Genomic DNA, 138,933 nt, shown 5'->3' with positions numbered 1-138,933 from the left:
ATTATTCTCAAATCTAACACGTATAATAGTTATAAAATTTTAAGATTCTGTGTAAATTTATTTTGGGATTAAAAATATTAGTAACATAACTGTAACAATAACATATCTTCTGGCTACACGAACATCTTGTAAAACCCTATTTACCTTATAATAACCTCTTATTATTTTTGTACATTCAGCCTCCTCTCTACTTCTTCCTTCGGTATTTCAGCACTTTAAATTGACCATGAAATTGTTTATTATTCTTTTGTATCAATCTCTTGATTGACCAGATCTTACCTAGTCTCTTAGTTTTTCAGTCTTCCGGTAGTGGTTAGAAGAGGAGTCGTGTGTTTCTTCAATTTATACAGGGAAAGGATCTAATGATATTGTTGTATACTTTTGTTCGTTCAATCTTTGTTCTTATTTATTGAAACATCTCAGTCTCATTGTGATTAAATGTTTCTTATTGGCAGAGATGACTCAGAACCGTAAATCTCATTACTCTGGCCTTCAGGGGCTGATGCGGCGGCCATCTTGTAGTACCGCCCCAACTATGTCCGTTGGAGTTTTTGACCGTGAGGTGGTTCCAGCTATTCACGGAAGGGGAGTTCAAGTATGGGATGTTCGAGAACACAATCATGAAAATGGTAGTGTCCTCAAACTTTAACGAGAGATATTTCTACTGTTTGTGTAAAACCTAAGTTAATTACAGAGATCATCAAAGTTCAGCCTAGATGTCATATTCTCTTCTTTTCTGTTTCGAATCTGATATCTATTTATGTTACTATCATATCCCAGTTCTTATAGGCAGAAACTGTCTATGAGCACAGGTGAGATCACGTTTTCTGTGCTAGCAATCTTTGGTATTGTTCTCTTTGCACATCTCATTGGGAATATCCAGGTACGGATTCTTGATTTCTTTCATAAATAAGGTCCAAATTTTTGATTTTTATAAAAGTTTATTCTTAAAAAAAAAGAAAGGTCTCTGCTTTTTTCTTTGTTAGATTGACACAAAGGAATGGATGAGACGTCGCCACCTTCCTAAAGATTTGAGAAACGCTTGAGTTGATATGAGCAATATAAGTGTCTTGCAGCACTTGTCGAGCAGTATAAGTGTCTTCCATGAGTTGAAAACACCATGAATGAAAATTCTTGCAGTGCTCTTCTTTTAAAGGTAATATCATCAGTCACCACCTTATTCTTCACAGGAATGTCAGCTTTTAAGATCCTGAAAATCTTCTTAATAAAATCTTTTGGCTAATGCACAAACAGGTATACCAAATCGGATTTCTAACCGAGGATATCCAGGCGGTTAAGATGTCAAAGAGAGCTCTATGATCGGTAATAAGATTCGGTGGAAGAGAATGATGTTGGCAGAAAACGAAGCTTCAGTGGTGGTGGTCGCTGAGGCTATTAGAATTAGATGATTTTTTTTATTTCGTGAATGTTTTTTATATAATTAGTTTTATTTTACTGTATTGTATTACAATATTATTCAAAATAAAAATAATTTCCAATTTTAAATATGATTTCAGTCTTTTTATTAATTTGAACTTATAAATAAATTTGGTTTATAAAGTGATCAAAATGTATGGTAACAGTATAGTAATTTGTGACTATTATTGGTAACACGATTTGAGACAGTTTTCTGTTATTATTTATGACGTTTTGTGACAATAAATTTGTCATAATTAGTGACAAATTAGAGACATTATAATAGTAATAAATTATGACAGTGTTGAGACAACTAAGTTAGTAAGTAATTGTGACATTATTGTTACCTTTTCACCCGGTCACCATTTATGACGAATTTATTACTGAATATATTTGTCACAAAAACTGTGACATTGTTGTTACCAAAACATATTTGTGACGACTGTATTGTAACCACTAACATTTGGTCACTAATTCGTCATAATATGTATATTGTGACTATAATATTTTTATTTTTATTGTAACGAAATATTTTGTCACAATATTCTTATTTTTTGTAGTGAAACTTCCAAGAAACTTCTGAGAGACTGATTCAGATCATTTGCTGACACAGAAGTTTGTGTCCCTGTGAGTCAGCATCTGTAGACCGTTCGGATCATTTGCTGACACTAACTTGAGCCGAAATGATAGGTAGAAAGGGGATTCTTTCCCATCAAATTCTAGCGCAAGCATTAACTCAGAAAAAGAGCTTTGCACAAAGGGAGTTTGTGAGTCTTGATCAGAGTTTTGGAAATCCAGAGGCAAGAAACAAGAAGAATCAGACTTGTAAACACCCCAAACTAGACTTAAATATGTCTTACAAATACACATCTTTAAACCTAAATAAACATTTTATTATATTACAATAAGTAAACATATAATCTTATATTTTTATACAAGTTTGTATATCTATTTCAAAACCCGGATCGAAATCTAGTAAATTTCCTAAAAGTTAACTAAACTGAAACAATTTTTTTTGCTGAGACAAAAAGATTAAATATCTTATTTTACAACAAGATTAACATGAATTAGGTGATAGTAGCCAAAAAGAGAGCTAATTTTTTTATGTAGATGGATTGGTGTGGATCGTGGCGATTCACTTCATTCTAATATAATTTAAATATATTCCTTATTCCAAATCTTTTATATACTAAAACCCAAGTTATTTAATCAATTACGGTTTGCCACATAATTATTGTTTAGATTTTTTAAGAAAATAATTAAAACAAAATAGTGCTAAAAACAAAATCATGATTAGAAAAAGATAAAATGTAACAACCCAGTACTTTTTAAATTTTTATTCATCCACTATCTTTTATTCTCCCTATTCATATCCTATATTTCTTAAATTTGACAAACATAGAAAAACTCACAATCTGGTTCACCATAATAATATAAGTTGCAGGTTTTGGTGAGGGACTTTGAAGATGGTGTGGTGCTTTCGTTTTTGTCTCAGAGCTTGAGGCTCTGTTTCTCTGGTTTTGGTGTGAACGTTTGTTTTGGTTGATAACTTTCAAATTCTAATGCAAGTTCAGAGAAAAAAAAAAAAAAAAACTCACAATCTGATAGTATTTTGTTATTTCAAATTGCATATCTTTTGAAAAGGGAAACAAAATAACAAAAATTTGTCAAGTTATATTATATTTTTAAAATAAAAATAAATAAATAATAGTAGTAGTTGCAAAACAAAATGATTTCTTAAAAAATATTTCTAACGTCTTCAGCAAAACACTGAACCCTAAACCATAAATATTAAATCCTAAACTCTTAGATAAGCTCTAAACCTTTGGGTAAACCATAAACCATGAGTTTATTGTTTACCCATGGGTTTAGAATTAAGAGTTTAGTATTTTTAAAATTTAGTGCTTAATATTTATGATTTAGGATTTAAGATTTATCCAATGGTTTAAAGTTTACCCAATGGGTTAATGTTTAGTATTTAGAGTTTAGTGTTTTGATGTTAGAAATATTTTTTAAAAAGTTGTTTTTTTACAACTACTACTATTTTTTTTTTACTTTTTCTTATTTTTGAAAAATAATATAACTTAACAAATAGAGAAAAAGACAAAAATAGCACTAAATCAAGTTTATGTTCCCAAACTAGCACTCAAGGTCAAAAGTCACAAAAATAGCACTTAATGTTTTATCAAAAGTCACAAACTTAGGGTTTAGAGTTAAAGGGTGGGGTTTAGGATTTAGGGTTTAGGGTTTAGAGTTTAGGGTTTAGGGTTTAGGGTTTAGATTTTAGGGTTTAGGGTTTAGGGTTTAGAGTTTAGGGTTTAGGGTTTAGAGTTGAGAAATGAGGTTTTGGGGATAAGATTTCAAATTTTGAAATATAAAAAAATTAAAATTTTCAAAGGATAAACTTAGAAATGTGCTATTTTGGTCATTTTAGTTTTTGAGTGCTATTTTTGTGATATAAACTTAGAAATGTGTTATTTTGGAGATTTGCCCTAACAAATATTTATTATTTTGTTTCTTTAAAAATATGGAATATGAAATAACAAAATACTATTGGTTGATGAACCTACGTATTAGATTTTAATTACCAATGCATTAGTTTTTGTAATTAACTATTCTCCACAATTTTTAACCAATAGAATTTCAGTAAACACAATTATGTTTTTGAAGTTTACAATTTACAATTAATTTATGCATTGAAAATATAAAAAATGTATTTTCTGAAATCATTTTTTTTTAAACATGGATCTTTTTGAAACGAATGAAACATTAAATTATCGTCTATAAAAATGATATGCAATTAAGAATACATATATTTCTGTTTGTATTTGTTAGGGTGCTTTATTCTAATTTTAAAATCTGAAAAGTACATAATGGTATGTCTTATATGTATGTGTGGTTTGTGAAATAAGGAGAATTCAATCCAGAAGAACTGAGCGGCAACATAGGAAAAAGATAAGTAATTCCGGAAATCTCTTTACAATTTTAAAAACCATTCTTGGAGCTTGCTATATAATTTAGTATGTGCTTGATCCTCCGTAGTCGTTATTACTTTCAGTGTGTATGTGTTGATGTTCATGTGGTTGTTGAGATAGATTTTATCTCTGCTTTATAAGTAATTGTGTAGTTACGGTCACCTTCACTTGAACCTTCATACTAAACCAGATCGAGCCCGGGATCTTCTTGAAAATGGGAAGATCTAGAAAGCTGGGAAGATAACACACTGTGAGAAAGGTAATGTCTCGAACGTTCAATAGGGGAATTTCTATAGCCTCTTTTGTCATACTCAAAATCTTTCTACCATATTTTCAGGCATTAGAACAGCAAATGAGCTTTGAAAGAATCATGTAGTTCTTCTAACATGGAGCTGCAAAAACCACTTTTGAATGTAGTCGCTAAATCTCAAGATCAGTTTTCCTCGGTCAATGTGTCAATTCATGAACAAATTTCCTTTCACAATGCCATTTTGATTAGAGTATTTAATCAATTATTGATATTTTAGTCATATATGGTATATAATTTATTATTTATGCCATTTAGATTTAAAAAAGCATACTTGCGTAGTAAAGACCCCGTATTATCAAACTAACATGTAAAGTAATTTAGCTATGTGTTGCATGCTGATTTTTCTACTCTTTTTATTGTGTTAGTTGGATTTGTAAAATTGTTTTACCCTCATTTGTAGAAGTGTCTACAGATGTAGATGTTGAATGGATTACTAGATTGAATAACTGGACGTTAGAAGGCACATATATAAATTGCTTAAAACAAATACAAGAAAATCCGAAGAGCAAGACAGACAAAAGTAATTAAGAAAGCTTTAAACTAATATTTTTATTTTTGTGTTTGCTGTTAATCAATAATAAATGTGTTTATTTTAGTAAGAAAAAATATTTACGCACAGGGCAAACACTAGTATAATTGTATAATTGAAGTCACCAAACGAATAAACGAATCGTTTTTCTTTTCAACACATCGCCACTAAGAAAAGGAACTATAACAAAATGAATTGCCCAAGGAGAGCTCATGGTAACATTCCAGTGAAAGACAGGAAATTGGGCATCACGCAAGCTCTGGCCCTCGAACGTATTGAAGCAGAAAAACGTACGCATGATGAGAGGAGAGGTTACAGGCTTGAAAGAAGAGAAACCGGTTAAATACCGTCAGTCTCACCACTCCTCTGATAATAGAGATCACTATAAGCCCTCTCGTCGTGAAGCTACAGAGCATACTGAGCGCTCTGACATGTCTCAAATTCCAGATGGGCGAAGGGTTCTGACCCACTACAGACCCCGATACCAGTCGGAAAACAACCTGCAACAAGCCTCTTCGAATTCACGATTCTTTAACTCTCAGAGATAAAGAGCTCGAGAGTCGGAACGACGAACCAATGCGTCGGTTTCACCGTCTCACCCCTCTGGTAGCTCAAACCAAAGGCGCACTGCCTCACGTACCAACCAATCACCGCCACAACTACATACAAATTACAAATGTGACGGAGAGGCAACCAACCTCAGAGTCCCTGAGGTCTGAGGAAAGACGGTCAGCTCTGGATAGGATAGCTGAATCGGACCTTCGCGAGCAACTACAGAGACGTAGTACGCCCAGTAGAGACTCAGGCAGACTCCAAGAAGTAGAAATCCTTTACGAAGATACGCAACTGCAGGACACTACCCTAGCCACCATGATGCAGCGCATCCCTTCCTCTCCACATCCTTGCGACCGTTGCCTCTTAGCTGTGGAGGGAATCAGTTTCGTTTATTAGATTCAGTAGTTAGGATTGCATTAGTAGTTGGGCTTTTCTTAGGACGTTATATTTATCTTTACAGTTAGTCGTCTTTATCTCCTAGGTTTTAGGATCTCTTTCATGTATTTATACGAACTTGTAACGTGAGTTGAGATCACGCTTTATTCATTAATCATAAGAACTTCTAGTTCATCTCTTCTCTTGATTTCGGCATTCTCTCGTGAATCAACGATCTCAGAGCTTGTCGTTGTTCGGGTATTCTCTAGACTAAACGAACTTCGTCTTTTATAAACTTGTGCTGCACCAGTTTTGGTATCAGAGCAAGGCTCATTTTCCGACCTAAAATTTTTCAGTTCTTTTCGACAGTATTGATGGCTCCACGACGCACCAACAATAACGATCTACCGTTGAATGATTGGGAGGAGTTGCGTAGAACTCTTCGTGAGATGCAAGAAGGCATTCAAGAGACAATCCATTCCTCGATGAGGGAATTTTCTGAAACCGTGTTACAGCACCTACAATACGATCATGATAGGAGGCACTTTCTTGATGAAGATGGTTCGACCGAAGGGGAAGATAATCCTTTCGCAGAAGAAGGACATCGTCAACATCAAAGACGGAACCTGCCAAATCGTGCTCGAGAGGACAGGAGTTGGGAGATGGGATTCAAAGTGGAGATTCCCGAGTTTCATGGAGGAGTACGTGGGGAAAAACTGTTGGATTGGTTAGTTGCAGTTCAAGAGTTATTGGAATTTAAAAGGGTTCCGGAAGAGCGGAAGGTTACGTTGGTTGCAACCAGATTCAGAGGCAAAGCAGCCTCATGGTGGCTTCAACAGAAGGCATCACGATCTCGAGAAGGCAAATCCAGTATCAACTCATGGGCGGAGATCGAGAAAGTGATGCGTAAGGCGTTCCTGCCGTACAACTTTGACCACACCATGTTCACCCAACTGCAAAATTTGCGCCAGGGGTCGCGTAGTGTGGATGATTATGCTGAGGAGTTCACATTGTTGCTGACTCGGAATGAGATCTTGGACAGCGAAACTCAGTTGGTGTCTCGTTTCATTGGAGGGCTTCGGTCTCAGATTCAGAACGCCATGTCGCAGTTTGATCCAATAAGAATTGCTGAAGCTCATCAGAGAGCTGTTGCCTTTGAGACATAGTTCAAAACTACGTATCAAAACTGGTCTGCGACAAATCGTACCCGATTGCAATCTAGCGGAGGTGACACTACCGGCCAAGGACAACACAACAAAGACATGGCGGACGCGTCTAAGGCTCAAACAGGTACTCGACCACCACAACAGACAGAAGAGCTGCGTCGATCAAACCGCCCAAATGTGTTGCGGTGTTATACTTGTGGAGAAACAGGCCATAGGCAAACAGCCTGTCCCAACGCCAATCGACGAGGCCTACTAGCTGACGACGTTAAATGGGATGATGATGGAACAGACGATCAGGAACCTCTCATTGAGAAGATTGTCGATGATCATAACGATGGTGACCAGGGAACACTATTGATGCTGAGGCGTGTGTGTCTTGCACCCATGCGCGACGATGACCAACCTTGGCTTCGTACGAACATTTTCACCTCAACTTGTACGGTGAAAGGCAAGATATGCCGGTTTGTGATTGACTCGGGGAGCTGTCGCAACGTCATTTCTGAGGAGGCTGTAACCAAGCTCGGCTTGAGACGTTCTGATCATCTAGCACCATACAAAGTAGTGTGGCTTAAAGAGGGATCAACTATCCGAGTCACGCATCGTGTCCTTGTCTCTCTGTCCATCGGAGCTCACTACAAGGATAAAATTTACTGCGATGTGGTCCCTATGGACGTCAGTCACATTTTATTGGGCAGACCTTGGTAGTATGATAGAGATGTGTCTCATAGTGGCAGAAGCAATGTTTACAGTTTCTTCTTCGAGAACCGCCGGATTGTCTTGCTCCCTAATCAAGTACTGCCACCAGAGACCCCACTAACACAACCATCTGCGGATCCCCAGCTTCTTGACGGTACTGGCTCCAGCAACACGGTACTCTTTTGTTCTTACGCCACATTTGTGCAGGAGCTGCAGACTGAGAAACTCGCATTCGCGTTGGTAATCAATACCGCTCCTACCACAGCATCAGCAAAGGTGCCAGTTCAGCCTGCGATCGCTCGCCTGATAACAGACTTCGAGGACATCTTTCCGGGTGATCTGCCTATGGGTTTACCTCCCCTGCGTGACATACATCATCAGATAGACTTGGTACCGGGAGCAGCATTGCCAAATCGCCCCCACTACCACATGAGTCCTCAAGAGCATGAGGAACTTCGCAAGCAGGTGGAAACTCTTCTCTCTAAGGGTCACGTACGAGAGAGTCTGAGTCCTTGCGCCGTCCCTGCCTTACTTATCCCGAAGAAAGATAGATCGTGGAGGATGTGCGTTGACAGCAGAGCTATAAACAAGATCACAGTGCGATACAGATTTCCTATCCCACGACTGGACGATCTGCTGGATCAGATTGGTTCTGCGGGCATATTTTCGAAACTGGATCTTAAGAGTGGATATCACCAGATCTGAATTCGCCCTGGGGATGAGTGGAAAACAGCGTTTAAAACGTGCGAAGGCTTATTCGAGTGGCTAGTGATGCCTTTTGGGTTATCAAAAGCACCCAGTACATTCATGTATATCATGAATCAGGCCCTGCGCCCTTTCATTGGGAAATTTGTCGTCGTTTACTTCGACGATATTCTGGTGTTCAGTGAGTCACTTGAGGAGCATATCGACCATTTGCGGCATGTTATGGAGGTCTTGCGACGCGAGAAGCTTTTTGCGGCTAGCCAGAAATGCGAGTGGGGTGTTGACCAAGTACTATTTCTTGGTTACGTGGTCTCTCAGAAGGGATTATTGATGGACTTAAGCAAGGTTGAGGCGATTCGAGCATGGCCGGTTCCTAAGACTATTTCAGAGATCCGCAGTTTCCATGGCCTTGCATCATTTTACAGGAGGTTTGTCTCGCATTTCAGCTCCATCATGGCGCCTTTAACAGAGTGCATGAAGGGTAGTCAGTTTGTGTGGACTAAGGAGGCAGGCGACGCCTTCGAGCTAATCAAACAAAAGCTCACAACGGCTCCGGTACTAATTTTGCCAGATTTTTCTGTGATGTTTGAGCTCCATTGCGACGATTCTAAGATGGGCATTGGCGCCGTTCTCAGTCAGAATTCACGCCCTGTTGCTTTCTTCAGCGAGAAACTATCGGGAGCGTTATAGCACTTACGACGTCGAATTCTACGCCATCATCCAGTCCATACGCCATTGGAGACACTATTTGGTGCATCGCGACTTTGTTCTTTTCACTGATCATGACGCATTGAAACACTTGGATAGTCCGGTTAAAGTCTCGGCACAACATGCTAATTGGATTGCCTATTTGCAGCAGTTCACCTTCACCATCAAGCACAAGTCGGGTAAACTTAACAGAGTCGCCGACGCTCTCAGTCGCAGACATAGTTTGTTAACCACGATGCACACAACAGTTGTTGGGTTCGCTTCTTTTTCTGAGCTATACGAGTCTGATCCTTACTTTGGAAAGGTTTTAGAAGAGGTGAAGGCAGAGACTCGTAGGGACTTCTCGTTGGTTGATGGGTTTCTCTTTCGAGGTTCCCAGTTATGTCTCCCGGACTGCAGCCTACGTCTCCGCGTCATTGATAAACTGCATAGAGAGGGTCACGTTGGAAGAGATAGGACGCTACAGTTGGTGTCGTCGTCCTACTATTGGCCATCGCTAAGGAGAGACGTCGAGCGGTATGTTCAGAGGTGCCATGCCTGCCAAATGGCTAAAGGCCAGGCCTCAAACGCGGGCTTATACCTTCCACTACCAATCCCCACACAACCGTGGACCAACTTGAGCATGGATTTCGTGCTAGGGCTACCGCGCACACAGAGAGGAAATGATTCGATCTTTGTCGTCGTGGATCATTTTTCAAAAATGGTCCATTTTATTCCCTGCAAGCAAACGACGGACGCGGTTCGACTCGCGCAGTTGTTCTTCGCTGAGATTTATCGGCTCCACGGCCTTCCAGAGTCGATTGTCTCTGATCGCGATACACGGTTCCTCAGCCACTTTTGGCGTTCGTTGTGGAAACTCCTGCTCACTAGTCTGGACATGAGTACCGCATATCATCCCTAGTCTGATGGCCAGACAGAGGTTGTTAACCGTTCTTTGGGTAACATGCTTCGTGCTCTTGTTGGAGATAACATTAAGGCTTGGAGTCGCGTCTCTATCAAGCAGAATTTGCTCACAACCACGCCGTTAACGGAAGCTCGGGGTTCAGTCCCTTCAATGTTGTATACGGAGTGGTGCCTCGCTGCCCTTTGGATTTGGCTCCCCTGCCTGATCAGAAGCGCATTCATGGGTCAGCGGCTGATTTTGTGTCATCACTTCAAGACGTCCACCGGAGGGTTACGCAGAACCTGGAGGAGTCTGCGCAGAAGTACAAGGCGAGCTAAGTGACTTCGTCACTTTAACGTACTTTTTTTGTGCTGATATTCGGCGACGAGAATTGCTCTTTGCTCCTGGCGATATGGTCTGGGTGGTGTTGGCAAAGGACCGCCCACATGAGTACGACAAACTGCGCTTCAGGAAAATTGGTCCGGTTCGCGTCTTGGAACAGATCAATGCAAATGCTTACCGCATCGAGTTACCAGATCATATCAAGACAGCTAATGTCTTCAATGTTAAGTACCTCTCTAGGTATGCTGGTGATAACGACCTTCAAGATTCAGAGGCGAATCTTCTCCTACCTGGGGAGACCTGATGCAGCACATCCCTTCCTCTCAACATCCTTGCGACTGTTGCCTCTTAGCTGTGGAGGGAATCAGTTTCGTTTATTAGATTCAGTAGTTAGGATTGCATTAGTAGTTGGGCTTTTCTTAGGACGTTATATTTATCTTTACAGTTAGTCGTCTTTATCTCCTAGGTTTTAGGATCTCTTTCATGTATTTATACGAACTTGTAACGTGAGTTGAGATCACGCTTTATTCATTAATCATAAGAACTTCTAGTTCATCTCTTCTCTTGATTTCGGCATTCTCTCGTGAATCAACGATCTCAGAACTTGTCGTTGTTCGGGTATTCTCTAGACTAAACGAACTTCGTCTTTTATAAACTTGTGCTGCGCCACACCAGAACCCCTATTGCGCCCTCTCCTCTAGCTGATGGCATTGGACAGAGCTCCAACAGAACACTAGCCTCTCAAAGGCTTGGTGACCTTTCTACACTGGGCAGCAGAGAGTGTATGCGAGCTGCACTAGCTAGTGCAATTGCAATCCCGCTGGAAGTAGCTCCCACTGCAAGCAAAGCAGGGACTAAGCGCAAGACAATGAAGATCACTCCCAAAAAGAGAGTAGTTTGGAGCCCTATGCCTGGAACTAAGGTGAGAAGAACTAATGCGACCATGACTGCAAACCCACCACACAAGAAGCTATGCATGGAGAAGAAGAACTCCCGACTGGGCGACAAGCCTGGACCTAGCAACATTCCTGCACCATCAGGGAGTAACAATTCGGTACCTATACCGACCAAGAGGATCATGGGGACGGGTTTTCGGTCCCCTCCTCCATCTCTTCCTTAGCTATAATGAGCTGGAATTTTCAAGGGTTGGGAACCCCTTTACAATTCGCAGGATCAAGGAGATATACAAGAGTATCTCCCAAGATATCATGTTCCTCTTGGAGACGAAAAATGACGATAACTTCATTAAATCTAAGCTCTGTTCTCTTCAATACCCACACTACTTTTCGGTACCTCCATTAGGGACAGGAGGCGGACTTACACTGTTATGGAAGGACAACATCACAGTTGAGATACTAGAATCATCTCCCCTTCATTAAATCTAAGCTCCGTTCTCTTCAATACCCACACTACTTTTCGGTACCTCCATTAGGGACAGGAGGCGGACTTACACTGTTATGGAAGGACAACATCACAGTTGAGATACTAGAATCATCTCCCAACATCATCGTCGTTTAGAGGTGATACACAGAGCAATCAAAGATGCCAAGGAGTGGCAAGAAGCTCAATATGATGGCGCTACGTCCCAGGCCCAAGCCCCACGCCACATAAATCCACCCAACATTCCCCCCATCTCACTGGAGTCACATGCCATGTGGATGCAGCCTAGAGAAAGGAGACAGAAACCTGCGGTGTAGGAGGAATCTTCAAAGGATCCACCCTAGTATCACCCCCCACTTATCAGTTACTCTCTTCGTTTTATAACATCAGCTCTCATAGCTGAATCCCTTGCTGTGCGTTCGACAGTCATGACGGCTGCGTCGTCCAACATTCAATCCCTTACCGTCCTCTCGGATTCCTTGGTCCTCATATCTCTGTTGAAGGCTAAGGAATCAAGACCGGTGTTGTATGGCATTATGTTTGACATCTATCATCTATGTCGCTTATTTGATATTATTTTTTTCTGCTATGTTCCTCATTTACAAAACATGGAGGCCGACAATGTGGCAAAGTCGGCTCTCTTATGTGCGGATGTACCTCCTTTGGAGTGAAGACCTTTTCTTTTACTAATGCAAGTAGTTTGATAAAAAAAAAAGAAGAACCATGTTATAAATATTGTCACTGTAAAATCTTCCACAAGAAATACAACATTACCCTCGCCATTCGTTGCATTGTGTAGTAGCCTAGTCTTCTGTGGGCAGGCCTTAAGCGGACACGGCGTCTGTAACGGCGGAACCATGCAGTTATACTGCAAACACAGCGGGCTGCTCACCGGGATTTCTGCGACCGGGCTAATTTGTATTCCCGTCAAGAAGTTATGTTGCAGATACATCGTCTGTATGCTCGTTGGGACTTCTCCGGTGAACCGATTGTTGTTCAGGTAGAGATTTTCGACGCTTGAGAGAAGCAGAGATATCCCGCCGGAGAATTTATTGTAGCTGAGATCCACGGTTGGAATCGTCACTTGATCCGCCGGCTGAATCAATCCGTAGAAGAAATTGCGTTGCAATTGGAGGCTTGTGATTGGAAAGATGAAGATTCGACCGGGAATCGTTTGGTTTTCTTTTTTTTTTATTTGTTTGTGTTGAATATATGTTATTATCTACTAAAATTTACCGCAAGCATACAAATGGGCTCACAAAGCAAAAACCAAGAAGAAAATAAGCAAATTCACTTCTAAATTTATAGTATAGATTAGGATTAATACAAAGACACATTAGTACATACAAGTATATATAAAAGTGCATTACTGATATTAAATGTTATAATTAAAATAACTATTGACAAACTAAGCAAAAAATATTGAAAGGTTAATTAAATTGAGAAAATAATTTACAGGAAGATTAAATCATTTAATTTACAACAAGGTTAACTTGAATTAGTTGATAGTTTTTAAAAAGAGATATGATGTTTTCATATATATGGATTGGTATGACAAATCACTTCATTTCCATACAATTTTAACGTATTCCTTACTTCTATACATTAAATTGAATTCACTTAAAGAAACTATAACAAAATGAAATAAGAACCATATAATATATAAATATTATCACCCAAAAATCATCCACAAGAAAGCGTAATATGACACATTACCCTCACCATTCTTTGCATTGTGAAGTGGGCCTAGTCTTCTGTGGGCCGGCCTTAAGCGGACACGGTGTCTGTAACGGCGGAACCATGCAGTTAGCGAGCTGCTCACTGGGATTTCCGCCGCAGGACTAATCTGTATTCGCGTTAGGAAGTTATGCTGCAGATACAACGTCTGTATGCTTGCCGATAATAGCCTCTCCACGAAGCTCGCTGGGACTTCTCCACTGAACCGATTTCTGTTCAGGTAGAGATTCTCGATGCTTGAGAGAAGCGGATATATTTGACCAGAGAATCTATTGTACTGAGATCAACGTTTGGAATCGTCACTTGATCCGCCGGCTGAATCAATACGTAGAAGAAATTGCGTTGCAATTGGAGGCTTGTGATTGGAAAGTTGAAGATTCGACCGGGAATCGCTTGGTTTTCTTTTGTTTTTGTTTGTTTGTGTTGAATATATGTTGTTATCTACTAAAATTTACGGCAAGCATAAAAATGGGCTCACAAAACAAAAACCGAGAAGAAAATAAGCAAATTCACTTCTAAATTTATAGTATAGATTAGAATTAATACAAAGACACATTAGTACATACAAGTATATATAAAAGTGCATTACTGATATTAAATGTTATGATTAAAATAACTATTGACAAACTAAGCAAAAAATATTTAAAGGTTAATTAAATTGAGAAAATAATTTACAGGTACATTAAATCATTTAATTTACAACAAGATTAACTTGAATTAGTTGATAGTTTTTAGAAAGAGATATGATGTTTTCATATATATGGATTGTTATGACAAATCACTTTATTCCCATACAATTTTAATATATTTCTTACTTCTATACATTAAATTGAATTCACTTAACGAATTCACAAATCGTTTTTGTTTTCTCTTTCCCTTTTCAACACATTGCCCCTCAAAAAAAAAACTATAATAAAATGAAATAAGAACTATATAATATATAAATATTATCACCGAAAAATCCTCCACAAGAAAGTGTAATACGACGCATTACCCTTGCCATTCGTTGCATTGTGTCGTGGGTCTAGTCTTCTGTGGGCCGGCGTTAAGCGGACACGGCGTCTCTAACGGCAGAACCATGCAGTTATACTGCAAACACAGTGAGCTGCTCACCGGGATTTCCGCCGCCGGACTAATCTGTATTCCCGTCAGGAAGTTATGCTGCAGATACAACGTCTGTATACTCGCTGATAACAGCCTCTCCACAAAGATCGCCGGGACTTCTCCGGTGAACCGATTGCTGTTCAGGTAGAGATTTTCGACGGTTGAGAGAAGTGGAGATATCTGACCGGAGAATCTATTGTAGCTCAGATCAACGTTTGGAATCGTCACTTGATTCGCTGGCTGAATCAATCCGTAGAAGAAATTGCGTTGCAATTGGAGGCTTGTAATTGGAAAGGCGAAGATTCGACCGGGAATTGTGCCGGTTAGCCTGTTTAAGCTGAGATCAAGGTAGTTAAGCTGGTTTAATCGAAGTAAAACCCGGTCCACTGGTCCGGTTAACTGGTTCCATGCCAGTGAGAGGTATTGCAGCGACGGAGGGAAAGACGCGGGAGAGAGTGAACCGGTGAGGCTGTTGCGTTTTAGATCGATTCGAGTTAGAGTTTGTGAGAGAAACGGAGGGATTGATCCGGTTAAGTGATTGTGGCAGAGAATCAAATTGGAGAGCTCCGGTAAAGATCCGATCGCCGGCGGAATGGTTCCGGTGAGCTGATTGTAGCTCAAAATGAGTGTTCTGAGACCGCGAACTTCGCCGAGGCTCGCCGGAGATGAAATTCCGGCTGATAGCGAGGAAACGGAGGTCTTTTAACTGAGAGATGGTCGCCGGTAAAGCACCCATGATTCTGCCGGGGACAATGGAGAGCTCCGTGAGAGCAGAGAGTTTGCCTAACGCCGGGTTGATTCGACCGGATAAACCGGGTGATCCGGCTCTGGGATCACCGAGGTTGAGAGAAACCACTTTGTCTCCGTCACAGTAGACGCCGGCGAAGCCGCAGGGGTCGGAGGTGAAGTCCCATGACCGGAAGAAGTTGGAACCTGGCAAATCATCGAGAGATTTACGAATCGCTTGCAGAGCCAAGAAATCAACAGGGTCGAGAATCGCCTCCGCTAAGAATCGGAATCGAAGTAGAAGCAGTAAACACCAAAGCAACTGTGTAAATCTCATCTTCTTCTTCTAAAGTAGCTGTTTCAGCTTCAAGAAACAGAGACTATGATAATATTTATATATATAAGAAATGGAAAGTACTGAGAAAATCTATAAAGTCGGTTTATATTTTAGGCATTCGTATATATGGTTTTTGACATATTTCCTTTCACGACCTTTGTATAAAGAGAACGCCGATGTAATTCATGTGACACAGAAGTCAATATACATATTTCCTTTTAATCAAAGTGAAGCTGTGTGGTGGGAAACAGAGGTATTCTCGTGGGAGCTTCCGTGAGAGGCTTTAATGGAGGATTATCAAACTATTAAAAAGGATAAAAAAGGTTTTTCGAGGGAAGAGAAAAGAGTGGCTTGAGGAGGAAGGCAAAACAAGAGGTGAAATATTCTTCCTCCTCTTTACTCGTTTTCTGCCTTTTTTTTGTTTGTTTGATGGCTTGTCATAGAAGACGATATGAAATTAATAGAATCCGACAAAAAGAAAGAATGACATTATCTATGTACCACGGACGCAAAATTCAAAGGCGGATAGTCTGGCACGCAGTGCTAGGAAGCAATCGTCTTTTGTCGTTCACATGGATTCGGCTCACCCGGTTTTGTTCACAGAGTCAACATGAGTCTGTAATGCTGATGACAAAAAAAAAAAAAAAAAAAAAAAAAAAAGAATGCTAAATTAAGAAAGTTTTTTAACATTTGGGTTGTGTCAGTGAATTGAAACAGACAGCAGGTTCGGTGCCAAAAGGTCGGTCTGGTCAAGTGACTTGTGTGTGCGTTCAGTTCTACAGTCTCGACTGACAGCTTGGACGAGCCAGAATTCTGTGACACGTCAGTTTGTGGTTGGATCATTACTTTTTTCATTTTTTGTACTGGTACCATTGTTACATATTTTGATTATATTTTTTATCGATTTATATACATACATCCAAAGATGTGCTTTTATACGGCAAAATTAGCGTGACAGTTTGATTTTTATTAAGTGATACATTTAACGAAATAGTAGTAGTATTTTAATAGTATAAGAAATATGGTTAATGGTCAATATAACACACATGAGCTTAGTCAAAAAGTAAATAGTCCTCAAATCTTATAATGTGTGCGTTGTATAGTTAACTAAAATAGTTGGTAAAAGTTGGACAATTTTTTTTTCTATTCTTTCTAGTAAATTTGGTAGAAGGTAAAAACAGAGACATAACTTGTATTTCTATTTTTCTTACTCATTTTGGTTCTGACAGCAACCTGTTGTTTGCTGTGTTTGTATGTAAAATGAGAAAACGTTTGAATTGAGGCAAAAAAATGGAAAAGAGCTTGGACCACAAGTCTTAACAACACAAACATATGCATGAGATGGTCAACATTTGTAATACTTGCCAAATTTTGTCATTTGTAATTAAATCTTGGCTGTAAATTGTATAATACATTTTATTGTGTAAAAGTAAATGTTTTTCATTATTCGTTGTAAGAGACTAGGGTAGTGGTCCTAGTGGACCAAATTTAGGATTATGAAAAAAGAAATTTGGCTTTGCAAGAAAGCCAAGGCAAGAAGTTCCAATCACCAAGAACACACACAAAAGTAGTCTAGCCCTAGAAGAATAACATGGTCCAAGCACGTGAAGATTAACACACTCATTTTGGGACTCTGTGTTTGTTTGGTTTGTGGTCGAATACTCTCACCAGACGCGGCAATATAACTACTAGTAAGTGTAACTCGAAAAGATTTGATTTAACTTTTGAACCGGTTCGGTTTTCTTCACGTCCTCCTAAATCGTAATAAGAATCTTAACGAAATTAAAATCGACAATTTTTTTTTTTTTTGAAAATATATCCATGCCTTGAATTTATGTTCATAGGTCTCTTTATAATAGAGACGTTGCAGTATTCATTATATAGACAAATCATTGTTGATTAATACATACGTAACCAGATCTTCTAGTACCCTTTTGCTTTACGGCTTGAACCCAAATCATGAACCCACAATGGTCGATGAGATCCACAATGATGTTAACAATCTAAGTCATTATGGTCAGAACAAAGCTGGTTTGAAATGTATGAGGCTGCAGATTTTGGATGGGGTAAACCGGTTTATGCAGGACCAATAGACTTGAGGCCTACGCTACAGGTTTGAGTGTTGTTGCCTCAAGGAGGAGTCGAATCTGGTGTCACTCGGCTTCTATCTTATATGATTGATTGTACGTAAATAAGCCAATGATGGATGCTACACAAAAAGGCATATTATAACATGATCTTATTAAAATTTTGGAAATTTATATGTAAGCATTTTTTTCCAGTAATATCAGTGGATCTTATTACAACAACTGTTAAAATCATGTTTTACAGAAATTTTTTATCCTGTTATATATGATTAACATATGTTTATAAATATGTTACACGTCTCTGTTGAATGAGCAACATAAAAAACTCAAGCTCTTTGATGACAGTTCAAATGAGGGATTCACTTTTTTCTCTTTTCACGTCTTCTTTCAGCTTCATTCTCTGAAACCACAACGTGAAACTCTGAACCAAGCATGTCGTGAGTGTCGATATTCTTTGAGTTACTGAGGTTAACAGTCTCCATGATCACTTCTAGTGTCACCGTGAAGCCAAGGTTAGATAAGACGCGTATCGCATTCCCCATTCTGCATATGCTTTGTCGAGTCTCGAGAGGAGTATGGATTTGCTCTTTGGTGGAAGAGGACGAGATCATCTCATCGTCCTTGTGATCATCCATCATCCCAGGATCTCTGACTTGGACGTGTTCTCCAACCCGTATGAAACCATTGAAGCCGATAATCAAATCGATTCCAAGACTTTCTATGTAGTGAAAGTGATGCTTGCGCTACCATTGATCTAAATTCTATACAATTAAACACTATCTTCATATTTTTGAATTTTTTTAAAAAATCTATGTGTTAACCCCTACAAAATATTTAATTTTTCGGTAAATGATTAATATACTGAAACCTATAAATTTTAGTATTATTTTAAAATTTATAACCACATTCTACATTTGTATTAACGTATTCTAAACTCTATTTCATGGTATATGGGCATCGTTCAATTTTTTTATCAATTAATTTCATATACTTCCTAAATCACTAGACAAACCACAATAAAATTATTATTCTAGAGAAACGGAGAAAACAAAGGTTTCAAACCTCTCTGACCATCATCATATATTAGTTCATGATACAACTACGCATTAAAACAATATTGTCATATTTTGTAATTTTTTCTCAAAATCAATGTGTTAAACATATGGAAGCCTATAATCTTTAGTGCTATTTTAAAATTTTTAACTTCATTCTCCATTTGTATTAATGTATTCTAAACTATTTTTTATGGTACATGGGCATCGTTCTTTTTTATTTTATCAATTAATTTAGTAAAACTTCGTATGCTCCCTAAATCAAAGGGCAAACCACAATAAAATCGCTATTCTAAAGAAACGGAGACAACAAAGGTTCAAAACCTCTATGACCATCATCATATGCTAGTTCATGATACAACTATGCATTAAAACAATATTTTCATATTTTTTGAATTTCTCTCAAAATGTATATGTTAACCCCTACAAAATATTCAGTTTTTCGGTAAACGGTTAATATACTGAAGCCTATAATATTTAGTGTTATTTTAAAATTTCTAACCATATTATACATTTGTATTAATGCATTCTAAACTCTCTTTCATGGTACGTGGGCATCGTTCTATTTTTTTATCAATTAATTTAGTAAAACTTCATATGCTCCCTAAATCAGTGGACAAACCACAATAAAATCGATATTCTAGAGAAACGAAGATAACCAAGGTTCCAAACCTCTCGTACCATCATCATATGTTAGTTCATGATACAACTATGCATTAAAAAATATTGTTATATTTTTTGAATTTTTTTTCTCAAAATATATGTGTTAACCCCTACAAATTATTCAGTTTTTCGGTAAATGGTTAATATACGTAATCCTATAATCTTTAGTGTTGTTTTAAATTTCTCACCACATTCTTCATTTTTATTAATGTATTATAAACTGTCTTTTATGGTACATAGGTATCATTCTATTTTTTTATCAATTAATTTAGTAAAATTCATATGCTCCCTAATTCAGTGGACAAACCTCAATAAAATCGCTATTCTAGAGAAACGGAGACAACAAAGGTTTCAAACCTCTATGACCATCATCATATATTATTTCATGATACAACTATGTATTATAACAATATTTTCATATTTTTTTGAATTTTTCTCAAACTCTATGTGTTAACCCAACAAAATATTCAATTTTTCGGTAAATAGTTAATATACTGAAGCCTATATAATCTTTAGTGTTATTTTAAAAAAATTTAACCACATTCTACATTTGTATTAATATATTATAAACTCTCTTTCATGGTACATGGGGATCGTTCTATTATTAATCAATTAATTTAGTAAAACTTCATATGCTCCCTAAATTAGCTGACAAACCACAATAAAATTGTTATTCTAGAGAAACGGATATAACAAATGTTCCAAACCACTCTGAACATATTATAAATTGTATTAATGTATTCTAAGCTAACTTTCATGGTACATGGGAATCGTTTGATTTTTTTATCAATTAATTTAGTAACACTTCATATGCTCCCTAAAATAATTGACAAACCACAATAAAATCGTTATTCTAGAAAAACGGAGATAACAAAGGTTCCAAACCTCTCTGACCATCATCATATGTTATTTCATGATACAACTATGCATTACAACAATATTGTCATACTTTTTGAAATTTTCTCAAAATCTATGTGTTTAACCCCCTATAAAATATTCAGTTTTTTGGTAAAAGATTAATATACTGAAGCCAATAATCTTTATTGTTTTTTTTTAATTTCTAACCAAATAATAAATTTGTAGTAATGTATTCTAAACTCTCTTTCATGGTACATAGGTATCGTTCTATTTTTTATCAATTAATTTAGTATAATTTCATATGCTCCTTAAATCGGTCGTCTGGACGTGGTTCCATCCGAAGCTCCAATCGGTACGCATGCGGGACGGCTCGGTCAGTTTGATCGGTATGGTCGGATGAACGAACCTCGGTCAAATTGTTCAGAACGTCATGATCTCCATGCTGGCCGGCTCCAATGGACTGATCCACGAACCCGGGCATATCATTTCCTTCCACTTCAAAAAGATTTGTCCTCAAATCTGAAACATTAAAAGGAAAAAGATTATAAGCAAAAGAACCATAATCAGCACAATGCTCACCTTGAGTTCGGTCCGTTTTTTGAATGGAAGATGATTCTTCTTGGTTGGCTTGATGACCATGAAATTGTTCTTCATCTAGCCCCTCCATTGGCTCATATGTGAAGTCATTGAAAATTGGCAATGGGTCTTCCTTTTCTGGCTCGGTTTCAACGTTCTCATTCTCAAAAGTCACCAACGGTCTTTTCTTTTGACACTTGTTAGCATAATGACCGATCCTGTGATATTTGAAGCACCTGGTAGAATGAGCTTTGCTTGTGGGTTTCACAGCTTTGCTTTTATTAGAAGACAACACATTAGTTTTCAAATCAGAATTTGAAAGAGAAGAAAAATTAATTTGTTGTTTTGGTGCAGGAGAAGTGTTGGTGTTTCCCTTCTTTTTGAGTTGTCAGATAGCATGAATTGCCTTATGCAACATCTTCTCCAAGCTGACATAAGTCTGAAGCTCATTCTGATCAAACACATCACGGTTGCTTCTCTTGGCTTTGGTGAAGGGACGATCACCAATTCTGACCCACTTCTCATCATCATCGAACCTGTTTTGTCTCTTCCTTTGGTTTCTTTGTTCCTGCACAAAATCAAACCCATTAGAAGCAAATTGTTTCTTATTTCCAAAAGTCCAAATATCCTGAAAACACTTAACAAAAGAGTTAGCAAATAAAAATCCTCACACTCTCAAAGTGTTTAGCTCACATTTTTAGGTGATCACTCAGAGTTCTTTCCACTGGTTCAAAGGATGATAGGTAGTCAAAATTCAGAAATAAAAACCCAAAACAAACTTTTGTGGGAAAAAGAAAAGAGAAAGAAAGATGAAGAAATTTTTGATATGGATCCGCCTTAATTGTCCTAAGGCTGGATTTCTCTTCAACCAGCAGGGTTTCTCTTCCACCACTCCCCTTGGATTTCTCTTCAAAAGTGATTCAAGCCAAAACTTTTTTTTCTTTTATCCATATTTTTTTTTAATAATAGACGATCACAAGGAATAAAGGAACAGCCCGGATCCAAGAAATAAGAAAAGAAAAACGTGGAGAGATGAGAAGATGAAAGAAAACAAATCAGCCAAAATGGCTCTGATACCACTTGAAGAACCCTAAGGAACAATCACTCAACCGGATTGATAAGGAATGGATATGAACTCCAAAGGAGAACTGGATGGGATGAATGGTGACACAAAAGGATGCGGAAAGACCTCTTGATACTACCAGAATTCGAACGTTGCCGGATGTGACGCACCGGTCCAACAAAAGAAGGATCGAAACTTGGAGATAACCTCACCAAGAAACTAAGAGGTGTTCTAAACAAAGAACAAAGAGATAAACTCATAAAAAGGGGAAAACAAATCTCTTTTATTTCGTGGCTTATGAGCCATATATATAGGATTAGTAGTCAAAGAAAGCCATAAACAATTATGGGAAATACAAACCTAGGAAAAGACAACATTGACTAGAAAATAATAAAGGGAGTCAAAGTTGGTGAAATTGATGAAGACTGGTCAAAGTGACTTCTCCTTATGTCCAGGTTCATTCTGGTCATGCTGGTACTTGGTGTAAGGATCAGGACGTGATCAGGACGATTCACACGGCCTGTCGGGTGATTAACACGAACGGACTGAACTATCGGATGATCTGCTGAACCAAGTTGTGTACTGTTGTGAAACAAGTCCTTGGACAGCTCAAGTATCCATGCCTTAGTGAAATATGAAAGATAAAAATCCATCAGAGGTTCGGACACTAAAGCAAGAACTTCAGTACAGCCTTCGGGACACGCGGGACGCACCAAAAGGGCGATAAGGGAAAATCTGTGAACATCTTTGCATTCTTTTCGTTCCAAGTGGATTCTGACTTGACTATCAGTCTTAGAATGTTGGAATTGTTGGGAAAGAAGTGATGTGGGTCGATCAATTCCATCTCTCGGTCGTGGTTCAAGACTGAGCTCCATTAAGGGCGTCCGTGGGTCGATGCAGTGGACAGCACGTGCGGTACGGTCGGGCTGATTGGATGGGACGGTACGGACAGTCTGATTAGCACGATCCAATGGGAAATTATGATCAGCATGGACGGAATGATCAGATGGACTATCACAGGCAGCAAGACTGGCATGATCCGACATGAAAACCTTGGTTTGGTCGAGCTGGTTGACAAGAACACCACCTTGGGCCGTATCCATGATCCGAGCCGGTCGATGCTCGATCTGGGTCACATCATACTCTCCCTCTTCAAAAGGATTTGTCCTCAAATCCATTGTACCTATATCAAAAGCAAAGAAATCAGATACAAAAGAATTAAAATTCAAGGGAAACTCAGTAAATGAAAATATTGGACAGAAACTTCCTTGGAGTTTTGAAGTCGTTTTCATCAAGAAATTCCAAATCCTTTGGCGTCCATTATTGCTTGCTCTCCTTGGGAAAGGATCATGCTTATCCTGTTCATTCAAAACAACTAGAGAAACCACATCAAATCTGATAAAAAAATTATCAAAGGGTTTCTCTATCCTTAAGACATCAAAAACATGATCCAAACTCTTACGATAATCTTCAAGCACGTGGGCAAGCATCAAGCAAGTAAACTGATCACAAAAAATTGGTTTATCAATTTTAAAATTAGGCCAAGCTGTGAAACGATTAGGGAAAGAAAAAAACAATGCCAAATCTGAAAAATTCTCATCATGAACGAAATCAAATTGATTCTTTGGCCTAAGTAATTTTGGTTCATACATTTTTCTACACCAAATCTCTTTCAAATCACAGCTTAAGTAAAACAATTCATGAAAAGGTTTAAGCAAAGCGTTTTTCAACCAAGTAAAGATGTGTTTTCTTTTGGAAATTATCGGATTCAAAACGTTTTCATGATGAGCAGAGACAATCAACCCATGATCCTTACAGTGCTTTTGGTTTGGACAAAAGGTTGACTGAGGCAATACCTTTGGTTCATGGAGGATCGGTTTTGGCTCAGGCCGTTTCTTTCTTGGGCCTGAATCTCCTTTAGAAGTCTGGTATTCGCGGATAGACGGGCTGGAGAACCTCCGGTTTGGAAAATTCATAACTCCTTCCTCTGTGAAGCTTTTCAAGTGATTTCAAGCCTCAGTGAATCCTTGGTGATTTGTCTTTCTAGGGAAATTGTATTCATGACAAAAGACCTTCTGAATGTTGAGATATCCGTTTCGGATTGAACCCCTGTCGCTGGCATCTCCAAGGTAGCCGGTTTGGACAACAAAGCTTCTCCAAATCTCAGGATGTTGGGCACGGTCAATGCTTTCATTTCTCTAAAGCTGAACCTCTCTTTCCTGGATACTCAAAACAAACACTAAAAAATCAGGATCATATGTGCAAGATAAATACTTGTTCAAATCAAAAATCAAGATATCTTTTTCAAGAACAAATAGCACACATTTCAGCTTGTCAAGATGCACATCAAAGTAGACATTACAGATCAGATTGAGAATCAACTAATAAAGACTCAAGATGTTTTTCAAAGAAAGTGTTGTAAACCACAATATCATCCATGCTCAAATCAACACAATTATCAAAAATTTATCTCAGAAAATGCCCTGTTTTATCAGTTTCAGAACACAAGAGATCAGGCTGCAAAACAGAATCACAAAAATCAAGATCACAAAAATCAGTTTCAGTTTCAAGTGATTTCTGTTTCAGCATCTTTTTAATCAAGAAATCGTCCAATGCACAAGAGGATGGAAACAAATCATCAGTGATCAGTGCATGTTTAGAAGAACTCAGATCAAAGTCATTCTCTTTAAAAACAAACGAATCAAAAGATTTTCAAGCACAAAAATTAGTTTGTTTCAAATCAAACTCAAAAGATTTTTCAAAACGATCAAAGTCTTTGCTATGCTTTAAGAACTGATCAAAACTCAAGATTATTCCAGAATTGATGCCATGGTCTTTTTGAAAACGTGGTTGATCAAGAAGTTCATCAGGTTTAAAGATTTTAAAAGAATTAATCATGTTTTCAAAAACAGATTTTGAAACACAAAAATCTTTCACCTTTTCAAGACCAAAACGAATCACATCAAGAGAACTGATCTTACCAAACATATCAGGCTGAGAATTAAGAAAATCAGATTGCTCACAGTGCTCTTGACGTTCAAAAGACAAAGGGGTAGGAGTTGTGCCAGGATCAAAGCAAAGATGGCTCTCCATAGCGATGGATGTGGTGTTTGTTGCTCCTTCATCAAACACTGGACCAGGTTCGTCCTCCTCATCAAAGATAGGATCTAGATCTTCATCAAAAGATATCCTAGTGTCAAGACGTGGTCCTTGATGTGGTAAATCTAGTGGCTCTTCCTCAAAAATCTGTGGAGACAAAACAAGATTACTTGGATGCTCCGGTTGCAAAATGGTTAGTTCTACAATAGCCTGTTCAATATCAGTTACAAACTCAGGTTCAATAGAAGAAAGATCACATTTATTCTCACAAGTCATCAAGCTTTCAATTGGCTCTTCATCAGATTCATCAAAGATGGGTAAAGAATCAGAAAAATCTTTAAACTCTTCAACATGGGTTTCAGATTTACCTTTAGGTTTTTCACTGATGAACAAGGATGGCTCAGCTACATGTGCACGTGTGGATGTGCTCTTCTTATGGCTCTTTCTGATGCTTTTGAGGGCTTTCATTATTCCCTTCTCAAAGTTATCACAGATATCTTGGGAATCATAATGAAGTGATCCACATCTCTGGTCGTTTTGATATGATCCTTGCACCTTATGTCTAGCTGTTCCTGCACACTAACAAACTCATCAAAATTATTCAAAGAATATTTAAATGGAAATTGAGAGACAATTTGTCGTGGGGGTTTCTCCTTGCTACTTTTCCTTTGAAGACCAAACATCATAACCTGAAAATCTCAACACAAAAGTTAGGAAATAAAACCTCACACTCTCAAGTGTTTAATCTCACCCACTAAAGTGTTTCTCTCAGATTTAGGTGATCACACACAAGTTTCTACTCAATGTTCTAAGAGAACAAATCAAAGAATCCTAATGGGCAAATCCAAGCAAACAAGGGAATTTTCTCAAGATAGAAAGATAAGAGATTTTTTTGATTTTTGAAATCCGTTTTAACCACCTCAAAGGCTGGATTTCTCCTCTGCCAGCATGCTTTCTCTTCCACCACCAATCCCCAAATGAAATTTTCGATTTCTTTTTATATGAATTTTTTTTTATATAGATCTTTCTTTCTTTTTTTGATATGGGGGATGATAATGAGGGCCCGGATTTAAGAAAGGTAGAATAAGAAGTGTTTATAAAAAAATGGAAGATGAGAAAGATGAATGAAATAGACAATACCGGAAGAGTGGCTCTGATACCACTTGATACGTCCTGAATTGAAGGATCACTTTAGCTGGGTGTTGGATATGATCCGAGAAGGCAAATGACACTTCTGGAACTGAAATGGATTGAAAGGATCGTCAAGAGATGCGGAATGGCTCTTGATATACCCACGATCTAAGGCTAACCACCTAAGAAAGAATGTAGTGCGTTGGCTAACCACCAAACAACACACAAAGATGAATTGGCTGACCACCAAATTAACAAGCCGGTTCACACCAATGAACTAGCTACAAAACTCTCTCTCACTCAGAAAACAGAAGAAAACGAAAATAAACTCAAACTTAGACTGATTTTATTCATAGAATGAGACTACATATTTTTAGTGTTTGTAGTCAAAGACTAATAAAGAAAATACACAGAAATAATGCATAGAAAATATAAATTTGACCAGATCTGAATTAATGAGTCAAAGACTCAGTCTTCCATGCAGATTGGTCAAAGATGGCCCTTCAGATCCATATGGATGCACGGGGTAAAGATAAGGACGCTTGCGGGACTGTCCGGATGGTCTACCGGATGAGAATGCATGGCCGTCTTCGGCTTCTTCACGACCCAAGATAAGTCTGGTTCGACCGTGGGTCTTAGAATGTCGAGTTGGTTGGGGAAGACGAGCTCCGGTACGGTTAGTTCGGTCGTCTGGACGTGGTTCCAGCCGAAGCTCCAATCAGGACGCACGAGGGACGGCTCGGTCAGTCTGATCGGTATGGTCAGATGAACGAACCTCGGTCAAATTGTTCAGAACGTCATGATCTCCATGCTGGTCGGCTCCAATGGACTAATCCACGAACCGGGGCACATCATTCCCTTCCTCTTCAAAAAGATTTGTCCTCAAATCTGAAACATTAAAAGGAAAAGGATTATAAACAAAAGAACCATAATCAGCACAATGCTCACCTTGAGTTCGGTCCGTTTTTTGAATGGAAGATGATTCTTCTTGGTTGGCTTGATGACCACGAAATTTTTCTTCATCTAGCCCCTCCATTGGCTCATATGTGAAGCCATCGAAAATTGGCAATGGGTCTTCCTTTTCTGGCTCGGTTTCAACGTTCTCATTATCAAAAGTCACCAACGGTCTTTTCTTTTGACACTTGTTAGCATAATGACCGATCCTGTAGTATTTGAAGCACCTGGAAGAATGAGCTTTGCTTGTGGGTTTCACAGCTTTGCTTTTATTAGAAGACAACACATTAGTTTTCAATCAGAATTTGAAAGAGAAGAAAAATTACTTTGTTGTTTTGGTGCAGGAGAAGTGTTGGTGTTTCCCTTCTTTTTGAGTTGCCAGATAGCATGAATTGCCTTATGTAACATCTTCTCCAAGCTGACATAAGTCTGAAGCTCATTCTGATCAAACACATCACGGTTGCTTCTCTTGGCTTTGGTGAAGGGACGACCACCACTTCTGACCCACTTCTCATCATCATCGAACCTGTTTTGTCTCTTCCTTTGGTTTCTTTGTTTCTACACAAAATCAAACCCATTAGAAGCAAACTGTTTCTTATTTCCAAAACTCCAAACATCCTGAAAATACTTAACAAAAGAGTTAGCAAATAAAAATCCTCACACTCTCAAAGTGTTTAGCTCACGATTTTTAGGTGATCACTCAGAGTTCTTTCCACTGGTTCAAAGGATGATAGGAAGTCAAAATTCAGCAATAAAAACCCAAAACAAACTTTTGTGGGAAAAAGAAAAAAGAAAGAAAGATGAAGAGATTTTTGATATGGATCCGCCTTAACTGTCCTAAGGCTGGATTTCTCTTCAGCCAGCAGAGTTTCTCTTCCACCACTCCCCCTGGATTTCTCTTCAGAAGTGATTCAAGCCAAAACTTTTTTTTTTATCGATATATTTTTTTTTATATAATAGGCGATCACAAGGGAGTAAAGGAACAGCCCGGATCCAAGAAATAAGAAAAGAAAAATGTGGAGAGATGAGAAGATGAAAGATGAAAGAAAACAAACCAGCCAAAGTGGCTCTGATACCACTTGATAAACCCTAAGGAACGATCACTCAACTGGATTGATAAGGAATGGATATGAACTCCAAAGGAGAACTGGATGGGATAAATGGTGACACAAAAGGCTGCGGAAAGACCTCTTCATAGTACCAGACTTCGATCGTTGCCGGATGTGACGCACCGGTCCAACAAAAGAAGAATCGAAACTTGGAGATAACCTCACCAAGAAACTAAGAGGTGTTCTAAACAAAGAACAAAGAGATAAACTAATAAAAAGGGAAAAACAAATCTCTTTTAGTTCGTGGCTTATGGGCCATATATATAGGATTTGTAGTCAAAGAAAGCCATAAACAATTATGGGAAATACAAACCTAGGAAAATACAACATTGACTAGAAAATAATAAAGGGAGTCAAAGTTGGTGAAATTGATGAAGACTGGTCAAAGTGAATTCTCCTTCTGTCCAGGTTCATTCTGGTCGTGCTGGTACTTGGTGTAAGGATCAGGACATGATCAGGATGATCCACACGGCCTGTCGGGTGATTAACACGAACCGACTGAACTATCAGATGATCTGCTGAACCAAGTTGTGTACTGTTGTGAAACAAGTCCTTGGACAGCTCAAGTATCCATGCCTTAGTGAAATATGAAAGATAAAAATACATCATAGGGTCGGACACTGAAGCAAGAACTTCAGTACAGGCTTCAGGACACGCGGGACGCACCAAAAAGGTCATAAGGGAAAATCTGTGAACATCTTTGGATTCTTCTCATTCCAAGTGGATTCTGACTTGACGATAAGTCTTAGAATGTTGAAATGGTTGGGAAATAAGTGATGTGGGTCGATCAATTCCATCTCTCGGTCGTGGTTCAAGACTGAGCTCCATTACGGGCGTCCGTGGGTCGATGCAGTGGACAGCACGTGCGGTACGGTCGGGCTGATCGGATGGGATGGTACGGACGGTCTGATCAGCACGATCCAATGGGAAATTTTGATCAGCATGGATGGAATGATCAGATGGACTATCACAGGCAGCAAGACTGGCATGATCCGACATGAAAACCTCGGTTTGGTCGAGTTGGTTGACAAGGCCACCTTGGGCCGTATCCATGATCCGAGCCGGTCGATGCTCGATCTGGGTCACATCATACTCTCCCTCTTCAAAAGGATTTGTCCTCAAATCCATTGTACCTATATCAAAAGCAAAGAAATCAGATACAAAAGAATTAAAATTCAAGGGAAACTCAGTAAATGAAAATATTGAACAGAAACTTCCTTGGAGTTTTGAAGTCGTTTTCATCAAGAATTTCCAAATCCTTTGGCGTCCATCATTGCTTGCTCTCCTTGGGAAAGGATTATTCTTATCCTGTTCATTCAAAACAACTAGAGAAACCACATCAAATCTGATAAAGAAATAATCAAAGGGTTTCTCTATCCTTAAGACATCAAAAACATGATCCAAACACTTACGATAATCTTTAAGCACGTGGGCAAGCATCAAGCAAGTAAACTGATCACCAAAAATTGGTTTATCAATTTTAAAATTAGGCCAAGCTGTGAAACGGTTAGGGAAAGAAAAAGACAATGCCAAATCTGAAAAATTCTCATCATGAACGAAATCAAATTGATTCTTTGGCCTAAGTAATTTTGGTTCATACATTTTTCTACACCAAATCTCTTTCAAAGCACAGCTTAAGTAAAATAATTCATAAAAAGGTTTAAGCAAAACGTTTTTCAACCAAGTAAAGATGTGTTTTCTTTTGGAAATTCTCGGATTCAAAACGTTTTCATGATGAGCAGAGACAATGAACCCATGATCCTTACAGTGCTTTTGGTTTGGACAGGAGGTTGATTGAGGCAACACCTTTGGTTCATGGAGGATCGGTTTTGGCTCAGGCCACTTCTTTCTCGAGCATGAATCTCCTTTAGAAGTCTGGTACTCACGGATAGACGGGCTGGAGAACCTCCAGTTTGGAAAATTCATAACTCCTTCCTCCGTGAAGCTTTTCAAGTGATTCTAAGCCTCAGTGAATCCTTGGTGAGTTGGTTTTCCAGGGAAATTGTATTAATGACAAAAGACCTTCTGAATGTTAAGATATCCGTTTTGGATTGAACCCCTGTCGCTGGCATCTCCAAGGTAGCCGGTTTGGACAACAAAGCTTCTCCAAATCTCAGGCTGTTGGGCACGGTCAATGCTTTCATTTCTCAGAAGCTTAACCTCTCTTTCCTGGATACTCAAAACAAACACTAAAAGATCAGGATCAAATGTGCAAGACAAATACTTGTTCAAATCAAAAATCAAGATATCTTTTCCAAGAACAAATAGCACACATTTCAGCTTGTCAAGATGCACATCAAAGTAGACATTACAGACCAGAATTTTATCAAGATATGCAACAATAGTATTCATTTTCAAGACGTGCATTTCCTGCTCAACATCTGAACACACAAGCTTAAGTTCAGATTGAGAATCAACTAATAAAGACTCAAGATGTTTTTCAAAGAAAGTGTTGTAAACCACAATATCATCCATGCTCAAATCAACACAATTATCAAAAATTGATCTCAGAAAATGCCCTGTTTTATCAGTTTCAGAACACAAGAGATCAGGTTGCAAAACAGAATCACAAAAATCAAGATCACAAAAATCAGTTTCAGTTTCAAGTGATTTCTGTTTCAGCATCTTTTTAATCAAGAAATCGTCCAATGCACAAGAGGATGGAAACAAATCATCAGTGATCAGTGAATGTTTAGAAGAACTCAGATCAAAGTCATTCTCTTTAAAAACAAACGAATCAAAAGATTTTCTAGCACAAAAATTAGTTTGTTTCAAATCAAACTCAAGAGATTTTTCAAAACGATCAAAGCCTTTGCTATGCTTTAAGAACTGATCAAAACTCAAGATTATTCCAGAATTGATGCCATGGTCTTTTTGAAAATGTGGTTGATCACGAAGTTCATCAGGTTTAAAGATTTTACAAGAATTAATCATGCTTTCAAAAACAGATTTTGAAACACAAAAATCTTTCACCTTTTCAAGACAAAAACGAATCACATCAAGAGAGCTGATCTTAACAAATATTAATATAATAAAGCCTATAATCTTTAGGGTTATTTTTAAATTTCTAACAAAATTTTACAGTTGTATTAATATATTCTAAACTCTCTTTCAAGGTACATGGGCATCGTTCTATTTTTATCAATTAATTTAGTAAAACTTCATATGCTCCCTAAATCAGTGGACAAACCACAATAAAATCGCTATTCTAGAGAAATGAAGACAAAAAAGGTTCAAAATCTCTCTAACCATCATCATATGTTAGTTAATGATACAAATATGCATTAAAACAATGTTGTCATTTTTTGACTTTTTCTCAAAATCTATGAGTTAACCCCTACAAATTATTCAGTTTTTCGGTAAATGGTTAATATAATGAAGCCTATAATCTTTAGTGTTATTTTAAAATTTCTAACAAAATTCTACATTTGTATTAATGTATTTTCATTGTAAATGGGTATTGTTCTATTTTTTATCAATTAATTTAGTAAAACTTCATATTCTCTAAATCAGTGGACAAACAACAATAAAATCGTTATTGTAGAGAAACGAAGACAAAAAAAGTTCAAAACCTCTCTAACCATCATCATATGTTAGTTAATAATACAAATATGCATTAAAACAATGTTGTCATTTTTTTTCTCAGAATCTATGTGTTAACCCCTAAAAATTATTCAGTTTTTCGGTAAATGGTTAATATAATGAAGCCTATAATCTTTAGTGTTATTTAAAACTTTCTAACCAAATTTTACATTTATATTAATGTATTCTAAACTTTCTTTCAAGGTACATGGGCATCGTTCTATTTTTTATCAATTAATTTAGCAAAACTTCATATGCTCCCTAATTGAGTAGACAAACCACAATAAAATCGTTATTGTAGAGAAACGAAGACAAAAAAAAGTTCAAAACCTCTCTAACCATCATCATATGTTAGTTAATGATACAAATATGCATTAAAACAATGTTGTCATATTTTTGATTTTTTCTCAAAATCTATGTGTTTTTGAGAAGCCTATAATGAAGCCTATAATCTTTAGTGTTATTTTAAAATTTATAACCAAATTCTAAATTTGTATTAATGTATTCTAAACTCTCTTTCATAGTACATGAGCATCGTTCTATTTTTTATCAATTAATTTAGTAAAACTTCATATGCTCCCTAAATCAGTGGACAAACCACAATAAAATCGTTATTGTAGAGAAACGAGGACAAAAAAAGGTTCAAAACCTCTCTAACAATAATCATATGTTAGTTAATGATACAAATATGCATTAAAAAAATGTTGTCATTTTTTTTTTCTCAAAATCTATGTATTAACCCCTAAAAAGTATTCAGTTTTTCGGTAAAAGGTTAATATAATGAAGCCTATAATCTTTAGTGTTATTTTAAAATTTCAAACCAAATTTTACGTTTGTATTAATGTGTTCTAAATTCCTCTTTCATGGTACATGGGCATCGTTCTATTTTTTATCAATTAATTTTTTAAAACTTCATATGATCCATAAATCAGTGGACAAACCACAATAAAATCATTATTGTAGAGAAAAGAAGACAAAAAAAAGTTCAAAACTTCTCTAACCATCATCATATGTTATTTAATGATGTAAATATGCATTAAAACAATGTTGTCATATTTTTGATTTTGTCTCAAAATCTATGTGTTAACCCTACAAATTATTGAGTTTTCGGTAAATGGTTAATATAATGAAGCCTATAATCTTTAGTGTTATTTTAAACTTTATAACCAAATTCTAAATTTTTATTAATGTATTCTAAACTCTCTTTCATGGTACATGAGCATCGTTCTATTTTTTATCAATTAGTTTAGTAAAACTTCATATGCTCCCTAAATCAGTGGACAAACCACAATAAAATCGTTATTGTAGAGAAACGAGGACAAGAAAGGTTCAAAACCTCTCTAACCATAATCATATGTTAGTTAATGATACAAATATGCATTAAAACAATGTTGTCATTTTTTTGAATTTTTCTCAAAATGGATGTGTTAACCCCACAAATTATTCAGTTTTTCGGTAAAAAGTTGATATAATGAAGCCTATAATCTTTAGTGTTATTTTAAAATTTCGAACCAAATTTTATGTTTGTATTAATGTATTCTAAATTCTCTTTCATAGTACATGGGCATCATTCTATTTTTTATCAATTAATTTTGTAAAACTTCATATGATCCATAAATCAGTGGACAAACCACAATAAAATCATTATTGCAGAGAAACAAAGACAAAAAAAGGTTCAAAACCTCTCTAACCATCATCATATGTTATTTAATGATGTAAATATGCATTAAAACAATATTTTCATTTTTAAAATTTTTTTCAAAATCTACGTGTTAACTCCCATAGATTATTCAGTTTTTCGGTAAATGGTTAATATAATGAAGCCTATAATCTTTAGTGTTATTTTAAAATTTCTAGCAAAATTATACATTTGTATTAATGTATTCTAAACTCTCTTTCATGGTACACGGGCATCCTTCTATTATTTATCAATTAATTTAGTAAAACTTCATATGTTCCCTATGTTAGTGGACAAACCACAATAAAATTGTTATTGTAGAGGAAATGAGAACAAAAAAAGTTCAAGACCTCTCTAACCATCATCATATGTTAGTTAATAATATAAATATGAATTAAAACAACATTTTAATTTTTTTAATTTTTTTAATTTTTTTAATTTTTTTAATTTTTTTCAAAATCTACGTGTTAACCCCTACAGATTATTCAGTTTTTCGGTAAATGGTTAATATAACGAAGCCTATAATATTTAGTGTTATTTTAAAATTTATAACCAAATTTTACATTTGTATTAATGTATTCTAAAATGTCTTTCAAGGTACATGGGCATCGTTCTATTTTTTATCAATTAATTTAGTAAACTTCATATGCTCCCTAATTCAGTGGACAAACCACAATAAAATCGTTATTATAGAGAAACGAAGACAAAAAAGGTTCAAAACCTCTCTAACCATCATCATATGTTAGTTAATGATACAAATATGTATTAAAACAATATTGTCTTTTTTTTGAATTTTTCTCAAAATATATGTGTTAACCACTACAAATTATTCAGTTTTTCGTTAAATAGTTAATATAATGAAGCCTATAATCTTTAGTTTTATTTTTAAATTTCTAACCAAATTCTACAGTTGTATTAATGTATTCTACACCCTCTTTCAAGGTACATGGGCATCGTTCTATTTGTTATCAATTAATTTAGTAAAACTTCATATGCTCTCAAAATCGGTGGACAAACCACAATAAAATCGCTATTCTAGAGAAACGAAGACAAAAAAGGTTCAAAACCTCTCTAACCATCATCATATGTGAGTTAATGATACAAATATGCATTAAAACAATGTTGTCATTTTTTTGAATTTTTCTCAAAATCTTTGAGTTGACCACTACAAATTATTCAGTTTTTCGGTAAACAGTTAATATAATGAAGCCTATAATCTTTAGTGTTATTTTAAAATTTCTAACCAAATTCTAGATTTGTATTAAAGTATTCTAAACTCGTTTTCATGGTAAATGAGTATCTTTTTAATTTTTTTTCAATTAATTTAGTAAAACTTTTTATGCTTCCTAGCTAGATCAGTGGACAAACCACAATAAAATCTCTATTCAAGATAAATGAAGAAAAATAAAGATTCAAAACATCTCTACCCATCATCATATGTTAGTTAGTGAAACAAATATGCATTAAAACAATTTTTTTTTTTTGTTTTTTTTTCTCAAAACTATGTGTTAATCACTACAAATTATTCAGTTTTTCGGTAAATGGTTAATATAGTGAAGCCTATAATCTTTCGTGTTATTTTAAAATTTCTAACCAAATTCTATATTTGTATTAATGTATTATAAACTCTCTTTCATGGTACAAGGGCATCGTTCTAGTTTTTATCAATTAATTTAGTAAAAAATCATATTCCCTAAATCAGTGGACAAACAACAATAAAATCGTTATTGTAGAGAAACGGAGACAAAAAAAAAGGTCAAACCTCTCTAACCATCATCATATGTTAGTTAATGATACAAATATGCATTAAAACAATGTTGTCATTTTTTTGATTTTTTCTCAAAATCTATGTGTTACCCCAACAAATTATTATGTTTTTCTGTAAACGGTTAATATAGTGAAGCCTATAATATTTAGTGTTATTTTAAATTTCTAACCAAATTATAGATTTGTATTAAAGTATTCGAAATTCTCTTTCATGGTACATGGATATCTTTCTATTTTTTTATCAATTAGCTTAGTAAAATTTCATATGCTACCTAAATCAGTGGACAAACCACAATAAAATCTCTATTCTAGAGAAACCGAGACAAAAAAGGTTCAAAACCTCTATAACCATCATTATATGTTAGTTAATGATACAAATATGCACTAAAACAATGTTGTCAATTTTTTTGAATTTTTCTCAGAATCTATGTGTTAATCCCTAAAAATTATTCAGTTTTTCGGTAAACGGTTAATATAATGAAGCCTATAATCTTTAGTGTTATTTTAAAATTTCTAACCAAATTCTACATTTGTGTTAATGTATTCTAAACTCTCTTTCATGGAACATGGGCATCGTTCTATTTTTTATCAATTAATTTAGTAAAACATCATATGCTCCCTAATTTAGTGGACAAACCACAATAAAATCGATATTGTAGAGAAACGAAGACAAAAAAATGTTCAAAACCCCTCTAACCATCATCATATGTTAGTTAATAATATAAATATGCATTAAAACAATATTTTTATTTTTTTGAATTTTTTTCAAAATTTATGTGTTAACCCCAACAGATTATTCAGTTTTTCGGTAAATGATTAATATAATGAAGCCTATAATCTTTAGTGTTATTTTAAAATTTTTAACCAATTTCTAGATTTGCATTAAAAATTTCTAAACTCTCTTTCATGGTACATGGGTAACTTTCTATTTTTTATCAATTAATTTAGTAAATTGTTTTATGCTTCCTAAATCAGTGGACAAACCACAATAAAATCGCTATTTTAGAGAAACAAAGACAAAAAAGGTTCAAAACCTCTCTAACCATCCTCATATGTTAGGTAATGATACAAATATGCATTAAAACAATATTGTCTTTTTTTGTAATTTTCTTAAAATCTATCTGTTAACCGCAACAAATTATTCAGTTTTTCGGTAAATGGTTAATATAATGAAGCCTATAATCTTTAATGTTATTTTAAAATTTCTAACAAAATTCTACATTTGTATTAATGTATTCTAAACTCTCTTTTATTGTACATGGGTACCGTTCTATTTTCTATCAATTAATTTAGTAAAACTTCATATGCTCCCTAAATCAGTAGACAAACCACAACAAAATCGTTATTCTAGAGAAACGAAGAAAAAAAAAGGTTCAGAACCTCTCTAACCATCATCATATGTTATTTAATGATGTAAATATGCGTTAAAACAATATTGTCTTTTTTTAAAAAAAATGTAAAAGGTTAATATAATGAAGCCTATAATCTTTATTGTTATTTTAAAATTTCTAACAAAATTATAAATTTGTATTAATGTATTAAAAACTCTCTTTCAAGGTACATGGGCATCCTTCTATTATTTATCAATTAATTTAGCAAAACTTCATATGCTCCCTAAGTCAGAGGACAAACCACAATAAAATTGTTATTGTAGAGAAACGAGAAAAAAAAAAGTTCAAAACCTCTCTAACCATCATCATATGTTAGTTAATGATATAAATATGCATTAAAACAACATTTCCATTTTTAAAATTTTTTCAAAATCTACGTGTTAACCCCTACAGATTATTCAGTTTTTCGATAAAAGGTTAATATAATGAAGCCTATAATTTTTAGTGTTATTTTAAAATTTCGAACCAAATTTTACATTTGTATTAATGTATTCTAAACTGTCTTTCAAGGTACAAGGGCATCGTTCTATTTTTTACTATTAATTTAGTAAACTTCATATGCTCCCTAATTTAGTGGACAAACAACAATAAAATCGTTATTCTAGAAAAACGAAGACAAAAAAGGTTCAACACCTCTCTAACTATCATCATATGTTAGTTAATGATATAAATATGCATTAAAACAACATTTTCATTTTATAAATTTTTTCAAAATCTACGTGTTAACCCCTACAGATTATTCAGTTTTTCGATAAAAGGTTAATATATTGAAACCTATAATTTTTAGTGTTATTTTAAAATTTCGAACCAAATTTTACATTTGTATTAATGTATTCTAAACTGTCTTTCAAGGTACAAGGGCATCGTTCTATTTTTTATCTATTAATTTAGTAAACTTCACATGCTCCCTAATTTAGTGGACAAACCACAATAAAATCGTTATTTTAGAGAAACGAAGACAAAAAAGGTTCAAAACCTCTCTAACTATTATCATATGTTAGTTAATGATATAAATATGCATTAAAACACCATTTTCATTTTTTAAAAAATTTTCAAAATATATGTGTACCCCTACAGATTATTCAGTTTTTCGGTAAATGGTTAATATAATGAAGCCTTTAATTTTTAGTGTTATTTTAAAATTTCTAACCAAATTTTACATTTGTGTTAATGTATTCTAAACTCTCTTTCAAGGTACACGGGTATCCGTCTATTATTTATAAATTAATTTAGTAAAACTTCATATGCTCCCTAAGTCAGTGGACAAACCACAATAAAATCGTTATTGTAGAGAAACGAAGACAAAAAAGGTTCAAAACCTCTCTAACCATCATCATATCTTAGTTAATGATACAAATATGTATTAAAACAATGTTGCCTTTTTTTCTCAAAATCTACGTGTTAACCCCTACAAATTATTCAGTTTTTCGGTAAATGGTTAATATAATGAGGCCTATAATCTTTAGTGTTATTTTAAAAGTCTAACCAAATTCTACATTTGTATTAATGTATTATAAACTCTCTTTCATGGTACATGGCATCGTTAGATTTTTTATCAATTAATTTAGTAAAATTTCATATGCTCCCTAAATCAGTGGACAAACCACAATAAAATCGTTATTGTAGAGAAAGGAGAACAAAAAAAGTTCAAAACCTCTCTAACCATCATCATATGTTAGTTAACGATACAAATATGCATTAAAAAAATGTTGTCATTTTTTTGAATTTTTCTCAAAATCTATGTGTTAACCCCTATAAATTATTCAGTTTTTGGGTAAAAGGTTAATATAATGAAGCATATAGTTTTTAGTGTTATTTTAAAATTTGTAACCAAATTCTAAATTTGTATTAATGTATTCTAAACTCTCTTTCATTGTATATGGACATCGTTCTATTTTTTATCAATTAATTTAGGAAAATTTCATATGCTCCATAAATCAGTGGACAAACCACAATAAAATCGTTATTGTAGAGAAACGAAGACAAAAAAGGTTAAAAACCTCTCTAACCATCATAATATGTTAGTTAATGACACAAATATGCATTAAAACAATGTTGTCATTTTGTTTTTTTTTTCTCAAAATCTATGTGTTAACCCTCACAAATTATTCAGTTTTTCGGTAAAATGTTAATATAATGAAGCCTATAATCTTTAGTGTTATTTTAAAATTAATAACAAAATTTTAAATTTGTATTAATGTATTATTAACTCTCTTTCATAGTACATGGGCATCGTTTTATTTTTTATCAATTAATTTAGTAAAACTTCATAAGCTCCCTAAATCAGTGGACAAACCATAATAGAATCGTCATAGTAGAGAAATGAAAACCAAAAAAGGTTCAAAACCTCTCTAACCATCATCATATGTTAGTTAATGATACAAATATGCATTAAAACAATGTTGTCATTTGTTTTGAATTTTTTCATAATCTATGTGTTGTATTTTAAACTCTCTTTCATGGTACATGTGCATCGTTCTATATTTTATCAATTAATTTAGTAAAAAGTGGACAAACTGTAATAAAATCGTTATTGTAGATAAGCGAAGACAAAAAAGGTTCAAAACCTCTCTAACCATCATCATATATTAGTTAATGAGACAAATATGCATTAAAAAAATGTTGTAATTTTATTTGAATTTTTCTTAAAATCTAAGTGTTAACCCCTACAAATTATTAAGTTTTTCGGTAAATGGTTAATATAATGAAGCCTATAATCTTTAGTGTTATTTTAAAATTTCTAACCAAATTCTAAATTTTTATTAACGTATTCTAAACTCTCTTTCATGGTACATGGGCATCGTTCTATTTTTAATCAATTAATTTAGTAAAACTTCATATGCTCCCTAAATCTGTGGACAAACCACAATAAAATCGTTATTGTAGAGAAACGAAGACAAAAAAAGGTTCAAAACCTCTCTAACCATCATCATATGTTAGTTAATGATACAAAAATGCATTAAAACAATGTTGTCTTTTTTTTTTAATTTTTCTTAAAATCTATGTGTTTACTCCGACAAATTATTCAGTTTTTCGGTAAAAGGCTAATATAATGAAGCCTATAATCTTTAGTGTTATTTTAAAATTTAAGACCTAATTTTACAGTTGTATTAATGTATTATTAACTCTCTTTATAGTACATGGGCGTCGTTCTATTTTTTATCAATTAATTTAGTAAAACTTCATAAATTTCCTAAATCAATGGACAAACCACAATAGAATCGTCATTGTAGAGAAACGAAGACAAAAAAGGTTCAAAACCTCTCTAAACATCATCATATGTTTGATACAAATATGCATTAAAACAATGTTGTCATTTTTTTTAATTTTTCTCAAAATCAATGTGTTAACCCTTACAAATTATTCAGTTTTTCGGTAAATGGTTAACATAATGAAGCCTGCAATCTTTAGTGTTATTTTAAAATTTTAAACCAAATTCTACATTTGTATTAATGTATTATTAACTCTCTTTCAAGGTACGTGGGCATCGTTCTATTTTTTATCAATTAATTTAGTAAAACTTCATATGCTCCCTAAATAAGTGGACAAACCACAATAAAATCGTTATTGTTGAGAAACGAAGACAAAAAAAGGTTCAAAACCTCTATAACCATCATCATATGTTAGTTAATGATACAAATATGCATTAAAACAATGTTGCCATTTTTTTTTGAATTTTTCTCAAAATCTATGTGTTAACCCCTACAAATTATTCAGTTTTTCGGTAAAAGGTTAATATAATGAAGCATATAATCTTTAGTGTTATTTTAAAATTTCTAACCATATTCTACATTTGTATTAATGTATTCTAAACTCTCTTTCATGGTACGTGGGCATCGTTCTTTTTTTTATCAATTAATTTAGTAAAACTTCATACGCTTCCTAAATCGGTGGACAAACCACAATAAAATCGTTATTGCAGAGAAACGAAGAGAAAAAAAGGTTCAAAACCTCTTTAACCATCATCATATGTTAGTTAATGATACAAATATGCATTGAAACAATGTTGTCGTTTTTTTGAATTTTTCTCAAAATTTATGTGTTAACAACCCCTACAAATTATTAAGTTTTTCGTTAAATGGTTAATATAATGAAGCCAATAATCTTTAGTGTTATTTTAAAATTTCTAACCAAATTCTACATTTGTATTAATGTATTATAAACTGTCTTTCAAGGTACAAGGACATCGTTCTATTTTTTATCAATTAATTTAGTAAAACTTCATACGCTCCGTAAATCAGTGGACAAACCACAATAAAATCGTTATTCTAGAGAAACTAAGACAAAAAAGGTTCAAAACATCTCTAACCATCATCATATGTTAGTTAATGATGCAAATATGCATTAAAATAATATTGTCTTTTTGTAATTTTTTTCTCAAATTTACGTGTTAACCAATACAAATTATTCAGTTTTTCGGTAAATGGTTAACATAATGAAGCCTATAATCTTTAGTGTTATTTTAAAATTTCTAACCAAATTCTACATTTGTATTAATGTATTATAAACTCTCTTACAAGGTACATGGGCATCGTTCTATTTTTTATCAATTAATTTAGTAAAGCTTCATATTCACTAAATCAGTGGACAAACAACAATAAAATCGTTATTGTAGATAAACGAAGACAAAAAAGGTTCAAAACCTCTCTAACCATCATCAAATGTCAGTTAATGATACAAATATGCATTAAAACAATGCTGTCATTTTTTTAATTTTTCTCAAAATCTATGTGTTAACCCCCAACAAATTATTCAGTTTATTAATATAATGAAGCCTATAATCTTTAATGCTATTTTAAAATTTCTAACCAAATTCTAAACTTTTATTAATGTATTTTAAACTTTCTTTTATGGTACATGGGAATCGTTCTATTTTTTATCAATTAATTTAGTAAAAAGTGGACAAACCACAATAAAATCGTTATTGTAGAGAAACGAAGACAAAAAAGTTCAAAACCTCTCTAAACATCATTATATGTTATTTAATGATACAAATATGCATTAAAAGAATGTTGAAATTTTTTTTGAATTTTTCTCAAAATATATGTGTTAACCCCTACAAATTATTCAGTTTTTCGGTAAAAGGTTAATATAATGAAGCCTATAATCTTTAGTGTTATTTTAAAATTTCAAACCAAATTCTACATTTGTATTAATGTATTATTAACTCTCTTTCATGGTACGTGGGCATCATTCTATTTTTTATCAATTAATTTAGTAAAACTTCATATGCTCCCTAAATCAGTGGACAAAACACAATAAAATCGTTATTGTAGAGAAACTAAGACAAAAAAGGTTCAAAACCTCTCTAACCATCATCTTATGTTAGTTAATGATACAAATATGCATTAAAACAATGTTGTCATTTTTTTTGAAATTTTCTCAAAATCTATGTGTTAACCCCTACAAATTATTCAGTTTTTCGGTAAATGGTTAATATAATGAAGCCTGTAATCTTTAGTGTTATTTTAAAATTTCAAACCAAATTCTACATTTGTATAAATGTATTATTAACTCTCTTTCATGGTACGTGGGCATCGTTCTATTTTTTATCAATTAATTTAGTAAAACTTCATATGCTCCCTAAATCAGTAGACAAACCACAATAAAATCGTTATTGTAGAGAAACGAAGACAAAAAAAAGGTTCAAAACCTCTCTAACCATCATCATATGTTAGTTAATGATACAAATATGCATTAAAACAATGTTGTCATTTTTTTAATTTTTCTCAAAATCAAAGTGTTAACCCCTACAAATTATTCAGTTTTTCGGTAAATGGTTAATATAATGAAGCCTGTAATCTTTAGTGTTATTTTAAAATTTTAAGCCAAATTCTACATTTGTATAAATGTATTATTAACTCTCTTTCATGGTACGTAGGCATCGTTCTATTTTTTATTAATTAATTTAGTAAAACTTCATATGCTCCCTAAATAAGTGGACAAACCACAATAAAATCGTTATTGTAGAGAAACGAAGACAAAAAAGGTTCAAAACCTCTCTAACCATCATCATATGTTAGTGAATGATATAAATATGCATTAAAACAATGTTGTAATTTTTTTTGAATTTTTCTCAAAATCTATGTGTTAACCCCTACAAATTATTCAGGTTTTCGGTAAATGGTTAATATAATTAAGCCTATAATCTTTAGTGTTATTTTTAAATTTCTAACCAAATTCTACATTTGTATTAATGTATTCTAAACTCTTTTTCAAGGTACATGGGCATCGTTCTATTTTTATCAATTAATTTAGTAAAACTTCATATGCTCCCTAAATAAGTGGACAAACCACAATAAAATCGTTATTGTAGAGAAACGAAGACAAAAAAATGTTGAAAACTTCTCTAACTATCGTCATATGTTAGTTAATGATACAAATATGCATTAAAAAAATATAGTCATTTTTTTGAATTTTTCTCAAAATCTATCTATTAAATCCTACAAATTATTTAGTTTTTCGGTAATTTAATGAAGTCTATAATCTTTAGTGTTATTTTAAGATATTTAACCAAATTCCTTATTTGTATTAATGTATTCTAAACTCATGGATATCGTTCTATTTTTTATCAATTAATTTAATAAATGCTCCCTAAATGAGTGGATGAACCTCGTTAAAATCGTTATTGTAAGGAAGTTTTCAAATCTCTCGAAATAATATTGATTGAAATCTATGTGTTAGATAAAGAGAAAAAGACAAAAATAGCACTAAATCAAGTTTTTGTTCCCAAACTAGCACTCAAGGTCAAAAGTCACAAAAATAGCACTTAATGTTTTATCAAAAGTCACAAACTTAGGGTTTAGAGTTAAAGGGTGGGGTTTAGGATTTAGGGTTTAGGGTTTAGCGTTTAAGGTTTAGGATTTAGAGTTTAGGGTTTAGGGTTTAGAGTTTAGGGTTTATGGTTTAGGGTTTAGGGTTTAGAGTTTAGGGTTTACGGTTTAGAATTTAGAGTTTAGAGTTTAGGGTTTAGAGTTGAGAAATGAGGTTTTGGGGATAAGATTTCAAATTTTGAAAAATAAAAAAATTACAATTTTCAAAGGATAAATTTAGAAAGGTGTTATTTTGGTCATTTTAGTTTCTGAGTGCTATTTTTGTGATATAAACTTAGAAAGATGCTATTTTGGAGATTTGCCCCTAGATAAATGTCCATTTTTAAAAATGTTTTTTTAAGATAATGCTCAGAAACTGCGTTTCTCCTTGTGCTCTATATACGAAAGCTTCAAGTGTTGTTGCGATCTCCCAATTTCTGACGTCAATTCGCATCCTTCACGCTCCAAATCATTCGCTCCGCCGATCAGATTGATCGAAAGTCCCAAAGATCAGCTATGAATTTCTTCAAATCCGTCTTCTCCGACGACCCAGATCCTCCAGGAACCGAATCTGAATCCGATTCACCAAAACACAGCGAAGATCCAGATCAATCTAATCCAGAACACGAAGACGACGACAACGGCGGATGGAGCTTCGGTGGTCTGATGAAAACCATAGCCGACAGATCCGAGTCCGTGATCGAAACCTACCGGCGAGATCTAGAAGAGTTCGGGACAGGCTTGAAGAAGGAGATCGAAGTCGCGCAGGGATCGCTCGGCACCGTCGGACACGCCATCGACGAGCTTGGGAACACCGTGATTAAAGGCACGGCTGAGATCATCGCTCAAGGCAAAGAAGCGATCTTGGCCGCCGGTAACGAATCTGATTCTTCTGATAACACTAGCTTGGGCCGTCGCGATAGCTTTAGCTCGAAGCCGTATAGTCGTTTCGATGCTCAGGTTCGCGCCGTTCAGGGAGATCTCGGCACTTACAGCGAAGAGCCTGAGGATTCGGATGATTACAAGAAGTGGGAATCTGAGTTTTCTCTGGGAGAGGAGATGGAGAGCTTGTTGGAGGGGAATGCAGATATGAGAGGAGTGTATAAGAGGGTTGTTCCTAGTGTGGTTGATCATGAGACGTTTTGGTTTAGGTATTTCTATAAGGTTTATAAGCTCAAGCAAGCTGAAGACTTGAGGGCTAATCTTGTGAAACGAGCTATTTCTTTGGATGATGAGGAGGAGTTGAGCTGGGATATTGATGATGAAGAGGAGACCAGCGAGGTAGTTGCTGCCAAAGATGTTTCAAGATTGAAACTTGAAGGGAATGATGATGTGGGTAGCGGAGTTGTGAGCAAGACTGAGAAAGATGAAGTGACAGTGTCTGAAGTTAGCAATGTTGGTCTGAAGACAGACACAGATTCTGCAGAGAAGAAGGAAACTGATAATGAACAAGTTCCAGAATCAAAACCAGTAGTTGATGCTGCAAAACCAGTAGTTGATGCTATTACTCCTCCTCCTCCTGCATCTGAGGAGGCTCCAATCGAAGTTACGGTCAAACCAGAAGCTGTTCCCAAATCCGAAGAGAATGCTCCATCTCAAGACTCAGCTGCTAAACCAGATGGTGCTGTTTCTTCATCAACTCAAGAAGAGGATTTGGGATGGGACGAGATTGAGGATATGAGCAGCATCGATGGAAAGGAAGCGAGTCGTTCAAGTGGTGGAAGTCCAAACAGGGCTGAGCTGCGTAAACGCCTGAGTACTGCAGAGGAAGATGAAGACTTAAGTTGGGACATTGAAGATGATGACGACGAAGAAACATCACCATCAACAAAAGCTTAATGTAGTCTACGTGTTTGTGCTTTTTTATTTCTCTCCTACTTAATCATATCACCATTCTGTTGTTTTCTCTTTAAACGTTCTGTTTTTATTTGATTTGAAAATCATATGCTATAAATTTGATTTGGTCTTAGTGTGCCAATCCTAGACTATATTTGCTAAGTGATTTTGCCACATTGTCATTTCTATAAAACAAATATGAGATCCTACTGAAATTGATGACATGTCTTATAGCTTGATATGACATGGATAATTGCATTTAATGTTAATTTATATTTTTTGGTATATTTTTGGAAATTTTGTAAGAATACGAGAATAACTCATAAATCATTATTAAAATAAATATATTCAAATATGGCATTATAAATTTCGAAATATAATTTAATTATATATTTTTAAATTATACAATTTTATTACTAAAATTTTCAAAAATGTATACAATTGTTTTAGAAAATTATAAAAATTTAATCGTAAAATCATTATTTTCTTATATATCTACAAATTTTATAAATATTGTTTAATTATAATTTTTGGTAATTATGCAACTTTTACAAAGTTATTTAATATACTTAATTAAAATAAATAGATAGAAAAATCTATCTAAGATTATAATTTCAAATATATACATTCATATTCTTAAATATAATTTTTATGTTTAATTAAATCAAATTTATATTAAAATATTGATACGAAAAGTAAAATTTACAATATTAATAAAATTTTATTTTAAAATATAATTTATATTTATCTGTTAAAAATATTTTAAATTTTTTTAGCAAAAAAGTTCTATTGAAATACTAAGTTATGATCTGCAACGAGAATCATTTCATCTCTATTATTACAAGAGAAGTATCCATTAAAAATACCCATAAGTTTTCTAACTTATTTACACTTCCATGCCACTGAGAATTAAATTAAACTACCTATTTTAATGCTTGTCTTTTCCAGTTAAATTAATGAGTTTTCTTTAATCAAATTTAAACTTAATGTCATTAAATAAATCTATATATTTTAATGATTGTCTTTTCCAGTTAAATTAATGAGTTTTCCTTAATCAAATTTAAACTTAATGTCATTAAATGAACCTAAAAATATTTCATATTTAACGTAGCTTATTACGTACGAGTACGGCCCAATAATGAACTTGAATTTTATTTTTAAGAAAACGTGAATCACTTGACTTATGTAATATTTAAAATATATTAACTACAATATAACAAATTCATATAACCTACCTATACTTTAGTTTGAAATGATCATGTTCAAGTTTTATATAGTCAACTTACATCATGCATCGATCGATGTACAATATTCAAACCACCTATAGTTTTCGTTTTCTTTATAGGAAGTATCAACCAACCAATCATCCCATTGATTTTCTAAGCTTTATAAAAAACAAATCAATAAATACAAACTCAAAATCCAATATCTTCTATTAATCAAAACAGAATATCTTCAATGTCGTATCTTTAATGTACCTATTAAATATATAAACTGTAACCATAATTACACTAATTATAAGAATAGATTTGATTCCAACCAATTGATCTATTACTTCGGTAATTTATTTGCTTGCAGAAGAGGAAACAATAAATTTAAAATTTATAAGAATATAAAGATATAGAGATTCCAACCAATTGCATATATTTGTGTATGATTTCCGCATATGATTTCCGCATAATAAGCTTCAAATTGAACATTGAAAAAGATAGAGAGATTTTTTTTTAATCTTTTACCGACACAAACTTAAACAAAACGAAGAGTTAAATGTAATTTTTTTTGTTACACTTCCCGGAAAAAAACGGTTACAACATGGGCATTCATAATATGGTCTTTTAACATATTAATGTTATGGACATTTAATAATTATCTTGACGAAAAACAAAGACTATAAATAATTTATTATTAATAAAATTATGAAATTATTTACAATTTGATGACTAATTCATCGCCTTTTTTTATATGTTAAATTTTTCATAGAAGTTTAAAAATCATTTTATTTTCTTTAAACATGTATAACTAATTTATAATCTTTTATGTCATACTAAGTCATAATATCATATTTCTTCATATTTTACATTAATAACCATTGTTTTTATATATCGTCTACAATTCTCTAATTACGTCTATTTGTTCAATTTTTCATATGATATTGATATTCATCGTAAATAGATGGTTTAAGATGCTAAAAAAAATTATTTACTTGGTGAATATAATACATCAAATATTACAAATATATTATTTAATTAAATAAATAACCAAAAGCCGAAAATTCAAATCAGGGTCTGGTTTACCAATTAAAATGGGGGTAACCAAGGCCCATTAGTAAGTTATGGGCTTACGGGTCGGGTAAAAAAGGATTCCGGGTCGATTCAATAGAGATCATTAGGGTAGGTATACTCACTACAGCCGAGAGGAAGTTGTAAAGTCTCTCAGCTCTTCACTTCACCTTTTCTTTGTTGTATTACGAGCAGAGGAAGCAATCTGCGGAGAAACAAATGGTAAAGTTGTATGCTTTCTTTCGTCTTTCCTGAATTGAAGTGTTTGGATTTCAAAATTTGATCTAACAAAGATCTCTTCTTTCTTCGTTATTGTTCATGGGTCTGTGTTCGTTTAGCCAATGGTTTTAGGGGTTTGATTTGTTATCTTGTTTGGGTGCAGTTGTTCTTTTCTTACTTCAAGGATTTGGTTGGACAAGAAGTGACGGTTGAGCTGAAGAACGATTTGGCAATCAGAGGGACTCTTCATTCAGTTGATCAGTACCTCAATATCAAGCTCGAGAACACTCGGGTTGTTGATCAGGACAAGTTCCCTCACATGGTAAATTAAAAATCTCCATTAATTGTTCTTCTTTTAGTTGTTTATCTGCTAAATGGAACCCTGTAGTTATAGTTCATTAGGTTTGATCAGGAAACGCTTGGCTCTTCTTCCTTGTTGATGAATTTGAAAGCGTAAAGCTTGTGCTCTTGAACATCTGTTTAACCCATCAACCTTTCTTAGATCTTCCCCCACTTGCTTTCTCTGTGAGATTTGGCTATTTATATCTAGTGCATTGTCTGTGGAGACATGTTTTATGGAATTTCTGCTAGTATACTGCAGTTTATGTAGCCATTGAGAATTGTCAAGTCTTCTCATTATTACAGTGTCTTTGCAATTTGTTTGCCGAATGTTTCTCAATGTTCTTATCAGCTTGATATTTGTATCTTTGGCTCTCAATTTGTTCTTCTTGTCACACCTTAAGAAGAATCATCTCATGGAGTAACTAACATGTTCATCTCTAACAATATTTTGCCTACTGAATTGTGCAGCTTTCGGTCAGAAACTGTTTCATCAGAGGATCAGTGGTGAGGTACGTGCAGTTACCTCCTGATGGAGTCGATGTTGATCTACTTCATGATGCAGCTAGAAGAGAAGCTAGAGGTGCTTGATGCTTCCTCCAAAACCTCTCTTGTATCTCCAATCTTAATCTCTTTATTAACAAGACTTGCTTCTTTTTCATTTTCATGTTATCCCTTGATATGTAATGAAATCTTGTTCTGTTATCTCTATTAAAGAATGATCTGTTTTCTTCAAACTCTTTGATGAAAAAAATTAGAGTCTACAAAGAACTGCATTTTACTCTGCTCCTTTATTTTCTTCTCTCTTAAAATAAAAACATATGGACTGGTTAAGAGGAACCTTTGGAGAAAGAAACAAGAGTAATTGGCTCGGTTGGTGAGGTAACGCGTCAGACCATGATTAACCCGGGGTTCTTAGAGTGGGGTTTTTAGCGGAAATTAAGAAACAGTTTCTTAACTTCCGCTAAGAACCTCATCCTAAGAACTCCGGATTAGTCATTCTTTCATAGGATTAGCATCCGTGAATGGTCTGGTTTGCCACTTGGAGTTGGAGATGACTAGTTTGAGGATATATATAGTCAAGAAAGATATGTTACATTTTGGATACGAGAGAAAGGCATAAATGTTGTTAGTGTACTATATCTGATATTGAGGAAAGTCACTGATTTGATTAAATATTCTGATTAGAAATATATAATAACACAATATAACATATACAAAGATCATCATAACATGAGCTCTAAGCAGTAGAATTGATGGTTTCAAAAAGGGTACAACTGTACAGCTTCATCTCATACACTACCAGTTCATCCTCTGTTACAACGGTCTCTCCTTCAACAGAAAAAAACCCCGGGAAAGGAAGAGCTGTGTCCACCAATCGCCTCCATTTGCTTCTTCCTTCGGGTAGTGAAGGTAATATCACCTTCTCAGGACGATCACTTGCATTGAATCCAATGAACAGATCATTGTTCTTTAGCTCGGTCGTTTCTTCCCCTGAATCTGTTTTGATCCCCAATGCCAAAAATCTTGAAGCAGTGTCTTCCCAATTCGGTGTTGTTTGGTCGTTCGCATACCAAACAATGCTCTCAGGTTTCAAAAACTTATTCCTTTGAAACACATTGCTTCTCCTTGCTCTAACTGAAGTCAACAAAAGGATGAACTGAGTGATCTGTGCACCGAAGCCAGAAGCTAACATGTTCCAGTCAAATGGCTTCCTTGATTCTAGCAAAGGAGAGCCCTTTGTAGAGACTCCACATTCATCTCCCATGTTGAGCACAGGGATTCCAAGTGAAATGTACTGTATAAACAACAAGTTGCGGATTTGTTTCAACCTTGTCTAAAGAACAGCATACTTGTTTGTCTCTCCTTCTTCCCCACAGTTCCAGCTTAGCTCTGACACCAGCTCAGGGCCACTGAAACTGACCAAGTCAACGAGAGAGAGCCCTGAGTTTCTTGAAATGTAGTTGAAGGAGAAAGCCGGACCTCTTCCATCTGTGAACATGTCACCACTTCCACAAACTCTTGTAGCCAGGTCGCTAAGAAGGCCTCTTCCACTCACAAAGTTCCTTACATCTCGACAGTATCTTGTGTTGAGTTCCGCCCATCGTTTCCAGTGAGGGAACTTTACTTCCTTTGGCATCTTGATGTCACGTGGATTCCAGCAGTCAGCTATTAGTTTTGTCCCCGCGAGGAGTGGATCAAAAGATATTGCTTCAACCAAGGGAGGACGAGAAAGTTGTTCACCGTGGACGCCTCTCAAGAGAGAAGAAGCATTGATGAAACAAAACCCATCTACATGAAACTCAGTCACCCAATAACGCAGGCTCTCTAATATCAGCTGCTGAACTACAGGATAGTTACAGTTCAAGTAAGTTTTAGAATCCTTTCCCGTGTAATAATAGGAACTGTCATCAATTCCTTGAAGAGCTCCAGACTTAGCAGTATGTGTGAATACTACTTCCAGAAGTACCTCAATCCCCTCACTGTGCAGTCTCTTTACCATCTCTTTCAACGAGTTAACTGCAGATTCTTGGCCATACATGTCCATCGGTGAAAAGAAATGAAATGGAAAGTAAGGACCTTGTTGCTCCGAGAATGAAAAGATTGGCTCCAAGAGGACAGCGTTGGTTCCAAGAGCTTTCAAATGGTTCACTTTCTCAGCTACACCAGAAAATGTCCCTGCTACATTGGTTGGCAACTTGGAGGACTTATGTTGTGTGAAACCCTTAATATTCAACTGGTAAACAATGAGTTTCTCCAGTGGTATGTTTGGAGACACATCTCTCCCCCCAATCAAATGAAGAGTTTTTGTATATACTTCCAAGAAATTTCGGAGAGATGGTATTCTCAATGACTCTGGCATACGGATCCAAAACAATACTCTCAGCTTCATCATCTTCAGAGTTAGTAGATTCCTTGCAACGGTAGCCATATCTCACAAAACCCCATGTTTTATCAACTGAAGCATGCCAGAAATCACCTGTTCGGTTGACATAAGGATCAAGATCAAGCTCCAACGCAGGTCTATCGGTAGTGCTATCATCATACAAGCACAATACCAAACTCTTAGAGTTTCTTGAAAAGAATGCGAAATTCCACGAGTCACCACCATCTGGTCCGGATGAAAGGCCTAATGGCAGTGGATGACCAGCAGTAAAACCAACTGGGACACAGAAGTTTGTGTCCCTGTGAGTGAGCATTTCCAGACCGTTCGGATCATTTGCTGACACTAACTTGAGCCGAAATGATAGGTAGAAAGGAGATTCTTTCCCATCAAATTCTAGCTCTAGCATTAACTCAGACAATGAGCTTTTCACAAAGGGAGTTTGTGAGTCTTGATCAGAGTTTTCGAAATCCAGAGGCAAGAAACAGGAAGAATCAGACCTGAATACACCCCAAACCATCACCAGACTACTCTTGTTGTCATCACCACTTGGTTCCAGCGATGAGACGTAAACCATGATACTGTACCTCTCTATCTTCTTTTCAACTTGTACTTTAACAAGAGCACCAGACTTGGTCCTGAAGAGATAGGATGATACCTTCTTCAGGTCATGGACCTTAGCACCTCTCGTAGACACATGTTCCTCCTTCAGCTCGACAGAAGTTTTTGAAGCACAGATCTTACTCAACCCATAACTTCCCAAATCCCTGTAGATATGTTTTCTTGTAACTATTAGCGTCTCAGATCCACGTTTAGTCTTGTTCTTTCCAGTTAAGAAACTGGCAGAAGGAAATTTCCATGCTTCAGTGATGCCATTGTTTATTAGACAAGAAGATCTGATCCCAGCTGATGGTGACCAAGCAGCCATTTATTGAGAAAAGGAAGAAAGCTTTCTCTCTTTATCCCTTAAACTTTAGCAGTCTAGGCAATAAATATCTCTGAAATCACAAGTAGAACGACAAACAAACCTCTTATGTTATTATTGCTAACAAGGGCATAGCGAAGATAAAGCCTAACCAGAGTTGAATTAGAAGCTTAGCATATCAATGATCTTACTGAAACAAAAGCTCCAACCAATTGATAATATGAGATTCAGTTATAAAGTCTCTACCTTCTAATCAGATTCTAGCAGAATGAGCTCGAATCAGCTAAACCGTCAACTCAAAACTAAAATTACAGCAAAGTTTCCTCCTTTTTTCACATGGGCATTTCAAATTCTAGCACATTGAGGCAGTAGACTCAACATTAACAAGAAGAAGTCTCAGGTTCAAGATAAATCTAAACACTTTAAGGAATAAAGGGGAGACGGGAAAGCGTAAAGAAGAGACAAACATCTTTAAGAAAAAGTCGAGAGCTTACTGTCGCTTAAGCATCATCACCGACATCGAAGCAGAACACGAGCTTGGATGATATTTTTCACAGTGATTGAAACATAGATACTATATCTGAGAATACCCATCATCTGATCCTGAGATTGAATGTGTGTAGTCAGTTTATGATTTGATTTTTGATTTTTCTTGGGGTGAAAATGAAATAAAGGTTTTTGTCTTATTCCTTTTTGAAGTTTTAATGGCTTTAACTAGGTCTTGACCGCGCGGTTTATTTTTAACATATTGTGTTTAGAAGTTAAACCAAATTAATAATACATTACATAAGTTATTTGTCATTCAATCATATTTTACTATATAGACCATTTTCAATTGTATTTGTTTATAAATATAATTATTTAGTATACTTGTGTATGTTATAAGTCGTTTATAATAGTTTGCCAAATATATGTTATCTGTTTCAAAGTAAGTTATATAAAGCAATCACCTAAAATATTTTAAAAAAGAAGTGTGCATCTGAAAATTATATTAAAATTAAAGTTGAGATTTTTATAAATTAAGAATTTAGTTAGTATAATTATGCATCACCTATTAAATTTCATCAATGCAAATTTAAATTTTCAACTATAAATTTATGTTGGATATTTTGAAATAAATATATCTTAGTACATTATACTCATATTCAAATTAGTTAGCATATATTTATCCTCATAAAAAAAACATAATACACCTATGTCAATCAAAATGAGTATTTATCAAATAATAAAATATATCAAAATTAGTTTAAAAGTGAATATATATAACAAATATACATAGTATGTAATTTTTTTTAAAATAAATTATTTTCATTTTAGGCTTTGCAAACAATAAACTATTTTAACATATTTTAAAATTATGTATATGATAGAGTTATGAAATTTGTTGGTTTATGCTTAAAGTTTTATATTGTGAAATTATCAAAATTTGTTGTGAATTTATAGGTTAGTATTGTTTAATTATAATTTTGAAATTATTTAGTTAGTGATCCCGAATTTATGATGTGAATGTTAGATGTTAGAAAGAAGTTGAATAGGTTAGTTTTGGTTTATCCAATATTAATTCAAATTATGGGTCATTTCTATTTTAGTTTTCTAATAGTGGGTGCCAATATTAATTCACATGTCATTCATTACATTAACGGTAAAAGAAAAAGAGAGAAGGTATTGATATTAATATTGGTTTAGCTATTTCATTGATGGGACTGATTCTGGATTTTTCATATTTATTTAGGCCCTATTTATTTACATAAATTTAAATATGATTTATATTTCTGATAGTTAAACGTGAACTGTAATGTGTTATCAATATAAATTAAGTTCAGTGATACAATTTGTATTTAAAATGTTACCAAATTGTCAAAATATTAATTGTGTAGTCATATTCTTATCCAGGATACTTTTTTCAAAATATATACATTATAAATTTAAAATAAGTATAATGATGGTAGTTAGGATTTGGAAATTTTTTCAAATATATACTGTTTGGTAACATCTTATAAAAACAGAAAAATAATTACACGGCTAGTTTAGTCAATAAAAATGATGATTTTAATAGATTTTTATTTGAATAGTTATTTTTAGTAAGTACAATAAAATATTATTAATTTAATATTATTTGGCTAAATAGAAGAATAGATTAACATATTAAGAGTACTAAGAGTATGATTGCATGCAATTGTCAATAATATCACAACAATATTAAAAGTAGAAAAATTGCATATCAAATGCCATATGTTAGATTTACAGCACGAGAAAGAAATATGTTCTAATAAATGTTGTTTTATGGCATAGTTTTTAAATAAATGTTCATATAAGTGTCATAGCTTCCACCGAATATTCAATAAGATTATTTGGTAAAATCAATAAGATAATAAATTAGGAGTTTAAATATATGAAATGCTACAATTTAGCAGTTAATAAAATAATTAGATTTATGTTAAGTAAGAACTATTTAATCATTAATGAGAATATTGGATTAAATAAGGATATATTGTTGGGATATTATGAAGATAATAAAAGTCTGCAATTAATAAACTTATTTGAAATGGTCTAACTTAAAATCATATATGAATTGAAGTTGTGATTTCTATTTTAATAGAATAGATAACTCAACCGTGCTTGCTTTGGTCACAGATTTTGCCATAAACAACCCAAAACGATGATATTTTCATCAAAATAGACTTCGCAACTCTTTATTTGGGTTATAAACTATTAATGGGTCTTAGATGCTTATGATAGATGAACTTCATTTTTCACATATTTATCTAATCACCTAGTTCATAATTACATAATCTGGCAATTATTTCAAGAACACTCCACTTGTTGTTTTATAATTTATATCTTAGATGCTTATCTTGTAAATGTTCAAATATTAACCGAACGGATGTTGATTTATTTGACTGTTAAAAGAAGAGAAATAAAATTTGATATAGTATATGATAGTCTATGTGATTACGATGTAAAGTAGAAACGTGTGTATATTCTTCAGCATATCCATTCATTGACGAGACTCCGCAATCAATGTGTGTTGTTGGTTTTATTCATACAAATCAAATGACAATCGCGTTAATAGTAGTCTCTTTCAAGAACTAGTAGGATCTCTAATCTAACAATTAGTTTGCTTAAATTAGCTCATTCTTGTGTATTAAAATCTTCTATTTGCTTAATACTCAACAGTGGATACAATAAATGTTATTGCCTTGCTCATCAATTGTTATGTATTTTGTTATGATATTGGTTATTAGAGTCATTAGGATTTGTCATTTGATTTCTTTCTGATATGTGTTTGTTTGTAGGAGAGGTGGAAGAAGTTCTTCCCCTCGATTGTTGTTGATGTTGAAGCCGAAGATGACTCAGTTGCTTATCTTGGAAGAGTTAAGGTTAAAGCTACCATCCAGCTTCTTTCACTCGCTGTTGCTGTGAAGAAGACATCATTTACCAGATATTCCTACCCCTTGGTGCATCGTGATGGATGTGAAAGAGTATGGATGATTCTTGATCTTTCTCAGATTCCCTTGGTTATCATTCTAAGATTATTTGGCTGGAGATGGGCATATACTACCTTGACCAGCTCGATGAGTGTTTCCAGCACCATGGTCTGGCCATATGGTCCAACCGCTGGTTTTTGGACTCTCTCGTGAGAGTCACTCAATCTCTCTGACCGTGATGACAACCTCATATCAATATGTCTCTAGTTTAACATTTCTCTTTAATTCTATGTACATTCATTTTCTTCTTACTATCCTTTTGATTTGTAATTCTTTTCAGAAAACTTCCTTCCACACCATCGTCTTCTCATCCTCGCAAAGGAGATGACTCGTCGTTTCTACTCATGCATTTTCTCGGTCACACCAATTTCAGCAGTTCATCGACTAGCTTTTCAGCAATTGGCCTTTTCAAATTGTGACTTATATTTTAATAGAATAGATAACTTAACCGTGCTTGATTTGGTCACATATTTTGCCATAAACAACCCAAAACGATGGTATCAATATGGCTTCACAACTCTTTATTTGGGTTATAAACTATTAATGGATCTTAGCTGCTTATGATAGATGAGCTTCATTTTTCACATATTTATCTAATCAACACTAGTAACTATCTCATAATTACAGAAACGAAAATTATTTCAAGAACACTCAACTTGTTGTTTTATAATTTATATCTTAGACGCTTATCTTGAAAATGTTCAAATATTAACCGAACGGATGTTGATTTATTTGACTGTTAAAACAAAAGACAAATAAAATATGATAGTCTATGTGATTACGATGAAACGTGTGTATATTCTTCGGCATATCCATTCATTGACGAGACCCCGCAATCAATGTGTGTTGTTGGTTTTATTCATACAAATCAAATGACAATCGCGTTAATAGTAGTCTCTTTTAAGAACGTAACTATAAGTATATCATTAGCTAGTAGGATCTCTAATCTAACAATTAGTTTGCTTAAACTAGCTCATTCTTGTGTATTAAAATCTTCTATCTGCTTAATACTGAACAGTGGATACAATAAATGTTATTATTGTCTTGCTCATCAATTGTTATGTATTTTGTTTGGACAAGCCAAACTCTTTCTTGCGTTGGTAGATATATTATTAGAACAAGACTAGTTGATTTTGTGGACAAACTATAATATTTAATTTCTTTCTTGGATTTAGATTAGCATGCATTGTGAATTTATTCAAAAGGAGTGTTAGATTAAAGGTCCCTAGATTAAAATACAAAATTTTCAAACCGTGGAATTTCGAATTAGATGCTGACAAGAGATAATAATAAAGATGATTATCCTAATTATTAAAGAAACGTATGTGGACGTGTCGGAACAAGAAATGATGTACTAATTTATAGAAACTCCCCAAAACAAAAATTATTAACTATGAAAATCAATTAATAATCGAATAAAAAAAAGTAGAAGTCAAGAAAGGCACCCACCCAGCTGGCTTTGCGTCGCCGACCTTTGCTTCTATTACCATCCACGGTGTCTCTATGTTACTGCTGATCACGTATGAATCATTAGCCAATTGAGTAGCACTAAGCACAACACTAACTCAAATATTTTTAAAAAGCATCAAGTAAAATTCGGTAAAATATGGCATCCGAATGTGCTTTAGCTTGAGTCCTATTATTAAATCTAAACTCATCTAAAACAAAAACCCAAAAGAAAATCTGAATTTGTCACTTTCACATAAAGAGATGCGAAATCACGTAACGATATATGTCATATCATATTGAATATATCAAAGTCAATAACGTCACACCATCACATTATCTAATTATTCAAATTTGCCGACACTCAACCCCAAAATCTCTCACTATAAATACCACACAGAAACCTTCTTCTTCAAATCATCGTCTTACAATGGCGTCTTCACCTTTCATCTCCGTTCTTCTTCTCTTGATCATCTCACTCTCATCATCCTCATTGGCTCAACCATCATTCCGACCAAAAGCTCTCGTTCTCCCTGTCACCAAAGACCAAACCACCCTCCAGTACACCACTGTCATCAACCAGCGCACTCCTCTCGTCCCCGCGTCCGTTGTCTTCGACCTCGGTGGTCGTAATCTCTGGGTAGACTGCGACAGAGGTTACGTCTCCTCCACTTACCGCTCCACTCGCTGCCGCTCCGCCGTGTGCTCACGCGCCGGCTCAGACGGCTGCAGCCAGTGCTTCTCTCCTCCAAGACCCGGCTGTAACAACAACACGTGCAGCGGAACTCCCGACAACACTGTCACCAGAACCGCGACTTCCGGCGAAATCGCTACAGACGTAGTGTCTATCCAGTCCACCAACGGATCCAACCCGGGTCGGATAGTTCAAATCCCCGACTTGGTTTTCGTTTGCGGGGCAACCTTTCTGCTCCAAGGACTCGCTAGTGGAACCGTCGGTATGGCTGGGATGGGACGCCACAACATCGGTTTACCGTCTCAGTTCGCCGCCGCGTTTAGCTTTAACCGGAAGTTCGCCGTCTGTCTCACTTCCGGTAGAGGCGTCGCTTTCTTCGGTAACGGACCTTACGTGTTCCTCCCCGGGATTCCGATCTCCACCGTCGCCACCACGCCGTTGCTCATCAACCCGGTGAGCACTGCGTCCGCGTTTCCATCAGGGGAGAAGTCCTCCGAGTACTTCATCGGCGTGACGGCGATCAAAATCGACGAGAAGACAGTTCCGATCAACGCCACGCTCTTGAAAATCGACGGGACCACCGGAGTCGGAGGAACCAAGATCAGCACGGTGAATCCGTACACGGTGTTGGAGACGTCGATATACAACGCATTCACGTCGGCATACGCCAGAGAAGCCGCCGGGAGGAACATCACTCGAGTTGCGTCTGTTGCTCCGTTCGGCGCGTGTTTCAGCACGGAGAATGTCGGAGTAACGCGCCTGGGATATGCAGTGCCGGAGATTCAGCTTGTGCTTCACAGCAACGACGTCGTTTGGAGGATCTTCGGAGCTAACTCCATGGTGAGCGTCAGTGATGACGTCATCTGTTTGGGTTTCGTCGACGGAGGAGTCAACGCGCGAACCTCTGTGGTTATCGGAGGGTACCAGCTGGAAGATAATTTGATTGAATTCGATTTGGCGAGTAACAGATTTGGGTTTAGTTCCACATTACTGGGCCGTCGCACTAATTGTGCCAACTTCAATTTCACTTCCACTGCATAATTAATTCTATTTGATCATATATTCTTAAAAATAAAGGTTTTCTTCAGTGGCAATGTTTGATATGGTTAATAAGGGGCCTATGAATAATTTGTAGGCAAATTTTATTACTTTATTTGAATAATGTTGTAATGTTTGAATATAATATACACTAGATTTTGAATAATGTTGTAATGTTTGAATATAATATAGTAATTTACATACAATGTAGTTGTTGTTAATTTATCTGTGATTCTGTAAGTGTTTACAGAATTCTATTAAAACGGGCTTAGAGGTCCAAATGATAGTTCATACAGAGATAAATTTTTGCCAACGAGTCGGCCGGTCCATTAAAACGACGCGAAATGAAAGAAACAGAAACAAAGGTGAAATCGGAAGAGATAAGCGAGTCAACATCCACCACTAGATGAAAGAAACAAAAACAAAGGTGAAACAAAGGTGAAATCGAAAGAGTCGGCATGCTTTTATTTTCTTATTTACCAAAACGAAAAACAAAGGTTCTTTCCTAAACACACACACACATATATATATACCAGTTAAAAATACATATATAACAATAATAATAACTGGTGTTAAAAAAACAATAATAATAACTTATCACTTTTTAAATTTCATGATCAAATAATAGTAGAAAGGTTCATGTTGTTTTAGATGTAGGAGTTGAGGTAGCGTTTTTTCTTAAGGATCTACTCATAAAACTCATTTAAATGTACACATGGGTGAGTGAAAAAATATTTGGTTGTAACGTGCCATTCCTAAGTATGCTTTCTTAATATGGATCGCAGTGAAAGACATTGTCGACAGTTTCGCATATGGCAATATAATGCCATACATGCATGAGTAACTAGCAATGAAGCAGACAAGTGAGACAACTCCATCAGGAACAATAGATACCATTTCTACCAAAAGTTTTCCATAATCCTCACAACACACGGATCACTTCTCATGCCGAATTTGGTGCTAACACGAAGCTGATCACGCAAACGCAAGAAGAAAATAACCACTAATAATATATACAACTAACAACATGACTGAAAACTAAGAAGACGGTATAAAGATTAATTGGGCTCAAGGTCCTTGATGTATGAACACGTCCCGATGCCAGCTTGTTGGACGCGTTGCGAAGTCCATGAAGTGCGTCCGCGGTCCATGCTAGAAAGATGCGCTGCATCACGAACCTTCTTTTTTGTTTTTGTTTTTTTTTATATTAAACATTTTTCAGTATGTATACACATACATATCTGGCTTTGTAGTTTGTAAGTAGGCCATGCTCTATAAAAATATGAATCCCAGTCAAATAACTCAATCCCATATGCCAAGATCTACTTCTGTCTGTTATGATGATTCTCGGTACTGACGAGATAATATTCAAATACGATTGTGTTAATTGTTCGTCTTGGGATCAGTCAATACATCACGTTGCACTACAAGAAAACACGCAATATTCCGACGAACGTTCCGACGGACAACAAAGTCGTCGGACGAATTTGACGATTTTCCGACGGCATTCCGACGAAACCAAAAAATACAACTTCGTCAGAAATTTGTCCGAATATACCGACGACTTTCCGACCAAAGAGTGAGCGTCGGTATATACCGACGCACTTCCGACGACATTCCGATTTAATATATAACCGTTACGTTCGTCCGAAATTCGTCGGTATATACCGATGACATTCCGACGACCTTGCGATCAATAATATAACCGTCGCTGTCGTCGGAAGTTCGTCGGCATATACCGACGAATTTCTGACGAACCTTTTGACCGTTGCCGACAAATACATATGACCGTTTTATAGCCATTGAGATAGGAAAATACCGACGGAATTCCGACGGATATGACCGTTAGGTTCGTCGGAATTCCGTCGGAATATCGTCGGACTGCCGTAAGCAATTTCCTATAAATACAACCTCTCCTCATTCAACTCATTCACTCCTCATTCTCTCTTCACTCTCTCTAATCACAACAATTCCGAGAAAATCATGTCTTTAGGAGTTTATTATCGTTCGTGGATGGATAAACCTCATATGGATCCCAACACCAATTTACTTACGGAAGAATACAGTCAAGGGATTGGAGAATTCATGAAGCTTGTTGAACAGCAACCGGATGCAAAAACCGGTATGTTAAGATGTCCCTGCTCTACTTGCAATAATAATAGGATTATACGAGAATTTGATGTTTGGACTCATTTGTATATGAGAGGATTTTCACGTAATTATAAAGTTTGGTATCTTCATGGGGAAACTGGTTATGAATATGGTAGTACTAGCGAACATCAGCCTGTTAGCGAACCTCAGCCTGATATTAGGTTAGAAGAACCTAGATCGGATATAGATTATGGTATAGGTACTGTGCAGATGGTACATTATCATTATAGAGGGGAAGAACCAAATCCCGAATCTAGGAGATTTTTTGACATGTTGGATGCCGGAAAACAACCTTTGTATAAAGGTTGTAGAGATGGTCATTCACCCTTATTATATGCAACTAGATTGATGGGTATTAAGACAGACTATAATTTGGCTGAAGAATGTGTGGATGCGATTACTGATTTTGTCAAAGGTATTCTACCTGAGGATAATCTTGCACCGGGTTCATACTACGAGGTTCAGAAACTTGTTGCGGGTCTTCAACTACCGTACGAAGTGATAGATGTATGTATTGACAACTGCATGATCTACTGGGGAGCGGATAAGGAACGGGATAACTGCAAATTTTGTAGGAAACCTCGTTATTAGTAGACGAGGGGAAGAGTTCCGATCCCGTTCAAAAGGATGTGGTATTTGCCTTTGGCGGAAAGATTGCAGAGGTTGTATCAGTGTGAGCGCACAGTAAAAGCAATGAGATGGCAAGCAGAGCATTCCACAAATGGTGAGATTAGACATCCTTCAGATGCGAAGGCTTGGAAATATTTCCAGTCAACATATCCAGAATTTGCGGAAGAGAGAAGAAATGTTTATCTTGGATTATGTACTGATGGTTTCAGCCCATTTGGAAAGAGTGGAAGACAGTATTCTCTATGGCCAGTTATTGTGACACCGTACAACTTACCGCCAAGCTTGTGCATGCGACGAGAGTTTTTGTTCCTCTTAATTCTCTTCCCCGGGCCAGAGCATCCTAAGAGATCACTAAATGTGTTTCTTTAACCACTGATATATGAATTGCAACAACTATGGGCGCATGGTTTTGAGACATACGATGTTTCGTGCAAAGAAAACTTTTATATGCGGGCAGTACTTATGTGGACAATAAGTGACTTTCCAGCATATGGTATGTTATCCGGATGGACAACACATGGGAGGCTATCATGTCCATATTGTCAAGATGACACAGATGCTTTCCAACTAAAGCACGGAAGGAAAACGTGTTGGTTTGACTGTCACAGAAGATTTATACCACCTGATCATCCATACCGTAGGAGTAAGACTTTGTTTAAGAAGAACAAGCAGGTGTTTGATGGCCCACCTGAGGAAGTTAGTGGGGAAAAATTGTGGAAGCAGTTGAGGGATTTTGGTGCAGGTAGGACACCAGACGTAGGTGGACATGAAAACATTCGAGTCGATGCGGTTGGAGAGCTACATAACTGGCACAAAAAGAGTATTTTCTGGGATCTGCCATATTGGGAGGATCATCTATTGCGGCATAATTTAGATGTCATGCATATCGAGAAGAACTTTTTCGACAATCTGATGAACACAATCTTTAACATCCAAGGTAAAACGAAGGATAATTTGAAGTCAAGGTTGGATTTAGTCGATATCTGTGATCGTTCTGAACTACACGTTGATGAGAACGGTACGACCCCTTTTCCCATTTATCGGCTAGATGGTGCTGGAAAAGAAGAGTTCTTTGATTGGATTACAGATATAGTAAAATTTCCAGACGGTTATTCATCAAATTTGCGAAACTGCGTTGATAGAAGCGAAGGAAAGTTTACTGGCTTGAAGAGTCATGATTGTCATGTAATTATGCAGTGCCTCCTTCCGTTTGCTTTTTCTGCACTATTGCCACGTAATGTTCATGAAGCAATTGCAGGTATAAGTGTTTTTTCGCGATTTATGAACCAAAGCAGTGACTGCAGAGGGTATTAGTAATCTGAAGGCAAACATACCAGTCAGCATGTGCAACCTCGAGAAGATATTTCCTCCATCATTCTTTGATGTAATGGAACATCTTGCTATTCATCTCGCAAGAGAATTGGAACTTGGTGGTCCTGTGCAGTACCGATAGATGTATCTTTTTGAGCGTTATATGCATCATCTGAAGAAGAAGGTCAAAAATTTAAGCAAGGTGGAAGGATCTATAGTCGCCCAGGTGATCAATGAAGAAATTGCAATCTTTGCTGAAAACTATTTTCCATCAGAAGTGCATACAAAAAACCGAAGACCTGCTCGGCATGATGACAGAGGGGAGAGGGCAACATATCATGTTACTGTCCCAAGCATGTTCACGGAAATAGGACGACTTAGTGGAAAACCCACGAAGCGGAGACTTACGGAGACTGAGCACGCTCATTTGCAAACATATTTGCTCACCAACTGTGAAGATGTTCTACAATATGAGAGGTAAAAATAGTTATTCATTTAAATTTTTTGATTAATATAAAATAATTTTATTTTATATTGATAATATCTTTTTATATAGTGTTTATATGGCAGAGTTGCGTATGACTCACAGGCATGCGACATAAGATGAGCTTCAACAACTCAGACATAACGGATTTGCTGCATGGCTTCTTAGTTATGTGAGTCATATATCATATTACCCTATGCATATGATTAGTTTATATTTAATATAAAGTAATTAACTTTTCACTCATATATATATGTTTTTAATTTATAGGTGAATGATGGTTTAGCCAGAGGTTTTGTGTTCGATGATTGGATACGCGAATTTGTGCGGGGACCAAACTATGTGGTCAAATCATATCCAAAATATTGTACGCGAGGATATGCATTCACAAGGAAATGTCATTCTAGGACAACATATGATGATGGTGTTTCGTCTTGTTCCGGTGACGATGTCTACTACGGCAACATAGAAGAAATATTGGAAATCCAGTTTCCTGGTATGGTTGGATTGCGGTGTGTAGTATTCTATTGTGATTGGTATGACACCACCCCAGATAGAGGAGTGAAGACTGATGCGTTTGGTGTTACAACGGTTCATTCGCGGCGGAAACTTCAATATTATGATCCATTCATTCTTGCTTCGCAAGCTGATCAGGTATGTCAATTTATTCATAATTAATGGCTTATATTTTACTAATACCTTGTATAATTGATAGGTGTGCTACATCAGTTACCCTCGGGTGACGTATAGAGACGATCCATGGGTCACTGTAACGCAAATCAACCCAAGAGAACGAGTGGATGGAACTTCTGTTAATGAACCATTACAACCAGACTCTACCAGCAACTAGAGTGCAGTTGAAGATTTGGCAGATGTTGAACTCGTTGAGAATTTTACCGAGTTTGGACTTGATGTTGTTGTACATTCAGAGGACGAAGCTGAGGTTGAGGAGTTTGATGAAGATTCTGATGATTCTGATTAGGAATTCTTATTATTTGACTTGTATTTACTAGTTGTTGTAATTACATAAGTTGTTTTTTTTTAAACAAGTTCGTCGGTATTCCGTCACTATATACCGACGACATAGCGACGAAAAATGGTTTCATTCTAAGTGGACAAGTTCCTCGGAAATACCTCGGAATATACCGAGGACATTCCGACGAACTCGTTAAATTTGTCGGAATGTCCTCGGTATATTCCGAGGTATTTCCGAGGACTTATGTTCTTAAAAATTTTCATCTCAAAATATATATAAATTTTGATACTGAAACTCTGAAAATAACACATAATAAGTGTTTAGTATGGTATTAGATCGTAACCATTTAAATATAACAACTCATTAAATATTTATGTATGTATATCATGGTTTTCATAACATCTCATCATAACACTCATATACTTATACAATCATATTCATCTAATCTTATACTACAAAAATGTTTTTGTGAAAAATCGTGTTATGTAAACATTTTTATAGTTAAATCTTTATGCAAATACTATATATTTTATCAAAGATTTGGATTTTGCATTTAGAAACTTGTGTTCAACCCCTAAACACTACGTCGTCGGAATTCCGTAGGAAAAACTCGTCACTAATCCGTCGGAAAATATCGACGACATTCCGACGGATTTAATATCCGACGAAATTCCGACGACATTACTAATTCCGTCGGAAATCCGTCGGAATATCAAATTACCCGGGAAAAAGAAACCGCGTGAAAATTTTCGCGAACATATATTTAATGATTCCAACGAAATTCCGACGGATACGTGTCCGTCGGAATCATTAAAGATAAAAACTCTGGACGTTTCCTTCTTCGTCATTTCCGCCTCTCTCTCTAAACTCTCTCCGATTTCTCTCTCTTCGACGGCGACTCCGGCGATTTGCGATTCCTCTTCCCACCGTCAAATCTCTTTCCCCACTCCACAAATCATGTAATATTCTATAAAACCTTTGTGTATTTCAATTTTTTAGGGTTTAGGAAGTTAGATCTTAGGATTTAAGGTTGTTTGATTGAAAACTTTAAGATTGAATGGATAGTTTAGGATCTATTAGTTAGGATTGTTGTTTGGATTGTTGTTTTAATTTTTTTTGGATTGAAAACGTTTTTGTATTTTTAAAATTGTTTTTGGGGTTTCCAGTAATATATTATATATAATAAAACGTTTTTAAAAGTTTTATATATATTTAACAACCTTTTCTATATTTATAAACATTTTTAAAAATATTTATAATTTTTTTTATACATACATATATATATATATATATCATTTTTAGATGTAAAAATAATTTTTAATATATTTAACAACCATTTCTATATTTATAGTTTTTTTAAAACATTTATAATTTTTTTATACATACATATATATATAAATAATTTTTAGATTTAAATATATAAATTAAAACATTTTAAATAGAAAATCATTTTTTAATATATTTAACAATCTTTTGATGTATTAACATTTATTTTTTAGGTCCGAGGAAGCACGCCATTCCGCATCCCGTCGTTCTGCACCCCGTGGCGGCCGAGGTAGTTCGGGGAGCAGTTCCCGTCCATCAGGATCATCTCACGAACAAAACTCGGTTCCCGCATATGTTCCCGCTCCCGCTCCATATGTTCCCGCTCCAGCTGCTCAGGAGGATCTGGGGGTCATGTCAGTTCAACAATTGGTTCAACAACCAGGTCGAGAGATCTCCCGGTTCTCCATCATAACCCATGACCGGGATATACAACTTGGTTAGTATATTTTTATTTTATTTGTAGTGTTTTTCCATTAATTAACTTTCTAACATGCATTTTTTTTAAAGGTTCAACAAGTCGAGCAATGGCATTAGCAGGAGCATCAACAATATGATGTATTCCATGCTCCATACAGGATATTCGAAGTGGAGTGTGATTCCTGGTGAGGACCGGGAGTTGTGGTTTCGTCAGTTTGCGGTGACTCTTCAGTTTTTTTTAAAGCATTTTCCAATTTTTATATATATATATCTACTAATTAAGTTATGTGTGTTTTGTAGCAAGAGTTCAATTGGGAGTCCGGTCTCACGGAAACAGTCCGTCAGAAATTCAACGAAAAGGCAATGGACTCTTATACGAAGCAGATCAACGCTTGCAAGACAGTATGGCAGAAGAATAAGAGGCCACGGTACATCAACGGGACGGTGTGGGAGCAGTTGATAGTCCATTGGGAGAAGGACGACACTGCAGCGACGTCTCTTAAGAACTCCAAGAACCGGAAGAGCGATCGTGGCGGGAAATGTATGTATGTGCACAACCTCGGCGCTTGCTCTATGTCTTCTAAGGAGGATCAACTTGTAAGTTCTAATTTTTTTTATCTTTATATTTATTTAAATAAATATTTTTATATATTCTTTGGCTAATGACTGTTTTTTAGATTGAAGCAAATGACGGTAATCTCGTTGATCGTCTTCAACTTATTAAGGAGGCTCACACTAACAAGAAGACGGGTCAAATTCAGGACGCCGTGATCAGATCCGTCGTTGACTTGGTGGAAACTCAAAAAGAAGATCTTCTATCTTCTCAGCCTCTCTCTGATGACGGCGATTCTACGGGAGCTTCAACCAACATGTTCCGATTGCAAATAAATGAGATGGTCGAAAAGGTAATTTTTTTATTAATATATTTATTTTATAATGTAGTTTACTAACTTTAAATATTTTTGTAGGCGGTTCCTAAAAAGAAAGGAGGACGTTTAGTTGGGTTGGCCCACCGTGCTTCTTCGTATCCGGCGTCTTCTTCGCAAGTTCCGTATACCAATCCCATGATTCTAGAGCAGCTACAGAACAAAGATGAACGGATTGTGGCATTGGAGGAGCAGAACGCCACTATTCTTTCTGAGAATGCCACTATCCTTGCTCAGCTGGAATCCCAAAAGAAGACCAACGCCGAGATATTGGAAAAGCTAGATCGTTTGTTGCCTTAGGGTTTTTAGTTGTTTATGAATTTTAAAACTTGATGAATATTTTTTTTTCTATTTAAGTTTCTATAAATGTAAATTCTATAATATTATTAGTTTTAAATTTCAGATTTTGTGTATATATTAATTTTTAATATAAAAAATATTTATAAATGCAAAATTTATTCATATTTAAAAATGGTATATTCTGACGAATCAGAGTCGTCAGAATATACCGACAAACCGGTTCGTCGAAATATACTGACGAATCATAGTCGTCGGAATATACCGACGAGTAAAGGTCGTCAGAATATACTGACGAATTAGTGTCGTCGGAATATTCCGACGAACCTGCTTGTCGCTATATTCTGATGACTCTAATTCGTCAGTATATTCTGACGACCTAATTCGTCAGAATATAGTGTTTCCGATGAATTCTGTTCTCGGAATATGTTATCGGAGTGTCGTCGGAAGTTCGTCAGAATGTGGTTTATCGGTATTCGTCAAAAAGTCGTCGGAAACTCTGACGAAATTCTGATGAATTTTTTTTTTCCGACGAAATGATACCGACGACCACTGTCGTCAGAAATTCGTCAATATCCACCTATTTCGACGAACTTCTGACGATTTTGTCCGTCAGTATCCGCCTGTTTTCTTGTAGTGTTGTAAACAAGTTAAATTTAGTAGTACTATAAAATAAATGGAATCAAAAGTTGAAAGTTCAACTCTTCGTAATTGTGAAACAATAAAGTTCAATAGAATAATAGGTCAAAAGGAACTCATCAAGCTGGCTTGCACCACTTACGCTACATCCATGGTGTTCCTCTTATCATTAACCTAGGTATCAATAACTAGCCTTTCTGTATTATTTTATTTGATCACTCTAATATAAATTTCATTACTATTAGATAGTTTTTATAAAAAAAAAAGACTAATGGACAAGTATTGGACCATATTTTTGATAATTACTATTTAACGAAGTAAATTTCATATAGTTGATCAGGTCTGCATAATCCATCTAAAAAGCAAGCAGATTAAAAGATATAATTATGATTGACATCAACATTTTAACTTAATAATGAAGAGAAGAAAAGTTAAATGGAGACTTTCTAAAACGCCCCCAGGAGAAGCATGTTATTTGAGTATCATATGTTCCATCCAAGACAATCTGCTCAAGTTTCCATTGAGGCGTCAGCATTTGTTAGTACAACTTTTTTCGTAAAAATCGCATGTATAAAATCGTAAACGTAAAACAAGTCAAATGTAAGATGGAACCTTATAAAGATCTAATCCAGTGCAGTAAACAAAAGAAACTATTTTCTCTTTTTGTCAACTGTCATATTGTAATAAGCCCAAAAAGATAATGTAATTGATTTTGCATCATTTTAAAAGTAAAAAAGAGGATCCAACTCAGGGAAGCCATATCTCACGCTCATCTTCAAAGTAATATTCAAATAAACCCAAAATCCCCTATAAATATACACACACTGTCACACATTTGCATACACACTCATCACCATAATCATCATCATCTCTAATGGCTTCTTCTCCGTTCATCTTCTCAGCTCTTCTTCTTTTCACCTTCTCACTCTCATCATCAAGCTCACTCGCTAAACAATCTCCCCGACCAAATGCTCTCGTTCTCCCAATAACAAAAGACAAAACTACACTCCAGTACACGACCGTCATCAACAGTGGCACGTCTCGAGACAAACCAGGCACGCCTCTAGTGGCGGCCTCCCTTGTGTTCGACCTCGGCGGTGGACATCTCTGGGTCGAAACGGACACATACTACTGGTCCACTACATTCCAAACCAGCCACTGCAACTCACCCATGTGCTACCGCGCCGGCTCACATGGCTGTAGCCGTTGCTACTCTGATTACAGACCTGGCTGTAACGCTGACCCTTGCACTCTCACATTCAAAAACCCCGTCAACGGAATGGTAGATACCGGAGACATTGCTTCGGAAGTTGTTTTTATTCAATCCACTAACGGATCGAATACGGGTCGGGTAGTTAAAATCCCCAGTTTGGTTTTCTCTTAGGGAACAAGGGATCTCCTTAACGGACTTGCTAACGGAACCGTCGGTATGGCCGGAATGGGACGCCACCCCGTCATCGGACTGCCGTCGCAATTCGCCAAGGCGTTTGGTTTCAACCGCAAATTCGCAGTCTGTCTCTCCCTTCTTCTTCTTCTGGAGGAAGAGGCGTGGCCTTGTTCGGTAAGGGACCGTACGTGTTCCTACCAGGGATCAAGATCTCCAAGCTCACCACCACGCCTCTGCTCGTCAATCCGGTGCTCGTTGCGGATCCTATTGTTTACGAACCGTTTGTATACGGCGAGAAATCACCCGAGTATTACATCGGCGTGACTGCGATTAAAATCAACGAGAAAACTGTTCCGATCAACGGAACCACCGGATTGGGAGGAACCAAACTCAGCACGGTGAACCCCTACACGGTGTTGGAGACATCTATTTTCAAGGCCGTCACGTCGGCGTTCGTCAGAGAAGCCACCGCCAGGAACATCACTCGAGTTCCGTCGGTGAAGCCTTTTGGCCCGTGTTTCAGTACTAAGAACGTCGTTGTCACGCGCCTTGGATATGCGGTGCCGGAGTTCCAGCTTGTGCTGCAGAGCAAGGACGTCCTTTGGAGATTCTTCGGAGCTAACTCAATGGTGAGCGTCCGCAGTGACGTCATCTGTTTGGGTTTTGTTGATGGAGGAGTCAACGCGGAAACTTCTGTGATGATCGGAGGGTTGCAGCTGGAAGACAATTTGATCGAAATTGATCTGGCTAAAAACACACTAGGCTTTAGCTCCACGCTGTTGGGACGTCAAACTAATTGTGCCAACTTCAATTTCACCTGATTTCATTTCTGCTGCGATCGGATGGAAGATCATTTGATCGAATGTTTGAGCTGATTAATAGTAATTACTTTATTTGAATAATGTTTGTTTAGTCTTCAATATACAACAACTTTTGCTATATACGAGTTGCCTTTTAATATGAAGATCAAAAGTTCAAAACAGGTATAAGGAATAAGGACTCAGGTGAATATATATATATATATATATATTATCGAGTATGCTTTACCAAATCAAAAACCAATTATTATTTTTCTTCCAAAAACCAACTTTTTAGGATTGCTAAATTCCCAAATCAAATGAAAAAGGTAGAACAAGACCGGCTGTTACTAATAAACCATGTCTTGCACTCCGGTCTCAGCCATCTTCTCCAAATCCTCTTGTGTTAACAGAGTTTTCCTGCCCATAGTTCCCGTCTTATCGTACGGTTGAGCCATTTTCCTTAGGAACTGCCAAAAAAAACACACCCAAAGTTCTTCAGCCGTGTAAAACAAAAGGAATTTCAAAGGCACTGAGTTTTTCTAAGGTATTCATACCTCTCGGGCAATATGAATAGCCATGTCAGTGCTTAAATTCAAGTGTGCATCACGCAGATGAGATAGTATCCAGCCTGGTAATTTGGAACGCTTGTCATGACGGCTATATCTGCAAGTTTGCAACGGCAACCTTTAAATAAGAGCAAAGAGATGGTAGAGAAACATAAACAAACATAGCCATATATCTCTTCTACCAATTTATTCTCATTATCAAGGAACAACCTATTTCGTGGGAATACACGTACTTAATGTGTTACAGAGAATCACTTGTAGCAACTAGCAAGAACCTAAATCACCAAACTCCGAATCAGAGTATGAATATACATACCTCTTGTCTGCAAATATCATCATCCCATAATCAGCCTTTGATCGGATTACTCGCCCCACGCATTGAGCTGCTTGCCTCTGTTTTATACCAAGAATACATCAATAGCCAGCACAGACAGGTCAAACATTTTGCACCAAATAATCATAAGATTGGAACCATACCAAGGCATCAAACGTTAGGAAATCGCCTTCCTTTATTTGAAATGTATCACGCAAATACTCCAATCGTGCAAGTAATATCCTGAAAATATTTAATCTAAGCATCTCCACACATGACCGAAGTAAAATGGGAAAATGAAATGATATCTATTTTTTGGGTATAACTTACTTGCTTAATGTATATTGAAAAGGCACTCCAAACATTACAACCAGTCTTCCATAATGACGATCAAAATCGATCCCTTCAGCAACTTTCCCCCTGCCATTCAGATACAATATTTAATCGATCTCTTTGAATTTTTCTAACGAGATGGCTCCAGTATTGCATAACTAACGACAGAATCAAAGAAGTTTACTATAGCTACAATTTCTTCCCATGAATTCCCAAAAACACAATTTTTTTACCTGGCTACAGAGAAGAACACTGCACCTCTTCCGCAATCACAAGCCCTGCGATAATTGTCAAGTGCCAGTGTTGTTTCTACAACATCTTGCGTTTCGAAGAAGACAAGTTTCTGTTGCGTAATTTCCTAAGTCATCGTAGGAAACAAGTATACATTAGTACCAGCAGCAACTACATAGCGTCGAAGAAGGACCTTACCTTCAGAATTCCAGTTTCATTCCATGTAGCAATAATGCCATCCATGTATGAGTAACTAACAAAGAAGCAGACAACTCCATCAGGAACAACAGATACCATCTCTACCAAAAGCTTTCCATAATTCCTCACAACACCCGGATCACTTCTCATATCAAATTTGGTGCTAACGGGGAGCTGATCACTGCAAAAGCAAGAAGAAACTATCGTTAATAATATATACATTAAATACAAACAATAAGGTCAGTGTTTAGGAACTTCTTTTTTAATACCTTCCTCGAGTTAAAACCATGGGACAGATGCAGTCTCGTGTCATCGACATCTTAAAGCTTCGACTAACAACAGGATTGAAACTAAGAAGACGGGGATAAAGATCAATTGGGCTCAGGGTCCCTGACGTAATCACTACTGACTGGAAACGATCAAACACCGGTTTTATAGCCAGAGACGCATCATGACAGCTCAACTAAGATACAAAAGAAGATAGGTTTCAGATACATTGCTCTATAGATCACTTGAACAGTACAATTTACATTTTGAGTCACAATATCTCCGAAACCAGAAAGAAAGCAGATCAACACGTACTGACCTGCAATATAGGATCTGGAATATGAGGCATTCTTTCGTCATAAGGCTCAATGATGATGGAAAATCCCCGAGCATATGTCCCAACAAGAGTTGCAAAGTCACATATTGTCTGGATAGGCAAAAACTCATCGGTATCTGTAATTTCAAGGGTCATCATGAGAGAGTGGAGCCGGTCATAACAGAACTTCAGTGTTTTCTGCTCAATTCCAGCCTGAGAATTAAGGGAGGATACAAAGCTAACAGGGCTTTCTTTCTCCACGTTCTCAGTATCTAGCCGTCCCCCCAAGTACTGAAGTAACCGGCGTAACACATGCACAAAATGCTCAGCCCGTCTAATATTCCCTGGGACAGCCTCCTTTAGAATATCATTGGGCAGTGCAGGGTTTGCAAGCCATTGATCAGTTCCTGGAAAGAAAAAAATATTTGTTCCGTCAAGTTGGTAGAATCAACCAAACCACGCATCAACCTCTCTGAAAAAAAGCAGTTACCAGATAAGTCCCCTCTCAGTGCCAAACCCTCAATAAGCCGGTTGTATTCAGCTCGCAGTCTTCCAGCGTCTGTAGCCTTGAACCTTCCTACCAGTTAGAAATTTTTTAATAGTGTGATAAGAACATAAAATGAAGCAGGGCAGTTCCTAAATTGAAAAATGCACTATAGAATTCAGAACAGAAGAGCGTACCTATCAATTTCTTGCCTAATTTTATTAAGATTTCGATTAGCTCCTTCAAGTGTAACTCTTCTGACACTGACGCTGAGTGCTTCAATACACACATTGTCTATATTATGGGCCTCGTCAAACACAATAACAGACTCCTTTTGTAACTCCTTGGATATGATTCCAGCAACCTTAGGATCGAGCAAATACTGGTAGCTGTAAACAATAACGTTGGCGAACTGAACCATATGCCTGGCAAGGAAGTAAGGACACCATCCTCGGTTCTTACCAAACGCCCTCAAATCCTAGCATCGAAACAAACATCAGAAAAAAAAAGAAAACTCCAAATAAGATTCAAACTTGTTTAATCTTTACCTCTAAAGTATAAACACCAGGAGGCAATAAGGCATTGTCAGCAGCCTTCTCGTAGCTTTCGAAGTAGTCACAGAGTTGTACATTTGGATTCTCCGCGGCCAAAGCTCTAACCCAACTAGCCGTGCGTTTCCTACACGCAGCGTCCACTGAATCGCGATTCTCCGCCGCTAAAACCTTAGAGTTAACGCAAAGATTCTTCCTGGAGGAGAGACCGAGGGCGAGGATCTTGGCCTGGGCGCCGAGATGGGTTAGTTGATAGTCGTGGAGGATCTTAAGCTCACCGAGCGTTTTCTCCATCTCGTGGACAGTACGAGTGCAGTAGACAAGCTTGATCGGAGAATCGGGACGAGAGAGGCGGTAGCTGGTGATGAGGGAGAGGAGGGCGATGGTTTTGCCAGTTCCGGTGGGCATCTCGAGAAGGCAATGTCCCTTGGCGTCTAGGGCTCGTTTCAATTCGACCATGTATTCGTATTGCTCTGGGTATATGTTGTCATAAGGGAAGTAGACCGTTACGTCTTCGATCTTGAAGATCATCTTCTTCCTCCTCCCTAAACAAATCGAAATCGGTAGCAAACCCTAAAACGATTGCTATTCGAGCTTACAATACATATAAACTTTACCGGCGAGATTCGAGTCGGAGCACTTAGCAAAGTTGAACGATTGCCGGCGAGGATGGAAGCTTGGGTATTGTTAACGAGCGAGAGAGATACCTCTATCAGCTTTAAAGGACAAGGAACAATCTACGAGTGTCTTGTTAAACATGGAATTCAAGAAAGTATAAGAGTAAATTTGAGTTTTGACCCCATATATTTTGTTTTCTTCATATTCTGACCCCCCTTGTTATTTCCTATATTGTTTGACTCCTAATTACACAACGGCTAGATATTTTTTGTTTCTTCTGGCAAGTTTAGTAAGGTGCCAAAAAAGATACATGAATTCTCAGACTGAATTAGAGTAAGTAACGAGTAAGTGATATAAGAGTGTAGTTGCAATAGACAAAAACAAAAACTCAAGTCTTAGTATTTTTCTTCAACTGGTTGCTGGAAAGCTAAGCCCTTTATCACATGCCGACACTGAAACCTGCAGTTAAACCGATGGGGATTATCAAGATGATCCGATGAGTAACTGCACCTTGTTAAGTGGAGGAGCCAGGTGACCAGAGAATTTACCATATTAGATCATTTGTGCCAGAATTGAACGGAGAATTTGTCTCGTTATCTTGAGTTTTGCACTTGAACCGCAACTTTAGAGGCACAAACTGCTATCACAAAGGGACATTTTTTATCTAAATTTTAAATCCTTGCTTGGATGAGGAGCTAATGTAAGTCTATACCTTTCTGTTGTATCTGAAATCACGTTTAGGAAGGAAATCTTGGGGAAGATTCAGAGAAGGTGGAGCTTGAACCAATACGAAGAGCCTCATTGGACCTGTGATTCAGAAAAAAAGGGAAATGAATCAAGTCTACAGTCTACACCACAATTCACCTGACAGTTAATAAACAATGCTGGAGAAGTTTGAGAATTTTTGCAAAAAAAAAAAAAAAAGGTTACCTGGGCATGAAGTTGATCCAGCACCCGTCGAGATCAGTGCTCGGATAGTCTATAACAAAGTCAAAAAGAGTGAAGAGATTAACATATTTTATTACCTCTAATAGCAGATAAAATGTTCCGAGTAACATGAACTCAGAGGTAAGAAGATACAAACCTTTTTGGAAAGAGCTTCTGTAGCTTTGCTTTTGGAAAAGTCACCTTCAAAGCTCAAACCATTATCACCGCGTGTGAATAACAACTCATAGGCTTTTTGAGGCCGTAACGGACTACCACCAAGAATCAACACAACTCTCTGAATATCAGGAGCTTCACGGATCAATAACTGCAGCGCGCTTTGGAGAGTGGAGATGGTGGTCATCAGTTTCTGCATTTTCTTAATCTCATGCTTCACCTCTCTTTTACTACTCAATAGTTTTCTCCTGACCACCGGCTTCACATCCGGTTGTGTAAGATGCGCCTCCTAACAACCTAAGTTTCTTAGAGTGTGAAAAAAAAGACGTAACCGTAGAGTAAAAATAGCGGTTGTGGAAGCAACATACCAAATCAGTAAACTCTGTTTGCAATCCATCAAAGTCAAGACTCATGTCTTGCAATACCCTGCACACATGTATAACCAACAAGCCTCAAGGAGTGATCAATCTGAGCGTGAAAGAAGACCTTTCGGAGTAGTTCCAAGAGATAATTTATAGCAAGAGGCTGATGAATGTAGCTTAAAGATGAAGAAACATAGCCTCAATTGAGTATACTATAAACTCAACTACCAAGATTTGATCTCTATAACTCACACAAGTCAATCCAGAATCCACACAATCCAAAACCAGAAATCTTCAATTCTTCTAAATCAAACTAATTAATCGCGTGAAATTGAACGCAGTAAGCAGTCTAATCCGCGGAATCGAACATCAAATCAGAATGTAATCGATCCGAAATTATAGAGCTGACGTACGAAGGGATCTGCTGGTGCATATAGAGGACGAAACCGAGAATGTCATTGATGATATGGAAGACGCCGGAGCCGCCTAGTGAAGAAGCCGTGGTCGCGATTTCTACGTCGTACTTCTCCTCTGTACTCCCTTCTCCTTCCTCCATCTCCATCGTGATCGAAGATCAAACCTGCGAGTTTAATCTGCTCAGTAAATTTGAATTAAAGTCAGTCGGCGGGGGAGAGAAGAAGAAGAAGAACGACGGCTAGCGAGAATTTCGAAGCATTTCATCGGCAATTTAAAAAGATATAAATGACAAACCAAACCCCTAGAGAGAATCACAATGATAAATCAACCCCTAAGGTTTATTAATTTCATATTTAGCCCCTAGACTGGAGCAAGCAGTAATCGCACGCGAGAGTTGGGCCGAGCTCGCTTCACGTTCTTTGCCAATCATAGCTGGGCCGAGCTCGCTTCAAGTTCAACCTTCTGATGAATTCTTTTCATAACACAGTAAATTAATAATATTGGTATTACACCAAAACTATATTTTTTTATTAATTTATAAAAATTATTAATTTATCAATATATTAATTAAACCAAAAATCAATTTGGGACTATAAAGTTATATTATTTTATAGAGATTTTTAGTGTATATTAATGGGCAAATCTCTAAAATAGCATTTTTCTAAGTTTATATCACAAAAATAGCACTCAAAAACTAAAATGACCAAAATAGCACATTTCTAAGTTTATCTTTTGAAAATATTAATTTTTTTATTTTTCAAAATTTGAAATCTTATCCCCAAAACCTCATTTCTCAACTTTAAACCCTAAACCCTAAACCCTAAACACTAAACCCTAAACCCTAAACCATAAACCCTAAACCCTAAACTCTAAACCCTAAACCCTAAACTCTAAACCCTAAACCCTAAACCCTAAACCCTAAAATATAAACCCTAAACCCTAAACTCTAAACCCTAAACCCTAAATCATAAACCTCATCCTTTAACTCTAAACCCTAATTTTGTAACTTTTGATAAAACATTAAGTGCTATTTTTGTGAATTTTGACCTTGAGTGTTAGTTTGGGAACAAAAACTTGATTTAGTGATATTTTTGTTTTTTTCTCTATATTAATTTATAGAGTATTAATTTAAAGAGTTTATATTGTATATACTTTATGAATACAGAATGTATTAGTCTATTGTGTATACTTTGTGAAATTTCGATTACTAAACAGAAAGTAATCAAAACATAGGAGCAGAAATATGTTTGATATAGAAAAAGAAAGATCGAAAATATAATCACAGAAATGGGTGCCGCATGAGATAGTGGTCAATAAAAAGCATCAAGTAGCACAGAGAACCAGAGTAAACAAAGGTACTCCTTTGATATATTTACATACTTTTTGAGACCTTGGATTGGACATTACATTTATAACTTGTCTACTTCTCATTGGTTGAACTTTATATTTATAAGGATGTAAAATATATATTAAGTGACAAACCTTCGTTCATGTCGGGGAATATATACACCTAAAAATAGTTTTTTAATCATATGTCCTTTTATACATTTTAAGGTGTTTTTAGTTACCAATAGAAAACCAAATCCATTGTTTGTGCATGATAGAATTTGATCAATACGGTCTTAAACCAACAAGTTAATTTTTCTATTCACCCGAACAAACCATTGTACTACCACGTGCTCTAAAAGAATGTAAATATGTCTTTATAACCGAGATGTAAAAGAAGGAAAGGAGCGTCCTCACATTTCGTACAAGGAAAATCAGAAACAGACTCGAAACGCGAGCGAAAGGGAAATTAAAAGCTAAGAAAGGGTGAACCTTTAGATTCATTCCACTCTGACCAATTAAAATGTCGCATAAATTATTAACTAAAAAATATTAAATTAAATAAAAAATAACTAAAAAAATATATGCTAATTTTAAGGACGTTAACGCCGCTAGCGAAACTTTAAACCATAAATCTTAAATTCTAAACATTATATTATAAATTCTAAACCCAAATCCAAACCCCTAAACCTAAACCCTATACCATAAACCCTAATATTAGATCCTAAACCCAAATTATATACCAATAAGACTATAAACCTAAACCCTATACCCTAAACCAAAGTCTTAAACCATAAACTCAAACCGTAAACCTTAACCCAAACCCTATAGCATCTAACTTTGAGGTTTGGGTTTAGGGTTTACCGTTTGGGTTTTAGGTTTAGGATTTGGGTTTAAGGTATAGGTTTTGGGTTTAGGATTTACGGTTTGGGTTTAGGATTTACCGTTTGGACTTATGGTTAAAGTTTTGGGTTTATGGTATATAATTTGAGTTTAAGGTTTACGGTTTGGGTTTAGGATCTAGGACTTGGGTTTAGGGTACATGGTTTACGGTATAAAGTTTAGGTTTATAGTCTAGTTTTTGGGTTTAGGGTATATACTTTGGGTTTAGGGTCTAGGATTAGGGTTTAGGGTTTAGGGTTTGGGTTTAGGGGTTTGGATTTGGGTTTAGAATTTAGGGTATATGGTTTCAAATTTAAGATTTAGGGTTTAGCTGGAAGCGTTAGCATCGTTAAAATTATCGTTTTTATTTTTTGTAACTATTTTTTATTTAATTTAATATTTTTTAATTAATAATTTATGTGTCACTTTGATTGGTTCTAAAAGATGGAGTGAATTTAAAGGTTCACCCTAAGTTTTTAAGGGGTGAATCTAAGTTCGGTCCGAGAAAAAAATGTTTGGAATTAACAAAAGAAAGAGAGAAATAGGATATTGCATGTGATGGTCATGTGGACGTGTGGGAACAATCTCTCATATGTTCATGTGGGGGTTGTACGTACCACATATGTTTACTTTTACGCACGTCATAATCAACGAAATAATGATATATGCATTGCATAGTCGTCTGGATTGTATAGTATAAAACTAACTTGTGTTACAAATTTTAACATAAGTAGAGTTATACTAGCTAGTGTAAGAAAACATAAACTGCAAAAGACAAATACAGTAAGTAAACTTTAATATGTAGCCAGTTCTGGTCTTAGAAGAAAATGAACCGCTCAAAAATTTCGACTACACAATATATAAGTTGGCTACAATTAAAAAAATTCGGAATATGAAAGATTACATGAGTTGAAAAGGTTAGGTTTTTGTGAAATGTTAAAGGAAGCTTCCTAAAGGACATTTTCTGAGATTTTATTTTTGTATTTTCCTTATTACAAAATGAAGATGTATAGTACACTTTCAGTTGGTGTAGGCCCTAGCCTCTCAGACACAAGCCCGAGACAACTTCAGAACCATGCTCTCTGGCGCCGGCGAAGCAGTTTCTCGCCGGCGCTGGACCCTTTTGCCGCTGCTGTTAGTCTTCCTTACCCTTGTTCTCATGTTTCGCCTTTTTACTGAAGTTCCAGTACGTTTCTCTTTGATTTTCGGAAGAAAGAGATCTCGTCGGTCTCCAACACGAAGACGAGCGTTGTGGTCCTCGTTCGTCTTCCCGGTGACTCTTTCTCCCAGTTTGGTCTCTGATTCAGCGATGAGTCGAGAGGGCTCTCTCACCACCGTTCTGTGTCGGTTCACGGCGACTCTGCCCGTCGAACCCACTTCTGGATGTCGCAAGACAGGTCACGCTGTCGACTATGTCCAAGCCTATCAACCGCCTAAGGAGCTCAGCTATCAACCGACGAACTCCCTCTTTCCGTCTCCGGGAAGACCCGAGTTCGACATACCACTGTGGTTTGCTCCTTTCAAGTCATACGACACCAGATCTATAAGCTTCACGAGAGTAAATCCGAGTTTCATCGGCATCTCTTCATTCTCCCCACCGCTCAAAGTGAAGCTCCTATCTCCGGCGTGGATCCTCTCCAGCGTGGATCCTCTCCAGCGACTGTACGGTTCATCTCAGGCGAATTTTATCTGGCGTCCTCTCCTCCAGCACCGAGGTACAGTGCAGATCCGGATCCGGCGCGTCTCTTTCCACTCCAACAGCGAGGAGTGAGTTGTCGGCTCAGTTTAATTGGGCCTGGCCTATATGGGCTACAAAGCTTAACAGCCTAAGTTTAATTCTTCCAAAGTTCAAAGTTATTGAAGGTATGATCAGACCTTTATTGGTTTTCGATGGTTGGGTTAGTTTGTCATATATTTCCGGTGGGTACACCGGGAATTTCTCTTGTTGCGTAATGTCATATTTCTCATTTGGGATGATTTTACTGGTGGTTTCACCAGGCCTTGTTTCGATTTCACCATCCTTCTCTAGCGAGAAGTGTCCTGTATCACCATCCATCCTCTCTATGAAAGGAGATGTTTTCTTGGTTTCACTACCGAGTATCAGTTTCAGTTTCTTCACCGGTTTGCTATCTTGTGGAGCGGTATATGTACGGGTCTAAAGATGTAATCGAGATTATTTATGTTTTTCTCGTAGGTGAAAGCTGGCTCTCAACGTCACTGTGACTATTTCTCAGTTGCCCGACTTTGTCGTGAAAGTTATATCGACGCAGTCAAGGTTTGTCCTGATTTCGCTGTCATCTTCTCTTGAAGAACTATCTATCTTAACTTATTTTGTTAGAGTTGTCTATGTTTTTATCCTAAGAGGATGGCTAATTCCCTCAGTTTATTGTAACCGAACAAGTTAAGTATGAATGAAAGTAAGTTGTGTTTCAAAAAAAAAAAATAGTACACTTTTAGTTTTTTTTTTGTTGTCTAGCCATCTAAACTAGATTAAGTGGAGAGCAGACGAGTCGATTCTCCAAAGAGCATCTCCATCTGTTCGGGTCTGATCTATATGGGAAAAAGCATAGCCTCTCGTTCTTGCTTCTTTCGCTAGCGCGTCTGCCCGACCATTCCTACTCCGAGGAATATGAGACAGATTCACATCCTCGAAGTTTTCATGTAACCTCTGGAACATCTCAATCTCTGTCGCGAATGCTGGCCAATCCACTGGGTCTGTTGTCATGTCCACTAATTCTGAGCAGTCCGTCTAGAACCGTATCGAGGTTATTCCTCTGTCTCGCATACATGAGGCTGCCCAAAGTAAACCTTCCATCTCAGCATGCAAAGCCGAGAGGCTCCGGTTACACGCTCGTAATCCGAAGTACTCTGAGCCCATTTCATCCTTAAGACTCCACCCTAAGCCACTAACGCTGCTATTATTGATCCATGATGCATCAATTTGATAGGTAGGGATTCGAGGTATCCAAGGGGGCTCTATCTCAACCTCTGTAGTAAGGGGATCATCATGATCCTCATTTGTTTCCTCCTTTGCATTAGCCTTCTTCCAACATTCTGCCTCGAGAGACGCATGTTGGAGAGTAGCCAATGGAGATACGTCTTTACCATTAAAGAGTTTGTCGTTCCTCGCCTTCCAAATGTACCAACACATCCATGGGAAGGTATCGAATTGTGGTCTCAGCGGAGCCACCTCTTTTCTCTTCCAAAACAGAAAGTTCATGTTTTGGTATATTGATGTACTCGGGAAGTAACCCTGAAGGGACGAATAGTCCGATAAAGCCCAAACCTGTAGAGCAGGGGGGCATTCAAAAAGAAGATGATTAATCGACTCCACTGGGCCAGCACATCTAGGACAACTCCTACCGGTGCCCAGGTGTCTATACATGAGCCTTTCGGCCGTCGCCACACAACCCGAGATAACCTGCCACAAAAAATGCTTCATCTTACTTGGGGCCTTTATCTTCCACACATGACTCTGTAGGCTCGTGATACTTGGTTCCAAAACCCCTTCATGTGAAAGACTCAACTTGGTCGTCCGGAGTAGGTCATAGCCGGTCTTAACTGAATAAACTCCTGATTTTGTGTGGTTCTAAAGTCTAAACATATCCATCCGGAACACGAGAGCGAGAAAGTTTCAGCCCAAGTATCAAATGGATATCATCTGGGTGAAAGAACTCACGTAAAAGTTGTATATCCCACTCTTGGTATCATTCCTAATAAAGGACTGAACAAGAAGTTGGGGTAGTCTGTATACAATGTGGTCGGCGGCTCTAGGTGGTCGAGCCACTGCATCTGGAACCCAAGACTCACTCCAAACCCTTGTATCTTGACCTGTGCCGATCGTTTTCCCTAAGCCCGATATGAGTAGAGGTTTTGATGCCATGATACTACGCCATCCATATGATGGTGAGTATGTACGTTTATCTTCCAAAGGAGAAGTGTGATTATAGTACCTTCCTTTTAGCACACGCGCTAATAAGGAGTTCGGGTAATGAATTAGTCTCCACAATTGTTTTGCAAGAAGCGCTATATTGAAATCATGAAGATCGCGAAAACCTAATCCCCTCAAATCTTTAGGGGTACATATCTCGTCCCATGCTATCCAATGTAAACCTCTGCTGTTTTGTTTTGAACTCCACCAAAAATTAGACGTTGTGCTCCTTAGTTTATTGGTAATGCCTTGTGGAAGCAAGTAGCACGACATAACAAAAGTCGGGACTGCTTGAGCCACAGACTTGACTTGAACTTCTTTTCCTCCTTTGGAAAGGAGTCTCGATGACCAAGTGTTAACTCGTCCATTGAACCGATCTTGTACAAAGGAGAATACTTTCATATTCGAGCCACCGATTTGTTCTGGTAATCCAAGATACATCCCCATGCCTCCTTCTGAAGAGAAACCTAAGACATTTTTTATATCTTGCTTCCGAGAATACTCCACTCGGTTTCCAAAAAACATCGATGATTTGGACGCATTTAGTCGCTGTCCTGATGCCTTCCCATATATATCTAGAATGTCCATGATCTCCTTGCATTGGCTTAATTCCGCCTTACAGAAGAAAAGGTTGTCATCTGCAAAAAGAAGGTGAGATATCTTTAGGCTCGCCCTAGCAACACGGAGACCTACAATCTTTTTCTCTGCTTCCGCTCCATTCAAAAGTGAGATCAACGCTTCTGTACACATGATGAACAAAAAGGGGGGAGAGGGGGTCTCCTTGTCTTAAACCTCTCTTTGGTAGGATTCTCCCTCTTGGTTGCCCGTTGACTAAGACTTGATATGAGACCGACGTGACACAACACATAATGAGGTCAACCAGTCTTTCATCAAAGCCCATCTTCAGCATCAAAGCTGTTAAGAAACTCCACTCCACTCTATCGTAAGCTTTGCTCATATCTGTTTTAATAGCCATGAAGTCTTCCTTACATCGATGGTTTGTCCGTAGGGCATGGAAGTTTTCTTGTGCTATCAGAATGTTATCAGTAATTAAACGTTTTGCCACACAGGCAGATTGTGTCTCTGAGATCAATCGCGGGATAACTCTCTTAAGTCTCTTTCATATAAGCTTAGATATAATCTTGTAGCTAACATTACAAAGACTAATAGGTCTGAACTCAGACATGTCTCGAGGTTTCTTCTTTTTCGGAATGAGACAGATATTGGTCTGGTTCAATAATGGCTCAAAACTACCCGTCGCAAAGAAATTTCGGACAAGTCTAATAATGTCTTGCCGCATCTCCCGCCAGAATTTTTGAAATAATTTACTAGTCATGCCATCTGGACCGGGTGCTTTATCCGGGTTAATGTCGAATAGAGCTGTTCTAATTTCTTGTTCCGACGGTTCCTCTAAAAGTAACCTATTGTCGTTACTGGACACCTTTTCCGACATAAAACGGAGGGAGGAGTCTAGCTCTGTTGGCGAGGAGGTAGAGAAAAGATCTCGAAAGTATTGAAAAACCACGTTCTCCACTTCGATTTCACTCTCTACCAGCTTCCCATGTTTGTCTTTGATACTAACTATCCGATTCTGAGCTCTTCGTTGTTTTGTAGTGGCATGATGAAATTTTGTGTTCCTGTCCCCATCTTTGTGCCACTGATCCCTGCTTTTTTGTTCCCATAAATAATTTTCTTCTCGAAAAGCCAAAATCAGTTGTCTCCTCAAATCCTCCAGTTCTTCTGTTGTGGTGAATTCATCGTCTTGTGCCAAGTCTATCTTATCATTTAACTCTTTAATCAAAATAGAAGAGTTTGAAGGATTTTGCTTTTTCCACGAACTAATTTTTTTCCGACATGAGGTAACTTTTTGATGAAAATTCCTCATTGAAATTTCATCAAATTGTCTCCATCCCGAAATTACCGCTTCCTTGAATCCCGGTTTTCCGATCCATCTCTTGTCGAAGCGGAAATTTTTCTGTGTCCTCCTAACACTAGACTGAATCCGTGCTAGGACCGGTCTGTGGTCAGATCCCCATAGTTGTAGAAATTCTACAACAGAATGACTAAATAAAGCATGTTATTCTTCATTTGCCACTGCTCTATCGAGTTTACATTTAATTTTCCCGGATCGTCTTTTTCCCACCCACGAAAATGAGTTTCCTTTGTAAGGGAAGTCAAGCATTCCACAATTTTCTAACATGGTTCGAAAAGGGAGAAAAGAGCTCTCTAAACGACGCCTTCCTCCCCTCTTCTCATGGTTTCCAGTGATCTCATTGAAATCTCCAATCATAAACCAAGCTTTACTACGTGTTGTACTCATGCGTGACAATCGTTCCCAAACCAGGTCTCGATGCCTAACAACAGGGTCACCATACACAAAAGACATGAAAATATCATGTCCTCAAATCTTGTTTCAATATCAATCATGTGAGCATCCGCATACAAGATAGTTACCAAAGGATCATCCATATAAAAAGTGCTAGACCACCACTTCGTCCACGAGGCTCAACTGTATAAACTTGATCATAACCATAAGATACTTGCAAATTTTGCAGCACATGTCGATTATTTTTTGTCTCTGATAGAAATAGAAATCTAGGAAGAAACAATGATCAAGATGTTCCTTCGTCAGATCGGTTCCCACTCCTTGACAATTCCATGCCACCGCATTCATTTTAAAATTATTGGTTTCAAGAGATTTATATGTATACTGGACACATCAATTTAGTCTTGGGATTTTATCCTTATCGTTTTAGAAAAATCATGGCTCTACCAATAGTCTCTTGGTTTCTAAGCTTGTAATGTTTTTGAGTTATGGTGCTATTGGGAACGGTTTCCTGTCTTGCTGCCGGCATCTTTGAGTTGTCGGTGAAGTTTTGGCGGATTGACCTCCGTTTCTCCAGTTCTTATGTGAATGGAGAGTTCAGTGTAAGGCTTTTTATCGAGGTTTAGTTTGGTCGCATGAAGTGCGTCGCTGCTGCCGTATCCGGAAGAGGAGGAGACCCTAGAGTGGTTCGAGCTTGTCGGGTTATAAAGTCTGGGTTCGTTGGTGTGGAGAGGAGTGCTCTCAGTTTGGTGTCGTCAGAGGTTGAGGTTATCGTTCGGTGGGCCGTGGGCGACAACGATAAATCCCGTTCAGAAGCACCTGAAGTTGTTGGGTTGATGCAAGCTTGGTGTGCTAGGTTCATTGTGAGTTCCATCGAATTTTCTTAAGTTAGTTGTGGAGTTGTATTTGTTCCTTTAAGCTGCCCCGGTGTGGGTTTAAGTTGCCTGTTCATGGGCTCTAGTTGCTGTGAATCAGCTGATGTATCAAACCTCGTAAGTTGTTCGTCCTTTGAATTAATATTATCAGACGGGAAAAAAAAAATATACTGGACACATCAACATCGGTTAAAAAACTAATGTGATGAGCCAGAATAAACTACTTGTTAATATGGAAACAATCCTGTATGCACTTTATCACCGGGATGTAAGACCTGCAAGCTTTGTTGCTGCAACCGTAGCTTTTATCGTAGCTACACGAAAATTTAATCACCACCAGAAAAAGAAATCTTGAGCCAAGAGATAGTAATTTTTTTATTTTTTTTTAACTACAAATCAGCTTTTGAAAATCCAAAATCTGAGAAAATCAAGTCATCATCTTCTTCCTCTTGCCCTTGAGACTGATTGGTTTGCATTATTATTCTTCTTTAGAATAAGATTCACAATGGTTACTCATTAACGAGAGTTTGGAACTACAAAGAGATCTCTGAAGTTTGTTAAACTTTGTTCAGATCGAAGAAAGCAAAACGTTTTAGTCACCCACGACTCATAAACGTTGCTTGTTTTGACAGTAAAATCAAATGATTCCCGAGCAGAACGGCGGAGCTCCGGCGAAGACCACCGTCCTTGTTAAGAGCTCGGACTTAACTTCTCTAGGAAAGCTAATTATCTTTAACTTGAAAAGGACCTCGCTAGATCTGGATTGAGAAAATGGAGAGAGCGAAGATGGAGGCGGTGGCTTTCACGGAGGTGGTTTCCAGCAAGATGGCCACCAGTGAAAAAATGAGGATTTTGGTGTCCAAACTTCACAGATCTCCGCCAAACTCTTCAGCTGCTAAGAGCGAGAGATGATGGGGAAGAATCAGTGAGGAAGAGACTATCCAGATCTGTTGTTTTCATGCCAAAAAGAGCCGGCACGGAGGAGCCGTACACTAGGTCCGTACTGTCGCCATTTACATCGCCCGCTTCAAAATATTATAAGAGTTTCTCATGTGACATTATCATTTTATCACTAGTACACTTTCAGTTTATGTTGTTGTAACCATCACTACTAGCTTTTTTAAAAAACATGACTACTAAAAAAATCAACAATAATAATAATAATAATTCTCATTTAACATTACAATAAGTAGAACTAAAAAACACTCCCAGTACCTATAGAGAAATCTCATACAAGAAAGCAAAGATTATACATAAACTAAAATCAAGAAACCCATATTTTAAATTATTTTATTAAGATATACGAGTCGAATAAAGTCTTAAGTAGCGACCCAAAACTGCTGCTGCTTCCAAGTAGTAAGCATTGGCTTAGGCTCACGACCATTCTCCTTGCATCTGCTGCTTAATCTGCTAAACTTTTTATTTCCATTTTTACCCTCTAAGTTCTCACTAGATTCCTCCTCCATGCCCTCTTCAGTTTCATCTTCTTCTTCTTCTTCCTCATGGTTGTGCCCAAGTAAAGAATTTTCCGGTGATAAACAGAGACGGAGCCTTCCTTCACCACGTTCCGCTATAAAGTTAGGAGGCTGAGACGAAACTGTCATGGCTTGAACAACAACACGACCATCTTCTCCTAGTGATCTCACCACACGATTATACTTTGATCCCTTAACAAAGTTTATCGGTGGCGGGAAACTTTTGATCGTTGATTTCTTGGCAGTGTCTTTTTCTTCTTCTTGAGGAGTAAAAGGAACCCTAGGAGTAGTGGTTGCTTGAAACGCAAGCAACAACAACTCGTCACCACTCTCGCTTCCAGTTTCGGACCCAAGGCTCTCAGTGCACATCTCTAAGCTTTTCTCACTCAGCTTAGAAACAGAGCGTTTCTCCACGGGGTGAACATAAGCTTTGTCCTCTACGTTTCGGACAATGGCAGTGATATCGGACATAGATTGCAGGAAACTCAACCCACCCATTTTGCCTTTTTGGGTGAAACTTTCGTGTCTTTCATTTTTGGTGACGGTTTTTTCTTGCGCTTGACAAATAACAACTGACATTTTTTTGTGTTCTTGAGAAAAACAGAGGATCCAAAATGAGAGAGTTTATGATTGTTCTTGAGATCTTTCGGTTTTTCTCGTTGGTTGGTTTTGATCAATGGAAATTTGGAGAGAGAGAGAGAGAGAGTGATTTCTTGTTTGAATTAAAAGAGGTAACTAAAAGGGAAGAGGGATGAATGTGAAAGAAAAGAGGGAGGTCTGAACAAGTATTTATAGTGGTGAGTCCACTTGCCACTGGATTCTTATTGGCTCATATTATTCCCAGCTCCATCTTTATTGCATGAACATATATCAACTGTTCGACCAAAAAAAAACACATATCAACTGGCTGATACCATCCAGCTTATGCTAGTTCATCTGCTAAGCCATTACTCCTTTGTGTTTGGTCTAACGGATATTATCCTGTATATCCATAAGTTCATATCATTTTGTATTATGTAAACCAATAGGGTCGGAATAATAGAATTATAAGCTTTAGTTGTCCTGTATTTAACAAATAATTAACATATCTTTAGATGAAAAAACAAAATATGATACTTAAAACATATAATAAAGACATTTTTAATATTCTCTGTAGCCCTTAGACGCATATTCGTCCTATCAAGAGCATCTCCAATGTAAGAATCCATTTTGTTGGACAAAATGGAGTAAAAGTGAAAATGGAGTAAAATTGCTCCAACCCTACTCCATTTCCCACTCCATTTCCCACTCCATTATGAAGTGATGAACAAACAAAAAATAAACTACTCCATTTATGGAGTAAATTTCATTATGGAGAAAGATATGAAGTTGAGTTGGAGCATTCCTTACTCTATATCCAATTTTACTCCATTTTAGAGGAAAAAATGGAGTTGGGACGGAGATGCCCTAATGGCTTTAACATTTATCGTGATTTTTAAATTGCCCAAGTATCTTTGAATATGCTCGAGTTAAAAGTTAAACACATCATTATTTTATTTAAGTAGGATTAAAAAGAGACTAAAACTTGCACCAGTTTAACTGGTTATCCTCACCACAAATCACATCGTTACAAAAAAATGATTTGACCTTGAAAATTAATCACAGAATTAAGCAAAAGAGAAATGAAAATGAAAACCAAAAAGACTGAGAGTACCAAACTGCCCTTATGGAAGAAAATTTCCAAAATCAATAATTGAAGAGAAAAAGAAACCACAAAAGGCAAGAGCCTCAAGTCCACAGCCTTCCTGGGACCTTTAGCTACACTTGCAACTGTAATGCAAAGTGACATGAACCTTAAACATAATTACAAATTTAATAACGATATATGTATTTTATGTCTTCTTTTATCCAATACCAAACCAAATTTTAACTGTATCCGCGGTTTTTACAGGTGTATATGCTTCGAAATTTTGTAAGGAGTAAGTCCATAATCAAACAAAAGCGGCAACATATTAGTTACCAATCAATAGTATATGTCCGAATCCTTGAGATTGTGTTTCTGATTTTGCAGCATCTATCAATATGAATACCATGTTGACAGTTTCCTAACACTTGTTGGTACATTGTGACCAGATTCAAAGAAAAACGGAAGTACAACATGCGAAAACCGAGAGCTATCTTCTTATGATTAATCTTACACCTCAAATGTAATGAATGATTCCAAAACATGTTTTGCCCTGTAATAGAAAACTTATGGGCATATGTTCCTGTCTTTTACGTGTTTTGAGAGCACGAATCAATGCTCTCGGGTTAGAGATGATCCTCCATGCAACCTAAGCCCGTAGGTTCTCAAAGAAGTAACAAATGTAGGGCCAGTTAAAGAACATAGACAATAAGCATGTCTCATACTAATAGAGGAGATCAGTAGTGACGTCTATTAAAACTATTTAGTTAATGGAACCAGTACTTTAAAAAGCTACGGGTAGTAGAAGAAGTTTCCATTTCAAGTGAGGAAAACTTTTCAAATCTTCATGTGTTGTGAAAGCAAATGTTGTTTGGTAATGAAATGTCGAAAAAAGGTTTGAGATGAAACGTGAGTAGTAACTTAGTGCTAAGTAAAGTTATAGAGCAGAATCTATACCTCATTTTCTCCCTGGCCATATGAAATTTCGCATTCGCCAATAGCTATCTTCAGTAGTTTCCTCTAACCAATCAGAGGAAGAGAAACTTTGAAACAAGAAGCAAAGCAAAGTAGGCTTTCTCTGCATCATCATCCCACTTCTGGTCCCCAAATGAAAAGGACAATCCAAAGCTAGATCCTCTCAAGTTTCTCTGTTTTTTAAAATTTACAGTAAATTTTTTTTTGTTAAGTCTATTTTAACTTTATGATCTTTAGCAACAAAGGAAGGTGGAATCTATTTCATGCCTACACAAAAACAGGTCAACTGGAAACTTTCTTCTCTTTCCCAAACTTTTGACCATACTTAATAATATTCTCCCAATTGTTTATTAAAATAATCAAAAGGTTTGGCTAGCAAGCATACATGTCATTAGTTAAAAAAGCCTATGACTTCGATTAGAGAACTAAAAGGAGCCTATGAAGAAGCTTTTATATAATGTTAGTCCAACGTTAATTCTAATTAATTCCCACTATTAAGCATTAACTAAGGTTTATACCACTAATTCTGGACTTTAAAACTTTTGAACCAATCCTTAACTAGAAAAGAAATTTATGCGCTTTTGTCTTTAGAAATTATAGCTAGCATATGCTGAGGATTACTCCCCATGGAAACCTATACTAAGAATTTTATACATATTTAATTCACTAAGTCAAAAGATTAGTACATTAACAACAAAGTTAGATGCTCTATGCGGAAAACCGATTGCATATGAATGTATTCAAACTATTCATGTACTCCAGATGAATATAAAATCCTAATAGAAAAAAGTGTGTCAACTAATATACTAACCTGTAATGAGAGGTACATGTTGTGCAGGTCAAAGAGGAGCTTCCAGTTTATCCATCCACTTGTATCACAAACAATCTGAAAAGAATTACAAAATATAATACCAAAGTGTCATGCCCATCTACTAAATCGCATTCAATAAAACTGACTCCATTTCACTCGTCGAAATTGGTACGTCTTATTCATTATGACAACACATACACTTGTCCCCAGTGAACAATGTAAATGACATTTCGTTGGGGCAACTAAAGTCTCATCTTAATACATGAAGGTTATCAATTTCAACTTGTAGCAACTGTAATTTACTCCTAATATCTGATAGTTCCTTCTGGATGCCTAAAAGACGATCAAGTCTTAGCTGAGCTTCTTCTCGGTAAGGCTTGGCAACAATATTCACAAAGTTTACTAGATTATTTGTTGCATCCGAAAGATCCTTTTGCATAGCATCTTCGAGTTGTTGAGCCAACGCATCAGCCACTTTATTCACCTTACCAATTATAGCTTGCCTGCGATATGGGAAGTTTGCTATAGCCACATACCTGCCATATAGGTTATGTTATATACAAACAATAGTCTCTAAAACATCATAATATCTCATTGGTTGCAAGAAAAAACACACTACGTGATACAAGAAAGCAGAGTAATGAAGAAATTCAGAGAAGTGTTACCCTCCAGCAGAGCAAAGGCCAAGAGCAAGAAGATCTTCCAAAGTAGTGGGTAGCACTGAGGTTAGAAGTGATGCAGAAAGTCCTGCAGCTCCAAGCCCACCAACTGTCACAAAGAACTAAAAAAAGAGCAAACAAAATCATGTCAAAAGAATCACATGACTGATTGTTGAAGAATCTAACAAGGTATATGGACTGAACATAGAACACAATTAAACAATGATAAGAGATCGAGACACTCGACTGAATTATAGTATATTAAGAACATGTAAGAATTTAATATTTGAGACTCACCACTTCTCGAATATCTTGTTCCAACCGTTTTGATGTGGTTCCGGCACTCAAGTTCTGGATGGTTTTCAAGCTGAATTTATCAGTTTTCCGAAGCAAGTCGTATGTGTCTATGCCCAGTTGAGTTTTTGAATTGACATATTGTGGCCATTTGTTTTCAAATGATTTCAAGGACAGACTCCCTTCCCGGGCAGTATTGGATTGTAGCCATTCACCATATTTTCCAAGTAGGTCCTGCAACCAGTAGAGTGTTCAAAAATGAAGGCTTAGTTAGTAGCCAGACACCAGCATCAGGTCAAAATAAGACAAGAAGGACACGACTTGACTTATGCATGAACAAAAACTATATCTCAGATGTTGGAGTATATGATCTTTGGAGTAACAGACTTACTTGAGCATTTGAGAGTGCTGGAGCGAGTATTTCTCCATTAACTTTGGATGTAGCCGCTACAGAGGCTGAGTTTTCCCCTTTAAACACGTAAGAGATTGCAAGATCAAGACTTGATAGCCGCAGGGTAGATTCTATTAGATCAACAACTTGCAATCTGGCCTTATCAATCTGCAATCATGGTTTGACGATAAACACAAGAAAAATCCAAGTTAGAACAACCCAATTTCCTCCTACGTGAATCAATAAGATATAGCTAATAGAATTTATACCAATGACAGAGCCTGCCTTCTCCAAGATATGCTCTCATATTCCAGCGTGAGTGCGTATTCTTTAGTACGATTGATAATCTTGTCTGCTGAAGCCAAATCTTCCCTAGCAGCTACGCAATCTTGTATAACAAGAGATTCCACAGAAGAAAGGAGGCGCTCTGCAATTGCAATAGGTGTCTCCAATTTAAGCCTTATTCTCTCCATCCCGGTGGCAGTTGAGCTATCTAGGAAGCTGTACAGAAATTTCTCAAGTTCATTGAAGCTCTGGGTTCTCCACTTAGAATCGGGATCAGAGACCTCTAGATCATCTCTGCCTACCAAAGCTGCTGCTGAAAGCTTCGCCTCAAGAGCAGACCGTGCGGACACAGGATACAATATCACATTTTCTGTGTTAAGCAACTTTTGCGTATTTTCTTTAACAAACGAGATAGCTTCCTCAAGCTGCATCATAAAAAACAAAACGTAGTCAAGAAAAACCCAAGACTACATAAACTATCAAGAAATGGACATAATCTTGTTTCTGGTAAACCTCACGAGTATCACGGTAGATATCAGATTTATTCAGGATAAACACAAATTTCTTTTTCCACTGCTGGGTATACCGGAGAAACGCAACCTGACAAACACAATGACATGAATATCAGCCTACAGAACAGAAATGACAGCAGGAAACTGACGAGGTAGAGAGTTCAACATTATCCTTAATATTGTTTATATTAGTACTAAATAGATATATGCAGTTAACCTAGTGATAACTTCCCCTTCACTACACAAAGTCTTGATGGTGTAAATATTTAACCAGCTACTACTTAAGGAGATGCGTATTGAGTAAAGCCAACAATAACTAACATGCCAGTCAAACAGTAACATCTACCTCACTTTCAGTTAAAGGACGGTCAGCAGAAAGAACGAAAACAAGCAGATCTGCACGTGGAACAAATTCTTCTGTAAGACGTTGTTGCCTTTGAAGGATCACATTAGTTCCAGGTGTGTCAACGATATTGATCTGCTCGAAAAAAGAACAACACAAGTCAATTTCTCCAAATAATTACAAAATTCAGGACTGCCAGGGAAATTTTTCGAATGACTCACATCCTTCAGTATTGGTGCAGGAAGATAGCAGATGTATTGGCCGTCTGGATGCCTTTGGCAACGTTGTTGCTCCTCAGATTCTAAGTCAGAGTAGCACAGAAAAGTGATTTCATTGGTGGTGGGGACTACACCCTCTTTGAGGTATCTCTTCCCAAGAAGTGCATTGATAACAGTTGATTTTCCGGAGTTAAATTCCCCCTAGTATCATCAAGTTATGAATGAATTCCAATAAAATGCGTATCCATACACTAACTACTTTGAATCATAAAAGCAAATTGTCCTGCTTTAAAAACCCGAAATATAAATAGATAGAAAACTACTAGTTGAAATCTTTCAGAGAACCCATGCAATGAATCAAAAGTTTAGCAAAACATGCTGAATTTTTTTAAACTTCTAACCACTAAATAGCTAGGAGCCTAGGAGAAAAGCATACTAACAAGTCACAAGAAAGCGAGAAAACTATGTCCTTTATCAGAGAGTACAAATTACAATTAAGAAGCATGTGAATTGTCTAGCAAAGATCTATCTACTGCTGGCAAAAGAGTAACTAACAAATGTTTTTCATGAATAAAGAGCTAATACCAATGCATATCCCTGGAACCACAATTTGACGGAGTTGAGTGCAGAATTACCACTATAACCATCAAAAACGGCTCATCAATCCGGGAAACTGCATCGACCAGTAGGGAGACTTCTTCCATCTGTTATTGAAAAACAGTCCAAGACGCAAATTAAACCACGTTATGGTCGCAAAAAAAAATTAGACTCTAACCATTTCAGAAAAACTGACTACCAAATGTTGTAAATAAAAATCACCAGTGGAGCCGCCTTGTGGATAATTTCAATAGTCTCCCTCAAAACTGATTTCTCCATTTCTATAATTTCTTTCTGCTTGTCCTCTAATTTGACGAAACCAGTAGCACCATGTTTCTCCTGAAGGTCACTAGCCTCAACCAATGGTGTTTCGTTCTCGTTAACATAAGAAGCTCCATCAAGAAACTGGCGAAGAGCAACATCCCTGGAAGAACGCAGATCATTCAAAGATACAACGAAACCAGATGCTCCTGATTTGAGTAACCGCAACTCTTCCTTATCTTCTCCTTTGCTTCTGCAAGTCACAAAAATGGGTATCTTCACGCTCTTCAACAAAGAATCAGCCACTTGCTGATCTTCACCAGATCCAACAAGTATGAGGAAATCAGCACCCTCAGAGGTAGAGGCAGTTAGAGCAGAATCAACATCCTTCACAATCCTAGCCACCAAAGGGAGAACCACCGACTCAGAATTTGAACCCATCAAAGTGTTCCTCGCTACTATCGCCGGAAGACCTGTACATAATAGCATTTGTTAAACAAAAGCTAAAATTGAAATTGAAATTGAAATTAGCTATACCTTCGTCGGAGAGAGCGACACCACTCGCACCAACGGCGGCGGCGATATCAACGCGTTCGGCGATCAAGAGGTAAGCACGGCCCTTGACAAGTGACTTCAGCAAACAAGCCGCCTCGTAGAGCTTACCGGCGGTATCTCCGCCGTCGAGCACGACGATCTGGACCGATTTGGTTAACGCGCGGTCGATTAAATCAAGAGTCTCGTCACGGTTCCCGCTCATAACCTCATCCGCGTCGAGGCGGAGAAGTAAACCGGGAACAGCGAGCTCGGGACGCTTGTAACCGCCGGGATAAAGAGTTCGCGGCCTAGAGGGAGAAGTCTGATCGGCGGATTCAAGCGAAGCGTTTCTGATTGAGAGAGAGGAGAGGCGCTTGTGACGTGGAGGAGAAAAGGAAGATAAGCGAATGCACCGGCGAGGGAACGGTGGGAATGAAGCGGAGATGAGTAACGGTGACGTCACACATGGGCGTTGAGAGAGTAGAGTTCTCATGGAGAGAGAGATTTCGTCTTGTGTTTCTGATTAGTTTTCTTATCTCTAAAATATCCGTTTGGCCCATCAGAGGAAACTATACGACGAACCGCGCCATTAAATTAAAAAAAAAAAAAAAAAAATCAAATTAAATTAAAATTTTGTGTGGGGAATTTTTTTTCTTAATGTAAATACAAAAACATGACGAAAACAAAGGGACATAGTCATTTTGGACACTGAATCATACTCTAGTTCATCAGGAGGAGTAATGGGTCTCTTGAGAGGAATCACAGACTTTTTATCTACATCTCTTGATAATGCCTTCCTCATATCTGTGTTTAGATCTTAAAGACAATGAATAAGAAAGCAAAGGCTATTATAGATTAGAGAGATGATGGAATCAACAAGCCTCTTCTCACCTAACCCATCTTCCTCCCCTGAATAATAGCGTAGAACCCGTCTATAGATTATGTACCCAAGCTGCCAAAAAATGAAGAACACAGGAAAATAGTCGGGCCATCTCGCCAAGTAGGTCATATAGAATGACATATTGAACTGTTCCAATTAAAGAAAGAAACTAATCAACCAGTGCCTACAAAAGGAAGAATAACTGATTACTGTTTCAGTGAGGTGGTCGAGGTGAAGCGGAGAAGGTCGTTGCAGCTGAATCTACGAATCGTCGTCATCTTCCTTTTTTAAATGGGCCAGTTAGAAATCTATCTAAGCCCATTTACATTCGGGCTTAAGACAACGATTACGTCATATATAATTTGTTATTTGAATTATCATCCATCACCAATCAATCTCCCGATGGATCTGCTGAGGCAAGAGATTCTGAAGAAAAGGCAGAGTCTTTCCGAGGAATCCGGTGGAAAGAAGTTCTACAAGCGATCCGAGATCGAGCAGAAGAAACTCCAGAAGCTTCGCGAAGAAGAGCGACGCGAGCATGAGCTCAAGGCCCAGCGTAGAGCCGCAGCTGATAACGGTGGAAAATCATCTATTTCTTCATCTGCTACAGCTATGGCTGATTCCAAACCCTCCGCATCGGACGCCGCTGATTCCAAATCCCTAACCGACGAGAAGAACATCGAAACCCTAACTCTCCCAAGGCAGGAAGTGGTTCGCCGATTGAGAATCCTCAAGCAGCCGGTGACTCTCTTCGGGGAGGACGGTCAGGCGCGCCTCGATCGACTCAAGTACGTGTTGAAGGAAGGGCTGTTCGAGGTCGACAGCGACGTGACCGACGGGCAGACGAACGATTTCTTGCGTGACATATCTGAGCTGAAGAAGCGGCAGAAGAATGGTATCATGGGGGATAGGAAGAGGAAAGGTAGAGATGAGAGAGGGAGAGAGGAAGGCGACAGAGGGGAGACTAGGGATGGTGAGCTTAGTAGTGGTGGTGAGTCTAGTGATGTTGATGCTGATAAGGATTTGAAGCGTTTGAAGTCTAACTTCGAGGATCTTTGTGATGAGGATAAGATTCTTGTGTTCTACAAGAAGCTGTTGATTGAATGGAAACAGGAGCTTGATGCTGTGGAGAACACTGAGAGGAGAACTGCTAAAGGAAAGAAGAATGTAGCCACTTTTAAGCAGTGTGCTAGGTATCTTACTCCTCTCTTCAACTTATGCAGGAACAAGGTATAAAGCAAAATCATTTTCTTTTTTCTTACAAGTTCTTCTTGCTTTTGCTTGCTGTTTCTGTCTGAAACATTGTGTTAATGAGAACGCGTAGCAAATTGTTATGTAGATTATCTATGTTTTAATCGAATAAACTATGTTGATCAAACTTAGTTTACTTAGGAGCACAAATGCACAAACGAGCTTTCAGTAAGTCCAATGCTACATAGACACGTAGAATCGCAAGTAGCACTTTGTTTCTTTACTAATTATATAAGAATGCACCTTGAAATATTTGTCATTGAAGCCTCTCTTATCTGCATTTAGTTTAGTCTAGAAGATTTTGGTGCATACCTGTCTTATTAGGGTAGATTTACTCTTTGCATTGAAGTTTTGTGAGCTCTTATGTACTTAAAAGTTGCTGTGATGGCTAACAAATTGCAGGGTTTGCCATCTGATATTCGTCAAGCTTTAATGGTGATGGTTAACCACTGCATAAAGCGAGACTACCTCGCTGCAATGGATCACTACATCAAACTAGCCATAGGAAATGCACCATGGCCCATCGGTGTGACTATGGTTGGTATCCACGAACGTTCCGCGCGAGAGAAGATTCACACCAACAGTGTTGCTCACATCATGAACGACGAGACCACTCGCAAGTATCTCCAGTCAGTTAAAAGATTGATGACATTCTGCCAAAGACGTTACCCAACTATGCCTTCTAAAGCCGTTGAGTTCAACAGCTTAGCCAACGGAAGTGATTTACAGTCGTTGCTCGCTGAGGAGAGGCATTTTGGTGGTGCTCGCGCACAAGTCTCGGAAGAGAGACTCCGCCTCATGCCTTCTCAGAACGACAGCTAGTGTTACATCTTTACTGTGTTTTGTTGTTTTAAACCATTCTCAGATAATTTACGAAACGTCAGAACTCTGTTGTTTGTTATCTTATAGAGTATCTTCTTTACTACATGTGGGTGGTTTTGTTAAAACTGTGAGAACAACGTTTTAATTTGCATTTTCGATTGAATATCGTTGCGCCAACAAACAAAAGAGTTACAATGATCAAAAATCACAAAACAAAACATTAATCATAAGCCAGAAAAAAAGTTCAGCAAATTGCAATCACTGTGTGGGTTTCTTATCATTTCTGTTGTTTTTCCTGAACTCTCTATTCTCTTCAGAGTATTGCTTCTTCACCATAAGGCTGCACATTGCTGCCCTCACAGCTTCTGCTGCAGCACTCATCACACTCTCTTCTATTGAAACTTTACCTTGCAAATGCTCCAACAGTGTTGTCCCTCCAGGAACCTGCTCGTCTTCAAGGACTGAAGATGGTTCAGCTTCAATGGGCGAGATGAGACGAACCCTTGTATAACCAGGATGGTTTGAACCATTCGAGGCTCCTGATACCATCCATAGTAACCTTGTTGATGTGCTAAAGGAGATACTTGTGGGGATGAAACTATCTCCAGGGATTTTAATCACCTAAAAGATATATATTACACAGTTAAAAACTGTGGTTCATTTACATGGTTTTGCTAACAAGTGTCATCATACCTTTGTAATGGAGAGAGTATGGGCTGATAAATCACAGTGTAGCAATACTATTCCTTGAAAACTGCGTTTTAACATAAGTGGAAGTAATCAAACATTTGATATCTTGAAAGAACCGTATGCATGCTAAAACAAAACAGACTTGCCTTTGAATAGACACTGCTGCAAGAGAAGAATTTGGGAGTGCGCTTATATCGGTAACTGTGACTTGCGTTGGCTCACTTTCATTAGACTCTAAATGTTTTACCTTCAATAAGCAAACATCAATTAGAAAAAAAACTATGATTTCTCTAACGAATGTCAAAACTACATAAGTCATAACCAAGAGTTCCAAATGACAAATTGACGGGAAGAATGATTGAAATGTTTTACCGTTGGACTAACGTCACATGTGTCCAGAAGAGACCCAGATGTAATATCCCACAGTCGAACCTAAAAGGTTTCAACATCAGTAGCAAGGAGTCTAAACTATACATTAATAGAGACTTCAAGACCACTTACACTGGAATCTCCACTTCCAGACATGAGGTATCCTTGAGTAAGCTCTGAGTTCTGAACAAAGGTTATGCAGGTGACGAACCTATCAAGAATTTAAGACAAAATGATACATCAGGTGTTAATTATTCAGTACTCAATGACGCTCCAAGAAACCAAACATTAGATTACATGTTGTTGCTTTAAAGTCTCACTTACTCTGTATGTCCAAGACAAAAGCTCTGTATTTCATGAGCCCCTTGTAGAGGCTTCTTAGGAAAAACAGTCACCTGAGATGGCAAACAAACATAATCACTCACAATAAGAGCAATAATCCGAACAAAAAAGGCATGACACTGTAATTAGTGGACTAGACTAGCTTACCCTGATCTTAAAGTCTCGATCTGCACTAAGAATATATCGACCATCTGGGGAAAACTCCTATGAACAAGAACAGATCAGAATGAGTGACAAAGTAAGCTAAAACTTGAGCTTATTACAAGAAGAAGACCCTCCTTGACCAAACTTGATCTTACCAAGCTAGTAATAATGCTACAATAATGGCAAAGCAGCTGCACACCCTTTTTGCTAGGTAAAACTTTACCCTCATTGATCCCATCCAGGTTTACCACCCACACAACACCAAACTTGTCCGCATAGCAAACATATGAATCGTCGCTGCTTATGGCAACCGCGGTAACTCTCTTTTCAGAAGATCTGTCAATATTAAAATTATATATTAGATTAATGCAATTTAAGTTGGGTTTTAGAGAAACATAGAAGCAGCACAATTCTTAGAGCCTAATCTATATTTGTTACTAAACTTACATGGTGTTACGACACTGCCAAGGCCAAGAATCAGCAGACCAAATCTTAACGAGCTTGTCATCGCCTGCAGAAGCAAAAAGCTTCCCACTTGAACCATATCGAATAGCTCTAATGGAATCCTTGTGAGAAGGTCCATCAGATTCATCCACCAAACTAACTGGACGGCCCTCTCTGGACAAAAACATTTTTAGTGAGATAACTGAACATTGCTATATTCAAAGTTTAATCCTTTTAATTTAAAGATTATATATTGGTGATTTGAGTTCACAGGAATCAGCTTAAAATTTGAATGAATCAATGAGCTTACATAAGATCGAATACACGAAGAGCCGACCCGACAGTGACAGCGACAGACTTCTGAAATGGATGAACGGATATCAATGCAGGAGCGACCTCGTGTTTGGTCTGCCTTTCTCCTTCTTCTTCTATATGAGATTCTTCCATTGTTACACAAACTGAAGAAAGTGATGTTAGGGTTTAAGCAGCGTTGTGGCGTTATTAAGATTCAGCAAATGGGCCACGCGTATCGGCCCATTAGCAATATTTTTGGTTTGTTTTGCTGAGTTTCTCAGTTCCAATTGTATAAATAGATGGGATTAGAAAGGAAGATTACAAGCTTTACAGAGGAGTGTGTATTGTGTACAGTATGGTTGTACAAAGGATATTAGCTAAGATTCTGATATCAAAACATACAGCATTTAAGTTTATCTTTATAAAGTTAAGTCAGAGATTACAATTACAGAACCAAACCTCACATATGCCCCAATGAATTTCACCAAAGTGCAAGAAGAGATGTTTGAATTTGCAAAAAAAATGAAGCCATTAGTAACTCTATAAAAAGCTGACACAACTCAAGAAGAACTGCTTCCTTGTTGTTGTAGAATCAGTATTGAGGTGTGTAAGGGTAACTAGGTTGGTTTTGGTTTGGCCTTAAATTTGTGTGTCCTTGCCTACCTCCTCTTGAGTATTGGTCCCACATCATCTGTTCTTCCATCAACATTCTCTGTTTCTTCTTCATATCATTCATCTGCACATAATGTGGCGGCGCAACCACCAATGACGCTGCAAATGGATCCATCGGTACCGGACCATTGCTGCTTCCATTAGCCGTTGCTGGTGCCGGAAGTGCCAACATCGTGGCTATAATAGATCAAAAAAATTCATGTCAAATTAGTAGAATTCAAGAAAAAAAAACACAGAGCAAAGTAATGTTTCTTTTTAAAAAACCTGCTGGTCTTCCTGCAGAACCAAATGCCACACTGCTTGCGCTTCCACCGGCTCCATAAGCCGTTGAGGCTTGCACTGCGGCGTTCACAGTACCGTGCTGATACATTCCGTTAAGCAGCAGCATATCAAAGCCTCCTCCGAGCTCCGTCTTTTGTCCCGATAAGTTTGTAGCAGATTGCACCAAAGCTGTCTCCCAGTCCGCTGAATCATCGTCAAACGCTTCCCATCCAGGACCCGACGCCGAACCGGAACCGCTGGTGTAAGGGCCGTCGAATAAAGCCAATGCTAAGCTATCTCCTCCAGCTCCCCCAGCTACTACATTATCCCCAAGATCCAGTAAATCACCAACTTCTTCTTCTTCTTTCTTTTCCTCTGTTACCACTTCTTCTTCCTTTGCTTCTTCCTCACGCTTCTCTTCTTTTGGTGGAGGTGCAGGTAAGGCCTTGATCGCATTCATATCTTCTTGCTCCTCATTCACTTCCTCTGTTCTCTCATCATCATCATCTTCATCGGCTTCAACAGAGTTTGATTGCTTCGTCTCTTCTAAAGAGGACTTGTCTCTTATAAACTCATCCATGAGATCAAGCTTCGTCTGTGTGATCTTCTCTATCTCTGGATACTCTGAAGACCTAGCGATCCCCATGTTCTTACACCAAGAATAGAACTGATCTAGCTCTTCAAACTGTTTTGAGACACGACAGAAAATGTCATAGACCTTGATCGAATCGGGAATGTCCAACTCCATGAACCGTTCGATCAAAACGCCCATTATCTCAGTTACATCGTAATATATCTTGAAACTCTCCTTCGCTATCGGATACAGGGCCACAATCACAACTCTGTTGTTCCTCGCGCTCTCTATATATATATATATATAACTTGTTACGCAAGAAACAAAGCAGAGATTGAGTAAATTAATATAATTTTATACATTACCTGTTGGACGACAAGCCAAGAAACGGTCGAGAAGTTGCTGCAAATGTTGTATTCTGGTGAAAATCTGCTCTGTTTTCATCTCGGCGATGGGCTGTGACCTAACCACTATAGCCGTAGAGAGATCAGCCTCGGAGTTGTCTTTCTTGTCTTCCACGGCATCTCCTCCAACGCAGTACACTCCTCGCTTCCCATGTCTCGTTTGCATCCTGTAATCAAGCCTTTCGTCTAGGTACAACGCGTAAGTCCTTACAAAAGCAGAGCAATCCCAAGAGTTAGACCTAGAAACATCCCTAAAGTCAGACATGTTGAGAAGTCTTGTCCCACGGCGAGTAGCGAAGAAGATCTCTTGCTCGTAGGCTTTGTCTCCTTCCGCTAAGAGACGTTGGATCAGGATCAAGGTTTTGAGAGCGACGGTCCAGCATTTGGTTTTGTTAAGGCGTTTTGAAAGCGTGTTGACGCATGCGTTGATGTAGTTGCGTGAGTAAGAAGTTAGGCTGAGAATCTCTCTTATGTATTTCTCTTCCGCTGGATACTCTTCGTGACGAGTCGCTTTGACGATGGCTACGTCAAGCTCTGATAAAGAAGCGCTACGACCGTTGACTTTGGCTAGACCGACGCTGGTTTGGTCCTTCACGGCGCCTATGGCTCGTTTGAGCTTACTCGAGCCCATTTTTGTGATTTATTACAATGTATGTTAGAAAAAAGTTAGAAAACTAATGATAAAGACAAATATGTGAAGAGAGAAAAGGGAAGAACGAGAGGGGTGTTTTGTTTTTTTTTTTGTTCTTGTTTCCTCGTCGTCTCCTTTTTTTCTCCTCTATGTTTTTTTTAGTTATTGTTAGTTTGTTGTCTTCTTCTTCTTCCCTCTATATTTTTGGTTGTTTCGTCAATGTTGTTTCTTTTGGTGTTCGTTGTTTTTAGCATGCATGTCGCCGAGATTTTTGCCGGTGAGAAATAACGCCACGTGGCCTTTATTACCCGTAAACTGAGTTTTAGTTTTGTACTAGAAGGGTGTCGGCGCTTCTTATTTTATTGCTGTTAGATATGATTTTTTGATGATGTAATTAAGTGGTCAGTCTTATTTGTAAAGAGAACTATTTGATGTTCTATTGTGTTATGTAGTATTAAATAATATGTTAATATATCATGTGTTTGTTTTTTAATAATACGTTGTTGTGTGTGTAATAGTATTTGTGTGGTGAAGTGAGCTTCTAATGTAAATTATATTGAATTTTAATAACTTTGCATTTAGGCATTTGTTAATTTTAAGATTGATGGTTTTAGCGTCAGAATTGTATTTTAATTTGTCACATTTTTGAACATTACTCTTTTAAAATGTTTTTTGCCCACTCTCCATATTTTGACATTGAGCCGTCCCCATCTATGTAATTCGCTTACCTTTCCGGTGTGCGGTGCTTCTCGCCATCACTGAGAAAAGATTCACCTTTGTGTTCTTGTTTTTCCTTACATTCATCTCTTGTGATATTATCTGGTATTTGTTATAGATCATGCTTACAAATTCCCAATTGTGCGGTTGTTTTTCACTATGTTGTAGGTTGTTTTGGTCAATATTGGTCCTCTTCTTTTTTAGATTTTGGCTAATTTTAGGAACTACATCTCGTTGGGTTGGGTTGGAGTTCAGTTGTCTTTGATGTTGTCTTCCTCTCGTTGACTTGCCGTCGACAGTCTCTGCTCGTCTTGGTTTTCAAGATCTGGTTTTTGGTGATTTGACTTCTATGCTCTTTTTTATAGCTCGAGGATGGCTCCACGGTTTGATGATTTTTTTCGTCTCCTTTTATATCTTTGTTCTCTCATCTTGTTGCACCTTTCATTGCTGCTCGCTTCTCTGGTGGCTCTTTTTTCGCCATATTCGCTACTCCAGGTTTGGATAGTGTTTTCTTCTGTGTATGCTTTGTGTGCTTGGAAGGTTATTTCTAGTCTAAAGTTTGAGCTCTTGTTTTTCGGTGGTAGGCTTCTATTCTCCTCCCTCAGGTTGTTTCTTTTCTTCTCTTGCTTTCCTTGGTGTAGGTGTGCAGAGTTAGTCTTTGGAGCTTTGGTCTCTTCTACTTAGAGCTTTGTGGTTCTTCGCTGGCATGAACGTCTTGTATGTGTTTGTTTAGTTTGTGAGGTGCTTCTTACCTTTTAGCAGGTGGTTGTGATTCCGGTGCTTGAGGCATGTGTCTTCTTGTTTCGTGGTGACTCTGGTCTCCTGGTGATTATTCTTTCTCTCACCTTTTTGGGGTTTTTGGGTTTTTTGGGTTGGTGCTTGATCACGTTCCTTTGAGCTCGGAGGAATGCTTTGTCTTATATTTTACTCCCTCTGTTCCAAAATAGATGATGTTTTAGAAATGTTATGATGTTTCAAAATAGATGATGTTTTGATATTTTATATTAGTTTAAATTTTATCGAAAACTGTGTGACCAGTGATGTTTTATATTTATTTTTAAGGATTTGATGAATTAATTTTGGTTTATATTTTTAATGTTTTTTTAGAAAAAAAGTGTATACCTTAATTCTTGTGCATACACTCAAAACATCAAATATTTTGGAACAGAAGGAATATCCTTTTATCTTTTCTAACATCTGCTTGTTCTATCCATGATATTATTGGTACGATGAGATAAGTTAGTTTTCTTTGTTGATCTTTTTCCAGCTCCAAACTTTTATTGAGTTAGTGTTACTATAGTATTTGGTTTTTTTTCTTTTGGTCGTGGAAGTTGTAGGTTTAGATTATGTGTTGTATTCTAGTTTTTTCTTATTAGTTTGGTTATTTGTGGAAGTTGTAGGGCAGTTCTGAGCGAAGTGACCTATCTTATCACATCGGTAACACTCAACCTTTGATGCGTCTCTCTCTTGCCTATAATATCCGTTTTGTTGATATCCAAATCTACCACGACCTCTTCCTCGATATCCATACTGACCGCCTCTTCCCGAATCATACCTCTCCTGTTGTGATTGGGAGTTGTGATTGGGAGTCTGCATACATAAGTTTATCTTGGCTTTGCTCGTCATGCTTCTTTTTTTCCTCATCATGAATCCTCTCCTCGTAAAATAATAGAAAATGGTAAAATAACAAAAATAATAGAAAATATTTAAAATTATTTATTTATTTTTTTTATTTTTTTATTCATCTTGAATTTTAGTGACCAATAAAATAAATTATCAAATTTTATACAAAGATGGTTAATATTAAAAGAGTAAATAGTGCATAATTAGAAAGTACTTCGCTAAATTGCAATAATCTATAAGAAAAAGAACTTAAAATGTAAAAAACAAATATATGAAAGACACATGTCATCAAACTCCCTTGCCACTTGTCATAAGAAGAGAAAAAGCTAACTTTATATATAAAGATTTACCGTTAACTAGGTGTTTTCCTGCACCATGTGCAGTGATAAAATTTTAAATTGTATTTAAAAATAAAAATTTGTTAATATTTTAGATTTTATTATTTTAAAATAATATTTTAAATTATATTCAAGTTATATTTAAAACTATAATTTACATAGATTTTCATTTATTTATTTTGGTTAAGATAAATTAAATTACTCTAAAACAGTAAAATTGACATAATTGTTTTTTATAATTATCAAAATTAAAAATTAAAATTAATTCCTAAAATTTGTAGATATCAAAAATAAACAAATGATATTACGATTAAAAATTTAATTTTTTTTAAAAAAAGATTGTATAACATTTTGAAAATATTTTTTAATAATAAAATTTTAATGATTATAAAAATATATTTAAATACTATTTCGAAATTTTAAAATCTTTTATATTTCCCTTGTCATATTATTTAATGATATATTTAAATAGATTTATTTTAGTGCTGATTTATGTGTTATTACCATATTATCAAAAGTTACAAAAATTGAAATTAACATTAAATGTAGTTGTCCATGTCACTTTTAACCATAAGTTGTCATCAATTTTAGTATGACATGTCATATTTTTTTTGTGAGAGTGATTATGGAGATGACATGTGTAAAATCAATGGGAAAGAGGAGAGATATTGATTAAGGTAACTAATCGTTCGACCACTTACAAAAAACTTAAGAACCGGGCATCTCTCTCTAAACGCTCCAACTTCTCTCTAGAAACACAAAAGAAATTGAAACTGCTTTCGGTGACCGGTGAGCAATTTGCCACCGGTCGCCACCCCCTTCTTTTGTTTTTTTGTCGTGTATCATATTATAACTACTTTTCTCGATCTATGAGATCGATTTCTTTGTTCGCTATGGCGATGTTCCTTTCGCGTAGGCGAGTTTTGGTGTGTTCAATCTTAACTGGAGCAAAGCTTCAAGGATGGTCTTCTTTGTTCTCCAGTGAAGATTGATTATAATATATTAAAGGCTCCTCTTTCGCAGTTTATCCAGATCCCGTTTGCTTAAGTTGGGTCTCCTCTTTCCTCTCAGATTTGCACTTATTCCTTCTTAAAAGGAATCAATCTCTGCCCATTTGATGTGGAGTCGTTATATCGACTTTATGGTAGAGTCTCCTCGACAGAATGGAAGAGGTGATGTTGGAGTAATATTGGTTGAATCTAATGGAGATTTAGATGAATTGGCACCTTCTCTATATTGAAAGTGGTCCAATAAAAATCTTTTATTGGGTCATCCAAATCTTCCCTGAGTTATTATCTGAAGTCTGATGGAGATTTGTACTCAAGTGACGGTTTAGGCGAAGAATGGAGATTGAGGAGTTCATAACCGTGCTCGGCGGCGACACCTCTTCAGATCGAGTTTGCCGGCGGAGCTGCTTCAGAGAGCTTCTCTCTCCATGCGGCGCTGCGTTTTAGACACGTGTCATCTCAATTTGTGGTGTGGCTTCATGCATATCAAGATGAAGACGCGTGGCAGAGCTTTTCTTCTTAGCAGACGCGTGGAATTGGAGTGGCAAGTCTACGAACTCAAGAGGATCTGATGGGATTAAAGTGGGCCGGACTGTATTGATTTATTGCTTTTGAGTATGTATTTTATAACCGAGCCTTATGAACTTCTGACGTAAAATGCCCGGCTTCTCTAATAAAAAGAGAATGTTGACAAAAAAAAAAGGTAACTAATCGTTCTCGGTTTAAGTAATTTTATACGCTAACGTAACGCGCCTTTAATAGTTTTTACTACTTGGTAAAAAAAAAATCAAATTCCGGGCCATTTGTACTGTTTAGACCTTGGTTAATAAACTACCAGCTGACAGTAAAAATCATCACCGTTCACAGTTCTTTACATCAACAGTCTAACTACTCACCAATTGATGTAATTACCCAAAAGTTTTAACAAAATAGTCAAGTCACAGGTTGTAACAAGACCTTCCATCATCATCTGAGTCTCTTGCTTGCTCTAGAAAGCAGCGGTAAAAACTTCACGAGTCTTCTCTTTGCACAACTCATCAACTTCCGAGACTCAATGTACTCCGTAGTGACTCTATCATACCAGCAAACAGGGCAGTGAAAGTTGTCGTCTTCATCAAAGTGAGCCGGAGCATTCAAGCATTCTTTATGAACTTTTGCTGCACACTCGCTTCTGCTACATATCAACAACGACGCTCCTCCTACTCTTTCACATTTCCAGCACACGTTCTCCGGTCTTGAAGAGGGTGGATCTCTAACCGTATCTGACTCCTCATCGCTCTCATTGATTAACCAGGCTCCATCTTTTGTACATTTTACACGCACGTCCAAGCTTGGAGAAGAGGTCTCCCTAGCAGTATCACCCTCGTTAATGAATTGTTCAGCAGTTGTGTCATTGCCATCAATCACAATTACTTCGTCTCTCTGCACTGGAGGACTATCCTCATGGTCGATGACAACTACTTCATCCTTGTCCTTCATATTCGTTTGTTCCAAACCAGTATGAAGTTGCTCCTCATCAATCGCCATCTCCTCACATACATCCCTCCTGTGCTCTGATCGATCGTCTCTAAATACAGCGTCGTTTGCTTCCATGGTAGGAGCTGCATTTGTTTGATCCTCCATTGCACTCACATCTCTCAGCTACAAGCTCAAACGAAAGATAAAAGAATGTTTCAATCTCTTTGTAAAGAAAGAAAAAAACAAAGGGTGTATAAGGAAAGGTTACCACTTCCAGTGCACATGGAGGCAAAGACATATTCTTGTGAGCAAAAAAAGGAAGAAGATTGAACTTTGATAGCTCAGGCATGCCCGGTCGTAGTTCTGATACTGTAACCTAACAAACGTTTGAGAAGAATAAGGAGACAGCATCCTATAAATAAATACACTTGTGATAGTCATTTGATTAACAGTATATGATCACATACATGTTCGAGAATGGCATTGAGAACATGGGTGGTGCTCAAGGATAAATCAAACTCGATTCTTGGCCCGACGACGACCGTAGCAGCAGCAGCATTCTTGGTAGGATCAAACAAGGACTCCAAGATTCTAAGAGACAAGATTTCATTAATCCTGCTCCCGTAGTCATTTGTGGTGGGATAACCCAGGTTCATCAAATCTGAAATCAAAAGAGATATTTTTTAATATAGAGAAGACAAAAAAGAAAAAAAACAAAAAAAGAGAGATAGTACCGAGAATGCAGCGGAGGTCCTTGACGTATTTGGCGACATATTCGATACACCAATACCATTCAGCCATTTGAGGAGGCAGAGAAGAGTATTCCTTCATCAGATCCTCAAGACTCAAATCACTCTCTTTCTTCTTCTTTCTTCCGTCCACTTTCCATTTCCCACCGCCCCATTCGTAGGAGGGGTCAGCCCACGGTGGCAGCACCCTGCCTCCTCCAGCAGTTGCAGTAGACGTGGAACCTCCTCCTCTGTCATTTTCCGAAACTCTAAGAAAATCCCAATCGCCAAACATCTCGGAACCCTCAGCGTCTGAATGATTCTCCATCTGCACTGTTAACAAAGAGGAAAAGATAAAAAAAGACTTTTGGGTTCCTTTATTATTCAAAGCTTGGACCCTTTATATTATAATCGAAACCACAGATATGAACATACGATTGAGACAGCGATATATATATATATATATATATATAGAGAGAGAGAGACAAGTGTCAATATCAGCGTGGAAAATGAATTCGAGAAACCTTAAGTGCGATTCAGAGCAGTATTTACTCACCTATCGGTTTCAAAATTTGAACTCTGACCTTCTGCTTCTCCGGTCGCCTACTCACTCACCGCACCTCCCCCCCCCCCTCTGTAACTGCTCCTCACCGTTGTTTATCCACACTAATATCTTAACCGTCCAACCATACATGTATTTTATATTTCCTTTTTTAAAGGTTGGCATCATAACTACATGGGCCTAGCCCATTAATATGAGGAGCAGTCTCATGGACTAGTCTCTTACGGTAAAATGGGATTTTGATGTTGTTAACAAATCAAAGATGACACGTTAAAATATCGTAAAAAAAATCAAGGTAAAAAAAGTAATTAACATGTTGCTTTTTAAATTTATAATGCGTAATTAATAAATATTCATAAAAATGGTTAATGTGGAAGAAACACCTAGTTTTTAAATAATTAGGCTATATATGGGGCTAAAACTTTCAAATACGTAGAACTAAGACATTTGCAAAGTATATAGAACACAAACACCCACTTATGTCGCTCGCAGTTTACATGTTGTGGTTGTGTCATTCTATTTTCTCCAGTCGACAACATCCCACAATGTTAAATATTATCCTCGTTTTACCTTTTTCCTTCTGTTTCTCGGAAACAACCGAGAACGGGTTTAACTAAACGTACCATAATTTACAAAATTGGACTTTAACTCAACATCTGAGAGAGTTTATGAATCTCAACCGCGGATCCTGTCGAACATGGGGTGCTCCACTAATTCTGTAGCAGAAGGACGACGACTTGGGTCACGATCCATCATTGTCTGTTTCAAAAGCATTGTTAGAAACTGTCTCTTAAAGGCCATGTTCCAATAATGTTCACAGTGACAAGAAGGCAAATTAACGACCTACCTTAAGCAGTTGCTGTAACTGTAACGAGTGGCCGGGAAGAAGAGGAAGCTTGCCTTCTTTGATATTGAGGGACTTGTTTCTTGATTCTGTAAGTGGGGATCCTCTAATCAGCTCGTAAACCGTGACACCTAACGAGAAGATATCCACTTTATCAAGATGCTCGTAGTTTTCGTTTAGTACTTCTTGTGGCATGTAACGTGCATCACCTTCCTCTACTGGCAAGCTTTTGTCCAACCGCGTTGCACAACCGAAGTCACCGAGCTTGCAGACACCGTTCTTGATGTATATATTGTCAGGTTTTACATCTAAATGAGCTATTCCTTTCTCGTGCACAAACTGTAAAGCCTTGGCCATCTGTAACAGACAAACGTGGTTGGTACTATTATGTATACAAGAATTCTCAGGAATCAGGAAAATCTATATACTCAATATTTTTTAATGGAAGTGTGTACCTGATGCATAATCACCAAAATCTCTCTCTCTGAGATCTTAAGAGAAGATTTCTTGGACAAACTGTGATCACAGAGCTCCAGTTGAATGTATAACTGCTCGTTTTCATACCACGAGTTGTAGTATCCCACTACATTTTCATGGAATCCTGCATACAAAACAAGTTAGAAAAAAGGATAAGGATAAGGATAAGAAGGTGAAACAAGGAAGTGTACTGACCTAGAGCAGCAAGAGCTTGAACTTCCATCATAGCTTTACGCCTGCAATAAACTCGGTTATGATTACTTCAATTAAATTGATCCAAACAAGTTGAAATACAGTGAAATCATTCCTTTACTAAGAAAACTAATGGAGAAAAATCTACCTCTCTGAATCTAGATACAGCTTCCTTGTGCTGTGTTTCACGGCGTACAAGCAACCATCAATCCTCTTCAAAACTTTAAATACGCGACTGAAATTCCCAGCACCTATTTGCTGGAGAGACCAAACCAAGTTATGTTAGAATCAGCAACATCATTCCATTACTGTATTAGGATTTTGATATTTAAAAAAAAAAAAAGATTTTAAAAAAGCCTTCTTTGGCTTACCTGAATTTCATGAAAGTCTGTGAGATATCTTGACAAGCCGTCCCCACTCATGCTTGCAGGGAGAAAACCTGCATTACAGTACAGTTAAAACATTTGTACATAAGGGTCGTCATAACTCTTAAGCCTTTCAGAAAATTATTAAACAGCAAAGTGAGAGTAGAGATAACAACTCACTAGCACATTTAGACCTCTGATATCGGAAAGGGTCAGTAGCTGTCTCGGACTCATTCATCACATAAGGATTCTTGAGGCAAGGAGGTGGCATAACCCGAGACCGAAGAGCAACTGCGGACCGTGAAACGTATCCAGTCCTCTCAGTTTTATCCACCACGATCTCGTCTGTGTCAATATCATCATTCTCTTGTTCGTCTACTTTATATTTTGAAGCCCAGGTAGAATCTGAAGTAGTAAATGTGAAACTGTCTGCATTATTGAAAAAGTTTAGGAGAATAACACATCACCAAACTATCATATATCTTAGATAATACTTCACTGAATCTTAAGTCAACAAAGACATAAATGTTGGACAAATAGTGGAAACAGGAGAACAAACATAACCACAAAACCGTCAAAGCAATTTCTTTCTGAAACCTATATGATCTTGGTCCCATCTGGAAAATCTAGGGAGAAAAAAAGTGAAACGAAAGGTTACCCTGGCGGCATCTTTTGCTTTTAACTGAAGTTAGTTTAACAGGAGACCTCGGACAAGGAGAATGATCCTAAAATAAAAAAAAATATACAAAAGAGAAAAACTTATACATTGGAGATATTGGTGAAATGTATTAAAAACCATGGATAAGAACTCTGAGTTTACCATGCTGATGTTTAAATCGCTCATCAAGTTCTGATTGTCCGGAGTTATATAGTCAGGTGTGCTGAAAAATCAATTAAAAAAAAAACGAATTTATTACAAATCACTGGTAAAGAAGAGCATCATTCATCAATAACTCACATGAATCTATTAACAAGTTTTTAGCTTTCTTTGAGACTTCAAACAAAGGTTGGTGAAAATAAAGGTAACATCTTCAAATTTACATTTTCACCCTAGTTCAAATACAATCCTAGTCTGACTAAGAAGATAACTACATTACCAGCTAATGAATTACTCAAATGTTTTACCAGAAGAAGTCTTGGCTGAGAATGAATTCCTTCTCTCCCCAATCTCCGTCTGCACCAACGGAACCCAACTCATTCCGGAGCTCCGACGAATCTGCAGCACTCGACGGCGTAAGATTATCGAACGAAAGCTTCGACAATTGACCGAATTGAAGCAGAGAGTGTCGCTCTAATGTCCCCTCCATCTTCCGACTCTTCTTCGTTCGCCTCGTTTCGATTGTGCCTAGGGCCTTCCTCTTCCCCAACAGTGTTCGTCCTTTCTTCCTCTCGACCATGACGATTAATGGAAATTATAAATAACCTTTAAAGTTTGCGCGCTCTCGAGCTTTTTTTTGGGGAAGAATCAAATGCAGCAACGACTACGGTGCACTTTGTCTCTTATCGATTTTCAACCGTAGATCGTTCCGTGTATTAGCTTTTCGTCAGAGATTAGGTGGAGGTGCAGCGGATGTTTTGTGGTGCGTGTCATGTAAGCTTTGGGGTCCTTAATAATAAAATATTTTTTCCATAATAGCACTAGCACTTGGGCCATGATGCAGGAATAATAATATTGCACCTTTTGAGATATAAACAAGGTTTAATAATGTTTTATTGTATTTCCAAATTACGATTTCTAAGGTATGATTGAATTCAGATCACCTTTTGTATTTCCATGCTTCTGTTACAGCAAACAGATCCAGAAGAAGAATCAACAAGCTGAGAGATGATAGAGCCCAAGAACATTTTTCTGAAGCTGCCAAAGGGGGAGTTGCATTGGAATATTTCACAAAACTCTTCTCCTGTACTAATAATGGAGACTTCTCCGACATCTTTGAAGGTTTCTCACAACGTGTAACCCCTGGAATGAATGAACTTTTGGATAGAGAGGTCACTAATGAAGAGGTTCGAGAGGCTGTATTCTCAATCAAGCCAAGCAGTGCTCCCGGACCTGATGGGATGACGGGATTATTCTTTCAAAAGTATTGGGGTACGATCGGAGAGCAGGTCACTAAAGAGGTAAAGGAGTTTTTTACCTCTAATCAATTCCCACGAGAATGGAATTACACCCATTTATGTCTACTCCCGAAGATAGAAGATCCGGTGATCATGGCAGACCTAAGACCCATCAGCTTGTGTTCGGTATTATATAAAATCATCTCGAAGATCATCGTGAGCAGGATGAAGCCTCTAATGGAAGATATAGTTTCTCCTACTCAGTCGGCTTTTGTGGAGGAGAGATTAATCTCAGACAATATTCTTATTGCCCACGAGATCATCCATGCCTTGAGAACAAATGAGAGAGTATCCAAGGATTTCATGGCAATAAAATCCGACATGTCCAAGGCCTATGACCGAGTGGAGTGGAACTACCTGCGTGCTTTGCTGAAAGCGTTGGGTTTTGAAGATGCTTGGAGTGAAAAGATTTTGTTCTGTGTTTCAACGGTTAAATACTCAACGCTCATCAATGACCAGCCTTTTGGATGCATTCAGCCAGAGAGAGGAATAAGACAGGGAGATCCACTTTCTCCATTTCTGTTTGTAATGTGTACTGAGGGTCTGATACACTTGCTAGAGAAAGCGGTTCAGGAAGGAAAAATTCAAGGAATTCAATTCACCTTAGAAGGGCCAATGATACATCATATGTTATTTGCTGATGATAGTCTGCTGATATGTAGAGCTTCTGCTGAGCAAGCGACTGAATTGGTGAAGATACTCAAAATCTATGAGCGGGCTACGGGACAGAAGCTGAATTTAGAGAACTCGGCCATCACTTTTGGATCCAAGGTCACAGAAACCGTGAAAGCCTCAATCCAAACGATCACAGAGATTGCCAAAGAAGGAGGAACAGGATCGTATCTAGGCCTTCCTGAATGTTTCAGTGGCTCTAAAACAGAAATGTTGGCTTACATATACGATAGGCTCAAGTCGAGGCTGTCTGGCTGGTTTGTTAAGCAATTGTCCCTTGGTGGAAAAGAGGTTCTGATCAAAGCAGTAGCTATGGCGATGCCGGTGTATGCTATGTCGTGTTTCAAACTGACAAAGAGATCTTGTGAGAACCTGACCAAGGCCATGGCGGACTTCTGGTGGAACTCTTTAGAGCACAAACGGAAAATGCACTGGCTCAGTTGGTCTACGTTGTGTCTGGCAAAAGAACAGGGAGGTTTGGGATTCAAAGATTTACAAAGTTTCAATCAAGCTCTTTTGGCCAAGCAAGCGTGGCGAATCCTCAATCACCCTGAATCCCTCTTCGCAAGATTCTTCAAGAGCAGGTATTTCAAAAATTCAGACTTCTTAAATGCAAAAAATGGATCGAGACCTTCGTATGGATGGAGAAGCATACAATTTGGAAAGGAGCTGTTATTTCAAGGTTTGAGGAAACACTTGGGTAATGGAACGACTGTCTCAGTGTGGGTCGATGATTGGATAGAGGGAGATGTTAGAAGGAGACCGCTGATGAAAAATATCTTCGTCGATTTGATGCTGACAGTAGATAAACTGATTGACCCTCAAAATAATTGTTGGAAGCTGGATAAGCTGCAAGAGTTGTTTTATGAAGAAGATATCAAAAGAATTTTGGCGATGCAAACTGCTTTTGATCAACAAGATTATTGGGTCTGGTTACACAACAGGAATGGTAGCTATTCAGTGAAGTCGGGATATTGGTTCATCAATAGGTTCAACAGAGAAGAAGAAATCAAAGTAGCAGAGATGAGACCTTCTTTGAACGATTTGAAGACTGAAGTTTGGAAAATTCCCACGGTCCCAAAGATTAAGAACTTCATTTGGAGAGCAATCAGTAATGCAATTCCTGTTGGTGAACTTTTGGTCAAAAGAGGTATCAAAATGGATCCGGTGTGTCAAGCCTGTGGCTATCAGGGTGAGTCTATAAATCACATCATTTTTGGATGCTCCATAGCAAGACAGGTTTGGGCATTGGCCAATGTTCCTACTCCGCAATTTGGTTTCGATGCCGTTTCACACTTCTCCAATTTTCACAGTTTGTTTCTGATGATGAAAAACAGAGAAATTGATGAGAGATTTAGAAATGCTATTCCTTGGATAGTTTGGTACTTGTGGAAATACAGAAACAGGGTCATTTTTGAAGGGAAGAAGTACTATCCAATTGAGCTGGTGGAGAAGATTATGGAGGAGTCACATTTATGGGTTTTGGCTCGAAGTAATGAGAATAGAAGGAAGGCGGAAGAACAGGAGGCAGAGATGGAAGTTGCGAAATCTTGGTCCGTTCCTCACCGTGATTGGCTAAAATGCAACATCGGAATAGCGTGGGACAAGAAGCAATCTGGTAGTGGAGCTTCGTGGGTGGTAAGGGATGATCACGGGAAGGTCCAAATACACAGTAGGAGAGCGTTCTCGAACACTGATTCCCTTCATGAAGCGAAGTTCAAAGGTCTACTGTGGGCTCTGGAAAGCTGTCATGCGCATCATCTAAAGAGAGTCATCATTGCTTTTGATGATACAACTTTGATCAATGTGATACTAAGACCACAGGCATGGCCAAACTTCAGAAAGCAGTACGTGCAGATAGTTGAAAGGTTGAAGAAACTGGAATGGTGGAGGGTGATGAAGGAAGATAGATCAACTAACACAGGCGCTTTCCTCATAGCTCAGAGTGTGATTAAGGGAGGCTATTATCAGTCGTATGTTGCAGAGGGGCCACCCTTTTGGTTACGTGATCTGTTTGAGAGTGAGGAAGCTCCCCTCTGTGTGTAGTTGATCAGTCTCATGGTAAAAATGGAGGTTTTTTGGGTGGTTTACAAGGTAAAGGAACTCCTGTTTAATAGAAACCTTGTGTATGGGTTCATGTTTTTTTGGATGAAAATAAGAGGTGTAGACTTGTTCGTGGAAGAGTCTTAGTGTTGGTCTTTTGTTTGTACCTTAACTGGATGTTTTGATCTCTTATGATCTTGGAATGAAATATATAGATGACAAAAAAAAAAAAAAAAAGGTATGATTGAATGACACTTTTGGAGTAAATCTTTTTTACTCTGTATTCCACTTAATTACTACCAATCAAGTTGAATGAAAATAATTTCCATATGCTTTCAGCTGAAAAAAACTTAAAAGGGTAGAAAGTTTTCCACTTGTTTTAACATGAGTAGAAGTTGATGTTCTCTCACATACTTTTTCTCTGCTCATTTTTTCTTAATTTTTTCTTTTACTTATTTTTATTTTCCTCCTACTTCATCCAATAGTTTTACTCTGGATTACACTTCCTTTTACCAATCACACTTCTAACGTTTTTCCCTTGATTAACTTTAAAGACTTGTCCTTTGGTCAACAAATTTAAAATGCTGTCTAAATTTTTTTTCTCTCTCTCGTGACTCTGTAATTGTTAAAAGAATAATTACACTGCTCTTCTAGGCTAGAATGTTAAATTGAGGAGTTATGATATCGATTCCTAAACAATTCCAAAAGGGCGGGATGTAAAATAATTTAAAAAATGTGGGAGGGTTTAAATGAATAGAGCCAATGAAATGATATAATTTTGACATAAAATGATATAATTTATAATTTATTTTAATTTTTTTATGAATTCATTTTAATATTTATAAAAGATAAAATAATTTTTATAAGATTTTGTATAATAAAAAATAATAATAAAAAAAAGTATATGCAAAAAAAATTAGTTAAATCTAAATTAATTACTTAACTATTGATGTTACGAAAATCTTCGTGATATTTTTAATGTTCATAAAAGTTAATAATATTTTGACATATTTTTCGTATTAGGATAAAATAATTTAAGGATGATCCACAAAAATATCACATATGAAAAAGTTGGATGATTCTATTTTAATAAAATGAAATATAATTTTAATCTATATTTTTTGTATGAATTAATTTTAGTATTATTAAAATATAGAGTAAAATGATTTTTATAAGATTAGGTATAATCAAAGGGTACATTAATAATTAAATTAAAATATATGAAAAATATATGCAAAAAAAAAGCAAAAATATGCAAAATATTTTTTAGTTAATTAATTAATCATTGATGTTACAAAGATATTTGTGATATATTTTGTATTTTACACGGTAAATATACTGAGGCATGTTAATTAATTAAAAACCGAGGCATACTTATTTTTAACTGTTTATACTAGTCGTGAATGTTAGCATGGTTCTGGTTATCATAAAATAGCAGTAATAGATCCCGCTAGGATAGACTGCTTGACCGAATAGTATGAAAGACCGAAGAAGATGATAGCAAAACTAATTGAGATACACATGATATCAAGAGAAGCCGTCACAACCATGAAGGTAAAAAAATTGATGCTATCAAAGTTAACGCATATGTACATGATTAATGTACCCTTAATTAATTTTAATAATCTATATTATTAAAGCTGAAGTACACATTGAGATTGTTTGGAAACTTGAATAGTAGTCTTAATGAAATTTGTTTGGAAATATAGATAACAGTTAAAAAAAAAAAGTTTGTTTTGAAACATGAATAGTAGTATAAAAAATATAATATTGTTTGGAAACATGAATTACATTATATTAAGAAAAAAAAGTAATGAGTGTTAATAATAAAAATTGGAAGTCCATTATATTATGATAAACTATCTATTTGAGCCAATTTTAAAATATATGTAAATGGACTAATCTAATTACCTAAAAGTATTTTTTGTCTAAAATAATCATAAAAAAAACTTTATATACATATTTCAAATCAAAATAATAATTAAAAGTTGATTTATATCAAAAATTGATTTAAAATATACATATATTCAAATTTTTCTTTTTACTAAAATATTTTCCAATAACAATTATTAAAATAATGTTTTCAATATATATAAGAAAATACAATAAAAAGCCAAATTTCATATACCAAATTAAATTTCTAAGCGACTAGGCGGCCGACTTTTAGAACAGAGAATAAAAGTAGTGATAATTATATTAAAATCATATGCAAAAATATTTTTGTTTAGTAAAATTTAAAATTAATTAATTAACTATTGATGTTATGAAAATATTCGTGATATATTTAATGTTCGTAACTCATCATGGATCTTATAAACATCCTCCGGCGCATAAGAGTGTATCGTTTCAGGGACAACAGTCCCAGAGACTGTCTCCACGCGCGGAACTGTACACGAGGTCGTTGTACCACGTCCTATAAAGCCCAGGAGTGTCTTCAGATGGAGAAATATCTTTGCCTCTAATGTTTACCCGGTAAACCATCTCAAGAATGGTTTTGTTATCAACAACAATAGCTTTGGAAGAACGTACAATCGTGAAGAAGAATTAAAGACGCTCTACTAAAATACTGCATATGAAAGTAAATGATTCGATTTTAATAAAAGGAAATATAATTTTAATATATAATTTTATTTGTGTTTTTTACGAATTGATTGTAGTATTTATTAAATATAGAGTAAAATGATTTTTGTACGATTTATATAATTAAATGGTATGTTAATAATTAAATTAAAAGTATATGCAAAAGACTAGAAAAAGATATGCCAAAAATATGCAAAATATTTTTGTTTTAATAAATTTTAAATTAATTAATTAATCATTCTTGTTACAGAGATATTTGTGATATATTTGACACTGGTAAATATATTGATATTTTGACATATTTTTTATTAATATAAAATTTTCAAAGGTTCATCAAAAATATCATACATGAAAAAATGGGTGATTGTGTTTTAATAAAAGAGATAATATTTTTTTTTGCTAATGCTACATAAATTAGATAAAGTAAGATTGGTTAAGTTTACGTTAAATTGAAAGTGGTCACAATTTTATATAAATAAACAAAAAAGATATCTATATATATAAAAATATGTTTGCCTCTCTTCTATGATGCCACGTCGGATCCAGGCTGGAAAGTCGATCGTCCACGGCTTGACACGTGTCTCAGATGCTGCTTTTTATTAAGCGTTGACAAATGTGGGCTTTCTCTCCTGATTTTATTGTTGGGCCGTGAGTTAGTTGTTCTGTCGGGCCCGATGGGGTTGTGTAATTGCTCAGAAAAAAATGAAAGGTGTTCTCACCAACCCTAATACGAAACGAAGATCCTCTTTCCCCTTCCTGCGGCGGTGAACTGATGACGTTAAGGCTTCCTCATAATTTCCATTTATTAGCTCCATCTCGAATTGTATTCAAAGCTTTCTTACTATCTTAGAGGCGGTGCCATGATCTGTATAAATAGAGGTTTGATTCCTTCACTTGAACACATATTGTTCGTGTTTAATTGAATTTCCTCCAGAAAGTTTTTGCAATTGCGAACCTTTTGATGTTTTGTTATATATTTAGTTATGGTTTTGATTTTAGAAATAAACCCTTTTTGATCGTTCAGTTTGCAAAATACTTTCTAACCATTAGTGTTTGTCTGTTTTGGTATTTAAGTTTTCAGCTGTCATATGAACTAGCTCGAGCAACAATGGAGATCAAACCAAGCCAGCCGAATCGTCCTCGAGAACCTTGGTATCAATCCAGCCGAATTGTACTCGAGGTCCAAACTCTTTTTTTCAGAAAATTTTTCTCTGTTAAATCTCTCACTCATACTTTCTGATAGTGGCTTCTTTCGCAGATTCATCTATCTGAATTGAAGGTGGGACAGTCCAGGTAGCGTGTTGAGGCAAGGCTTTTGCGTTTCTGTGAATCCCGAAATGTTAAGAAAGATGGTGAGCTCATGAGCTTTGATATTCTTTTGGTTGATGGCAAGGTTAGTCTTTTCGACTTAATTGCTTATTTCCACCTTATTATCTCTTATGCCACCATCCCTTCATAGTCATAGCTGAACTCAAAACTTTTTTTTTCGGAATTGTTTTCTTCAAAGTTTTATGCAAGTCTGATTATGATATATATGTTGTGACAAAGAATTTATATATTACTTTTCACAAATATTTGTATTGATTCCTCCTCCCTCTCTAGCTGATTCATTTTCTTAAAAGCTTTTAGTTCTCTTCTGAGCTTTTGTTTATTTAATCTAATAGCTCAAAAGAATTTTACGATGGAGCTAGATAGTTAAGAAAGAGGCTGAACGCAGTATTTGATGCCATCAATGGAGATGATTAAAAAACTGTTAGCGATTCATCAATGGTGGGGATTCAACGTTACACTTATCATCATGAAAATGGATCTTCTAGGTAAAATAAATCTCATAGTTGAAAAGATGACATTTTGTTTGCTTAATTCCTGGTTCTGTGTTTTAAATGCGTGTATGTCTTCTGATATTATCTGGTTCTATATTTTCAGATATCTTTCTGTGGAAGAAGTTCAAAACATTAGAGCAGGTGTTAACACCTTAAGCCGGTTGTGTTATTGTTTCGCTTGAGAGAAACTTATTCTGTTAAATATATATATATATATATATATATATATAAATGGGTTAATATGATTTTCAACTATCTTTAAGTAAAATCACATTTAATATATAATTTTAAATCGAATAACCTATATAAAACCCAACTAAATGAGTTTATATGAATATTTATTTCTATTAAAAGTCCACATAACAAGATTTTACCATTGTTTTAGTTTGTTCTCTTTATATGTGAGAGTTCTACATTGCCATTGACAAAAACAAAATCAAATGATATATTTGCAGGTTCTGTACCAGTGATCATATATAATTGACTACTTATACCTGAGAGGTTTACATGGTGTTACTATGATTGGAAAAATCCGTTGGTTGGTCTGTGAATTAATATCGAATGACTTATAGTATTAATTAATGTTATATTGTTAATATTTGTTTATTCATTAGTATTGAAATAAGGATAATTAATTATATGGGTTACATTATAGTGTCAGTGTTTTTTTTAGGATATTTGTTTATTCATTAGTATTTAGGTAAGTTAGGTGGTCGACATTTCATTTCTAAAGTACCTTAATGACTTCTAATTTTTAAAGTAAAACTGATGGCACAAAAATTAATATACCAGGTAAGAGTATGGATAATTTCATAAAGGGGTTTCTGAATTAATAGTATTGATATAATATACCCTACTACTTTATTCTTACAGAAAATAAAATAAATATATTTAAAATAAATCAACACAAGTGGTGTGCGACATAACCTCACAAAATATAATCAATACATCAGAAATTATTTTGGCATAATTATAACCACATAAATATAATAGTAATATTTTTAGAAAAAAGTAACTAATTAGTACATCTATAATATTGTTAGGTTAAAAATATATTCATTCGCATATTCTGATAGAAAGAAATATATATAAATAAAAATTCAAAAGTAAAATCGTTTTAGTAGTTCCTAAGTGTTGTTTGAAAATTAAAATTTAGTTTGCTGTAAGCAATATATATATATATATATATATCAAATACATTATATTTAAATATTTTTTAGATTTATATATTATGTATTTAATGTAAACGATATATATGTATATATATTAAAAATATATTTTCCATATAATTTTAAAATCATTTGTATTTTGTTATAGAAATTTAAATTTCGATCACAAATTTCTGAATGGGATCTAAAAGATATTCAAATTCAATGACATACAAAATTTAACTAATATATATATTCTTATATGACAAAAATTTATATTAAACGTTTACTCTAATTGTTAAAATTATTTTAAAGTTCACATTCCGCCCGTAGGGTGGGCCGGCCCTAGTATATATATATATATATATATTATATAATGGATATTTAGTTTGTTGGTGTTTTCAGTTATTCCCAATATATGATAATTGTGTTTTTTTTTGTAATTTACTTTTAAAACTGAGGAATATTATTTGAGCCATTTATGCTAGTTGTGAATGTTGGCACCGCTGTCGTTATCATAAAATAGCTATAAAAGATTTCCTATGATAGACTCACTGACCGAATAATAGGGAAAACCTAAGATTTTTTTTTTTTTTTTGATCTTAAGGGAAAACCTAAGAATATTGTACTGAAACCAACTGATATGCTCATAACATCAAGAGAAACAGTCACAACCACAAAAGTAAAACTCTTTGATGCTATGAAATTAACACATGTGAAAAAACCCCACACATATATTGATATGAAAACAGCTAAAGTTAACACATATGTAAAGTTAATTTTTATTCATTATTCAATTTTCCATTATAAAATGGAGTAGGATTAGAGTAAACTATATATATATATCTTTATATATATATAAAGTTAAGTTTGCTGTCTCCTTAGGGCCTCCACGTTGGATTACACCTCACTAATTCGGATGCTGTCAAGCTGACACGTGTCCACTTTAAAAAAACACAACGTTTTATTAAGGCGCTTATAAACTCTGCTTTCCATAGACAGCACCAGCCGCAAATTTTTTAAAGGGTTTAGTGTTTTTCCACGACGAATCGAAGAGTCATTTTCTTCTTTAATCTCTTGAGTATATATATTCCTCTAAAATGGCTAATTCATCAATCCTTTTCCTTTGATTAATTTTGTCGAAATTAGACATTCTGTAAACAACGTCTCCTTTTGGAGACTCCGCCATACAAACTCACCGATAGAAAATTCTGGAAACGTAACGTTTCCAATCGTCACCTTCGATGGACTCATTAACAAGATCTTTACTTCCCTTCTCAGAATTTTTGACTATAAAAGGTATGTCTTAACCCCTGGATTTCATCAGTATTATCCTCTCAATCACTAGCTTTTCAAACATCCCAGTGATAACAATGATTTCGATTTTGGTTTCTGGGAAATGATTTCAATTTTGGTTTTGTTTGTTAACTTAGCTTACATTTGTTCATGTATAGATTATCATTTTTTATTCCAGAGTTTTTGTGTATCGATGAAGATTTAGATTTGTTTGTTGATCTCTTTGATTGTTCCTTTTGATTTCATCAGTTTCGTCACCGGCTTGATCGGAAATCAAGTAAGCAAATCACGAACAGGGAGAGATGGGTTTAGGGTTTGATCTTGGACTCGATAAGGATGATGAACCAGATCCATATACTCGCGGATATGGTAGTTACTTAGCCTCGGACCCGATATGCTGCTTTTTTGAAAAAAGGCTCTTACTTGGCTTAGACCATTGTGGAATAAAGATCTGATTCTTTTTTTTAATGTCCTCAACTTCTCCCATCTTTAATGCTGTAGCCTGTAGCCTGTAGCCTGTATTTCCTGTACTCTCCAGTCTCTTTGTTATGTAGCTAAGTGCTGGTCTTCTCATCATCAGATGTTGTGGTCACTTCTTGGAAGGTATGTAAGAGTTGTTTCTCTTTCCCAAGTTTATATTAATGTCTCAACTCATACTTAGATTCATGCTTTTTTTGTTCCCATGATTATAGTAAAGGGAGTGCTGTACAGTTATGGACATGGCTTCTCAAGGTTTTGCAGCGAAACTTACCAAGTCCCAAGCCAAACAAATAACAGGTACTTTGTCTCATATTCTTGGCTTTCTTGGAAACAAACACCTAAGTCATACATTTACATGACTGTTTCATTTCTCTCAAACACATACGATGTGTTTCTCATTGCTAATGCTCTGTGCCAACAGATTTACCAGAAGTTGTTCATGTCACACTTGATAGTTTATATGAACCTTTCTGCTGCCAATCCGAAAAATCTTAATATGGTGAAGAAGTTATCATTGGCAATGTTAACACAGGTACGTCTGTTTATTTTTACATACCTGTCATATCGCTTATGGTTCCCTCTACCTTAGATCTCAATCAATAAAAAAATATTCTGATATTCCAGGAGTGTGGCCAAAATCTGAAGTCTTTAACGACAATGGGATCGGAGGGCTGCCAAAACGCTGGGAAGGAGGTTGTTAATCACGAGAGGATTTCAACTCCTGCAACGAAAAGCTCATAAGAGCCAAATATTTAACCAATGGGTTCCACCCATTCCTGGAACACACTTTGCATATTTTCTTAATTTTTGTCGAGAGGTATTTTTTCCAAGTACCATCTCCATCTAAACGTTTTCTTTGATTTTCAAAGGGCACTGACCATGTTATAGTTATTTTGGTCCTCATGATTTGTGAAATTACCAATTAGGTTTACCCATTATGAGATGCCTTTACATTTTTGTAAAAGATTTTGCTGGAAATGAATCTTAAAGGAAAGACACGAGACCATGTTAACTTTTAAAGGATTCTTTTGTTTTTAAGGTCAGCCCATGTTATATTTACTTCAGTTTTGTGCTTAAAAATCTGCAAAGGGAGAAAAAAGTTTGTTGATGATCGTTTGCGTCTCTGTCAGTCCCTAGGTCAACGCAAATCTTAACTCTCCCATTTTTTATTTGATTTGTTGTTTCATGGATGCTTATTTCAAATTTAAAGTGAATTCCAAGTGAAACTATGTACCGCCAAAAAGTATAGGTAACCTAAGCATTATATTTGTTTTCGTCCCTGTTCTAAGGTCTATGTTTCATTGATTTTGAAGCATATTGGATCACTTATATTGCTTTGTAAAACTATGTTCTGTCCAATGGAATAAGGCGTCTCTCTTGAAAACATATTAGATCAAAGTAATTATATTTCCGTTGGTCTGCTTTGTAAAACTATGTTCTGTCCAATGGAATAAGGCGTCTCTCTTGAAAACATATTAGATCAAAGTAATTATATGTAAAAAAGTAATATATTTTCATGTATATAATATATATATATATATATATATATTCAAATTTTAGCTATGCTTGATAATCGTAAAATCATTGATGTGTGAGTGAAATAAAATTAATATATTTATAAATCTACTCTTCAAAAATTTCATAGAAAATATCCTAAATTTATAAAACTCGCTTAAGAAACATATTAGTAGTAAAACCACGTATTTAAACAAAGTAAACAAACTTATGATCTTTAGAAAATAACAAAATAAAATTAAAATACATTTATAATTACAGATGCTCTTTCATATATAAAATGTTTCTATATTATTTTTAATGTATTGTCCCGCCCGTAGGGCGGGTTTACCCTAGTATATATATATATATATATATACACATCCAAAAGTGATTAAACACAGCACTAATGTGTGGACAATAAATTAGTAATTAATTATTACTTTTTCTTTTCAGTAAACTCAAATAAGAGTTAAGTTATTATTAGTTACTTTTAATTATTCTAAAAATCGTTAGAAGCTGATTAGATGTTTCATAGAAAATTATTGTTTAGGCGACGATGCAGGCATTAAAATGTTGCACGAATCTCATGCATGGGCTAGGATGTTAAATCGAGGAGTTGTAGGTGGATTTTCTAGTTAGTTATAAACACGGGATGCAAAAACAAATTAAAAATTGTGGGAGGGTTTTAGTGAATCGGGCCAATAATAGCCCAATGAAATATACTATTAAGAATAGAGAAGCCCATTTACAAATCCAATCACAGGCGAACACAGGCGAGATCGAATTGAACGGCGACGAATGTGGAGGCGAAGCGACTTACCGGTGACTGTCCAAACACCCTTTTGAATTGTTAAGCTTTTCGACTTCTTCCTCCCAAACATTCATTTGATTTTCCGGTTTGCTAATTTTCAGGGAAACCCAGATTCTGATCAGAGCATATCTGGTGAGGACTGAGTGGGCATTGATGTTCGTGTTTATTGTCTGATTCTAAAGCTGCTCTTTGGTCTTTGTAGAGGAAGAGGAAGAGGAAGAGCACGTCGATGTTAGTTTGGGAGAAAATGATGAAATGTTGTGCCCAAGTGACAAGGCAATGTTCAGTCTCTAGATCTGATTTTGCCCAAATAGGTTGTAGTTTACTCACAGCTTTGCTTGAATATTACAGGGAAGAGGATTACTACTTCAAACAAAGCTCGAGAAACTCATAGGTTTTGCCTTATCTTTGCATTTGGTAGATTACATTTTAGGAAAGAGCTTGCTTATGTGTTCTTTCTTTCCCAGGTGGTTGTGGTGGTGAATCAAATTATGCTGAAGAGACCGGCTATATATCTCTCGAAGCAACCGTGAGTTTTTTTTTCTCTCGCTAGCTTCTTGTTGTCTTGAGGAATAATGGAATTGAATGGTGATGGTAGATTTTACTCTTATTCGTAGCCAAGAAAGTTATCTTCCTCTCTTGAAGAAGTTCCTGATTCCCCTGAGGAGACTTATTTTGCTTCTTCAACAAGAGACGGCTTGACATGCATATTTGCTCATGAAAGTGTGCCAGATGATGAGGTTATTATCTAATATTTGACTTCGTTGTATATAAGTATTGACTGAATGTAGTTATGTTTTGTTGTAACGATGATTATTGTTGCCTTCAGGTGCCACATGATGAACCGGTGATAACTTGGTCCACTATAAGTAAAGAAGCCAAATCACTACTCCATTTGAATGGCATTGCTGCAGTCTCACCATCCCATTCATCTGCCCTCAGAGCCAAGAGAGGCAGTAAAGGTATCGTCCCAAGTTGACACCACTGAGAAATGAAAACTGAAACAGATCATGTGTGCATAAACTTATTGAGATCCTCTGAGTTGGGTATCTTATGTATTTGCAGCTGTCAAAGACAATGTGAGGCCAAAATTTTCGTTTCACTCACATGCTCATGGAGAAAAGTCTTCCAAGATAAGTGACATGGCTGAATATTTTGAGCCTCCTGATGATGATCAGGCTGCCATAGAGGAGGATCCAATAGCTGAATGCCCCAACGATTGTGATGAAATATCAGATAACACTGAGGATGCAGTATCGATGCTTTTAATCCCACCTCCAGATAAGATTAGAGTGACAAAAAGAAGCTCTAAACCCGTAATTTATCCTTATCCAGTGGATTAGCAGTTGATCTACTACTTTGCTTATATATCATTCATTCATTGGCCTTCTATTTGCTCCAGTACAGCAGACGCCAAGGAAAATGTTTAAAATTTGCTTATAAGGGAAGTTCATCAAACATCCAAGATAGTGATAGTACTGATGATGAGCTTCCTGGACCCATGGATAGTGGATCATCAACAGATGATGAGGTCTTGTTCTCTTCCTTTCCTTTGACACTGTGCAGTTCCTCTTCTTTTCGAATCTATATTCAAATCCTGATACTATTTGTGCTGTTACATAGCCTAGTTATCAAAGCTCAGTGCCAAACATTACCAACCAGAAGAAACAATTTGTTGGAGACCTGTTTAATGAAGCAGTGAAAGCTTCCTCTTTGAACAAGGAAGGTCTCTCATTCGATTCACCCAAACTATCTGGGTAATCAAATTCTCAGCACCTTTCAGACTCCACACTTAGAATCGTACATAGTCATTTAACATCACAACCCATTTTAATGTTGCATTTGATCTGCAGTGGCTTTAGCCTGTACGGGAAGCTACAACAGATCATGAAACAAGAAAAGGAGATGGAAATAGAAATCACGAAGAAGTTGCAGTGCGGAATAGGACAAGCAGGTAATGCCTGATTCGTAACCTACTTTAGTTAGTTAATACTTAAGTTCGTCTGCTTGTTTATCTCATTTCCCATTTCATAACTCAGATGCGTCGAGTTATATTGATATAAAAATCATGTCAAGACACTTGGAGGGAAAGCTCATTGTGTGCAAATGCTCTGTCATCGACCTTCCTGGGGTTTCTCTCTTGATCTCTTAACTAGACCCGTTGAAGATGTATCAATCAGATTGTAAGCACCGAGTTAACACACACAGTCGGTTTTGTAGGACTCGCTCTTGTTTAAGAATACACAAGCTCTTGCGGCCAGAGATAAAGAAACAACAGTCATCTTTAATCCGAAAGTGTGTGTGGATGTTGACATTGAAATCGGGAGCTTTGTCCGTGTACATGCGCCATGGTCAGTTTCCATTCCGCTCTTATCAATATGTCACTAAACTCTTTTGTGTGATATTAGCTTTTCAATTTCTCACAGGAAAGAAATGGAAGTGAAGAACACCGTGGAGGTGATTATTTTGTGTTCATATTTCTCGAGTTTGTAATTGTAACTCACACAGATGTCACAAGTATAAACTCTCTCTCTGTTCTTACGATGTCAGTAAAAAAAAAGCAAAACGTTTATGGAAGTGCTGTTCATCTTTCTAGTGGAAGCTCTTAAAGGTGATTAGTTACTCTTATGGAATGAAATATTTGGTTAGAAGGGGGGGAAACTAATGTGACCACCCGACAATCCACGTGAACGCAGGTCAAACTTTGCCAAGTAGATGAAAAGAGTATTATAGTGGTTGGTAATCACGCGGTGGTTGATTATTTCTCTTGATTTTAATGTTTATAAAACTAACTTAATTCCTTTGATCAAAACAAAAATATTAGAGTCTGAAACCAATAGAAACTAAGAATCATATACATGACTTCTAAATAATCATCTGAAAAAGAGAGTATTCAAGATTGGTGGCGCCGATTTGGTTTTTGTTAACTAATCAATAAGTACTCTGTGTTTAGGTGTATAAATAAAATACACTCCTTCTATTTGTGTATTCATTTCATCAAACCTCAAAGACCTCTCACCTTTAAGGAAAAAAAAAAACAAAAACCAGCATTAATCCATGGCAGGAATCAAAGTTTTTGGGCACCCTGCTTCTACAGCCACGAGACGAGTTCTCATCGCTCTCCAGGAGAAAGATGGTGAACACAAGAAACAGCCATTCCTCTCCCGTAACGTAAGTGTATTATTAATATTTTAAAGATTCCATTTAGATAGTAGCGAGAGAATGTTGGTCTGAAAAAATCTTGAAAATTTGTTTGTGCAGCCTTTTGGTAAAGTTCCAGCCTTTGAAGACGGAGACTTCAAGCTTTTCGGTATACAAGTCTTAAATCGTTTTGAACATGGCAAGATAATACTCAAAACTGAGTTTTTTGATCTTATTTTGCAGAATCAAGAGCAATCACTCAATACATAGCGCATGAATACGCAGACAAAGGGAACCAGCTTCTCTCGCCTGGCTCCAAGAACATGGCAATCTTGGCCAAGCTTGGCTGGGAACAGATCTTCAAGAACTTCTTTGGTCTGACCACAGACCAAGCCGTTGTCAAAGAAGAAGAGGTTAAGTTAGGCAAAGTGCTTGACAACTAGGAAGCTAGGCTTGGCGAGTCAAAGTGCTTGGCTTGTGATCACTTCACTTTGGTGGATCTTCACCATATCCCAGTGATTCAGTACTTACTCGGTACTCCAACTAAGAAGCTATTTGAGGAGCGTCCACATGTGAGTGCTTGGGTTGCTGACATCACTTCTAGGCCTTCTTCTCAGAAGATCCTCCTTTAAAGTGAAGAAAGACTGAATAAAATCATAAAGTGGCCATGAAGTCATTGCCCATTTCTCTTTGTGTTTGCTCTGTTTTTCATTTTCCTTGAGAGATTGATCTGAATGTAATCTTCAGTTATTATGAATAAAAATATAAATATATATATATATATATATATGTTAAAATAAAAAATTAAAAAAAAATATTACATCTAAAAAATATATTTTCAGGCAAAACAGAGGACTCAGACAAGTGGAAGCGTTTTAAGATAAAATCATAATAAAAGGTTTTGTTTTTATTTGGGGGAAGCGGAGAAGAGAATTGAATGGCTGTGGCTACCGCTCCGTCGCTCAACCGCCATTTCCTCCGCCGCCCTTTCTCGGGAGTGAAAAAACGACGGCCGTGGCTTCTACCAGGGGGCGCGAATCTTTTCGATTCTCGCCGGAATCGGGATTCTCATCTCCTTGTTTTCGCTTCTTCCCCGTCTCCAAATTCTCGGCCGGCGGAGTCTTGCGTCAACACTGGCCTCGATCTCTTCAATAGAGGACGGGTTAGTTCTAGAGTTCGGTTTTGATGATTGATAGTTGTGGTCGTTAGTGAAAATGTTTCAGTTGGTTTGGCGAAACTTCTCCAAAAGCTTAGCTTGTAACGATTATAGTTGTTTTTTTTGTTGAATGGCTTTCAGGTAAAAGATGCACTTGTTCAGTTTGAAACAGCATTGACTTTAGATCCAAATCCTATAGAGTCGCAAGCTGCTTACTATAACAAAGCTTGTTGTCATGCTTACCGGTAAGAACCTCCCGAACCATACACCATATGATATGAAAGATCCTGATCAGATTATTGTTTATACTCTCCTCTCGTCTCTGAGGTAGAGGGGAAGGAAACAAGGCTGCTGATTGCTTGAGAGTCGCTTTGAGAGACTATAATCTCAAGTTTGCCACAATCCTTAACGATCCTGACTTAGCATCCTTTCGCGCTTTACCAGAGTTTAAGCAGCTCCAAGAAGAGGTCTTACACTCTCCTTCTTTCTCCTATCCCAAAGAAGAACGTACTCATTGGCTAAAACTTTTTTTTTTTTTGCGCAGGCTAGGTTAGGAGGAGAAGACATTGGAGATAGTTTCAGAAGAGACCTGAAACTCATCAGCGAAGTACGAGCACCCTTTCGCGGCTTTAGAAAATTCTTCTACTTTGCATTTTCAGCAGCAGCTGGTATCTCAACGCTTTTTACCATACCAAGACTGATTCAGGCAGTTAGAGGCGGTGATGGAGCTCCAGATCTTCTCGAAACTACGGGAAATGCTGCAATCAACATTGGAGGTGAGGAGTCCATAAACATCTTCTTCTCTCTCTTTTAAGTGACTAAGGTTTTGGAACAGCAATGTGCAGGTATCGTTGTTCTGGTTGCGTTGTTCATATGGGAAAACAAGAAAGAGGAAGAACAAATGGTTCAGATAACTCGAGACGAAACTCTTTCCCGTTTGCCTCTACGCTTATCAACCAATCGTGTTGTTGAACTTGTGCAGCTTAGGGATACAGTTCGACCTGTGAGTCTTTTTTTCTTCTTATCTCGCTTTATTTTCCTGCCTTTTTGAGTTTCTTAATCGGTTACGTTGTTGTTTTTAAGGTTATTCTAGCGGGAAAGAAAGAGACTGTGGCACTAGCGATGCAAAAGGCAGATGGGTTCAGAACCGAGCTCCTAAGACGAGGTGTTCTCTTAGTTCCAGTGGTGTGGGGTGAACGTAAAACACCGGAAGTGGAGAAGAAAAGAGGGTTTGGAGCTTCTTCAAAGACGGCAGCTACATCTCTTCCTTCTATTGGGGTAATTAATCAAAAAGATTCTATCCTGGAACGAGTAGAAACATTCTCAGTGATTTTTTTTTTTTTTTTTTTTTTATTATTTAATTGGTAGGAAGATTTCGATACACGGACTCAATCAGTAGTTGCTCAGTCAAAGCTGAAAAGTGAAATCAGGTTCAAGTCCGAGGTTGTTTCGCCTGGTGAATGGGAAAGGTCCAAACTTTCATTTTTGCTCAATTAAAACAAAGATGTGTAACTTTGCTTGGTGAGTCTTAAAAGAAGATGTCGTTGGGTTTGTTTCAGGTGGATAAGAGATCAACAAATAGCTGAAGGAGTTGTCCCTGGGGAGGACGTGTACATCATACTCCGGTTAGATGGTCGTGTCCGCAGATCGGGTAAAGTAAGTCTCATCATCTTCAAAACCTTTCCTCTCTGGTTTCTCTCATGTTTATTGCGAAAAATGGTGTGTAATGGAAGTAACTCTGTTTTGTTTTTTCAGGGGATGCCAGATTGGGCTGAGATCTCAAAGGAGTTGCCCCCAATGGATGACGTGCTCAGCAAGTTAGAGAGATGAAGCGCTTTCTTACATATCGTATCTTTTACAAGAGACTCTGTAGAAGGAGAAGAAAAGCTCTGTGTTGTTTGTTTTGTGTACACAATTCCATGGGATAATACTGTATGTGAGAAGACAAGACTTTGTATTTTAAACAGAAAGTTGATCTTGTATTTTAGTGTCGGTGACTAAATGAGTCGTTGGCTTTGATTAGCATCATCAATTCATGTTTATGATGATATGACTGATTCATGGATCTAAAGATATTCTGTCAAGGCTGTTAAGTATGAAACGCGTTTTGATTCGGTGAGAATCAAAACTCAGGATTTTAAAGAAAGTGATAGTGTCTAATAGTTCCTCCATTATTTTAGATTAGTTAAAGAGAGAGGTTAGGTTTCATTGTCTTTGTGTTTACTTGGGATAACGATGTCCCAACTCCTACATTTCATAGTCGTTGAGGAGGGTGGGAAGAGAAAACGAATCATAGCTTTTCCTTGTTTCAATATACGTATTGCCTTTTTAGTAAGTGCATCTACCTGAGAGATGACAAAATGCAGATAGTGAATGACGATACTAAAACCAATATGATGATGATTCAATTAGAGAGCAATTTGCCACTTAAAAGTAACCAGAAACCAATTATAATTTGCCTTGGTGTAATCTAGATTCAGTGCTTGCAGATCATTAAGAAAATATGATAATGTTGATCTGTTTTTTTTTTTTTTTTTTTTTTAAAAAGAAATTCAAATGGATAATGAGAAAACGATTGACCGCTAAAATATATATCAAATCGTTTTGGTACAATTCGTGTCGGCTCTAACAAATATTCAACCACTCCCAACAATTCTCCATTAATAAAACATTCAGCTTGCATAAATCTTTTCTAAAATTTTCATTTTCAAACCAGAAAAATTGTTACAAAAACTTAGTCCACACTCCCCATGTCTATATAAACATTAACTCAAGCAAACAATAATAACACAAAATATACCTAGCGAAAGAAAAAAAAAGACTAACAAAATGGCCAAGTCTTTTGCTCTGTTTCCAACCCTTATGATACTCGGCTTCTTCATAATCTCTTCGCCTCTGGTCCAAGCCGGCTTCACCAATGACCTCGACGGTCTGGAATGGGCCACGACCGGTGTCCATGACTCCTCAAGCTGCCACGGTTCAATAGCAGACTGTATCGGAGCAGAGGAAGAGGAAATGGACTCAGAGATCAGCAGAAGAATATTGGCGACAACAAAGTACATAAGCTATCAATCTTTGAAGAGGAACAGTGTGCCATGTTCGAGAAGAGGCGCGTCTTATTACAACTGTCAGAACGGAGCTCAGGCTAATCCTTATAGTCGTGGTTGCAGCTCAATTGCTCGTTGCAGGAGTTAGGTCCACAAAGAAGCTCTCCTCTCTTCTTTATGCTTTCTTATAGTTATACGGTCCTCATAAGTTGGATTTGGATGTGAATAACCTTTGTTTGTTCTATGATCCATGCATGAACTGATTAGTTTTCTTTAAAGCTTTGAATATTTCATGTGTACTCTTTCTCTCTCTCCTGCACAATAATACTAAAAAGGCTTATGTTTGATCAAGACCATGTTTGGTTTGATCCGGTTTTTAGATTGTTCAAAGCTGTGTAGTAACACACCAGGCCACCAACTCTCGTACGTGTGGAATGTTATATACATATTGGTTCTAGTCAAACCTTTAAACCTTACCACCCCAAACCAAATCAGAATCAAACCGGATTCTTCTTCATTTTTTTTTTTTCCATTGAGCCTACGTATTTAATGGGCCGGGAAGGCACACCACACTTGACTCGCAAGAGAGAAGGTTTATGTAGTTTACTGCCTGTTAAAAAAAAAAAAGTAGTGTACTTAGAGCATCTCCAATGGTGGTACCACCATTAGAGTCCTTAGCATTATTAAACTAATTTTTTTTTTTTTGAATAGTTAAGGATCCTAATCAAAATTCATCTCCAATGGTGTTCTCCAATTTGGAGTTCTTAGGAATAAAACACAACTCTTGAATTTTCTTAATCTTGTCTCAGGAGTGATGTGTGCTCATCGTGTAGCTGCTGACATTGGTGAGACAAGTGTAATAGAGACTTGTTGATTGCTATGAGCGTAAGAAGCTAACACTTTTTAACCTTTTGATTCGGAGGGCTTGAGAGAAAATCGAAGGTACTTGATGCTGGTCTTCTTGGTATACTTGGTTGGCTAAGGACACTCGCATAGTTCTGAGGGTAGTGTTCTCTCAAGTCCATGAGAGCAGGACAAAAGAGTTGCACATATATATAAGAAAAATATTTTTCCATACACAGATAAAATCAAAATTAAGGAATCTAATCCTAGAATCATGGGAAAGGAGTCTAATTCCAACTTCCTATGTTAAGAAAAACATACTAGTTTAAGAACCTGAAGTCTTACATTTGGAGATTAAGTCCCCTGCCCATTTCACAAGTGGAATAGCTTCAGTAGGAGAAATTAGGAGGCTTTATACAACTAGTTTTGTTATTTATATGCTAATACAAGTAAGATAGCTTCAGAGAATGAGAACTTACAGTGACCACCATAGGAGCAAAAGGCTTTGCATCATCTCCTCGCTCAGTTGGAACAGGTGGATAGCTGATGTTCTTGAAACGTATAAGCAATCATTATGCACAACAGTAGTAGTACTCACAGCGCAATCCATTGGAATCAGATTCTTTGAACCTTGCAGCAATGACTTCACCAACGAATGGACGAAACACTACAATTCTAAAACCTACCTACAAAACAATCACAAGAAAAGATGCAACTCAATACACTGCAGAAACTGCAATAGACGTTGATGTGTCAAACAGTGATGGTAACAATGTGCAATGAAGAAGAAGATGAGAAAAAGATGCGTAAGTTGAAATGTACCTTATAGGTGGCAGCACCATCACCGGGTAAAACAAAACCTCCTTCCACTGATCCTATGTCGTGAATAGACACGCAAAGCCCAATTGAACGTCATCTTCCAAGCAATTCAACAAGCAATCAAATACTATTCAATCCCAAATCAAAAACGGAAATCTTCTCTGAAAGGTTACCTGAATCCCGAGGGATCGGAGATCAGAGACGGCGGCGTCGAGGACTTGTTTCCTGCGTCCCATGATGGCGACGGAAGCTCCATGTTTGCCGAACTTAGAAGAGATCTCGTAACCGATTCCGGATCCGCCTCCGGTGATGAGAGCTACCTTGCCTTTGAGGACGTCAGGCTTGAACGGAGATTCCACGTCAACAAGGACCGACTGATTTTAATCCTTAATTACGGACTCCTCCTTAGCTTATTTAGGTGTTATATTATTATTCTAATCGTAATTGCTTAGGAGTATGTGTTAAGGATTCATTATAATCCCCCGTTGTGGATGGTATTATAATTTTATTTTTTATTGCAAGAGCAAATATCTATCTCTATACTCTTTTTGTACCTTTTCATGGTTAGAGAAAAACAATTCTCGAAACGCCAGTTTAACGTCACATGATAGTAAGACGTGGCTTCGCCCTTTTTAATCAATCTTGGGAAAGTCAACCTTCTGTCTCTTCGCTTTAGGTAATTTATTTATTTCAGCAAATCAACGAATGTGAACACAAAATCGCTCTCTGTCTCTCACCGTATCCAGCCAGCCATGGAAGTAATGTCTCACTCTTCAAGTTTTCTCCTTCCGGCCGACGAAGCTTCAGCTAAGAGATACGCTCTCATTGTTCTGAACCAGAATCTACCTCGTTTCACTCCTCTTCTTTGGGAACATGGTTACCTTCCTTCTCTCTTGGACATCATTATGTATTATATGAGACTGTTTTTTTGTTTTGGGAATTTTTTATTTATTTATTAGTTTTGGAAATTATAGCAAAACTCCGCCTCTGTGCTGATGGAGGCGCTAATCGTATCTATGATGAGTTGCCTCTTTTCTTCCCTCGTGAAGACGCTCTCCTCATTCGTAACAGGTCCCCTTTGTTGCTTTCACAGCTTAATCCCTATGATTTCTGAAATAATTCTTCAAATTATGAGACTTTAGTGAGATTAATTCAAAGGAAAAGAACTTTGGTTTATTGGTCTCCCCTGAAGCTAATGAAGAAGAGCCTTTTCTGTCTTCTTATGAACTGATAAATGAATATATACACAAGGAGAAAGATTTAAGTAAACATATTTTTTTCTTGAAACTGGAAACCAAAAGTGGTTCTGTTTTTTTTCTTTTTTTGGTCCTATTTAGAAACATAGTTCTGAGAATGTGTGGGAATGTCTTTAGGTATAAGCCAGATGTTATCAAAGGAGATATGGACTCTATTCGCCCTGATGTCCTCCACTTTTATCTAAGCTTGGTAAGCTTTCTCTTGTGTGTTTTATAAGAATCCCATTATATGGTGTCCTTGTGAGATTCAATTCAACTTGGCTTCTCTGCTTTTTGATTGTTCTCTACTCTTGGTGTTTACTTTTTTCTCTCAGGGAACTAAAGTTATAGATGAATCTCATGATCAAGATACCACTGATCTTGATAAATGCATCTTGTTTATCCGTGACTCTCCTTTGAATCAAGAGAGCAGCAAAGTAAGTTAGCATCTCATTGATCTCAGTAATCTTTCTTAGCCGAGAAAACCTCTGTTTTTTGGTGTTGTGTGTATATGTTTTTTTTTTAACTTTTTTTGCTTTCTTTATTCTGCTAGCTCCAGATTCTTGCTACAGGGGCACTCGGGGGAAGATTTGATCATGAAGCCGGTAATCTCAACGTCTTGTATCGATATCCAGATACAAAGATAACTCTCTTATCTGATGATTGCCTCATCCAACTCCTTCCAAAGATTCATCGACATGAGATTCATATTCAGCCTTCTCTCCTAGGACCTCACTGTGGACTCATCCCTATCGGTGCTCCATCTGCCAAAACTACAACCACAGGCCTTCAATGGGATCTCAGTAAGTAACATCCTGCAATATTTTAGCATCAAATCGCTCTGTTTTATCATTGTCTTAAAAGCATCGTTAGTATCCATATGGATCTAACTATGGTTTATACATGTTTTATCGTCTCAAAGCCGACACTGAGATGAGGTTTGGTGGATTAGTAAGTACATCTAATCTGGTTAAAGGGGAGAAAATCACAGTCGAGTCGGATTCAGATCTTCTGTGGACGATACCCATCAAGAAACAAGACCCAAACAAGACCTTAAGGAGTGGGTAACAAGGACACTTTGCTATTTTGTTTTCTACGATACTCTTGATGCATTGCAATATTTGAATATTATGATTTATATGTTCATTTTGTTTTCAGCATACCATTAAGTAGGAGAAATAGGAGACTTGGTTGTACCATTAGTACTATCGTTATTTTTGAACATTGTATGCCTTTTTCGCTTTCTTTTCCGATATTATTTTGATGGTTTTTGCATTTAACGTGCGAGTAGGGGCATCTTCATTGATTTTGTCGTAGTCTGAACTCCCAAATGTGACTGCATGTTAGTACAGTGGTAGATATTGGAGTTTATAAAGACACAACTCAAAAGGTGAATGAGTTGAGAGTACAGAAATAAGGCCATGATTGTTTTTAAAAGAAAACCAACCTTGTCTTTGCTATTGAACCAACATAATGGATACATCATTCTGAAAACGTTAATAAATTTTGTAAATTGTAGGCATGATTCTCTAAACAGGTTCAGATTTACTAAACACATGCATAGTTAAGTTTATGTGTAGTGAAAAAATTTGTTGCATAAAACACATACATAAAAGCTTTGGCACATAGTATATGTAGAGAGCGGAATGATCGTCGGCATGGAGAACAGCCAAAAGATGAGAGAACTATTACAAAAATAGTTGATAAGTTGATCTGCTTGAAGTTGCTACTTGTGAAAGGTAAAGGCAAGAGATATCTAGAGGAAGGGCTGAGCAAATGGTTTGAGACAAGAACATGAAGCACAAATGCGGGATTCTCTTCTTTACTTATAGATTTTTGATTATGTAAACGTCAAAAACAGTAGCACTTGATGTAAAAATGTTTTGATTGGATAAATTTTACATTCAAAAAAAAAATCTGTTGTATTTTGATTTGATAGCCTAATGTATGTTTGTCATTAAACTTTGAGACTTTTAGCTACATTTATAAATGATGTATAAACGTTAGTAGATGCATGAAAGAGCATTTGGAAACTCAAGACAACTCCTAAGATCAGACACTTTTTGTGGAGAGCATTATCAGGTGCATTGGCTGTAGCTGAACGACTTCAGTCAAGAGGCTTACACAATAATACAACCTGCCTTGCATGTGGTCAAGCATCGGAGACGATATGCCATGTCCTGTTTACTTGTCCCACTGCAGTAGAAGCTTGGCGTTTGGCAGGAATTCATTCCCCGCCAGCAGGTTTCTCCCAATCTTCTGTTTTTCTGAACCTTCATTACTTGGTAGCAGGAACTAAGAAACAGCGGAATGATCAAGATAACCTATAAGCCTTTCCCTGGATCCTGTGGCATCTCTGGAAAGGGAGAAATTCCCTAGTGTTTGAAAAAAGCAGGTTTACGCCACATTCTATCTTAGCTAAAGCTTTAGAAGAGGCAGAGATTTGGACTCAGGCTCAACAACCAGACCAAGCTACACACATGGCACTGGAATCTACAAACTCTTCTGTAGATGCATGGGAAAAACCTCCTTCCGAGATGGTCAAGTGCAATGTGGGAATGGCTTGGGTTGACGCTGGTCCGGTGAATGGCTCCAGTTGGATCTTAAGAGATGATCACGGCCAACCCCTACAGCATAGTCGTCAAGCCCTTACCGGCTCCTCCTCCAAAATGGAGTCAGATTTGAAATCTTTACTATGGGCTGTTCAAGCAATGGCGTTACAAGAAAATACTGTTTGAAGCCTCATCTGTTGAAGTACGCCAAGCTTTGTTGAATCCTCTCAGGTTTCCTGAGCTCTCACCTCTGATTCTGAAGATACTGGAGCTTCTACATCGCTTTGAAAAATGGACGATCTCTCATGTTTCCGACCTTAAAAACAGAGTTGCTAAGTCTATAGCAGAGAGCGTCGTGGTCGGTATACGTACACAATCGTCTGTCGCCTCAGGAGGTCCCCATTGGCTCCATCAGATGTTACAAGAGGATGCGTCAAACACATGTCTTCTGGTGCGGTAAAGATAAAGGGATCTAAGGTTACTGGCTTCTGCCTCAAGTCCTTCATAACCTTTTCTGATAGTATTGAGCATTAAGCTCTTATAAGTACCTACTGGTACCTCCTCCCTTTTTCTTCTTCTTCTTCTTCTTTTTTTTTTTTTTTTTTTTAGTTCCTCTCTCTTCTCTATTTCTTCGTGTTATAACTCAGGGGTGCTCCCAAACTTGTCCTTTTGGACCTCAATATTATGATATATTGAGTGTTAAAAAAAAAGATGCATGATATAACTAAATTTCATAAATTCTGTAAATGAATTTGGATATAATATATTTTTTCTTAAATTTAAAAGCTCTTAAAAGGGCAATTGGGTTTATGATACCAAAACTATATGTTGGGTAAAGTATTTGAATTTAGGCGAGAAAGTAAAGTAAAGCTCTGATTTTCTGTCCTAAATCTGAACCGTTGACACTTAAAAAACTCTCAGCCGTTGATTGTTTTAGGGGCAGGAGGTTCTCATAAATGTTGTTTCCCTCACAGCATCCAAAGGGTGAAAGAAGGCGCAAACTAGCTTCAACATGTATATATAGACAAGTAAGTTAGTAAAAAATAAAAGACCATACAAGTATTCAATCTCTATGTAATGTATCCGGTACATTAATTCTTCCATGAGGAAAAGCAACTGAGCCACCTTCCGCATCAACAACAATGGACGGGAAGAAGTTCTTCCACTTCTCATACACACAAATAAGAAAAAAAACACGTAAATAAACATGGAA

At 36.6% G+C, this 138,933-nt stretch overlaps 18 protein-coding genes, 2 long non-coding RNA genes and 4 pseudogenes across 29 annotated transcripts; 12 read left to right on the top strand and 12 right to left on the bottom strand.

Moving 5' to 3' along the window:
• Window positions 1-14,538: 14,538 nt before the first annotated feature.
• Window positions 14,539-16,415, bottom strand: LOC106444745 (annotated as a pseudogene).
• A 27,696-nt stretch (window positions 16,416-44,111) lies between these two features.
• Window positions 44,112-45,735, top strand: LOC106441082 (BSD domain-containing protein 1-like). The gene has a single exon (XM_013882862.3). The coding sequence runs from the start codon at window positions 44,283-44,285 to the stop codon at window positions 45,603-45,605; it is 1,323 nt and encodes a 440-aa protein (XP_013738316.1). The 5' UTR covers window positions 44,112-44,282; the 3' UTR covers window positions 45,606-45,735.
• Window positions 45,736-47,962: 2,227 nt separating this feature from the next.
• Window positions 47,963-49,176, top strand: LOC106399418 (sm-like protein LSM2). The gene is made up of 3 exons (XM_013839902.3): window positions 47,963-48,103; window positions 48,264-48,422; window positions 48,911-49,176. Exons 1-3 carry the CDS (start codon window positions 48,101-48,103, stop codon window positions 49,028-49,030), a joined length of 282 nt encoding a protein of 93 aa, XP_013695356.1. The 5' UTR covers window positions 47,963-48,100; the 3' UTR covers window positions 49,031-49,176.
• Window positions 49,177-49,659: 483 nt separating this feature from the next.
• LOC106399979 lies at window positions 49,660-53,599 on the bottom strand (annotated as a pseudogene).
• A 3,973-nt stretch (window positions 53,600-57,572) lies between these two features.
• LOC106402314 (probable aspartic proteinase GIP2) lies at window positions 57,573-59,120 on the top strand. The gene has a single exon (XM_013843023.3). The coding sequence runs from the start codon at window positions 57,613-57,615 to the stop codon at window positions 58,915-58,917; it is 1,305 nt and encodes a 434-aa protein (XP_013698477.1). The 5' UTR covers window positions 57,573-57,612; the 3' UTR covers window positions 58,918-59,120.
• A 9,433-nt stretch (window positions 59,121-68,553) lies between these two features.
• Window positions 68,554-70,397, top strand: LOC106401480 (annotated as a pseudogene).
• Window positions 70,398-70,458: 61 nt separating this feature from the next.
• Window positions 70,459-74,279, bottom strand: LOC106401479 (general transcription and DNA repair factor IIH helicase subunit XPD). Of its 2 annotated transcripts, XM_013842006.3 has the most exons (13): window positions 74,135-74,279; window positions 73,515-74,062; window positions 73,164-73,444; window positions 72,973-73,055; window positions 72,486-72,889; window positions 72,169-72,362; window positions 71,900-72,080; window positions 71,704-71,828; window positions 71,468-71,557; window positions 71,302-71,380; window positions 71,141-71,217; window positions 70,813-70,921; window positions 70,459-70,725 (listed from the first exon to the last, which is right to left on the bottom strand). In XM_013842006.3, exons 2-13 carry the CDS (start codon window positions 74,046-74,048, stop codon window positions 70,606-70,608), a joined length of 2,277 nt encoding a protein of 758 aa, XP_013697460.1. In that variant the 5' UTR covers window positions 74,049-74,062; window positions 74,135-74,279; the 3' UTR covers window positions 70,459-70,605. The 2 variants fall into 2 exon arrangements, with proteins under 2 accessions (XP_013697460.1, XP_013697459.1); XM_013842005.3 differs by having other exon boundaries at window positions 73,515-74,279.
• Window positions 74,280-74,381: 102 nt separating this feature from the next.
• On the bottom strand, window positions 74,382-76,292 carry BNACNNG68240D. The gene is made up of 7 exons (XM_013842007.3): window positions 76,012-76,292; window positions 75,605-75,662; window positions 75,220-75,525; window positions 75,066-75,114; window positions 74,848-74,942; window positions 74,684-74,772; window positions 74,382-74,594 (listed from the first exon to the last, which is right to left on the bottom strand). The coding sequence occupies exons 1-7, from the start codon at window positions 76,158-76,160 to the stop codon at window positions 74,531-74,533; spliced, it is 810 nt and encodes a 269-aa protein (XP_013697461.1). The 5' UTR covers window positions 76,161-76,292; the 3' UTR covers window positions 74,382-74,530.
• Window positions 76,293-80,708: 4,416 nt separating this feature from the next.
• Window positions 80,709-82,904, bottom strand: LOC106398407. The gene is made up of 3 exons (XM_013838969.1): window positions 81,903-82,904; window positions 81,032-81,644; window positions 80,709-80,938 (listed from the first exon to the last, which is right to left on the bottom strand). Exons 1-3 carry the CDS (start codon window positions 82,902-82,904, stop codon window positions 80,709-80,711), a joined length of 1,845 nt encoding a protein of 614 aa, XP_013694423.1.
• A 3,596-nt stretch (window positions 82,905-86,500) lies between these two features.
• LOC106400597 (protein FANTASTIC FOUR 2) lies at window positions 86,501-88,211 on the bottom strand. Its single transcript, XM_022707935.2, has one exon. The coding sequence runs from the start codon at window positions 87,407-87,409 to the stop codon at window positions 86,675-86,677; it is 735 nt and encodes a 244-aa protein (XP_022563656.1). The 5' UTR covers window positions 87,410-88,211; the 3' UTR covers window positions 86,501-86,674.
• Window positions 88,212-90,410: 2,199 nt separating this feature from the next.
• On the bottom strand, window positions 90,411-94,929 carry LOC106400594 (probable transmembrane GTPase FZO-like, chloroplastic). Its single transcript, XM_013840942.3, has 11 exons — window positions 94,377-94,929; window positions 93,801-94,312; window positions 93,617-93,685; window positions 92,985-93,182; window positions 92,767-92,898; window positions 92,422-92,508; window positions 91,893-92,333; window positions 91,624-91,791; window positions 91,236-91,466; window positions 90,945-91,060; window positions 90,411-90,815 (listed from the first exon to the last, which is right to left on the bottom strand). Exons 1-11 carry the CDS (start codon window positions 94,864-94,866, stop codon window positions 90,530-90,532), a joined length of 2,730 nt encoding a protein of 909 aa, XP_013696396.1. The 5' UTR covers window positions 94,867-94,929; the 3' UTR covers window positions 90,411-90,529.
• Window positions 94,930-95,622: 693 nt separating this feature from the next.
• LOC106400595 (pre-mRNA-splicing factor 18-like) lies at window positions 95,623-97,489 on the top strand. The gene is made up of 2 exons (XM_013840943.3): window positions 95,623-96,483; window positions 96,907-97,489. Exons 1-2 carry the CDS (start codon window positions 95,656-95,658, stop codon window positions 97,324-97,326), a joined length of 1,248 nt encoding a protein of 415 aa, XP_013696397.1. The 5' UTR covers window positions 95,623-95,655; the 3' UTR covers window positions 97,327-97,489.
• On the bottom strand, window positions 97,453-99,807 carry LOC106400596 (tRNA (guanine-N(7)-)-methyltransferase non-catalytic subunit wdr4-like). Its single transcript, XM_013840944.3, has 10 exons — window positions 99,626-99,807; window positions 99,319-99,489; window positions 99,027-99,207; window positions 98,875-98,931; window positions 98,710-98,780; window positions 98,518-98,596; window positions 98,389-98,448; window positions 98,163-98,263; window positions 98,020-98,080; window positions 97,453-97,947 (listed from the first exon to the last, which is right to left on the bottom strand). The coding sequence occupies exons 1-10, from the start codon at window positions 99,760-99,762 to the stop codon at window positions 97,585-97,587; spliced, it is 1,281 nt and encodes a 426-aa protein (XP_013696398.1). The 5' UTR covers window positions 99,763-99,807; the 3' UTR covers window positions 97,453-97,584.
• A 161-nt stretch (window positions 99,808-99,968) lies between these two features.
• LOC106400394 (putative clathrin assembly protein At1g03050) lies at window positions 99,969-102,506 on the bottom strand. Its single transcript, XM_022708040.2, has 3 exons — window positions 101,482-102,506; window positions 100,546-101,403; window positions 99,969-100,458 (listed from the first exon to the last, which is right to left on the bottom strand). The coding sequence occupies exons 1-3, from the start codon at window positions 102,149-102,151 to the stop codon at window positions 100,202-100,204; spliced, it is 1,785 nt and encodes a 594-aa protein (XP_022563761.1). The 5' UTR covers window positions 102,152-102,506; the 3' UTR covers window positions 99,969-100,201.
• Window positions 102,507-106,659: 4,153 nt separating this feature from the next.
• LOC106402135 lies at window positions 106,660-108,721 on the bottom strand. Of its 2 annotated transcripts, none has more exons than XM_013842808.3 (5): window positions 108,579-108,721; window positions 108,029-108,355; window positions 107,762-107,955; window positions 107,563-107,670; window positions 106,660-107,477 (listed from the first exon to the last, which is right to left on the bottom strand). In XM_013842808.3, exons 2-5 carry the CDS (start codon window positions 108,348-108,350, stop codon window positions 106,803-106,805), a joined length of 1,299 nt encoding a protein of 432 aa, XP_013698262.1. In that variant the 5' UTR covers window positions 108,351-108,355; window positions 108,579-108,721; the 3' UTR covers window positions 106,660-106,802. The 2 variants fall into 2 exon arrangements, with proteins under 2 accessions (XP_013698262.1, XP_013698263.1); XM_013842809.3 differs by having other exon boundaries at window positions 108,029-108,350; window positions 108,579-108,718.
• A 318-nt stretch (window positions 108,722-109,039) lies between these two features.
• LOC106399635 (wee1-like protein kinase) lies at window positions 109,040-112,015 on the bottom strand. 3 transcript variants are annotated; one of them, XM_022708168.2, is made up of 11 exons: window positions 111,588-112,015; window positions 111,283-111,343; window positions 111,121-111,187; window positions 110,643-110,891; window positions 110,469-110,536; window positions 110,246-110,355; window positions 110,101-110,141; window positions 109,884-110,029; window positions 109,638-109,785; window positions 109,432-109,559; window positions 109,040-109,343 (listed from the first exon to the last, which is right to left on the bottom strand). In XM_022708168.2, exons 1-11 carry the CDS (start codon window positions 111,857-111,859, stop codon window positions 109,260-109,262), a joined length of 1,374 nt encoding a protein of 457 aa, XP_022563889.1. In that variant the 5' UTR covers window positions 111,860-112,015; the 3' UTR covers window positions 109,040-109,259. The 3 variants fall into 3 exon arrangements, with proteins under 3 accessions (XP_022563889.1, XP_048621934.1, XP_048621933.1); XM_048765977.1 differs by having other exon boundaries at window positions 109,432-109,785; window positions 110,643-110,867; window positions 111,588-112,009; XM_048765976.1 differs by having other exon boundaries at window positions 109,432-109,785; window positions 111,588-112,006.
• Window positions 112,016-112,427: 412 nt separating this feature from the next.
• On the top strand, window positions 112,428-115,295 carry LOC106398406. The gene has a single exon (XM_048765882.1). The coding sequence runs from the start codon at window positions 112,428-112,430 to the stop codon at window positions 115,293-115,295; it is 2,868 nt and encodes a 955-aa protein (XP_048621839.1).
• A 5,946-nt stretch (window positions 115,296-121,241) lies between these two features.
• Window positions 121,242-123,639, top strand: LOC106399873. Its single transcript, XR_002660333.2, has 4 exons — window positions 121,242-122,742; window positions 122,832-122,916; window positions 123,041-123,151; window positions 123,244-123,639. It is a non-coding gene; the product is annotated as an uncharacterized LOC106399873 (long non-coding RNA).
• Window positions 123,640-124,859: 1,220 nt separating this feature from the next.
• LOC106401039 lies at window positions 124,860-127,522 on the top strand. 4 transcript variants are annotated; one of them, XM_048764503.1, is made up of 14 exons: window positions 124,860-124,938; window positions 125,029-125,059; window positions 125,130-125,203; window positions 125,279-125,321; window positions 125,395-125,456; window positions 125,550-125,667; window positions 125,757-125,889; window positions 125,993-126,243; window positions 126,330-126,458; window positions 126,551-126,684; window positions 126,781-126,881; window positions 126,967-127,058; window positions 127,148-127,278; window positions 127,354-127,522. In XM_048764503.1, the coding sequence occupies exons 5-14, from the start codon at window positions 125,419-125,421 to the stop codon at window positions 127,418-127,420; spliced, it is 1,194 nt and encodes a 397-aa protein (XP_048620460.1). In that variant the 5' UTR covers window positions 124,860-124,938; window positions 125,029-125,059; window positions 125,130-125,203; window positions 125,279-125,321; window positions 125,395-125,418; the 3' UTR covers window positions 127,421-127,522. The 4 variants fall into 4 exon arrangements, with proteins under 4 accessions (XP_048620460.1, XP_048620461.1, XP_013696909.1 ...); XM_048764504.1 differs by having other exon boundaries at window positions 124,862-124,938; window positions 125,136-125,203; XM_013841455.3 differs by having other exon boundaries at window positions 124,866-124,938; window positions 125,545-125,667.
• LOC106401042 lies at window positions 127,478-128,847 on the top strand (annotated as a pseudogene).
• A 78-nt stretch (window positions 128,848-128,925) lies between these two features.
• On the top strand, window positions 128,926-131,272 carry LOC106401041 (protein LOW PSII ACCUMULATION 1, chloroplastic). The gene is made up of 9 exons (XM_048764505.1): window positions 128,926-129,230; window positions 129,366-129,469; window positions 129,556-129,691; window positions 129,769-130,000; window positions 130,070-130,227; window positions 130,308-130,502; window positions 130,593-130,693; window positions 130,784-130,880; window positions 130,980-131,272. Exons 1-9 carry the CDS (start codon window positions 129,006-129,008, stop codon window positions 131,052-131,054), a joined length of 1,323 nt encoding a protein of 440 aa, XP_048620462.1. The 5' UTR covers window positions 128,926-129,005; the 3' UTR covers window positions 131,055-131,272.
• A 575-nt stretch (window positions 131,273-131,847) lies between these two features.
• On the top strand, window positions 131,848-132,622 carry LOC106397273 (protein RALF-like 1). The gene has a single exon (XM_013837856.3). The coding sequence runs from the start codon at window positions 132,054-132,056 to the stop codon at window positions 132,417-132,419; it is 366 nt and encodes a 121-aa protein (XP_013693310.1). The 5' UTR covers window positions 131,848-132,053; the 3' UTR covers window positions 132,420-132,622.
• A 675-nt stretch (window positions 132,623-133,297) lies between these two features.
• Window positions 133,298-134,408, bottom strand: LOC106398405. Of its 2 annotated transcripts, XR_002660753.2 has the most exons (4): window positions 134,107-134,404; window positions 133,937-134,030; window positions 133,594-133,800; window positions 133,298-133,477 (listed from the first exon to the last, which is right to left on the bottom strand). It is a non-coding gene; the product is annotated as an uncharacterized LOC106398405 (long non-coding RNA). The 2 variants fall into 2 exon arrangements; XR_002660752.2 differs by having other exon boundaries at window positions 133,298-133,800; window positions 134,107-134,408.
• A 70-nt stretch (window positions 134,409-134,478) lies between these two features.
• LOC106397835 (thiamine pyrophosphokinase 1) lies at window positions 134,479-136,448 on the top strand. 2 transcript variants are annotated; one of them, XM_013838458.3, is made up of 6 exons: window positions 134,479-134,809; window positions 134,908-135,004; window positions 135,307-135,379; window positions 135,504-135,605; window positions 135,728-135,971; window positions 136,091-136,448. In XM_013838458.3, exons 1-6 carry the CDS (start codon window positions 134,686-134,688, stop codon window positions 136,234-136,236), a joined length of 786 nt encoding a protein of 261 aa, XP_013693912.1. In that variant the 5' UTR covers window positions 134,479-134,685; the 3' UTR covers window positions 136,237-136,448. The 2 variants fall into 2 exon arrangements, with proteins under 2 accessions (XP_013693912.1, XP_013693911.1); XM_013838457.3 differs by having other exon boundaries at window positions 134,483-134,809; window positions 135,722-135,971.
• Window positions 136,449-138,933: the final 2,485 nt, after the last annotated feature.

The sequence above is a fragment of the Brassica napus genome, chromosome C8 (assembly GCF_020379485.1).
Source record: "Brassica napus cultivar Da-Ae chromosome C8, Da-Ae, whole genome shotgun sequence".
Classification (NCBI taxonomy): Eukaryota; Viridiplantae; Streptophyta; class Magnoliopsida; order Brassicales; family Brassicaceae; genus Brassica; species Brassica napus.
The sequence above is the reverse complement of the archived record's forward strand: the minus strand, read 5'-3'. Positions and strand labels throughout refer to the sequence as shown.

Coding starts and splice junctions, on each gene's coding strand:
- LOC106400595 (XM_013840943.3), top strand. CDS start 95,656: ATGGATCTGCTGAGGCAAGAGATTCTGAAGAAAAGGCAGAGTCTTTCC. Junction 96,484..96,906: donor TCAACTTATGCAGGAACAAG/GTATAAAGCAAA, acceptor AACAAATTGCAG/GGTTTGCCATCTGATATTCG.
- LOC106397273 (XM_013837856.3), top strand. CDS start 132,054: ATGGCCAAGTCTTTTGCTCTGTTTCCAACCCTTATGATACTCGGCTTC.
- LOC106400597 (XM_022707935.2), bottom strand. CDS start 87,409: ATGTCAGTTGTTATTTGTCAAGCGCAAGAAAAAACCGTCACCAAAAAT.
- LOC106402314 (XM_013843023.3), top strand. CDS start 57,613: ATGGCGTCTTCACCTTTCATCTCCGTTCTTCTTCTCTTGATCATCTCA.
- LOC106398407 (XM_013838969.1), bottom strand. CDS start 82,904: ATGTGTACAGAAGCGTTGATCTCACTTTTGAATGGAGCGGAAGCAGAG. Junction 81,645..81,902: donor GTGGGATATACAACTTTTAC/GTGAGTTCTTTC, acceptor TTTTTGTGGCAG/GTTATCTCGGGTTGTGTGGC. Junction 80,939..81,031: donor TTTGCATGCTGAGATGGAAG/GTTTACTTTGGG, acceptor ACATGACAACAG/ACCCAGTGGATTGGCCAGCA.
- LOC106400596 (XM_013840944.3), bottom strand. CDS start 99,762: ATGGAAGAATCTCATATAGAAGAAGAAGGAGAAAGGCAGACCAAACAC. Junction 98,597..98,709: donor TTTTGTCTTGGACATACAGA/GTAAGTGAGACT, acceptor AATTCTTGATAG/GTTCGTCACCTGCATAACCT. Junction 98,081..98,162: donor GCAGCAGTGTCTATTCAAAG/GCAAGTCTGTTT, acceptor GTTAAAACGCAG/TTTTCAAGGAATAGTATTGC.
- LOC106398406 (XM_048765882.1), top strand. CDS start 112,428: ATGAATGAACTTTTGGATAGAGAGGTCACTAATGAAGAGGTTCGAGAG.
- LOC106400394 (XM_022708040.2), bottom strand. CDS start 102,151: ATGGGCTCGAGTAAGCTCAAACGAGCCATAGGCGCCGTGAAGGACCAA. Junction 101,404..101,481: donor CTTGGCTTGTCGTCCAACAG/GTAATGTATAAA, acceptor ATATATATATAG/AGAGCGCGAGGAACAACAGA. Junction 100,459..100,545: donor TTCTGCAGGAAGACCAGCAG/GTTTTTTAAAAA, acceptor GATCTATTATAG/CCACGATGTTGGCACTTCCG.
- LOC106401479 (XM_013842005.3), bottom strand. CDS start 74,048: ATGATCTTCAAGATCGAAGACGTAACGGTCTACTTCCCTTATGACAAC. Junction 72,081..72,168: donor ATGGTTTTAACTCGAGGAAG/GTATTAAAAAAG, acceptor TTGCTTTTGCAG/TGATCAGCTCCCCGTTAGCA. Junction 71,381..71,467: donor TTTCAATATACATTAAGCAA/GTAAGTTATACC, acceptor AAATATTTTCAG/GATATTACTTGCACGATTGG.
- LOC106441082 (XM_013882862.3), top strand. CDS start 44,283: ATGAATTTCTTCAAATCCGTCTTCTCCGACGACCCAGATCCTCCAGGA.
- LOC106399418 (XM_013839902.3), top strand. Junction 48,423..48,910: donor AGGACAAGTTCCCTCACATG/GTAAATTAAAAA, acceptor TGAATTGTGCAG/CTTTCGGTCAGAAACTGTTT.
- BNACNNG68240D (XM_013842007.3), bottom strand. CDS start 76,160: ATGGAGATGGAGGAAGGAGAAGGGAGTACAGAGGAGAAGTACGACGTA. Junction 75,526..75,604: donor AAACAGAGTTTACTGATTTG/GTATGTTGCTTC, acceptor TTAGGTTGTTAG/GAGGCGCATCTTACACAACC. Junction 75,115..75,219: donor CAGAAGCTCTTTCCAAAAAG/GTTTGTATCTTC, acceptor ACTTTGTTATAG/ACTATCCGAGCACTGATCTC.
- LOC106401041 (XM_048764505.1), top strand. CDS start 129,006: ATGGCTGTGGCTACCGCTCCGTCGCTCAACCGCCATTTCCTCCGCCGC. Junction 129,692..129,768: donor TTAAGCAGCTCCAAGAAGAG/GTCTTACACTCT, acceptor TTTTTTGCGCAG/GCTAGGTTAGGAGGAGAAGA. Junction 130,001..130,069: donor TGCTGCAATCAACATTGGAG/GTGAGGAGTCCA, acceptor AGCAATGTGCAG/GTATCGTTGTTCTGGTTGCG.
- LOC106400594 (XM_013840942.3), bottom strand. CDS start 94,866: ATGAGAACTCTACTCTCTCAACGCCCATGTGTGACGTCACCGTTACTC. Junction 93,686..93,800: donor TCCACAAGGCGGCTCCACTG/GTGATTTTTATT, acceptor TTTCAATAACAG/ATGGAAGAAGTCTCCCTACT. Junction 92,334..92,421: donor TCTACCGTGATACTCGTGAG/GTTTACCAGAAA, acceptor TTTATGATGCAG/CTTGAGGAAGCTATCTCGTT.
- LOC106402135 (XM_013842808.3), bottom strand. CDS start 108,350: ATGGAGAATCATTCAGACGCTGAGGGTTCCGAGATGTTTGGCGATTGG. Junction 107,956..108,028: donor GGACCTCCGCTGCATTCTCG/GTACTATCTCTC, acceptor TTTTGATTTCAG/ATTTGATGAACCTGGGTTAT. Junction 107,478..107,562: donor CTCCATGTGCACTGGAAGTG/GTAACCTTTCCT, acceptor TTGAGCTTGTAG/CTGAGAGATGTGAGTGCAAT.
- LOC106397835 (XM_013838457.3), top strand. CDS start 134,686: ATGGAAGTAATGTCTCACTCTTCAAGTTTTCTCCTTCCGGCCGACGAA. Junction 134,810..134,907: donor TCCTCTTCTTTGGGAACATG/GTTACCTTCCTT, acceptor TGGAAATTATAG/CAAAACTCCGCCTCTGTGCT. Junction 135,606..135,721: donor TGAATCAAGAGAGCAGCAAA/GTAAGTTAGCAT, acceptor TTATTCTGCTAG/CTCCAGATTCTTGCTACAGG.
- LOC106401039 (XM_013841455.3), top strand. CDS start 124,915: ATGTGGAGGCGAAGCGACTTACCG. Junction 125,322..125,394: donor AAAGCTCGAGAAACTCATAG/GTTTTGCCTTAT, acceptor TTTCTTTCCCAG/GTGGTTGTGGTGGTGAATCA. Junction 125,890..125,992: donor AGCCAAGAGAGGCAGTAAAG/GTATCGTCCCAA, acceptor ATGTATTTGCAG/CTGTCAAAGACAATGTGAGG.
- LOC106399635 (XM_048765976.1), bottom strand. CDS start 111,859: ATGGTCGAGAGGAAGAAAGGACGAACACTGTTGGGGAAGAGGAAGGCC. Junction 111,344..111,587: donor CTCAGCCAAGACTTCTTCTG/GTAAAACATTTG, acceptor TTGATTTTTCAG/CACACCTGACTATATAACTC. Junction 110,142..110,245: donor CTGTATCTAGATTCAGAGAG/GTAGATTTTTCT, acceptor AGTTTATTGCAG/GCGTAAAGCTATGATGGAAG.